The following is a 140,389-nucleotide window of genomic DNA, read 5'->3' as shown; positions in this document are numbered from 1 at the left end:
ATGCACAACATAAATGACTGTTGCTGTCTTCCAGAAATAGGTGGATAATCCCACGTCATCAAGTGTCTTATGGCTTAATTCATGCTTTCAGTGCCAAAGGTATTTTAGGAATAGATGATTAATAGGACTAATACTTTTCCTCACGTGTTAGCAATTGAGAGTAAAAAGAGAGCCATTAGTGGGGTTACAGAGAGGGCGATTGGTTCGGTTCAAGCATCTAAACAAATTAATTAGGTCTGACAAAATATTACCCTTTGTCACTTGCACATTCAACTTTACATTTCAAACATCAGCATCTATTGGTTTGAATACTGTTCTTAGCAAATGTCTGCTTTTAGTTGCATCATGCATATTAGTTCCAGCTTTCCCTGTTGAAGCCTCGTCTCCAATTCCCCCTGTACCTTCTTTACACTGCAATTACTGCCAGTACTTAACATCTATATAAATCATTTCTTTTTTTACTTCAATAAGTGCAGTTCAAGCCTTATTTCTACATACAACTGATTTTTTTTTTTTTAAGTGGGGACAATGTATAAAAGAAAGATGAAAACAGTAAAGAATGATTACAAAAATGCCTGGGTCCCATAGCTTCTTATAAAACCTCTTTGTGCTTTTCCCATATGTGTGTGAGCTGCCCACACCACAATGCAACACCATCAGAGATGCTGGCTTTTGAACCACGTGCTGATAACAAGCCAGATATTCACACACTCTTACCCTCACTTAGTTGGTGGGGCGCCGCACATGTGTGCGGCTTCCAAAAGTAATTCTAAGTTTTGATTCATCCGAGCACAAAACAGTTTTCCATTTTGTCAAAGTCCATTTGAAATGCGACTTGGCCCAGGGAAGACAGTGGAGTTTGTGGATTGTGGTCACATTTGTTTTCATCATTGCAGCATCTTTGCTTGCTTTTGTGGATTACGCTGTGAACTGTGTTCACAGACATTGATTCCTGGAAGTGATCCAGGGTACATGCAGTGATTTTCTGTACAGAGTCAATCCCGTTGTTAACGCACCAACATTTGTCGGCACAAAAAAAGTATGTCATATTGACCTTAAGCTTTGTCTTTTGAATCCGTTATGTTCTGGAGATGGGTGATTCTCAAAAAGTTGAAAGTCTTCTAATATATACATCACATAACCTGCTGGTCTGAAATCCTTCCACTATTTTGAGCCACTATTCAATGTTTGTTTTACACCTTAAGTTACTGATCTGCTGCTAATTACCTTAAGGATTGCCAAGTGCTTCTTCAGCTCCATGTTCCCAGTTTTCAGTTGTTCCTATAAAAGAGAACATTTTTTTTCTTGTAAAGCTTAAAAGTATTACGTTTAATGACTGATATGTTGTGTGCTTTTGTAGATGAAATATGGATTTTTGGGAATTGCAGGAATGAATGAAAATCAGAAATGACAATTCAAGTGGACTGAACATTTACATGGCGATTGGATTTTACTTGTATTGCTCTTCTCAACTGCTTCAGCAGTCTACAGAGTGCTTGCTCAAGGACACTTTGACATGGATGAATTGGGCACGGCTGCCCAATTCATTCCATGACTCATGAATCACATAAACATAACACATCTCTGACAAATATCTCGGTCTGATCAACATCCATCCATTGCCTGTACCTCTTTATTAACCTCCGGATTGCAGGACGCTGGAGCTTCAGTAAGGTCACACCCTGGACAGGATGCCAGTCAGTTCCATGACAAATATCAGAGAGGCCATTTACACCAATTAACCTTAAAAGAAAAAAAATAAAAATTTCTAGAAGGAAATCGAGAAACCAGAGAAAAGCCTAAACATACAAGGGAAGAACGTGTGAACTCATTACGGAAAAGTCCACCCAACTGAGACTCAAACCGTGAACCCTCTCGTTATTAGACGAGTCATAACCACTATGTTAAACATATACAGGAGCTCCCCAATCAACAGCTGTGGGAAACATGAAGATAAACACAGTAATGCAAATGTGGTACAATGTACTTACTCCAAATACTCTCAGGGTTACAGTTTGTTTTATATATGGTTGAGAAAAGCAACATGAACATGACTTTTGCTTGTTTACAATTAGAGCCCTCAGGGTATCTTTAACATATGGCAGAAGAAAATACAGTTATGCTGTAATTACCACATGGTAACCTTTAAAATGGAAACCTTTTTTTTTTTTTTTTTTTTTGGTAACAAGGGTATGATCACCGTCATTAACAGCATCTTTATCAGCATCAAATCATCACCCGATTGCAATCCAATGATAACATTAGTATATTCATGTTAATCAGGCCATCTTTATCATCACTACTGTCCTATTTCAAAAAGCTATTACCTCCGTCCTTATCACTTAAGAACAAATTAAACCTCAACATCTCCGCACACATACCCGTGCACATGCGCGCACACATTTCATTAGCTTGATATACTCTCCTCGGTCATTACACATGCTGTAAGTCCCATATCTTCACCCTGCGGTGTACTTGGAGATTGACTTCAGCAGAAGCCCTTTGAAGAAGAGAGAGGGAGAGAGGAAGGAGGGATATGCATGTGTGACCATTAGAATCGCAAAAGAGAGGGACTGCTCTTTCTCTATTATAGAAACACAGAGTAACAGGGCCAGCCAGACGACAGAGCATGAAAGGACTGATTTATCCACAAGGGAGGAACTCTATATGCGAGTGTGTTTGTAGCTTATGTGAGGAATAGAGGAACAGAGGAGCAATATGTCCTCATCTTTTTTCTTTCCTTTTTTTTGGCTTGCTTTGTTATGCAACAATATAACCTACAATATTGAATTAAATGTTTAACCAAATATCTGCTTGTGTGGGCTTTGAATGATGCTCCTTCTCCTCCTTCTCGGGGCAAGGTTCATGTCTGTCTGGACATATCACAGTTTGAAGCAGCCTGGAGAATCAGTTTTGCCATACATGTGTTTGGCAGGGCTAACTTAGTCAGCCATGCAGCAGAAGCAGGCGGAATGTATTGTGTCCAGTACCAGAAAATATGCTTTTAGGCTTCTAGACACAGCGTACAGAAACAACTTGTACCTACCAAACAAGCTGGAGGGTTTATTTGGACCTCACATCATCACAAATTGAGCTTGTGCGCCGAGGTAGTTCTTTTCCAGTTCGTGATCAAGTAAATCATGTGGGCTTCATGCCGAAAGGATCAGTGTAGAAATACTAAAAAGATTTTTTTTTTTCATACATTAAGACCTTCAGTCCAATAAGAAATATTTTTGTTTTATTCCATCTTCACATGATGAAGAGAATATATAGGTGCTTACACACACGAGGACAAAAAATACGTTTTAAAAAGTAATAACCCTCTCTGGAAACGGCACTACCGTTCAATAAACCTTGGATAATTCACAGACTTTATGAAAGCAGATCCCTTTCTCAGTACTTTGATCCACGTTGACATATTTCATCTATAAAAGGAAGGATGAATTGTTAGGAATTCTGTGATTTGGTGAGATTCTCTGGTTTATGAACCAATATGCTGCTACCTGCACCACGAACCACACGAACATCAATCTCAGTTACAATTTAGAACTATAGCTGTTTCCCTTACTTTTGTAAGTCTACACTATAGACTAAGGCAGTGATGGTGATGGACATCATACTGGCTGCACAGAAAAATCTTTTCATTGTATGTCTGCATCTGCCAGTAGGACATCAAGATATAAATAAGTGTACTGTTATGTTAATTCCTCTGCTGGAGGAACCTGATGTTCTGTACAATGTTGCAGAAAAAGAATATATGACCATATTAAGTCACTGTGATATCAGCGGAAAATCTATATTGTGCCTTTCCATAAAAAAAAATAAAAAATAATAAAAAAATCTTAACAGTGGAACACAGGGCTTAGCACATCACACTGCCTCACCTCTACTAACAATAAACTTCACCTTGTTTTTGTCTGAGTTCATTTAAGTTTTTTTTATGTCTCTGATACAAAAGGTGTTTCTTTCTTTCCGCAGCCATAAAGGCCATCCCCATCATACATAATCAGTTACACTGAAAGCCATTCATCCCAGGAGAGAAAAGCACCAGAAAACTGAAAAGCCTTACGGAATTAAAAGTGAATCCATTTTTGTGACATGTTAATTATCATACGAGCACCAGGATTGGCATCTATTAGTGTCACAGCTGATTAGTGACAGAGTTGTTTTAACTCCTTAGAGGCATCAGAAGAAGCTGGTTTGAGGGTGACATTCTGCTGCATTCATTTCTTTCCTGGTTCGTGTCAATCTGCTCACTAAGCTAAGAACAATGCCGAGCTCCTCTAAAACTCAAACGTTCACACGTACAGATTGTTTGAGGAAAACGCAAAGAATAACCCCCATGTCTTTTTAGAGCTGCTTGGCTGCCATCACTCTCCACTCAAATCCCAAATCGAAATCAATTCTTTAAGTGCCGTGAGTCATCTGAAGGGTTGGACATAAGTCTTATAAAATACCCTTCATTTGATGTTGGTACTAAAGGGTGTCACTTAAGAGGAAGTGATTTTGGAGAAAAGAAAGAAATGATTCATCATATGGTAAATGTGAAATATCAGAAAGCCTCCAAATAGATTTGTAGTGGCCCTCCTCTGTAGAAAACACTAAATTGACCCAAATTAAATCAGTAGGATGCCCCCCGTAATAATGGAGCTGCCCAATCTCCTCACTGGAGGGGTCGGAAATTCAGAGTTGTAACACTCTTTAGCCATGACACATTTACTCAGCCACTTAGTGGTGAGTGACTAATAGTGTCTTAGTGTTATATCGCTTCTTTTTTCATCCGACGTCGATAGAATGACATTTACGATTTCTGCACTGAGTTCCTAAATGTGCATAATTACCATATGATCTGCAAACCCTGTGCAATACTGTTTTAATGCTATATCGACAGTAACAAAGTCGTCCATTTGCTAATTAATTTCCTTAAATCCAACATAGACATTCTTGAACTTAAACATGTGCTATCAGCTACGATTGGCAATTTAATTGCCAGATGTCTTTACCGCCGATGTAAATGAAGATGTCACTTTAGTCCCAGTCGATACCAGTTGAGATGTCACTGTGCCTGAGGCTCCTGCCATCCATGCCACAACAATCACTTTTTCAAAGCCACTTTGAAGTTTTCCTCTTGTCATTTCTTACAAAGTCAGTCACCTGGGCCTGCTCAGCGTGATTGTACATGCCACAGAGTGTGATTGGCTGTTAATTGCTCAATTTTGTTATTCGTTGCACCTGCGCCGCAAGCGTCTGCATTTGTTATGTTTCTGATTTTTCCTTCATTTTTGTCATCTCCGCGTGTTCGACTTCAAGCTCACTTGATTTATACAGTGCCTTTCCATTCTCCTAAGCACATACCGACACTTTATTCATGCCGGCTGGTGTGTGTGTGTGTGTGTGTACGTGTTGTATATGTTTGCAAGCTGACAGCATGTATGTGTTTTGATGGCCACAGTCATGTGTTGTGAAGTGGGGAGGAGGGAGACACTCCCTACAGCAACGACAGCGCTTTGATCTCTGTAGATCTTCCAGTCCTCCATCGGTATATGACAATCCACTGGGAGCGAAGCAACAGACCATGTTGGCATATGTACAGAGTAAACACAAGTCCCGTGATGGTATGTGGAATGACAGGAAACCAGCGTAGTCCCGGATGCATCCTTCAGTCAAAGCAGGTGGGCAGAAAGACATAGGGCACACTCACTCCAACATCGTCAGCTCCTCTTCGTAGGCACACAGACACGAGGACAGACGGGCAGAGTGACAGACGGCATGAAGACAACATACCGCCGGACAGATGCACGATGGTATTCCAGATCTACGGCGAGACACCGACCAGGTATAGCGTGTAATAGCTCACCACTCAGACAGACACGGACAGCTGCCGCACGCCATCGTCCGAGTTGAGCAGAGATGGACAGATGCCCTTCTCTCGGCCTGGAAAGACGCCGCACCTCTGTGTGTGTGCGCGCGTGGGCAAAACACACTTGTATGCAAAACCCACGCACACACGCAAACACACACCTCGTTCTCCTTCCTCTCTCCACCTGTCTGCTCCTTGCTGTCAGAAAGGCAGACAGGAGGTGATGTTTGTTCCCTCAGGCACTGTCATCTTGTCTTTTTCTCCTCTCCTGGCTCACGTCTCCTTCCCTCTCATTTCCTTTCCTTCCCTTCTCTCTCCTTACCTTCCCAATTTTGTATGGCATTTACTATATAAGTGGCAAAGCCTTCAAAACAACAACAACAAAAAAAACCTAGCCAGAGACAGGAGGAAGTGAGCGGCTGTATATTTGCGAGTCTGTTTGTGGCGAGAGTCCAGGTGTGAATATGACAAAGGCTTTGTGCCAGAGAATGTGCTCGAGCAATTGTTTGAATGCTAATGGGCAATGGCCATATATGACTGCTTTGGTTTTTTTTTTGCTTTTCTATTTCTCCTCCTTTTCTTGTCTGTCACTCATCCAACTGGCTAAGATTCCCTGAGCAAATTATTTCAGCTTTTGAATAGCTGTTGACAATCAGAGAACGAAAAGATATGGATGGGGGGGGGGGGATAAAAAAGTACAGGAGAAAGAAGGGTGAGGGCTCTGCAGCAATAAATCTGGACTTTGTCCTTCACACAAGCCCACATGAAAATATTCATGGGAATAGCATTACAGTGTGACTGCTACTGTGGGTGTTCACAGTCCAGGTGGTTGCATTGTATGTTGAAGAATTGTTGAGCCCATTTGACTGTCGCATTTCTGTACATGAAGCCAAACATTCACATATGAATTATTGGGTATCTATGCACAAGAACACAAAAATTGTATTAGTTAACGCTAACATGCTGTCTTACCAGAGACATTTGTCATTTCAACTAGTGACAGTGACGGCACAAAAAATTCAATAAAGCGTTTGTCAGCCTCGGGATAAAAACTGACTGAGAGCTACCCTATTCATTTTCTATGAGGCACCAGTAAATTGCTTCGCAAGGCATTGTGGGAGTTATGATGACATGACATGAGCAGCAATGCAAAAACGTAGAGAGGGAAGTTTTGTGCAAAATTCACACAGTGGTCATGGTATCCTTTGAAGAAAAACTGGAAAATCATTCAGGTGTGTGTCAGGAGGTGAAAAAGTCTTTGTGAAAGAGGAAAAACACGATGATTCTTTGAGACTTGCCTTTTGAAATTCCCAAGCTGCTGGAGCTGTTTGCCACAGCATCACAGGAACCGCGTCAAAAAAAGAGCAATTTCTATTTTAAACATTGTTGCCAAGTGCACAAATTATTTGCAAACAAAAGACAATGACACCTTCAAGACATACAAAAAAATAACACTGACATGATATTACCTGGGGAAACAGTTCACACTGACAAGCAATTGCCAGGTGAGACACTCAGAAGACAGAAAATATGTTGGGTTTTTTTAGCCGTCATATCTCTGAGCACCTGGCAATTGAATGTCAGTTTAGTGTTCGCCTTTGTTCCTTTGCTCTTCGCCAATTCTTGAAGGATTTGCCGGATTTTATGTTGCCAAATGCAACAGTACAATACAATAATGAAAATGGTAAAGCTGTTAAAACCAAAATTGCGAGGAAAACCAATGCAAAAATGCAATTTAATGCTGAAAGTATGACAAAGTGTGCGTTTCATGAATCTGGAGCTGCATTCACATTTACACAAAGGCCAAGCCCAGCTATTGTGATTGTATTTACTAAAATATAATGCAGCCTATTTTGCAGGAATTATTGTGTGATTAAAAACTCAAGGGTCATTTTCCTCCAGCCTGCACACTCGGGCCTCCCTTGTACTTGTTTACACAACAAAGAAATGGTCCCCGAAGAGAAATGGAACTGATTACAAGGAATAAGCAAAGTTTATCAGCAGAGATCTTACAATGTGTATGAAATTTAAATAACACGAACAAAAGCAAAGAGAATGAAATTATTCAATTCGATTACATATCGTTCACTCTACTGCCTCACACAACCCCCCCCCCCCCCCCCCCGGCTCTAATCAGAGTTTGTAGCCCTCCCCACTTCCTTCCCACCACCGCCTATGCTTGCTCATAAAGAATTGTTGGGCTTTTCACTGTAAAAGAGCCTTGAAATTACCGTTCAACTTAATTTCACTTATATCATGACAAATACAACACAATCCTTGTATGATATTTATTGTCCCATTCATTAATTTGAACGTCGAACACAAATTTAAATGGATTTGACAAACGAGTCGAAGTGATTTACATTTCAAAACCAAACCCACTCAGTGCATGACCCGGGGGAGACACTGAACATCAAATACATACATAATACATGGGGAAAATGAAAATAAGGATCTTTTTTTTTTCTTCCCATTATTAAAACTTTTTGTGAAGTTTGTTTTTCTCATGAGCCGCAATGAATCAGAAATGAATGCCAAATGCAATCAGCAGGCTCGGGGTTATTTCTGAAATATTCACATTCAACGTCTCTTGTATCGGCCTTTCTAATTTCCAAAACTGTGAAGCCATCTACACACCAGAGTGGTCAAATTATTAAATTAAATGAACAAAAGCAAGCAATGCTCATTTAGAAAAAGACATTTTGTACACAATATTTTTGGTCAAATTATTTTCTTTTTGGGGTTATTTTTCTTTCTAGAGGGGTCCATTTTTGCACAGAGCTCGAAACAAAACACACAAAAAATCTATTCTCACTATTAATACTATGCAGATAAGACTAATAAATAGTGAAGATTTTTCATACAAGAGATAGTGTTAATGACATTTAATAAGATGGTCTGCAGTCCAAGAGAAGGTTGCCGCCATCTCCATTTTTCTTCTTCTTCTGTTTGTGTCTACGCAACATCTCACCACAGACCCAACATATGCATGGATTGCAGCCTCCTTCCCAATCTGTTCACCACATGTTTTATTACAGCTGGGCGCATACCTATTATCATGAACTCTGAAAATTCAAGAAGCGACAACTTGCCTGAGGCAATGATGTGGCTCATTGCAAGGATCTTGCTTGGAACCTGCGACTGTCCCTTATTAACATGCCCCGACAATTCAATGCAATCACACTTTCCCTTGGCCTCCATCTGGTTTGCTCCACCAAACTTTAAATTGTCTTGCGTCATTTCTTATTGTGTATAAATGGAGATTTGTTCATTTTGAAGTCATTTCTATCATTCTTCTTTTCAATAATCAAAACTTTCAGGGAAGTTTGGTCCTCTCGCGAGTAGCAGTGGATCAGAAATGATCCAATTTAGGTTTGCTGGGAGCTGGAGCCATTCCCAGCTCACGATGGGTAACGGCAGATTAGACCCTGGAGAGGTCACCAATTGCATTACAGAGCAAATCCCGAGAGATAAATGACCGACATTCACCTCACCTAAAATGCATGTTTTTGCCCTGCAGGAGGTAACTGGAGCACCTGGAGAAAACCCACACACAGAAAGTGAGAACATGCAAGATCGTCTTTATAGTGATGAAGCACACCGGAGAGTAAATAGGCCCATTCACCCTGATGTTAAACAATATATTGTTTCTTTAAAACAATGACATCCATGCCCATGTCATTCTATTCGACCACAGACTAAAATTGGAACATATATGAGGTCACAATGACCTTAATCTTTGACAGTTTGCCACCTAAAAGCATCTTTAAATTTGAATGAGTACTCCAACTTTTAAAGACAATCCCTCTTAAAGCGTTCAGGGGACATAGAGAAGGTCAACACAAACATAAAGCTGCTGTCTGAAGGCACAAAAAAAAAAAAATGATTGGGCAAACATTATGATCCTTATAAATACCATTCATCTGACAGGAGCATCTCTGGCAATCGCATGACACAAAGAGAGTATTAATTTATAAAAAGAAAAAAGCATTGCATGCATCATGCAATCCTCTTTGTCCAAACCTGAGCTAAAACAATTGTTTAAAAAAAAAGAGCATTTTTTTTTTTCCAGAATCATGCCTTCCTACTCCATTTTATACAAAAAACATCTCCTTACATATATTAGGCAAATTAGTACGAGGTGGCAAAATGTGTTGTGTCAATTAAGCGAGACCTTGATGCGATTTTATGCTACCTCACAGCACACGGTAGACGGCCGAGCACAGTTCAAGTACACAGCATATTTATAAGTAGTCTAGGAATGCCTGCTCAGGATCATTTGATAGCAAACATCTGCTTGTGCCGAACTTAAACGACCTTTTGTTTTTGTCTGAGCTGCAAGAAGCTCAAACACAATTTAAATCCTCTTTTTCTTCACACCCAGGAATGACACAGGGAAACGCTTCTTTTAGAATGATATTCTGAAACGTAACGCCGCCAATGGTATTGACACAAAGAGACACATAGAAATTAATTGTGTGAAAACAGACGGTGAGTGGAGATGTGTAGGACGATAAATCTGCAGAGTACTGATGTAGTAAAACAAATATCTTTAGATTCAGACTTTCATAGCATATCATTACTATGTCTTGTATTATTGGCCTATTAAGTTCTAACCTGTTTGCGCCTTCAAACATTACACTCCATCAAGCACAAGCGCACATGATCGCTCACAAACACACACACGTCTCAGTGCAGATTTGTGAAAAGTCAGCAGTAGCATGACGAATCACATGTGTTCACAGTTTTCGCATTATGTTAATGCAGCACCCGCCTCCTTGGCCAACATATTACGTAGACAATAACATGATGAATATTAACAGCGTCAGCGAGCAAATTAAATTGCTTCGAGCACACTGGAAAGCAAATATGCCCCTGCACCCAGATGCTAGATGCCCACCAGCTGGTGAGCCGCTAAATAACCGACTCAAAGTCAAACGGAGCCGAGGAGCAGAGGAAGTTGCCATCAGCAGCTTCAACAAAGCACAAAAACAGGTAAATCATCCCAGTCCCTCAATAACGCCGCCAATTCGGAAGCTGCCACCGCGGAACCTTGAGGGCTAAAAGAGAACTCGCCTGCTAAGTTGAGTCTGTGTCAAGTTAAACGTCCTCTTTAATCAATTATGCATGGATTGAACCTAATCCATCAAAAGCCTTCTTCAAGCGTTATATCGTGACTTCAACTTGGCAACCATTTGCTGTGTTGGAGCCTGGACTGCAACCAAACGACAATTCAGAGAATTCAATCCAAAGAACGAGTTCCAACTCCGCTCAAGTCATGTTTTTTTTTTTTTTTTGCCTGTTCCTGCTGATTTCTAATTATTGCCTCTTATCCATTTGACATTGCATCATTTTATGAGCACATCAGCTCAGATAAGGCATGTTTCAAGATTGTTCAATATTCTACTGCAGCGAACTCAGCTAATGATTTTTTTAATGGTGTGTTAAGTAGTGTGAGACAACTGCTGGCTAATAGAATGCAGCGTTCATGCTGCTAGGCACTTTCCCTTTCCAGCATTGCAGTGGCACGGTCGTGCCATAACAAGGATGAGGATGTCAACATATTGATTAATATCCGGGTAAGAATAACAACTTTCTCTCGTTTCACTTCAAATACTGAAACTAGGAAGGATGTTTATTCTTAAGGATGTACTCATTGTGAAATAAGAATAAAAGATTTAAACACTAAAAGCTTCTCTATCAGTGTATTCATTGCATATTATTATAATGCATGTATGTGCTAATAGGTCGAGTGAAATTTTAACAAGTTTGTGTAAAATAAAAGAGGTTTCCAAAGTTCCAATTATTCCAGAAACAAAATTACACGTTACTGATTATGGTCGTGTCACATCACCAAAAAACCTCATTTCTGAATCGTCTTTGTGAAATATCGTCCCTGGAGTCTGAACTGAGGGTTTGGAGAATCCAAGCTTGTGCCCACCCCCCCCCCAAAAAACCCTGGCGTTGGCATCACTTTTTCAGTTGCTGGTTTCTTCAAAGGGCACCTGTCCCACTTCTTCCAGCTGCTCCAGGCCAGTGTCTGTGCAGAAGTCAAAGCCAGCCACAGCGGCTTGTGTTGCTTCGCTCCAGGCGTGTTCACAGCCAGTTCCAATGGTGAAGATGGCTCAGCAGCCTGGACACCCAAACAACATGAAGCATTTTCTATGGGGGGGGCACGCCTATAAACGGTAAAGTTGTTCATATTGTGGGCTGATGAAGCCAACAGAGCTGGGGGAGAAGCCTCATTTAACTTTACTTGAAGGTGTAACATGCAACAATACGTTTGAGGCGAAGACCATTTATTGTACATTTAGTTGAATTTATATTTATTCCTTATTTATTCTTCATCCCAGGCATCACACTCTTAACGGGACTGTTAATGTTTTTCTAAACCGTATTTTTATTCCACTTTAAGGTCTTGCTTTTATTCTGCCATGAAGCACCTGAGATCGCACTCTCAAGTTTTATATAATTGTGTGCGAATAGTCTTTTTAGCTGTACTCTTAATTGGCCTTGAAGTCGTCTCATGATGGGAAATCCTGATCAGTGAGATCAGTTTTCCATGTCTTTGCTCTTCTGTTTGTTCTGCTGTTGCCCTGCCATTTTAAATATCTGCGTGTTTCCAGATGTACTCTCCTGCCACTGCAGAACAAATCTACCAGAGGCGATAAATACCGGCATCCTGACCTTAACCTTATGCCTGACTAATCTGGGCTGAGCTCAAATGAATAGGCAGCTATTGTACCAGGCCCATTTTTCATTTTTCATTTTATTATTTATTTCATTCATTTAAAACAATGCAACAACAGCATTTCATATGAACGAAAAATCCGAAGTCTTCCTCAGTAATGTCTTAAAACCAAATACTTTTTTCATAAACTTGTGCTTAAACAGTTAAAATTTGCAAAATTAAGGAACGACAACTTTGAATAAGGGATGCAATAACTATCATATGCATGTACTAACATAACTCGTAAAGTGTGTGTAAGGTGAATAAGGAGTTCACGAACACAAACCTCTTCACAATACACAAAACGGCAAACTATGTAGAAACATTTTCATCTGCTGGAAAGAAAAATCCATGATAAAACACTGATTTTCATGACTCATCTCCAGGGGGAAATGACAGCCAATGTTACCAACTCTTAAGAGCCAAAAATAATAATAATGATCACAAAACGCAGCAAAACGCACTTTTTTTCTTTTTTAAACAATTGCTGAAAATTACTTTTTTTAACTGCAGTTGGACAAACAAAAGGCTACATTTTCTATAATTTGACATTTTTTTTAAAACGTAGGACCAACCTGAGCCATCAAGGATTATACATTAAGAAAAAGAAAAGAAAGTAAATATGCGTTCGAAATGTCCTATTCCACAGATTAGGCTCATTTTGTTGTGGGAACAGCAGCGTTGCACACTCTTCATTCTTACAACGGGCTTCATGCTGCCTTCCCCTGGAGCTTTTCCAACAGCCTTGAAAGAGCCCCCACAGAGGCAGAGCACTTGTTGGCTGACTTTCTTTCACTTTAAAACCAGCTCATCCCAAATCATCTCAGCTGGATTTATACCAGGTGATCTGCCACTGCGATTCTTGGTCAAACAGCCTGTAAGTGTGTTTTGAGTAAACCAATGATGGTTCTAATGAGCTCAAACCAGTGGGTGTCACAGCAGAATGCCAAATGTCCAGATAACCTCTCCTAAAAAAAAAAAAATAAAAAAAAAAATAAAAAAAATCAGTTTTTGGTATTTTCTTCTTAGTTTCAGTCAATAGACATTTCTTTCCGTCTCCTCCTGTGAGAGCTCGTTAGGATGCATCTGTTGCCCTGGGAAGCACTGATTTGATATCTAATCCGAGGTGCTGTTCATTTGCGTTTCTCGGATCTGGAAAGTTTAATGAATGTCTCCTCTGCAGCAGAAGGCACTCTTCGTTCTCTTTACCAGAGGCTGACTTCACAAAAATGTGTTTCATCACAGCACTTGAGTGTTTTTGAGACGACAGTGGGAGTGGGGGGGGGGGGGGGGGGTGGACTATCAAAGTTTGGGCAGATTGCCCCTCATATTTTAAAACACTGATGAACTGTTGTTCCCATTACTTGGCTGACAAGTTTTTGCTGTGCTATGGTCGATTACAGAAAAAGCACAGTGGTCAAGTGAGTCACACTGTCACATTAAGGTTGCAGACTTCCTGTGTAGAGTCTGTATGTTCTTCCTGAGCCTTCTTTTCTGCTGTACAGCATGCTTGTTAAGGCCAAACAATTGGGCCCAGGCATGAGCTCTTTGATGGATTAATGAAATTCCCAGGATTCCCAGGGTTTTCCCCATTTCATCAGTTAGGATAAACTTGTAACAGACTGCTGTGGGCCAAAGGATTGACTTCAAAAATCTTACTTCTGGTCTATAAAGCTTCTAATGGTCTCGGGCCTAAGTACATCTCAGATTTAGAACGTCTGGGTCAGAGGTCTGGATGTTTAGAATATAAAACATCCACACCTCTGAGGTCCTCAGGTAGAGGTTTACTCGGTGTTCCCAAAGTCAGAAGTAAACAAGATGAAGCAGCTTTTAGTTCCTATGCTCCTCACCTGTGGCGCAAACCTCCTGAACGCATCAAGAGTGGCGACATGCACTTCTTTGAAATCAGAACTTAAAACATTCTTATTTGCACGATCTTTCGAGTAAACAATACACTTTTCTTACTTTATTAAATGTATCTTAATAAAGCTCTTCCCTTGTTTATTCTACTTTTGATAGTTTTTAATCCCACTGACCTTACCACAAACATTGACCGACGACAGCGAGAGAGTTTCTTCAGAACATAGACACTGTCTGCAAGCTGCTTGGTGCAGCGGCTGGTTCTGGATACAGGAAGTAGGCTGTTATCACGTTAAGTTGAATGTTTTGAACGAGCACACAGTGACTTTCTGGGGTTCCCCGTCTCTGTTGAGAGATCGCAAACATGCAAGATTCCTAAAGTGACATTAACATTTAAAGAGAATTCCTTCGATTGGCTGAGAAACACTTATTTCTGTTTATCGAGATCCAATGGTGGAGACTGAACTGGTGAGCCATTTGAGTTTTAATGCGTTTCTTTCATTGATATATTTCTTTTACTTCTTTGTAAAGCTTTTCTGTGTTTCTTTAATTTCTTTGTAAAGCACTGTGATTTGCCCTGCATTTGAATGGTGCTCTCTCGATAGATTTGCCTTACCTTACGAACCCTACTCAAATACAGCAGGTGGATACAATTTATAGACCAATTATGATTTTTGAAGAGTGACCACTACTAAAAGCACTGACAAGAAATCCCACCAGCCAACTTAAGACTCATTTGTACTCTGATACTTGTGCTTCTGATGGCATAAACATCAAGCTATTACGCTTTTATTTGTCCGATGAATTGAGAGACCACTAAACACAACAGAGGGCATAATTGTAAATCGACATCCTTGATGAATACCAAGAGGGATATTTCACAACAAGAGTGCAGAAAAAGAACCCATGCCAGGGGGTAACATGCAAACTCCAAAGACTCAAATCTGACAAAGGATCATTTAATTTTGCGATTTCTTATAATTTTTGTGAAAATGATTGTATCTTATATTTTGTGCTGAATAATCATCAGGAAAAAAATACGATACTAAAAGACATGAAATGTCTCTCCTTTTTCCTCAGCTGTACAGTGTCACAATCAGTGTTCTTACGTCTATTACACAACCGATGGAAATGTCAATATGTGTTGGAGCCCTCACAGCAACAACAGCAGTGCAGGTTTTAAATAAAGGCTCAAACTGGCAAGTCATTCGAGATATTCTCTATCAAATCTGTAATAAACTCACAACAGTTTCCTTTTTTTTTATTTTACCAAGCAAGTATACTGAAATCAAAGATCACCTTTACATCTTTTCAGTTTTAAGTCAAAACTGCTCCAAGATGTGCCAAGCAAAAAGAGTGGCTAATTAAGGGTACTTTTTTTTTTAATGTAATTAATTTCTGTTTAACACCAATTCACCATAACGCTTTGATTTTGGATACTGATCCAACACCATTTAGGGCTTTCTCTCCCCGTTCCAAAAAGTGTCGCACGCCGTCCTTTTAATTCCAAAGACAGGTGCAGGAGGAGGCGTTTCCGATGCTGCTCACCATTGTGACTTCCACTTCACCTCAAGTGTGCTGCTGACCCATTAACATCCATCACATAAAGACTGAAAAAAAGTGGTGAATTACTGTCATTTTTTTCCCCATAAAGCCTCCGTCATCAATAATCTTAGACTTGTGTTTTCAGACTGAACAACATCCACATTCGCATGAGGTCCCCTCAACTGTCACATACAGTGATGGCTGACCACAGGCCATGATTATCTGTGTTTCACTGTCAGTAAAACTACGTCCATCACCCAACTCTGTAATTCTTCAATTACTGTACAGATAGAAGAGTACCTTTTTTTTTAAAAAGAAAGAAAAAAAAAAAGACTGCAATCCAAAGGCTGCAGTTTCCTTTAATGGGATTTATTTTGTGTAAAAAAGCTTGTTTGCTTGCAGAATAAAAGAAGTTTCAGCTCCATGGGACGTGGAACTGTCATTAACCTTAAAACTCATCGACCTCAGCATTGAGTAGTTCATGCATTGCGTGTTATTGATCACGTTTTGAACTGTCGTTAGAATGTCTCCGCAACATATTTGAATGGAATAATTCAAATTTGCCTCAGGCGTCTTAACCAAAACAATGGAGGATGTGCTTTGGTTTGTTTTCCTGTTACCTAAACAGCACATTATGAAACAATTAAATTCTGATGCCAGAACTGCATCTGCCTCTCAAACAAAAGAAGAAAGAACACGATAAAAGTGAAAACCTTTCAAATGCCTCTTTCATCGACAATAAATAAAAGTTCCTGAAGAATTTCAAACTGAATTTTGTAGTATTGTCTGACTATGCATTGGTAATGCGTGAAATGTCTGGAAATGTTTGATTTCAATATGTACGTGCGTGAGCCGTGTCATCTTTCATCTTCAAGAGCGCAGGCTCAATGTCAAGGCTGCAGCAGACAGACGATTTCTCTGAATTTCTTCCTTTCTAGTCTCTGCTCCACGAGTGAGGAGTGCCCTTAAAAGGGAGGCAGCAACAATGGAACAACAAAGAGTATATACATCCACATCAATATTGTGAGGATAATATTATGAGGTGGGGGGAAAAACAAAAAACAAAAACTGTGCTACAGCTTCACAGTAATTCAGGACGGGTGTGGAACGGAGGCACGCTCATGAAAAACAAGCACAACAAGAGCCGAGTGAGTGATAATCATAGTAATGATGATGATAATCACCAGCCATCCAAGCAGAGAGAAAATAAAGTTTCAACAAATTATATGCTGGTTAATTCCCCCCCCCCCACACCCTGTACACTGAGGATTGAGTTGGCAGTGGTTGAGCAGCTAACAATGATGAATTATCCATACCTGCGATCATATTATCAGTAATTATACCATTAGTGTATTTCATACAGTGATAGAACTGGACTCCGTGAGCATAATACAAAGTTCAGATGATAATGTAAATGCAAGATTTGTGTGTGTGTGTGTGTGTGTCTCATTTCCCATCATGTTCGTTATCTCTTTCATCAGGTGGCCTGATTGTTTCGACATTGCTCCGGCTGGGGGTGGAATTCACCGGTGGAGTCAGGCTTCCTACCATCCACTATAAATTGGTCTCCCCGTTCTGACATCGAGGCTTTTGGAAGTATGATTTCTTTGATCCTTTCTGTCCCACCAGACATTTTCTGATATTCCATTTTACATCATCACCCTTTATGCTTCCTTGTCTTTCTTTTTGAGCGGCCCCCTCCCCTCCCATCCCCCCCTCTGTCTCATCAAACCATCTGCCCTCCATATATTTTTCTCCCCAAAAACTGTCACTTATCTTTTTTCATCACTTGTCTTACTTATCTCATAGTTTCATCTTTCACTTTTCCGTCTTGCTGTGCTGCCGTCATTAACGGTGGCATACCGTGTCGTGTCTTTGACTGCCTCTTAGTAGCCACCACAGGGGTCTCTGTGTAGGGTTTTTTTTTCCACAACACGTGTAGATTTCGGTGTCTTCTTTTCCTGTATTTATGGCAAACAAGAGAAAAGCACATTTGGATTTCAGTCCTGGTGTGCGTTAAGGAAAACCATATCTGTATATGCACATTTTGCATCTTTGAATGTTCTTTTAACTGGTTCAAAAGGTAAGAATCTGAGTCGGGGGGGGGGGTTGTTTTTTTTAACAGATTTGCAAGTGTGAGAAGTGCCATCGCACAGTTGTCTCCTTTTGTCATTCTTGCAATGTCAACAATTAAGACTTGATAAGACCAGCAAGCTGGAGGCTTGTTGCATTTACAACAAAGTTGTAAAATCAAATGACTCAAAATTATTCTTTTGAGTTAAAATAGAAGAATGTCTGTGTATTACACTTTATAAGAGGCCCCAGATTAACCACGCTTGATTGAACAGACACACTAAAGCTGCTTGTTCTCGATCTGTGAGAGGGTTCTGTCACAAGTCAAAATGCAACAAATATGCAGACATCAAAAAACATTACAGCCTAAATGTGGAAGATTCTGCATGAATGCAGTGAAATAAACAATTGCACAGAATTGTAAGTCAGCATTTTCCCCTTTGTGAAGATTAGAAAATGGGTAGTAGTAGTTTGAACTCTCAAACACATATTTTAGTCCTTGAATCCATATTTCTGTCCAAACATTCGTCCGTTTTGTGCACAGTAGTAACCGAGTGGGGATTAAGGGCTTCTCTGTGCACAGCCGGGTCCCAAGTATCAGACGATAAACAGCATCTCAAGTGGGAAGTGGAACATTTGTAAAATGTTTCATGCACCAAAAGCCTGCATGTGAAGTGTTTGTAGCTACAGACAATCACCACCTGGGTTCAACTCTGTCCCTCCAACTTCACAGAGATGCATCATGCAGTGAAACTCTTGTGATGTTATCAAAGGTTTCCGACCTGTTCTACAATAAATAAGCTTGGTCCCTCCATGTGGTACATAGGGTCCGTTCAGGGGACAGTGGATGTAGTTGTCAAACCATCAACAGCAGCCAAGATTCACTCTAGAAAATCCTCTTTCACAACATGATATTGCATGAAAGAGACTGCTCGCCCTGTCATAAATTATTTTTCTTTTTTCTTTTAATAATTAAAAACTGATTCTGAAATCTGTGTCTTAAATTAATGAGTGACTTTAGCAACTTTATCCAGAAGACAACTGGTTCTATTTTGTTGAAGCTCAAATCTCCTATGTCCTCTAAATGCATCACAGCGCCTTTCCTCTGCTGGGGGCCAGCAGGAACTGCTTTGTGAACCTCTGATGGAAGCTGAACGCTGCTATTGGGTTAAAATGTTGAGTGACAGGATCATCAACCTGACTGAAACACCACCACACGCTACTGCAGACAAGTAGATATGAACTAATTAAACACACTTTCCAACAATTGGATTTCAATATCTCAAGCGAGAGTTTTACACAAACATTCCCATCACAGATGACTGTATAACTAAACTTCAGCTGATGATTCATGACACTTGTCTCCACTAACTGGGGCTCCATGTGAAGCAGTAACAAAAGAAAACTGTGTGACAAGCAAGGCTTTGGAGCATTTACCAAAAGTAAACATTTTTAAAGCTTTGCAACAGTAACAAAAGCAGCATGTGAAATTATACCGCTGTGCGAGCTTCGTTGGAAACTTCTGAAGGCTTTGTTCACCATCCAAGTACTGGTGAGCAATGCGTACATTCATAATAACAACCAAACAAAGTGGTGAGCGCCTTTGTTAAGTCAGGTCTCCGTGATGTCTCCGAAAACAATGTTTGGCCCATATATAACATGGTTTGTTTTTTGGGGGGTTTTTTCAAGTTGAGGCTGCCCTATATTCACTACCAGATTATTACCTCTTCTTTTTATATCTGTGAGGGTGAACAAGCCGAACACGTCTTCTACTCAGCATGTCTTGTTTGTAAAGGTTGTTTTTGCTCTTTACTTTGCTGCTGAATCTAGTCAGTCTGTGTCTCTCTGTGTACTTTGTTTGCGAAGGTTTGTTTGTTGTAGTTTGGTGCATTGAAGGAATAAACTCATGATAAATAAAAATAAATAAATAAAATTTTAACTGTATGTAAAATTGTAGGATGTACTCACAGTATCCCATAACCCATGATGCAAAAACCCCCTAAAATAAATTTAATAAGACAACCTACATATTGTACATGTTGCTACTTTGTCAGCTGTTGTTACTATTATTACTACTACTTCTTGTCAAAGGTTGATGAATCAGTTTCATTCAAGCATTTTGTCAATATCCAATTCTGAAATATGTATACATCAAACAGCTGCTCAAGACAAGAAGAAGTAAAAGCGAGACAAGTGAGCAAAACTGTGAGGTTACGAAGTGAAACTGACTGTGAAGTCATGTCTTTTGCTTGTCACTTTCATATTGTGGTGTAAAAACACTTTATTTCACCTGGGAGCCCAAACGAGCACCAGTTCTCATTTGCAACAACAACTTGGCCAAGAGGCAGCAAGGAGGCACAAAGAAAAACATAGAAACAAACACATACATACATTAGTATAGTGTTACAAAATCCTAAAAGAATATAGTATTTACAGTGTGTTCACAGTTTTGTATATTAAGAAACAAATCAATGAAAGCTCAAAGCAAGTGCAGTCATGCTGTCAGGTGTGTAACTGTCAGTTAAATCAAAATTGAGTTCAACACCCTTGTCCTACAAGATGTCCAAAATACTTTTTCCTCTAGTATTTGGAAGTATCAAAGTAAAATTCAGTTTGTTATTCCTGTTAATGTACAACTACATATGGCCAAACGATCCACAGTGAGGCATAGTGCACTGTCAGCAGTATTTCTGTCGTAACTGCTGGAGGTGAGACCAGTTGAAAGTTTTATCTTCACAGGGTCACCAGATAAATCAGAAGAGTTGTGAGATGATGTATTAGAGCAGGGATGAGAAAAAGGATTAAAAAAAAAAAAATCTTGGCCATGTGAATGTGGCTGAAGCTTTTATACTCTGTTTTGATTCTCTCTTGACTTTGGTGTTTGAAGTGTCACCGTCCTGGTGTTTTGTTTTACATCCACTTTCAAAATCTTACGTTTGAGGCTTTCCCCCAATACTTCATGGTATTTTTTCTAATCATATCATTAATGCTTTTAATACTGTCAGGTCATGTCTTACATTTGTTTTTTTTAATATCCTGGTGAAGTTCAGTCAGGTTAACACCCTGGCACGCTTTCAGAATTGCCTGCGAGTCGTACATTTGCCTGTCTATCTAAAGCAGGGGCGCCAACACTTCTAGAGTTTGCAAACACTATACCATCTACTACAAATTTACAAAATCACAATTTTGAGGAATCCTAAAATATCTTGCTTTCAGATCGTTTTGCCTTCAACCACAAATGCATAATAGCAGGCTTAAACTAGACAAAAACCACATTTGTGGAAGAATTAGAAATGCGCAAGCTTCTTATGTGCCTTGGTAACCACATGCTTTTTGATACATGAAACAAAATCTACATCTGTTAACTGCTTGATAATTTATCAGCGACAAGCAGGAATCCTACAAGGATTTATTTTTTTTTCTTCCCAAGCCATTTTTAACATCTGCTCCAATCGGCAGCAACCACGGATCAGAAGCTGGAAGCCATTGACACTGAAACGACCAGAATCCCCTCAAACTCAGCCTCATTGCTTTCAGTCAACTGTTCCTCCAACTGCTACTTTCACAAACAACAGCATGATCAAAACAAATAGATTTTTTTAGATTGTTTTTATTGTATATGGGCTACTGAAGGTATACATTTCCTTGGGGATTAATAAAGTGGCCGTTATCAATACGGATTGATTTTTGAAAACAATTTGTGCATTACGGTAACAGAGATTTGAGACTGGGCGCTTTGTGCAGAGACACGTTTTTCTTAACGGCATGCGATCGACCCCAACCAGCTGATCGGAATCAATGTATTGGACAGGCTGTGGTCTGGTGTGTTTCATGCTCCATGTCTGTGTTTTCTCTCCGTCTCTGCTTTGCTCAGTGTGCTGTTGTCTCACCTTGTTTGCTCCTCGATTGTTTTCAGCCCATTTTCTTTGGGTACATCTCCACTCCTGTCTGTGGATGAAGATCTCTTTCCCTGTTGGTCCGTGGGATATTTCACATTTGAAACATGATCCAGAGTACAAACGGCCAAAAAGAACGATTTGGAACCATATGTGGTTGGAAAGGACGTCCGTACCCAAGAAGCAATCTGAAAGATTTCAAGAAAAAGGTTTGGTACCACTGCTCTGAATTAAAATGGATTGGAAGAGTATAGCAGCATTAAATGATCACTTTCTATCGCTGCAAAATAAACATTTAAAAGAAAAATAGGACTCACTCATCAACGTGGGAATAATTTTAGAACGATTGTGCTTTTCTCCACCCTGGATCAACATGGTTAAAACAGCTGCATCAAAATAAAAAAATGTCTGTGATCTTCGCAATTATATATATATATATATATATATATATAACACAATCTTACATCACATGTGAGCTGCTCACTACAACAGTGGCTTTGTTTACGACCAGCATGTGGTAAAATAGGAGTGAATAGTGCATTTGCTGGGAACTATTTCCAGCCATGTATCAATACATATTTGTTGCTCTAGTGAGTATTCTTGGCAGCAGTGTGCCATGTGTGGGATTGACTCACATAAAGCTATTTTCACAGTGGAGAAGAATATGTCACCAGGTGCAGCAGTGTGGCTCACTGATGTGTTTTTAATAGTTGTTGGACAAAAATGAAAGTCCATCCCACAGAGAAATATGGTATAATAGCTTTTGAGTGCACAGGCAACAACTGCAAATAGGATCAATAGTTCACAGTTGCTGGAAGCGTAAAGCCAGAAATTCTTCTATGTAAAATGTCTCCTGCAAATAAAATTTAGCTGTGATGTGATCAAAGAGAATTAATAAGAGCAAATGGAAGCAGCAGACATGGATGTGTTCATGTGCGTCCTCAGCCTGCTTTGCGTGCATTTCTGAGATGGAAGAGGTTTTTAAACAGCATTCAACAGCACCGCGTCCACTGGCACCCGAGACACACCGACACAACAAACTCATCCTACTTCATTCATGCACTTGCACGGACATTTCTCATGGACCCACCACCACCACCACCCCAACACACATCTCTCCAACTCCCTCTCTCTCCAGTGCACCCTCCCTCTTCTTTTCATCTCCCTCGCTTTTCCTCCATCCACCAGATGGCTGACCCATCTGCTCCCCCTCTCTTTCCCTCACTCTCCACCTCCGTCGCCGTCTCCCTCCCCCTCCCTGCTCTGTGCTTCATGTGGTTACGATCCAAGTTCTGCACACACAGGACCCTCAGTTCCCTCCGTCACTGTGTGTTCACGAGGGGCGACTCGTTCCCCTTTTGCGCCGATCGCGTGCGTTCGAGGGGACACGTTTGGTTGCCAGTTTCTCTATGCATGTGCCCGTGTTTTGAAGCCATTTCAGAGGATTGTCCTTCTTGTGTACGTGTCTGTGTACACATCTGCTTGGGTAGCCAAATTTGCCTGTGTATGTATGCAATGCACCCACCATCTGTTAGTGTGTTTCTGCAGCGGAGGGTGTTTTTCTGATTACAGCTTAAAAGGTGGCTCGCTCCAGTCCAAACTGTTTGTGTGATATGTATCAGTTTTTCACTTTATGTCGATATACAGCTCTACTCATCTTCACTCGACCAGTGCTTGGAGGAGGGGGGGGGGGGGGGGGGGGGGGGGGGGGGGGCGGCATTAACAAGAAAAAGCAGTGAGTCCTTCTCTTCTTCAGCAACAAATAAGTAGACTGACACAACCCTCATGTCTCTACAATAACAATATAATATAACCAGCCCTCGGAGCACTTCAGGCTTAAACCAGCAAATCAGCCAGCCTAACGCCGCGCAAGAAACAAAATAAGACTCTTCTTCCTCTGACACCCTCTAATTAGCACTTTTTTTGTATCTGTATTCTTTATATGTGTTATCTGTACAAAATACAAAGCATTAAAGAACTACACAAATTCTTTTTCATAGTCACAGCCAAGAAATAGTTTCCAGCTGAGTCACAGCATGCATTTTAACGCAAATGCTTTTATAGGACTCAAACACATAAGATATTGTATGGTATTAGAGAGGCTTTAGAGGTACTTGTGGGTGAATTTTGTTGTGTCATTTCACAGATCTTGAGCAGGGCAGCAGCGAGCGGAGGTGCTCAGTTACAATAATAAGCAGAGGTCACCTGTGTTTTCAAAGCCCTCACGGAAGAGTAAACAATGACTGAACTTATGCACAAAAAATGTAAAAATAAAATGTAACTGAAAAAAAAAAATTGACTTCAGTCATCCAGAAAACTGAACTTAGAAGCCATGCATCATCCAAAGAACCATACTGTGTCTTCACAGAATAAAGGATTTTAAACTTTCTCATTTACATTTCTGTACTTCTTCCATGTTTTCACTCTATTGTTAAAATTCTAGCTCCAACAACATGATTTGGCACTTTTTTCTAAATTCTAATACAGCCTGCATGCTATTTTACATCTTTTCCTCATGAAAGGGTGAGTATACTCTGGTTTCCTCAAATAGTACAAAAACATGTGTTTGAGGTCAATTAGTGACCTTAAATTGTCTGTAGCTTTAAACGTGTTGTCTGTTTCTACGTTTTAACCTATGAGAGACTGGTGATCTGTTGAGGGTGTACCTTGCCACTGGTTATGACCTTGACTTGGTTAAAGTGGATTAATAGAAATCAATAGCCCCTAAATAAGGTACGAGTAGCATCTTCATGAAGCTCATTGCTGAAATCTGTCAGATTTTCTGCTCTCTTTTTAACAAAGCAGCCACGTAAGCAGCTTAGAGTTTTGGCATATTTCCTGCGAGATAAAAATGAAAATGTAATTATTTGAAATGCCATAGGCAATCTTTACATCCAGACAAAGTACGAGCACAAGCTCATTAAGAATAGTGAGTGCATAAAGCCAGTCTGTAAGCCATCATAGGGGTTTACAAAGCACACGCCCTATGTCAATTTTACCGTCTGGCTTTGTTTCCTCTTTTATACATTAAAAAACAAATTTCAATATTTGGATAACCCGGAGGTTTGTTTCAAACCAGCCTGTCTTGCTGCTCCTTTTCCTCACCATTTCAGTCCACATGCTTCAGCAAAAGGAATGAAGAGCACAGAGCTGCAGCCTTGAAGGCTCAGCGTTGATAGCTCTACCTGCTTCTGCGTGTCTGAGTCACCATGACCTTGCCTTTACAGATAGTTAATACCCTGCTGAGAGATGTCTGACTGACAGGTGGGTGCGGGGTAGCCTTATACAAACACGGAGATTGACGCACCAACACGCAGACACACACACGCACGTCAAGCAGACATGTGAATGGACAAACATGGATGCTCAACCAGGGGAGCCATGAGGCATTCAGGCACAGCAGGTAGATAAACGTATAAGCCCGAGGAGAAGAGTGATTGCAGCAGACACATGTGGCAAGAGTCAACTATAAGGATAACAGATGTGGGGTGGGGTGGGGAGGGAGAATGGCAAAGCAGGCAGTCTGACAGGCAGGCTGGACAATCACGCAGATGTGCCAAATGACAGAAAGGCAGGTGACTGGTATTTGCAAGCCCCTGCTGCGTTACCCCAGCATGAATATTGAAGAGAAGGACGCGATACAGCAACAAACTTAAAAACAAACAAAAACCTTGACATTTAAAACAAAAGAAAGACAGATATACCCATATAACCTTCAAGAGCACAAAGCCAGAGCATTTCAGACAAAGAGACGGTGATATTTGATTTAGCGATGGAGGAGCCGTGTCACAAATATGATCACAGCCTTCAGGAGGAGAGGAAAGAGAATACATTGTTGAGTGACGGGAAACTCTCTCAGATGTTCTGCTTGTTCAAATATTCAATGACAGACGGAAAACAAAGTGGAATACGGTATATAGAATGAGAATTAGTCACGCTTTGTGTGCATTTTTGTGGATGGTACATACTCGCACACCCTTTGAATGCGTTTGTCTGTGTGAGAGCCCCTGTTGGTATTGGAGACACACCTGGCAGAAGCCTGCGCCTTGGAGACCTCAGGTGTGGCAGGACAATGCCGGGAACGAAGGCATGAAGAGAGAAAGAGGAGAAAAACATGGGAGGTCACTAGGGTTGCCACAGGCATCAGGCCAACTGTATTCAAGTGGAAGCCCATCGGAAACCCACGTCACGTCCCCCAACGGATGCGATTAAACCACACGGAAAACTAGAGAACGGTGGCCTTGATGCCGTCCGCTTGTACTCGAGCAGCATGCACAGATGCTACCCCGCGCATGCAGACGCTCACACAACATCTACCAGATACAAACAAATTAGAGAAACCACCACGGGCAAAGACAAGTGAGCAAAATGCATCCCACATGTTAACAAGAATCATAACGCTCCGCTGTGTTCGCCACACTTGCCACCGACTCCTCCTGGCTACAGCCAGGGATCCAGACAACAGACGGGAGATCAGAGAGGAAGGGGAGCAGTCGGGTTGCGCAGCTTCATATGCAGGTCAGACCTCTTGCCCTCTCCTCTCATCTGCTGCTTTAACCCTTCATTAATCCCACTCAGAGCATTTTAACCCCTCGACGTCTGAGGCTGGCGAGGGCTGCAGCATCTCGCGCCCGCAGAATTCCCCGCAGAGGCCTTCACAACCAATTAGGCAAGATGAAATCCTACATCCAAACAGGGTTTGCCAGATCACAGGCAGAGAGGAGAGATTTCCAAGACTCAGGTGAAAAGCAAAACAATCAAACATACAAATTCAATTCAAGGCTATAAATCAATGTGATATAATTTTGAGATTAAGGGGCGGGACAGACAGTGGGTACAGCCAGATAAAAGCTTGTACATGTGTTTTTCCCACTTTTCTTACTCCTAACTCAGTTTATTGAGTAAAACATGGTATTCTACAACATCATGTGAAAAAAACAGATAAAAAAATGTCATAAATCGTATTCTCTGTTTGACAATAGATAATAGGTACCGTTTTGAAAACCATATTTATGAAGATGAGAAAATATACACAAAGTATTGCCCTGCTCAGAGGTGAGGAAAACGCTTTAATGTTTTATGTTCTGAGACAGCAGTAGTGCAGCTTGCTGTGGAGGAGACACTGTGTAAATATAGCTGAACAGTTTTACAAGGTTGTGTTTTAAGAACAACAATGCAGTGCAGCAGCCAGACGCAGCAGTAAATATCCACAACAAGCTTCATCCGCACAAGACCGTCCCAAAGCAATAAGAAACCCTGCTACTGAATAGTTAGATGAAGGGTATTGTAGCTACAAGCACAACAGGGATTTCAGGCAAAGGCGAAGCAAAGACGTGGCTTACTCTGATATGTTTTAACACGAGGAAAAGAAAGAGAGGAAAATCAGAGAACTGGATCGGAAGAAATATGCAGAACGTGAAGAAAACCCTGCACAGTCGCAGCACGTTTTGAAAACCTGCTGAAGACCACAACATGCTGCACAGAATCCCTTTTGAGACCATGCTGATCAAGTAACCCATCACGATTGGATTTCACTTGTATAATAGTTACTCTTCTGCTTAAAATGACAAATCTAGACAGAAGGCAGAACAGCGATTCCTGAGGCACGTCTCAACAATCAAACTTTTAAATGTTGATGTTGTAGAACTTGTCATCTTTTCAAGGTTTGCCCACTTCTCAGTAAAAGTAGAAGAAGAAGAAAAAAAAAGTACATTTGCAAACACACCTTTGTTCTCTTCCTCAGCAGACATTTTGACTCGTCATAGCAGAGAAACACAGGTGGAACTAATCACATTAATGACGGCGCTGTTGCTGCGAATCGTCTCCGTGAGGTGCCGCCTGCCAGCGAGCCAGCATGCGTCGTCGTATCAGGACCCTGACACTGGCATGCCTGAATGCTTATTAATGTTATTAGTTACACCTGTGCCTCCCTGTGCTCCGACGCGTCAGAACATTGGCCTGCAGACCGCTCTCGCTGTGGGCTCCTTTAATTGTCACACGCAGGCATGACTGCTGGTTACATCACGTAACATCCAGGCCTCCGCTGCTCTATATGCTCTCACATACTGTCACACTGGGAGAGACGAAGACAAAAGAAAAAATAGCTTGTTGGATACACCGGTGCTGTTCCTCCTATACTGTGAAGTCTATTCCTATAAACCCTCATATTTGTGTTCCATATAGTGGCAAACTGCAGACTCTGAGAGAGTGATTTGATTGAAGTTGCTGCTGTCGGGTAGCATTTTGTTTTCATCACATGTAAAAAAAAATCACTGTTTGCACATTTTGAATCAATGCAACCACTTTCGCTGCAAAAGTAATGCACGGCGGTGTAGTAGTTTGCAGATTAACTTCATAGCAAGAATATTCAGTTGGAGTCTATTTGAGGGCCTTTCTGTGTGGAGTTTGCATGATTTCCCATTGCAGAACCTCTTCAAAGGCAAGGATTTGAGGTTAAGTAATTTGGGTCAGTAAACCAGTTAGGGAAAGTCCCATTTCCCACGTCAAAGCATGAACATGCCAAACACAAACAAATAAACAACATGGCTGCCTCCAGTACCATTTATTCTGTTTCACGGGCAAGAAAGGAAAGAAACAAGCTCGACATCACATTCATCAGCCAATGAGAGAATGAAATGAAGCTTGCAAGGTTTATTTTCCACCACATTTATGCACAACTTGTACTCTGTTGTCTGGTTTTAGCATCTCTTGACATCAATACAACTGCTGCTATAAAGCTTAAAAGTTATAAATGGCAAGTCAATTTCAATAAAATGGTAAGACGGAGTGTCATCATTCACGCAATGAGTACAAGCGAGTATAAAATAGAAATACTTCAGTGCATTCATTAAGTTTCACTAAGACAGCTGTCATGTTAAGTGTAACTGAGCTCTTCCTGAGTGAGAAGCAACAGCAGTCACAGGCATTTTTCCCAAGAGAAAGTGCAAAACTTCCAAACCCCCAGTTACTGGCGAACGCAGCACAACGAAGCTTATACTCATGAGTAGCAGGGCAGTGCCAACTTCAGACAGGGAATATACAGTACATTGAAATCTTAAACTTTGAACTTCCCACTGGAGAAGATGGACATTTCTTTAATCATTTGTTGTCATGAGAACACTTCCACCTTCGAAGAGGGAATTTACGCATTCTATGATACACTGTATAATGTAATCCACTACATCAGATATACCGTAGTTGTACTTTATTGTGATGTGATGAAAAGGAGATACAAGAACCACACAGGTCTTGTTCAGGTTTTAAGATACATAGACATAAAATGTACGGGCTTTCAAGTCATAATCATAGAAAATCATGGTTGTTTGACAATTTAAACCACAGTTCCAGTTATCACGGCATTCTTCATCGTAACATCTGTTTTTGCGCAGGCAAAATGCAAAGACTAATTCTCAATGCTTTAACGGTGTCTCAATTCTTGACAATTATAAGCTGGAATCAAACCAATCTCTTGTTGAGGTGACTCATCAGTTCTAACCCACAAAAACAAATGTCTTCTGTTCAATATAATTCATGCAGCAACTGGTTTTGCTCCAAAATATATTTGGCATAAGCATTTGTGAAAATCTGGACTAATTTCTGCGTGTCTGTGTTCATTCTTCTTGACTGCAGATGTGACATGAGCAGTGTCCCAGTTCTGTAAAACACACTCATTTTAACTCAGCCCTGACTTTGGAAAGCTTTAATGCCGAAAGACTAAATTATGAATATTATAAATGTTCTTTATACATTTAAAAATTGCCAGATTTTTTTTTAGTGAGCAGCTGACGGACACAACCGTCCCACATTAAAATGCACAAAGGAAGCCCTTCACAGTAGGAAATACATTTAAACAAATTGGAGTTTGAGCAGAGACGGCTCTGGGAGGATCTTACTAAAACAGGAAAAAAAAATCTGCTGAAAGTTTGCAAACCTTCAGAAGATTAACTGGTGTCTGTTGGTTTATTCAACAAACTACAGAAGCGGTGTACTGCAGGAGGAGCCAACTTCATTTTTTTCCCCCATCCATTCCCAAGACAAACTAATTAGCACTGTCAGGTTGAAGGGAAGAACTCATCAGCTCTGTCACCTGCTGAAATGATCTGTTGGAATACCAAAACCTGCAGGCTCTTTTGCTCTCTGCAGCATATGGTTGGCCACTAATGCTATTGTGCACGCCTCTGTATGGTGTCGCGCTGCAACGGGCCCTGTCCCAACAGTACCCCCTGTGTTTCAAAGTCACCTTGGTTTGCAGTGGCGCCCTATGAGGAGAGAAATATGTGAGCAACTTGTGATCCACATGGGTACTTTCTCCCCTCCCGTTTACGGCAATAAATAGTAAATATCAAGGCGAAATTGTATAGCAAATGAAGGTGAAGCGGTGCTTACTTTTAATCCTGAAAGCCTCGTTTTCACAGAGTTGTCGTATTATGGAAAACAGCTGCAGATAATAAAATTAATTAAGGGACGTTTAATTGCATCTTTATTATTAGTGTGGTTTCAGTGCGTACTCATTGGTTCACCTAAATCAGACATGTTGTTAATTTTATATCATGCAGCTGTGCCTTCTTTGAACAACAGTGGGGGACCACCAAACAATGTCTCACATTATGTTAAAAGAAGGGCTTTTAAGTAAATGTTGCCACTGTTATGCTGCAGAAAACGCACCATGAAATCTTGGTCTAGTTAAGCTATATGCGTGAGATTTAATTAAGAAACGGCCAGTAGATCGGATTCTCTCTCATCTACGGCTTTCTGCGGGGGGATTTTTTTAATCCAGTGAAGCCACTTTTTTTCAACCAGAAAACAGTTGAAGATGATGCGTAGTTTCTTATAGAACAGCCCGTTCTCTTATCTTCTGTTCATCTGTCTAACACTAAGCCAGCAGTATAGTTTCAGAGGCCCAGTTCTCTTTATAACAGCCGATAAAGTCGAGCAAAAGGAATTGTGTTTTCGTGAGAAAAAGATCCGAGTTTTCCTGTTACGACAAGATACAGTGAGACTTGTTCCTTTACACCGCACTTGTGTATCTGTGATATCTCACTGTGAAAGGCCAGTCAGAGGTCTAGGGGAGAGGTAACATGTTGATGTCTGTCATGTCAAAACAATGCTTGTGGTTTTTTACTGTGCTCTGTGGGGCTTTACTCACTTGGCCATCAAGTGCAATGAAGTGATACTGACATTGAAAAACAGTTACCTCTCGGGGCGGTCCTCCAACTGAACTAGGCAAAGGATCCCTTTGTTTTTGTAGCTCTACCAGGACACTTAAAATAGTTTACACAAAGTAAGACACACCTGTGATGTCAGATTTGGCTGTAATTATTGTTATTTTAAATGGAGAACAATGTTGTGTTGTGTTGTGTTGTGTTGTGTTGTGTTGTGTTGTGTTGTGTTGTGTTGTGTTGTGTTGTGTTGTGTTGTGTTGTGTTGTGTTGTGTTGTGTTGTGTTGTGTTCCTCCAATATGGTTAAATAGAACATTACATGGGTTCTTGTGTATATTGGCAGGTCATATTTGGGATCTATATTTTTACTCCAGTTCATTCAAAATGTATGTTTTTTTTATTTAAATGTAATAAATAAACTGTTTTGTTTAGTTTTTTTTTAACAAAATGTATTGTGTTCTATTGAGTTTGGGGTTTTTTTTTTGCTAAGATGATATTTTGGAAATTTTGAAATGCCTCAAAATTGTTACCCCAAGCAAGTTTGGCACAGGCGGTTGTTGATCTAGTCCAGGCAGACCTGCAATGATTCCAAAAAAAAAAAAAGGGTGAATTAAATTATTGTTCTGTGCCAAAACTCAGTGTTATAGAAAAGCACAACTCCAAAATATATGTTCAGGGAAAAAACAATCCTGAAAAAGAAGCCTTTATCACTATTATATATTGAGGTGCTTTGGTCTGAAACGGCTCAGAAATCTGCTTGTAAACATGCAAAAATCTGAGCAGCAAATTCAAGCTGGCACTTTCTCACTGGTTTATTTTTCATTCCTGTTTCGACTGTGTATTTTCATGAAACAATTCCTGTCGTGTCAAAGCCGATAAAGCCACTGAAATATGGCCCAAACACCATTCTGCCCATGAGTCCGACATGCAAACTGATCATTTCACATTCTCCGCCACCTCCGGGTCATGTCACCTGATGTGAATATGTGACACTGACAACATTTAGCCCATCAAACGGGGGTCAGTCGTCCTGGAAGTGAAACAGCAGTCAGACGTCATCCAGGTGAATGTGATGTCGGCAACATGATGAGATGTGAAATCATCTGTCAGAAATGTAACTCTGACTGAACACACCCACACAGCAGTGATCACTAAAGCAGCGATTTGACGTGTGGAAAATCTGGTGTCACAACTAAAGTGTCAGAAGTCAGACTATCCATCCATCTCCTCTACCACTTATATCATGTTCAGGGTCGAGGTGGGGTGGGGGTTGGCTGGGGATGAACTGAAGCCAATCCACGCTATGGGCGAGGGCGGGATACTCACGGTGAGAACATGAAAAAGTCCACACAAAAAGGCAAGGAAAACACCAAACACTCGCTGGATTCGAACATACAACATTCACACCAGAGGGAAAGAGTGGTTTACACCAGGTATATGTCATTTTCATTTTTTTTCACGCTTTTTTTCTCCCACCCTCACAGCAGTTATAAGAGAGGGGAAAAAAAGCTCAGTACTTGGGTTGAATCAGCAAAGCTTTTCACAGTAGAAGATGAACCACAGTTCACCTTCGTGGCAATAATAGAAAGGTGCCGGTCAAGAGACCAACAAGGGGCACGCAGTATTGAACCATGGGAAACAGTAAAATACAGAGCTGCTCTTTCAATGCACACCTATGCTCAGTCATGTCACATTCAGATAATGAGAGTTAATTCCACTCAAATTGTTGAAAGCGCTGCTCGAAGACCCAAGAAGTGCCAACTGTCATGGACTTTTCTTTCGATGGCCACTTGACTAAAAACCCTGTCGGACATTTATGAGAGCACTTGAAGAGAGTTAGAATATTGCTCCTCTATCGTGAAGACTATCTTTGAGAAACAATCAAATCATACTGCGACTACTGAACTTGTGGACTTCATGCAGTTTAAAGAGCCAATTTCATTAAAAGCAAGAGAAGTAGGGCGAACCTGTGCTTACATTTTCTTTGTATTCTGTTCATGTTTTTCAGAAGCCCAGATTTTCTTATTAAACTGATTAAATGATTTCCTTTTTTTTTGGGGGGGGCGGTATTTTTTTCATGGTGGTCTCAGACTGTGAGAAATGACCAGACACTGTTGTGTGAAGTGAGTATACTTCCTACAGCCTTGCAGAGGATAAAGCAGTATAGAAATATAGACAGATGGATATCTACAGTGATATGGTACAGCGTGATCAGCGTGTTTACAGAGGAGGGGGGGGGGGGGGGGGGGGGGGGGGGGTGGTACTACTCATATTCGGAAATGTGATAAATGTCCTGTCAGGAGTCAAGTGTCAAGTGATATTACTGGTTACAACAGAGGAGTCAAAGATTTGTGCTTTTTTATTCCCCACATACACATTAGTATTCTCAATCTCACACACTGTGCATTGATTCTACTATCTGGCACCACATTTCTCTCTTTCTCCTTAGTCTCACATTGTTTTTACATGTGCAGCAACATAACAACACATGTCCATAAACAATACCTGTAAGTGCATTTCTTCCTGCAAGCAGAGCAGTAATTTTTATTTGATAATGCATCCAACCTTTAACAGTTCACTGTGGAACAAGAGGATCACAGCCATAGCACATTGTTTACACAGACCAAAAAAATTGGAAATGTTCATATAAATGTTACTTTGGTACATTGTCTGATTATAATTCTCTTTACGTGCATACACAGGAGCCCCTTAACGCCTTTCCACACTGCATTGTTTATGCTTTGATAATTAAAAACAGACATTTTGAAAGGTTTATTCCACAGGAAATCTGATGCTATTTGTTTCAAATGTGCAAATAAAGGCCATTTACCTGACTTTGATGATCCTTTCTTCCACTCTGGCAGCTCCCTGTGCTAACTAAGCAGTCACCCGTTCATGGGTTGATCTCAATGTTGGAAACATTGATGAGCTCTCGGCGAACTAAATGCTAAAATATGCAGGTGACCGATCATATACTGTTGGTAACACTTCAAACGAATGGACTGAGTTTTACACTCGATACGTGAGGGTTATCAATCCTGTCCTAAAACTTTGATCACAGTAGGAGAGAGATTATATTCCCCTCACGTCGTCAGCTGACCATGCCCCATTTTTGCAAGTGGACGGGAGAGTGGTTACCGAGGATATTACCTATAAAACTCAATCTGAATCTGAGACGAAGGTGGTGCAGAGAGTGCAGCTTTGAGTGATCAGCTGCAGCTGCTTGTTGATTGGTCCAGTTTCATCATTGAAGATCATGTGAATATGGATGGATGGATGGACGGATGGATGGGGGTCGCTTTCAATAAGAAATTAAATATATTTTGATTTTGAGCCAGAACTTACAAATGTATCAGCAATTTTAATCAGCTTTGGGTATCACTGGTTTAACTTATTGAACATTAAAAGAAAAACAAAAAACGAAGTAACTAATTAATCAGCCAGCTCAGAGAAACTCATCAAACCAGCAGATTATTAAAATATGAAAACAACTGTCAGTTGCATAACTACTTGTGGCGCTTACTTTTATAATAATTTTCACTTCCATCTTCAGACAAAATAAAACATGACTTAAATGTTGATAGGACAGAGAATATTTTTGTATAAATTCGACGGGGACTTTTATGACTGTGCTATAGAAAATGTATCAATGCTTAATCAATACAATTATCAAAGGGACCCTAAAAAAGAAAATATTTTATGCTATAACTATCCTGAGATGAAAATGATGTTTCAGGGGCAAACGACGTGGTGATAACAGTCACCTCACTGCGTTCAGTGCTTTTACTGGGATATCACTTACACTCAAATGTACAGCCACAGAGGGGAATATCAAGGGTGAAGGCAGTGGACAGAAATAGGACACAGCCTCGGTTTGAGTCTGCACTATTTGCATTTCAGCAAAATGCAGTGGTCGTCGTGAGAGTCCGTTGGAGTGGAGGCAAACCAGAGTCAGCTGCACTGCAGGTAAATCTCCACGTGTGAAACGTGCACCATTAACGATGAATAATAGAAGGTGGTTGGGGGTTCAGGTAGCACGCAGCACTTGCCCTCATCGCCTGCCGTCGAGACCTGAGAGCAGGTTCAGTGTGCGAGACATAAAAGTCACACCCACCTAATTAAATACTTCCACGCTGTTGCTCACAGATTCTTATCTAAACACGGTCCCTGTCTCACAGCACATCCACTATTCCTCAATGCACGCCGGTGTTTGCTCCCCGCACATCCACGACATTTACGCCTGAGAATCCGGTGTAACTCAAGAACCCGTCAGCACACAAATTTTCTCTCTGACCTATATGATGATGATTTGAGGGGTCACGCATCTGAGGAGCAGGTGCCACGCTGTCAGCGTGCCCAGAGACCAGGAGCTGAGGCTGCTGTCACTGCCGCTGCTGACAAAGGCCTTGGGAGGGCACGTGGGAGAGCGAACGCCATTCAAGTCAACCATCAGGGCCATCAATGTAATGAGAGCAGATTGGTCCTGAGCAAAGAATAAGGAGAAAGGAGGCGTGGGAAGTGGATGTAGGAGAGAGTGGATGGTGACTAGGGTCGGCCAAATGAGGTAAAAGAAGGGGCAGTCAGGAAAAAAGACAGAGAAAGTTGGTAGTGGAGGCAGGGGCAGTGAATAGACTTTTGGCTAAGGCAAAGAGGAGAGGACCGTGGCTCAGCAAAATAAATATTTGTGCGCGCACACGTGTGTGTGTGTGTGTGTGTGTGTGTGTGTGTGTGTGTGTGTGTGTGTGTGTGTGTGTGTGTGTGTGTGTGTGTGTGTGTGTGTGTGTGTGTGTGTGTGTGTGTGTGTTTCCAACTATGTAGTTCACATGAAAGAGGCTGAATAACACAAAGGAGGCCAAACTAGGCACTCAACACTTAAGAACTCAAACTGTCAGTGGAGGGAAAACAACACAAAAGGGCAGGAGAGAAGAAAGGATTACAAAACAGAGAAGAATACAAAAAGAGTTGGAGAAAAGAACATTTTCCCCCTCATTTTCATTCCACTGCAACTGAAAACCGTATTGATCAGAGAGGATGTCTGGGATGTTTTGAATGCTGTTCATAGTTTAGTATTAATAATAAAAGTAAAAAATAATAGTTTAATATTTAATTAAATTGCCATTTTCGTGATGAAGCCCATTAGCTTCTCATTCTCCAAACGCCATCAATTCTGTCATTTCCACTGCAGTGACAACCTGGCCTATTGTTTGCGATCAGAGAAGCTGAACTTCCAAGAGGTCATTACTCATTTCTGGCATTCGTCTCAGCTCCGGAAGAGAGAGTCATAAATTATTTCTCTCACACATAATCCCGACGCTAGAGCTCTGTGTCAATCACTTCAGAGTCACTCCCGGCCCCTTCACGTCAGTTCCGACACGTCCGGCCCGGCAGATCATTTATCAGTGGGCAATCGTCCGTTTGGACGGGTACCCTCTGTTATTACCCTCACGTCCAGGGCCCCCAGCTGAATTACAATTGCAGAGTCAGTGAAGAGGAAGGAAGTTGAAGAGATGAGCCCAGGGAACAAGCTCTGGGGTGGGTAATTAATGCCTCTATTTCCCCCGTTGGTTGTGTTGCAGGGGGGGAGGGGGGCATTGATCAAAGCGGGATCAGGCCTTGGGGGAAGTGGGCGACAGGCCGAGGGCACCGCAGGGGGGATTAAGTCAAAAAGTAGAATAGAAAACGAGATGGACAGATGGAGAGGTGGAAGAAAACTGGAGAAAAAAAACTTGAAGAGGAGATGGGGTCTCCAAGTCTGGCAGAGTGGCCCCTCTTGAGATGGTTCTTCCGCTGGGGCCGACTCGTCTATCAAAGAGCCTGCCACTCTGAGTGACGCTTCAAACCAAAAATAAAATAAAAACAAACCGATGTAGTTCAGTATGTTCCTATCAGACTTACAAAGCGGAGGCAGCGAGGGGAGGGTGAAGTGGACAATTCAAGCCTGCTTTCATACGACGGATGTGACAGATGCCATGAATGTCAGTGATTTACAAAAAAATGAGGGTCCAGAATTTAAGCGTCCAACAAACAAAGATTCTAGAAGCAAATCACTGGGTTTCAACTGTTTCACAGTTGAAAAGCAGAAAAGCACAACGCCCAGTAATGGAGCATCACTGAAACAAATGTGAGTGTTCAAATTACCAGATCTGAATCGCCACTGAAAGAAGGAACAAACAAGACAGAGAAAATAAAAAATAAAGAAACTATTGATACAATCCGCAATTCGCTTTTCCTTTTCACTGAGGGACGCGGTTGCCACGTTTCAAAAGACGCAGAGCAGTAGAGAAGAAAAGAAAAAAGAAAAAAAAAAGCCAGAAGCCATATGGGAGTAAGTGGAGTGACCGTGGCATCCACCATCAGTCTAACTGCCACATCTTCAGCTGTAGTCTCCCTGACCCTGTCTCCGTTTTGCCTGGGAGGCAAGGCCCGGCGCTGTTGACGATAAAACAAACAGACAAGCCCCATTTATACAGTCAGGTGTCATGACAAGGGATAAACCGCTGACCGCTCCAGGCCTCTTGAGGCACAGTCTGCACTAATGGTATGGGGCTATAATCCTCCTCATCCTCACCATCACCCTCATGATCATCATCATCAAGTGCAGCAATAGCAGTGTTGGCAGAAGCTTCTAAGTGCCTGCTGGGAAACGGACAAGTACTGACTCAGATTGGACAGAACTCAAGGGCTCCACTGTTTACTTTGCCGTGCTGTATTTATTCATGTCACTGAATTAATCGAGTCAAAAAAAGAAAAAAAAAGCAATTGCCAAAAACATTGCCGAAGAGGGATTGGGGAGGAGAAGAGAAGAGAAGAGAATAAGGAAAAAAAAATTTTAAAAGAGAGAGAGAAAAGAACAGTCTCGAGCAGAGTGAGGCGGCCATGGCAAGCACGCGGCGGGAATGACAAGAGTGTGGCTGTCATCGCGAGGGATGAAAAACAGCACCTCTCAAACGAGGCGAGGCAGCGGCTGCCTCCTGCGCCGGCGACGAGGAAGGGGATGCGCGGAGACCACAAACAATTATCTTCATGCCAGCTTTGTTGTTTGTCAGAATTGGCATGCATTTAACGACTTGGGTGTAGTGATTATGTGACACCCGGAGAGCCTTTGGGGTGGACAAGAGGCAGCCAGCCGGGAGTCATTACCAAAGCCAAATAGACTTCTCGTTTGTTTTTGCATCGAGGTAAAGCATCAACAGGAATAAACAATCGCTCCAAGATACTCAATCAGCCAAAGCGTGCATTCCTGCTGAGGGTGGTTTTGTCATTTGTATATCCAATTATTAAGCTCGAGCATCAAATCATGGGGACGGACACCACACCATGTATGCAAAGGGTCTGTGAATTTAGGAAACAAATTGTCAGAGCTTCGGCAGCACTGCTCAGATATGATCAGTTTTCTGGTGAATAAAATCACATATGACCACCTGACAGATGGCATGATGTGGGTACCGAGGTTATTTTCTAACTGTGTGAAAATCATAGTGCTGGCACCTTTCAATATTACCAGCTGGTCTTTTTCGTTGCATTTGGTCTAATTTAGCTCAAAAAAAAAAAAAAAAAAAAATAGAGAAAAAAAAATAAGAAAGCTATTTTCTTCATTTTGTCATGCCTCCCCAGAGTGTCACCATCTTGTCCTGTGTGTGTAAAGCTTTGTGGAAAATATTCTGAAAGATGGCATGGATAATGGCAGCCACTCAGAAAATACCTGTTGACAACCTGTAATCTGTGTGCCAGACATGAAAATCTGTCTACAAGGGCACCGCGAACTGCCTACAGTGTGCTGGTGGAACGCCAAGGTCACACATGGACCTTGTAGACGCGGGTCCAAACATGGGAAGAAACACACACACACACACACACACACACACACACACACACACACACACACACACACACACACACACACACACACACACACACACACACACACACACACACACACACACACACACACACACACAGGGTGAAAGGTGTTTCCTCAAAGCGTGAGGAGACGGGCCAAAAGGGCAGACGGGAACATGCACAGCAACCCCGGGTTTATGAACTGAAACCTTCAAACTAAATCACGCGGCCAATAATGAGAGCTGCTTAAGGATTCTGCACGCGTGGACACGCTCAGTGGCAGGGAGGGAAAGCTTAACGTCTCAAGAAGGACAACACTCAAGGAAATGTATTAGTGCAGTAAACTATTTATTTTCCAATTTGTTTCACTGTACTCATGACGTGCACGTGCGAAACTCTTCAGCAAGAACACTCGACGTCTGCATTTAATGACTTTTGAGGAGCATTTTAATGCCACTGCACGCGGGGAAATAATATCATCACAGCAGCAAACGAAATCAAAAACTACCCCGACGCTCACATTCTTGTTCACTTTTACTGATATTAAACATATTGTCGTAAATAAATAATGACTCGCAGCAGTCGTCTGAAAGCAAGCATCAGTTCTTGCGTCTCGTTCTACGATAAAAACGATAGCATAAGAAAAACATTCATTGAATCTCCCACCATCACATTTAATGCTTCCACGTGACATTTTCAGAAGGTTTTAGACTCTGAATATGAAAAATTGTGTTTTTGAATTAAGGATCCACCGTGTTCTTGCTCGTCAGGATTCAGTACAAAAACAGCCAGGAGGGAAGATATGTTGGTTAAGGTGTCAGTGAGACAGTGAAGAAGCTGACTGACAGAACAATGCGTGTAAATACTTACCAAAAACACGACAACAACAACAAAAAAATGCAATATTTCATTCCATTGCGGAAGTGACAACTTTATCCTTTCATGTTGACACAGTGAGACAGTAAACAACAAGACAAGGTCAAAACCTTTTGTACTGCCAGACCCCACGTGGGCTTTTAGTTCCAGACATGCAAACTGCAAAAGTAGGGAAAAGAAAATGGTGCCAAAATCTGGAACTGAAATCCCTTTGGATGGTTTGGGAGAAATGGTTAGCGGGCGTCAAGTGTAAATCAAGCTGTTTTATGTTTTGAAAGGAGGAACTCTCATTTGATAAACACATATCGTTTCTTTTTTTTTTCCATCTCAATTACTTGATCTACTTTTTAAAACTACAATGGTCGCCCACAGGTAGCATGACTTAACAATACTTATGTGTCAAATCTAATATTACATTTGGTTGTTTTCAAATAGAAACATTGTCAATTTGACAATTTTTTTGGTGAAACTACAAAAAATTTTGGGCACCAAACTAAGACACAAAATTATATGGAGAAAAAAAATTTAACAGAACATTTTTTGACATCCACCAGAAACTAGAAGTTGACTGTAAAAAAAAATAGTCATGTGTTAGAATGGCCAAGTCCAAGACCTTATTCCAATTTAACATCTCAGCCATGAATTGAAAATTGCTGTTCAGATGCCCTCCATCCAATCTGGCTGAACTTCAGCTATTTTGCAACGAATGAGCAACAATTTCAGTCTCTTGATGTGCGAAGCTGAGACTGAGACAAACGCCAAAAGACGAGCAGCTGTGATCGCAGCTAAATGAGGCTCTGCAAAGTATTAAGTGGGGGGGGGGATGAATACCTTTGCATGCCACACTTTTCAGTTTGAAAAACAACCATAATTCTTCTTCCATTTCACTATTATGCAACACGTGTTGGTCTCCATCACAACAAATCCCAATAAAGAGTAAAGTGGCATGTTGTGGAAATGTTCAAGGGGTATGAATACTTTTTAAAGCCACTGTAATATTGCCAGTAGGTACAAATTGTGTGGTTGTCTGTCTTTACTCCCTGTGACCTTAAGTTGCTGGAGAAAAAAAACAAAGCATATAGGTTTCATGAACTGTACAGCTGGTCCATTAGCAAAAAAGGGTGATTTTAAACTATGAACATGTCTCACTGCGCTTTGACTCAAATGGTATTCCAATGAGCAATAATGAACAGAAATAGCCGTCTCTGAAAGCTGCCCATTTTTTTTTTCTTTCTACCAAGTAAAGAATAATAGCAAACCGGTTCACTTGATATTTAATGGCACCGGAGGACAAGGTCTGTATTCAACATTTTGAGAAGAGAATTTTGAATTACACAGACTCCATTTGTGCAAAAGAAAAATCGGTATGCAAGTACCTTAACCCAACAGTGGAAAAACAGCTTGGACTACTTTTCTTTCTCAGAAGTTTCAGTGCTTTTACGCACATCTTCTCAGTTTTAACTCGTCTCCATGGACACGTGCCCAGACACTCGCAGTATCTGCTCCTATTGATGTTGCAATTCCCATCACTTCGGTTACCAGGAGCAGCTTCACAGACCAGACCTGCTCATTTCCATTTATCGAAAATCCCATTCCCGTTCCATCTGCTAACTAGTCACCTGTGAAACTAGTTTTTAACCACGCTTTGAAACGGGTGACTTTCGCAGTCTACTATCGCCTTTATTTGTGTTTATTCTGAAGCATAAAAACCGCTGGTGGGGCACACACTGCCAGCGCAGGTCGTTACATTGTAAAACACCGTGGCAGTGTGGCACACTACATTGCACATTGAGAAGCTAAGTGTGTCAGGGAGGAATTAAAGAATAAATTTCCCCTACCAATTAAAAGACGTATTTGTGCAACGTGCGCGGAGGAAGGGAACATTATCAATGAGGGAAAGAAAACACTTACAACTCAGGAGGCACAATTACTGAGGCTGGTGGTATGCAATTAAATAGACCTATTTAGACGGTGCTGCCCTGCAAATAAACACACAACATATAAGCACACAAAACAGGCTTTAGATGTACCCCTAAATCCCAGCAGCTGTGGGAACAGATGACTGAAATGTAAACACAAACCGCAACAAAGCGACGACATCAAAAGGCAAATATGGCAGCAAGGCTGCACATTTACATGGGAAGTTAAATCTGACCGACACAATTCACTAACTTGTGATCTAAAAAGGTGGAATCAGCACGTGTGCAAAATGCACCTCCAGGAAATATATTTTACAAAAAAAAAAACCACCATGGGTTTTATTTAAAGACGTAGTTTCCCCAAGGTACGATCCAAATGAAATGTATATAGGGCAAAGCAGCACACTACTCCCACACTGTATTAAAGCCATGTTTTGAGTCATCGGCCGTCTCTCTGCAGCCCCTCAAATAACACCCCGAACCGGGCGAGGAGAGCTCACCGACACCGTTAAAAAGCGTTCACATTCAAGCTTTTATGCCGCAAGTCAGAGAAGAAATACAAGTGTGAATCAATGGGCAGATGAATCCTTTTATTGTGTCAAAATGTGGTGACATTACAGAACAGACTAGAAGAACAGAATTGGAATAAACTCCTGCACCCACCCCAAACCCCACTTTACCTATTCGCCCCTTTCCCCTCATTCTCTTGACTTTATCAGCTATGCCTGGTCTTTGTACTGCTGGTGCAACATGAGCACGTCTTCCTGGGAGACCCTGGTCCAGCCCTCGCTGTGGACGTGATACAGGTTGACCTGCCCTCCACTGTAGGCGTCCCGGTATGTGGCCTGGTAGATGGCGCGGCGCCCCAGCTCGCAGGCCTCCTCCACGGTCAGGTCGTGCCGCAGGCCGCTGTCCATCACACCGTAGGCGTACATGGAGCCTGAACCCACTGCAAACAAATCGCCGCAGACCCGGTTCCCCTCAGAGTCGACGTAGTACAATCCTGAGAAGAAGAAAAAGGACAAAAGCCAGGTCAAGAGGGGGGGGGGAGGAAGCGGAAAGTGGTGCGAAGGGAGTTGTGTTACTCCTGATTTAGTTGCTGGGCTTTGTCAGGAAAACAGAGACGGTGTACAGCCAACAAAGCTGCCCTCCTGAAAAACTAACACACAGAATCTTGTAAATGCACACGAGCCACATCCTCCAGAGAGAGAATATGAACAGCTGCAACCTCTCCAAGTGAAGTAAGGCTGGCGGATAGGAACAGCTGCATCCTCTTCAAGTAAAACGAAGCCGGCCGCGGGAACCTGCTGACACGGCGCGGCCCACATCGCCGTCTGCCCGGGGACCCTGCTCCAGATCTTATTGATCCACGCGAACGGGCCAAAAATTAACTATCGACCCACAACCTGAGCTGCTCAGGTAGCTGCACCTTACGCCTGCAGACAAGGAGCGATGGCGTGATTCCATCCCGAGGGCATCGGACCAGTACAACACATTCACAGCCTTCCTTGTATACTCACGCTCCGCGATGCACACATTTCCTCCCTTTTGCCACGTAAGCACACCTATTCAGAGAGAGGTGGGCGGTCACTCCCTGCTGAAGTGTACAAATATGCAACGTCATGCCCACGGTGGACTCGTACGGGGCAGCTTGTGCCACACAAAACTCCCCGAGGACGCGTGCGAGGCATTTGGTTCCAGGCCGTGACACACTTGCCAGGCCTGATCCTGGCGTGACGTGGAATGGGTGACGAGCACCTGCCTGTGAGCTCGCCCACAGTCAGACTGCCGCTGGTGAAAAGACAGCCTGCGAAAGAGGCATGTTTTTTGTCGCGCTTTCATAAAACCCAAACCTGTGAAAATGCTACTCGCACAGGGAAGCGCAGGAGCACATGCATATAAAACTGACGAATTTCCACCGTGACCGCTCATCTCACACATTATAAAAAAAAGAAAAAAACACTTCAAAATGCCCAGATTGCATGTCCCCGCCTGCAGAGATTCTCAGCTAAACTAGTGACAGTCTATTAGCGGTAGAGAGCCACTCTCTTTCCCGGGGAAAAAGAAAAAAGAAAAAAAAAAGCTTACCATTGCTTTCAACTGGCAAATTGCAGCTTCCTCAGCCTGTCGTTAGCTTGCCATGATAATCATCCAGTGGCTGCCTATGCACGGGGGTAATTTGCCATTCTGAGACCTGCCTGTTCCTCTTGAAAACTGAGAGAGACTCGTTAAAAACATAACAGGCAGGGAGAGAGAGTTGTAAAGGCGGCCTCTTGTGATGAGTAGTGCAGTTGACGGAGGTGGATAAGGACTCTTTAGGAGGACCAAGTATAGAAGCAGAGCGGCATCCAGGAACACTTCCCATATCCATTCCTTTCCAAACCCACCTGGGCCTTTGTAGAGCTCAATGAGATATTACTTAACAGATCCCGAAACTCAAACACTGACGTCAAAAAGGCACAGCAGCAGATAGGTGCTCAGAAAATGGTAAAATACGGAAGGGGGGGGGGGGGTGGATTTACCAGGGCCATATAAAAGCAGCAGAGGCATGCTGCTGGGATGGCAAAGAAGTGCAGCAAGGACAGCCAAGTGAGGCTTCTTCCACTCCATCAATCAAATGACAGGTGCTTAAGGAGACTTTTTCTTTTCTTTTTTTAACAGCAGCTTGTGCAGCTGGCTGGAATGACAGCATTTAGACAGAGGTGAGGAGCACAGGGCGATGCATGGGTGGGTTGCATCAAATGGGTCAGTGTCTGTCATCTGTCCTTCCCACTTCAATTCACGACTGGCTCAGGAATTTAAAAAAAAAAAAAAAAAGAGAGAGAGCAGCAGCCGTACGGAGGAGAGAAAGCTCTTACATCACTCTCCTGGGAGAGGCTGTGAAACCGACTGCCACATGGGTCTTCTCTGATGAAGCCTCGGATCATATGCTCCCGTCACCTTTCCCCATTGTGCGGCTCCATTCTTGTTAATCACACACCGCCTGATTAGAAAACCTTTCTGTGCTTATAGGGAGCGCCACAGGGTGCCACAAAAGGTGTTTCCCATGTCAAACGTGAAGCTGCTCTCATGCTATAAAGCGTTACTCGATTACAAGTGTCATAACATTTAATGTTATTACAAAATCATATTTGCCAAGCTCCTCAACATCGTTTTTTGTTCCATTTCTTTTTTTTTATGCAGCTTAAGACACCTCACCAGGGGAATAAGTGCTCTTGACACAACTGTAGTTGACTAATGAGCTCCCCCCCCTAATCGCGATTGATTTAATTTACATGACATTTACCTCACTATTCAATCATTGGTATTGTGGCAAAGCTCCCACACCTATTGAACTTATAGAGGAATCATTATTTCCCCTATTGATTGCCGTGATTTAACACGTGTCATTTACGTCTGTTGGCACACTGGCAGGCCGTCATTGTTCACACGGACCTCTGTGCTTTCCAGACAAAGCTGGCATCGATCTCGGTGTGTGTATGGGCATTATGCATGCGACCCAATTGTCCAGGGCCGAGACCCCAACGTCCATCATGCCGCTGCGCTCTCGCTGGCCCGCAGTACCAGCCTCATCGATTTCCCATTACTGTGTCACTGTGGCGGCCTCTTTAAGCACACCTTCTGTGATGTACGGCCTCACACTGTGTGGCATCCAAAAGCTGCAGCACAAAGAACAAACAGGGGAAGAGCAACAGAGAGGATGTAGCACCATCTAACGGCCAATGAAGGGAAGTTCAAGTCTGGTAAATTCAAAATGAGAAAGCGCTGCCGATCCAGGTTTTTTCCCTTCCGATCCCTGAATTTGGATATATGCAAAGACCGATATTATTCCGATACCAGAGCTGTTTAGTTTAATATTATCATTAATATTATTATTATTAATCACCTTCATGAAGTTGAGAATCGCCTGCTATGGTGGCGGAGCGAGCTGTTCATTGTTTGGATGTCAGTGCCGTTCTCCTTGGCGAGCTGGCGTTTTAAAATGGTGACAGTGAGCAAAGAAGCCGCCTTGCTGTCCAACGGCTTTGCAAACATTCCGGTTGCAGTGTTGCTTTGCCGTGTTTTTAGTGTAAAATACGTCCAAACAGCGGCACGTTGTCATGAAAAGTTGGTTAGCACAGCACTACTTGCCTAGCATGCTCGCTGGCTGCCTTAAACTGTGGAAAAGAATTTCCTGACTCATTACGCCGCATCTCATCGAGACCCGCCTCCAGTCAGGACAACCATTCCACATTTTGCAGCCAGCGGGCAGAGCAGCCTGAAGGGAAACACTGCAGGCTGCTTTACCGCCTGCTGTCATTCCAGCAGACCGTACAGCAGACAAGGCTTCATGGATCAGCAGTCTCCCCGGGTTGGATCGGAAGTTTCCGATCCGTGAATTACATCGATATTGGAACCCGATACCGCATCGGACCCACCCCTATTCAAAATGGATACAAATTCAAACAAAAAATACACTTCTTTGCAGCCACATGATAGTTGCAGTAAATAGCATCCAATAGTTTAAAGTTAAAGAGAATGTGCCATTCAATCTGGATTTGTAAAGACATGAATGCTCAAGAGAAGTGTGGCAAAAGGTAACAACCGCACCTCTGGCTATCATAGTAAAGTTACAGGGTTCAAGAAAATATCCTGGGGACTGTAGTGTGTTTGATTTATTATCCTCTGGAGAGACAGACTAACAAGCTGATGATTCTTGAACAATCCTTTGCGATAGCTCATACTCACGCTGCGCAATATCAGTATCTGTTAAGTGTAGAATGATCACGGCTGTTGTATTTACCTGGGCCTCTCTTGTCCCAACCGCACACCATGGTTCCCATGCTGAGTCCCATCCCCTTGTACTGGTACACCATGTTAGCGAGCAGCTTGGACGCTGCTGCCACCGAGATTCGCTCCTTGTTGCGAAGCTCATAGATGCGACACTGGCGGGCCAGCAGGCGCTCCCAGAAGCTGCAGTCTGCAGCTCCTCCGGCCATGGTGCCCAGCAGGTATGGGTTGATCTCAATCACCTTCTTCACCGTCTGTGAGGCGATGTATGAGCCCGCCGTGGCCCGAGAGTCCACAGCAACAATAACTCCATGCTGGAACTGGGAGAGGCAAAAGAAACGGTGCAAGACATGTTAAATAATTGACTGAACGCAGGAAACGAATACACAGGCTGCACTGAGCAAGTGAACAAGCCCTCTAAATTTTAAATTCTACCACCAGCCACTCACTACATTTCAAACTTAAGTGTAAAATATGTGCATATACTGTGACTGACAGGATCTAAATCTATTACAGAACTACCTCAAACCCTAACAAGGCTATGCTACAGCACTACAGCTGTCAGGAGAGGTGGAACATAAATCAACTCTACCAGAGATCTGGACAAGCAAAAGAAAAAAGAAAAAACTTTTCCCCTTCCCTCCACACAATCAAGAGATTTTTAAAGCAGTATAGCTCTACCACAAAAAACAAGAGAGTTTCATATTCAGTGGAAGGTGTCTGCTTGGGGGGGGGGGGTCTTATTAAGGGATAAGAAGAGCTTTATGTTTTGTTTTTTTATTTTCATAAACAAATCCCTCAATGAGACCAAAAACTAACCACTGAGATATAGATTCGTATTTAGTCTATTTACTGCATTTGACAAAGGTTAGAGGAAAGTGCTGAAATGGTAAACTTTTCGCTCATGATGATGATTATAAGTCACCAAAATGCTAGAGCAGGGCTCCTTAAAGAGGCTGTAGTTATTGGTCAGGTTTTGCATTAGTGAGTTGCAGCAGTTTTTTTTTTATTTATCTCTACCTGGAAACAAATTAGTTCCTGAAACTGTACTGGCTATCTGTAGCACAAATGAGAAGGACGTTCAATTACGGAAAATAATCTCAACTTTATTCATTCTCTCGTGTTGCTTTATTGTTGGTACTGGCTTTGAACAACATCTTAAGAAGTCTATTTGGGATGATTACCTGCACAAAGTCATCACTTTGAGAGCTGGTGTAATTTTTTGAAATACCGGTACTATAATAACTAATAATGATATATGAATAACAAATATCGCTAAAAAAAAATAAAAAAATTCATGCCTGATTTAGCCATGACAACATAAATAAAATGTATGAGTTTTGCAGCTCTTTCAGACAACATGAAAGATTTCAATGTAACTAAAGCCACTCAGTGTTATATAGTTTGTCACACACAATCCCTCTAGATTGAGTAGCAATAATATATCACAAAACTGATCAAATTATAAGCCCAATAAATGACAGTTGCGTCGTGGGTCATGTATTTACATTTATGTCATGCATTTTCAATCAACCTTCATATTTACATAATATATGTAAATATGAAGGTTGATTGAAAATCTAATACCTAAGTAGTTGCGATTTTGTAGGACAATGTACAAATCCATTTTAGCGCCTGATTGATAGAAAATTACATACACAGAGCTTGGACCACATGAAACAATACTTTCGTCTGTGTTTACCTCCTCTTCTACAGCTGTACGGGGATGGATCGCTTAGCGGGTAAAAGTAATCGCGTGAGGCATAAAATATGCTGTAACTTCTCTCAAATTTACGGTGACATTGAATTATTGACATATATGCCTGAAACGTCAAACATGTACGAGATCACCCGCAATGAGAAAGCGGATTGTAGCCACATTAGCATGCTAATGCTCCATGCTTTGTTTTCATTGAAGCCTTAAGCGCTATTTATGGAGCACAAGTGAAGTAGATAACGGCTTGTGATATGCAAGACTACTTAATATTGAAGCAGTATGTAACAAGTGCATCGTTTACTTACTTTAAATGCTAACGTGGTGGTTCCGTGGAGAAACTCTATTTTCCTCTCGACGCCATCCTCCTCCACGGCACACAGCGGGTTTCTCACAGAAAAACTGAGGCCGTCGCCCGGAGTAGCCTCAAATCCCACGCTGCTCTGTTCGGCTTCGCTACCGAAACTCAGAGCTTGACAATTTTTATATGAAAAATCCGCACAATCACTGTTTAACACACTAGCGAGAGCCATGTTTGAGAGTGTCCGATGAGCAAGCAACTTCCGCCGCTCAAGTACGAAGACGTTACAAGTGTATGGGTGAAATCCCACAGCGCCTCCTGTGGCCGCGGAGGACTGGTGCACAGATTAAATAACCCCAAACATTGACAGTATAATTTGGGGACAACAAATACAATAGTGCTGTAGAAGAGTCAGTTGTATAAACAAGTTTGTTTCTGAATAAAACATTGAAATCCTGCAATTCTTCTTTTTGGCCGCTCCGTTTCGCAGTGTGCACAAACAATCATCGGCGTCCATTTTATCTCATCCTTTCTTTCCTTTGCTGTCGCACAAACTATTTCCATATTGTCCTCCACTACGTCCAAGAACTTCTCTGAGGACTTCTTCTTGTCTCACAGCTGGGGATCTCTATCTATAATATCCTTTGTCCATTACATCCACTGTCTCTGTATTGAGCACATGTTCAGACCATTCTTTATAATCCAACAACAAAACCTATGGCCAGTTAGTTTGCTGTTGCAGCAGATAAATGAGTCAGGGTATCTTTTTAGAATCAGTGGGTCTAACAAAAATTTTAATGAGATAACATATTTGTATTTATTTATGTATTAATGTGTTTATTCATTGATTTGTTTGTTTGTTTTTCGAATGTTCATGCCCAATAGGCACTAAAATTAATCATGCCAATCAGTCTTTGAGTTTTATGTATTTCAGTATTTGCTCATTTATAGACATATAGCATACAGTTGATCGTATACAGTTCATGCTTGATGTGTCATATCAATCTGTTGTTTTGAATATTGTATTAGTTTTTTTTTTCCTCGTAGAGATTTGCAGACATGCAGTATATATATATATATATATATATATATATATATATATATATATATATATATATATATTCCTGTTTTTGTGCACAATAGCCTTTGAAGCATCATCTAAATTGATAGTTTTGATAGTTCCTCTCTTGTTAGTCGCTTTGAAGTTGCAAGCCTGTCTCGTGTTTCTATAATATATTCTCCTCACGTTTGTCATTTGTGTTGTTTATTCTACTGTTTGAAATATCAATTTTCTTTTCGTTATTGGTTGTGTTTTTTTTTTTAATTTTATATGTGGTACCACTTTTTATTTTAACACTACTTGTTAAGGCACAATCCATGTTTCCATTGGTTAACCAAAATCCTGTATACTATTGTGCTGTAATGATGTGGTAAAGATTTATTACAGTTGACAGGAGTTTCTGAACTCTGAAGAGGATTTGGCTTTACTTTGATTTCAATTTTTACAGATCCAATCTTCCCTCCCTCCCAATCTGCTTTGCTTCATTTAGCAACATTTGTCACAGTTTGTTTCTCCCCCCTTCCCTTTCCTCTCTCCTGCATCTTTCTGTAATATTCTTCTTTCAAGTCCTCTCTCTCCCTTTGGCTCCATCCTTGGGCTGTGATGTGGAAAAGATCCACGTTGTTTCCCGAGTAGGCATCCCTGTGAGTGGCTCGAAACACAGCTTCTCTCGCCAAAGAAATTGCTTCTTCTTTGCTCAAGCTCCATCTCAGCCCCCCATCCAGGACTCCATAAGCATATGGAGAGCCTGACCCAACGGAGAAAACATTTCCCTGGAGCCGGGCCCCATCACTGCACACATAAATCAGCTTTGGGCCACTGTTGTGGAATGGCAACTGTGCCGTTGCTGAAATATCCTGGTTACCAACATTAGCTGAGGAGCTGTAATCACTCATCGATGATCCTTGCAGGTCTGTTGCAGAGTCACGGCTAATGGTTTCTTTATCCCAGCCACACAGAGTGAGAGCGACGCACACATCAGTACCTTTAAAGGGATGCAACATAAAGGAAAGGAGCTTGGCTGTGCCACGTATCGAAATGCGCCGTCGGTGTCGCAGTTCGTAGAGACGGATCTCTCTCTTGAGAATTCGTTCCCACAGCATGCAGTCGGCGCCACTGCCAGAAGAGGTGACCACTAAATGGGAGTGAACTGGGGTAATCTTATTGACAGCCGGACAGGCGACTAGTCCTCCAGCACTGGCACGTGTGTCTGCAGCTGCTATCACCCCACCTTGGAAGATGAAACCCAGAGTTGTAGTTCCATGACACAAATGAAAAGGCCTGCAAATTGGAACGGTGCGCTTGGGAGGGCAGAGAGGAGCCGAGGGTCTGATGACACAGTTTGGCAAGGGTGGCATGAAAAAGTGCATGGGAACCTGGCAACTTCTATAAGATGTCGTCGGTGTTCTCCATCTGAGGTTGTAATTGTTCGCCATAAGTCGAGGTGTGAATGTATCCCCCAAAGGTGAAAAAGGAACACACTTGTCATGCAAGTGTCTGTCTTTGAGGCTAAAAATATCTTCCAAAGCCATGCTGATGTGGAACAATCAGACAGATTCCTCGATCACGAAGTCAGAATATCCCTTTTGTAAAAAGGCAAAACTCTTCAAACAAATAATGAACCACAGTCCCTCCATTAAAAGCTGTTTGAAGAAAGTCAGAAGTCTCTCAAATCGCGATCCGTTTCATAGTAGCGAACCCAGCCACAAGCTTTTACTTTCTCATCTGGAGTTTTCCGGCCTTTTAAAGCATTTGCAGATATGACTTCACATGCACATATGCAGACACAAGGTTATTTTTAAAGACGCTTGGGTTGATTTTAATTATATTTTATTCCACATGCTGTGAATTTGATATCCAGAGAAGCCAGTTTCTGCTAACTGTGCACGCTGTGCTGAGTGACTGACTCGTCTTACAAATTGTTAGAGGGTCACAGCTTTAAGATCATTTTCAATTTGTTGCTGATGGATTACAGAAAGCGCAACATGATTCATACTTCTGACAAATCAGCTTTCACACTCCTGTATTAAAACTATAATACATAGATCAATGTTAGAAATGGAGGCACTCAAGATTTATTCTGAATGTTGTAATTCTCCCATAATTATATATTTAATAAATAGGTTTGATGGGATGGAATAGGATTGATGCAGTGATAAAAACTGTCCCCCTCACAGCAAGGAGACTTTGTTAAAGTCGTAATAGACTGGCAACCTGTGCAGGGTTTAAGGGTTTACTTTGCATATCTTGCAGGTTTTTACACATCATATCATATCTCAGATAATAGATCATATTTAAATAACAATTACTTGCGATTGATAAATACTGCCGAGGAATTTCACTTTCACCGAAAAAATAACTTTTCACTGAAAGAATGAGTGTTATCGCGATGAACTGCGAGATATGAAGCAAGCGCGCTATGGAAGCCATGTTGGATCTACATCCCCTTCCAACACAGTGAACCTTCGTCTCCGTGTTGAGCCAAGATGGCGTGACGTTTCCTCAGTGCTGCCGACAAGCAACGAGGCGATCCCATTCAGTCGGGCAGAATCATGGCGTCCGCTAGTACGGGGAGCAGAGTGTCTTGCGGGAGAGAGTTGAATTGTGTACCAGAGATCGCCGATACGTTGGTCGCGGTCGCCAAAGTTGGGTGAGGAGTTTATCTGACATTGGCCACTATTTTCAACTTGAATAAGACGAGCTGACGTTAGTAGCGCGAGGAGTCGACCACACAATGTCAGTGCTTGATGGTTGCTAAGCTAGCCGGTGAATTATCAGCACGTGCCCAATCACAACGATGCTCTCGCGGAGGGAGTTTGTACCGCTCCTGCAAACCTGCTCTGATGACCCTCTGGAGGAAAACAACGAAAGAAATAACTTCATGTTTTGCATCGGGTGAATTCAATTAAAAGCCGTTATTGTTGTTAAGAAATGTGTTGTCCCCCCCCCCCCTCTCTGCTGTCCAGGTTCGACTTTGTGTGCATGCCCTTGTTCCACCCGAGGTTCAGGAGGGAGTTTGAGTCGGACCCCGCTAAAACCAGATCCGGAGCGCAGACCCGCTCAGACCTGCTGCTCTGTGGGAGAGGTGAGCGCCTCACGAGCCCTTCACGTTGTGTTCATGTGCTCTCCAGAAAATACACACCTTCACCCCAGAGATGGAGCCTGAAAGGTTTACAAAAGAAAAGAAAAAAAACACGTTTCTTCCTGGTTTCCGGACCATGTGACCCCACATTAGCGCCAGGTGCGCTCTGGGTCGCTCAGTAATCACTGCTTCCGTCTAAATACAGTCACCATGTAATCATACTCTCAGGTGATGTGATTAAATGTGACAGACTTAATTATTTGCAGTCTTCACTTTCAGCGTTGGAAAGTGATTTACAGTCCATAGATGAAAAAACAAATGATTAGTGCAGCACAATACAACCTTCATAAGGTAATGGTAACGTCAACAAAAAAGATAAAGTCTGTAAAAGTAGACTTATGCAGTGATATTCCATACATAAGAATGTGCAACATGTGTTTGGCTGAAGTTCACTGTAAAACGTGCTTTGCCTCATTTTTTATTAAACTATTTGTTTTGTATGTTATGACCCTGACTATTGCCGCCACTTCACCCATCAAATTTAAGCCTGTTGACAATCTCAACATCATGTAATTTGAAATACTGAATAACAAAATGACATTATTAGTTGTATGTGTCGAGGGTGGAAATCGCTTTTGTTTTTATTATTGCATTAATTTTCCCATCAGGGCTAAACAAAGCAGCTTTGCATTCATTTGGCATTAACAAACAGTGATAATGTACTGAGGTGTTGATTTTCTTAATTTTGAATGATCATTAATGCATTTTTTATTAATTTTTTTGTAAATAGATTGGAATACCCTCATTGTCGGGAAGCTTTCTCCATGGATTGACGCAGACTCAGAAGCTGTGATCGAGCGCAGAAACTCAGAAGCTGTAAGGTTTTTCTCTTTGGACACTCATCTATGTCCCCTTCCTTTGAGACGTTATTGAAGTTGTCTACTGTCTTATCGTTTTGCATCACATGTCCTTTGAGCTCATGTAATATCATTTTTCCACATTTCTTTCCAGGCTCTTGTGCAGGAGCTAAACTTTTCCGCATACTTGGGCCTGCCTGGCTTCATGGTCCCTCTGAGGGGCCCCAATAACGCCAATCTCGCTCGACTGTTGCTGAACCACATTCAAACAGGACACCACACCTCGAATGTAAGCTACTAATTTGAAATACTTGTGCTGCTGGTTGCTTTCATTATAGCACAGAAGTTTGACATTTGAAATGTGACCCGCTGTTCAGTTCTGGATCCGTGTCCCAATGATGGCGCCTGAGGACATGCGCGAAGATCTCATCGAGAATGAATCGGCCACTTGTGTTGACGACGTCAACGTTGAAGAGAAGACCTGGAGCTGGTTAGTTTCAGGCCAGTCGCCTGAGCACCAGGCGGCTTGCCTGCATTTCCTTTCACGTTTGCGACCCGTCATGTATGCTGACTACCTTTTGGGTTGTTTTTTTTTTCTCTCTTTGTGTTTTCTAAGGTGGCATTCATTCCGAACCCTTTGTGATTACAACAAGAGGGTCTGTCTTGGTGAGCGCGCACAATGTGGAAAGGCACATGGAGCAGAATCTGCACACAACTCTCCCATCTCGTTTCTAAAAATGTGCTTTTTGTTTATCTCAAGCTATTGAAGTTGGAGCAGACATGCCATCAGATGCCGTCCTTGACAAATGGCTTGGAGAACCCATCAAAGCTGCCATACTCCCCACAAGCATCTTCCTCACCAATAGGAAGGGCTTTCCTGTTCTGTCAAAAGCCCATCAGAAAATCATCTTCCGTCTTTTCAAGGTATCAAATTCTTTGTGCACGTTGGACGATTCAGTATGTAACGATGTCTTGCCAAGTGCAGTTGTTCAACACAAACAATGCCTCTCAGCTGGAGGCCCAGTTCATCCTCACAGGCAACAATCGGCACACGGATAAAGACTTCCAGTCCTACCTGCAGTACTTGGAATACCTCAACCAAAACCGACCATCTCCAAACTCCTACGAGCTCTTTGCCAAAGGTTATGAAGACTATCTGCAGTCTCCCCTCCAGGTGAAGTGGCGGTCTTTTTGTTTTGGTCACACTCAGACAAAACCTTCATCTGTTACTAAACTCTTATGGTGCTCATTGTTTTCCTTTGTTTAGCCTCTCATGGACAACTTGGAGTCTCAGACATATGAAGTGTTTGAGAAGGATCCTATTAAATATTCCCAGTACCAACAGGTAAGATCGGTGCAACTACTAAATGGTATTCAGAGCGTTGAATCTCCTGGTGTATTGAGTGGCCAGGAGCAACTGGGATTTTCCAGTGTTTGTATTGTTTGGTAAGAATCCAAAAATCCCACTTGTGAAAATAGAAGATTTAATTTGACAGTTGAATCTTCTGTAATTAGAAGAAAGTTTGGGTTGATGTCCCTTGTTGAGTTGGTTCAGGCTCTCTCTCTCTTTTTTTTTTTTTAACATGGTCTGGGAATTTCATATAAATGATGGTGATATATGTTTTGTTTGCACAGGCGGTGTATAAATGTCTACTTGACAGAGTCCCAGAAGAGCAAAAAGACACCAATGTTCAGTAAGTCTGTCACCAAATCTACGAGAGAAGAATCCCAAACGAAAGCTCACCGTTATCTTGATACAACACTGTCTGTTGAACCGATAACTATATGCTTGTCAGTGTTTATAGTTCTGAATAAAACCGATGTTTGCGAGCCCATTGCGTGAACATGAAGCGTAAGAATCGTCTGTCATGCCGCTGCGTCTGCAGGGTGCTGATGGTGCTAGGAGCAGGGCGCGGCCCTCTGGTCAATGCGTCTCTGCATGCTGCCAGGCAGGCAGACAGGAAGCTGAAGGTGTACGCCGTGGAGAAGAATCCCAATGCCGTCGTCACGTGAGTATTTACATATTTCAAATTGAGTGTCTGAAATGCCAGTTCCCATAGTGACGACGGCGCAGTTGTAAATCCCCTTTTGAGTGTCACTAATTTGCATAGTGGAGAGAGGTGAGGCCCGAAACGTCACTTTCTCCTGCTTTTAATGTGTTCAGATTAGAGAATTGGCGCTTCGAGGAGTGGGGTGATCAGGTGACGGTCGTATCGAGTGACATGCGTGAGTGGAAAGCGCCGGAGAAAGCAGACATCATCGTCAGCGAGCTGCTCGGATCCTTTGGCGACAATGAGCTTTCTCCAGAGTGCTTAGACGGAGCGCAGCACTTTCTCAAAGGTACTCTCCGCTTCTGGAACGCGCCGACATGCCCAATGCAGAGCAAAACTAAACGTTTCCATGGTTCTACACTATAAAACCAGGACAAGACCATTTGTCATGCTTTTTAAATGCTTCCATTCGCTTTCTTTTTTCTGCATCCCATTTGACCTCCAGACGACGGCGTGAGCATCCCCTCGTCCTACACGTCCTTCCTGGCTCCTCTGTCCTCGTCCAAGCTTTACAATGAAGTAAGAGGCTGCCGAGAGCACGACAAGCACCCGCAGTGCCATTTCGAGACGCCCTATGTGGTGCGCCTTCATAACTTCCACCAGTTGGCGGAGCCGAAACCGTGCTTCACCTTCACACATCCCACAACAGGTAAATTCTACTCTATAGCCAGAACACGCTCCCATCAATGGACACAAACTGTGCATTTGAATGTGATGTATTTCCTCCTCTCTCGTCTCAGATATGAACAATAACCGGTATCAGTGCCTCAGATTCCCGGTGGATTGTAATTCTGTGCTCCATGGCTTTGCCGGCTACTTTGAGACCACGCTGTACAAAGACGTCACCCTCAGTAAGTCGACAGACTATTGAGTAGCATTTTGTGCAAAATTTCTGGTCCGCTTATGTTTAAATATTTAATCTTTTTTTCTTCCCCTGCAGGTATAAAGCCAGGAACACATTCACCTGGGATGTTTTCCTGGTTCCCCATCCTCTTCCCCCTCAAGGTAAGTTCTGAAGCCAGTGCTCTGCTCTGCACTCCACTGCAAACAAAAAGCTTCAGAATCAGCAGTGTTTAAGTTGTTTGTTTGTTTTTTGTCTCTTTCTTGCAATAGCAACCCATCTCACTGTCCCGGAACGACAATATCGCAGTGCGATTCTGGCGATGCAACAACGGGAAGAAGGTTTGGTACGAGTGGGCCGTGACTGAGCCCTCCTGCTCCGCCATTCACAACCCCGCCGGCCGCTCCTACACAATCGGCCTGTGAAACCAGCAAACAGACCTGCACTGATTGTTTCTATAAGACGGTGGCAGTTACAGTGGGGGGTGGTTTCACATTGGGTTTTTTTTTATTATATATGCAGTTGAACCACGGGACTGGTGTTGTGAGCCCTCACAGTCAGTGCAACCTGCCTGTTGATTTGAGTTGGCCGTTAAAAAAAAAAAAGTTTCGTCGGTGTCAGAAGTTATGAACAATGTACTGTTGCGGTGAGGTTGACTCAGTCAAGTTAAGTCGGGTACCTTCCATTTGGTTTCTTTTAAAAAAACAAACAATTTCCTATGCTTTGATTTCCCCCTCTTCACTGTAGCAGGTGTACACTCACTCCAACTGACCCTATGCCTTATCAAGCACATTCCATACTGATAGTTGCATAGTGATGAAATACACTTACCCTCAACACGAGCAGGTCGCAGGGCGGTAGTCACTGCTCATAACTATACTTTGTTTTCTGTATGTCTGAACCATGTCAATAAAGATGACACTGTAATGTTTCTCCATGTGCCCGGTTGCTTTCTTTTGCAATTTGTTCATGAAGCGCGACGTAAATCAACCCTGTAGTGAGGTCATTTGTCCAGTAGATGTCGCTGTACAAGTATATCAAGCGACAACTGAATCTGAAGGTGTCCTATTGATGTTAAACCTTCATTTTGTTGTGTCTAAAAAAAGAAGTATTGTTCAACTCGTGCAATAAGATTCTTTAAATTTGAAACGATGCTGTTTAGATCTTGATCTCTGATGCAACACAAAGTGAAAGTGATCGTGCTCAATCAGATCCAACTCCTGGTGTTCAACTCTATTCTTCTTTCACTGTCTCACTGGAGCAACACTGGACTCAGAATCAACAAGTCTGCCTGAACACACCCTGTGTGGCCTTTATCACGCTGCATGCACACGTCGGTCTATCTGAAATGTGTGCGCATGGCAGTGAGGCAAGAAATGATGCACATAACGTTTGAAAATAAAACTTTAAGTCTGCTTTTCATCTTGTAATACCTTGCTGCATGTGCAGCTCACTTGTCTACACAAAAGGATGTGATTTTAAGTTGTGAGGAATTAAAAAAAACCCAAAAAGATTAATATACCTCTTGGAAGTAAGAAGAAAATGCTGCATATAAGCAGAACAATGACCAGAGCGTTCATTATTTTTCAATGAGTGGGGGGGGGGGGGGCTCTCTGCGGAAGGGGGCGGGGCTTGAGGCGTGTTGACAGGTTTGCCGCGCGCTGATTGGTTGATAGTAAACCTGCTCCTTGCATGTCAGCTGGAGGTCTTTCTCTCCATCACGGCCAGACTGCAGCAGGACCTGCTCCAAACATGAAGTCCATCACATAGCAGCGATACTTCACTGACGTCCTTCACTGCCTGCGGCTGCTGGAGAGGTGGGTCGACACTTTTCCTTCGAGGAGATGAAGCAGATTGATGTAAAAGCGTCAGAAACTGCAACAATTCTGATCATTTATGTCGCCGCGTTCAAGTGACTGAAGAGGTGAACAGAGTTCAGTTTATTTCTTCACTAATTTCACAGTATTTCACAGTTATTGAGTGTACTTTTAAGCCATCCAAATATAGTTGGCCTAGTCGATTTTTATTGTGGCAGTCTGAATAATTGAAGTGGTGATCTAGTGGTGTCTAATTTTAGCAGCAACTTAATGTAGTCAGCTGAAGATGGAAACTCCTCCGCTTCTCTGCCTCCTGTTTGACAATATGTATTAATCTAAAATATTACTGAGCATGTAAAGATTTAACATTCACATAACTGAAGCCGTTTCCTTTTTCTTTTTTTTTTTTTGCAGTTTCCTATTAAGATTTCTAAAACATTTAATAATCAGTATATCACTTAATTCTATGATGATATGTCGTGGACTCAATCTCACAATGTCAGAGTCCACTAATAGATTATGATAGAAATTCAGACAATGTGATAAATCCTTCAGCTGGGAATGTATAGTAAAAAAAAATTACAAATATAAAAGTGAGTTTTACAGTCTGTGTTCTGTTGTCACAAATAAACAGGAAAATGTTGTTTTCTGTTAGTTGTAATTGCAAAAGGGACGCAACAATTACAAATAGCAGTTTTTATTATGTAATGGACTCTTCTTTTTTTTTTTTTTAATGCCAGACATCATTTTGACGTCATCTGACGTGTGATGACGAGGTTAAAAAAACAAACTTCCTGCATTTACCTGTCATTAATTTAGAATGACAAAATGAACACAATTCAACTCGCAGTTGACAAACCTATTTTTGAAATAAGTTCGCACATGTTTGTCCTGTAAAAGGGCTTATATTTTGTGAAGGGAAATTGTCTATTTAAACAGAGTGTGCTTGCTGAGCCATGTCTTTATAAGTTGGTTTAACTTTGGCTTAGAGTTTTAAATGCAGACTTGGGTGTAAAATGTAAAAATCAAATAGAAAAAATGCATCAGAGCAACTAATCGGTGAATGTGTTTGCTTAGTTTTTAGGAAATGGGTTGCTGAGTTCATCACTTTAATTCCCAGGAAAGAGGAATTCCTTTAATACTATATTTAATTTAGTTTTTTTTTTTTGCTCCTATATATTCAATGGGCAGCTGTTGTCTCGTCATCGCCTGAACAGTCGCAGCAGCAGAAGGACACAAAACTGGACGAGGCTTCAGGATGACTGTGGGTCAGAGGAGCCGGAGCAGCAGCTCGGCAAGCGGTCAGTCGCAGCGCGGCGAGTGCAGAGAGACCGAGGGAGGCTCTGGAGTCGCTCTGAAAAAACAAATTGGTCTCGTCAGTGCCTGTGGCATTATAGTGGGTAAGTCCCTTAAAGTGGTGTGCTTTCCATTCATGAGCTCTATTGACTAAAACTCAGGCTTATTATTCCCAGTCAGTGAAGCTCTCACCAGTTTCTACTCAGTCGACAGTATTTCATGCAGACTGGAAGCATTTATAGATTACATGGTTATTTTCTACTTCACAAGAAGTTTCTCCTTAAATGTGCTGGAATGAACAGTAATTGCTCAATTTAAATAATGGGACCACAGCTATATATGTGGCTAAAAATAAAAAATGTTTTCTTCTAAATTCATCGCAGGTGTTTAACCCTTTTCATGACAAAAGCACTTCTAGTTGGATCCACACCCTCTTGTGTGTCTTGTCGCGACAGGTGCCAGTTTCACTGAATTTGCTGCAGGTTGCTCCAGCGGCTTTACTGCATCACCGATCAGAAGTCTTGTCATTTCATCATTTATATTTCAGTCTTCGGTCCCCCTGCGTTTATGTTTATTGCACATGGTATAGTTTACGTTTCTATTTCCAGGGATTGCAGTTTGGCTGTCATAAAACCTGCTCAATCCCTGCTCACTTTTTATGCATGCAGAGATGGAAAAAAACCAAAAACCAATCCCACTAATGCCTGTCACCACTGTTAAATTTGCAATTCCCATCCCCATCAGAAGGGTGGTTGGAGAGCCCTTGCTCCAATTTTAACCCAATGCGGCGCTGCTTCATTCTGTACTCGTATGGTTTGGGTTTTTTTGATATTCTAATCTTCACGTCTCACAAATAAGCTGCAGCTTCAAATACTAAGTGGCAAGAACAGCATCTTTATCTTGAGTTATGCTACATAACAGTCCCGATATTATAAGAACAATTTTGTAGCACAAAGGCAGATGGGAACAAAACTTTTTTTTTTAAAGTGACCGTTTTCAAACTTTGAGCTGCAGTGCACATTTTGAAGGTTTTTTTTCTAAATATTTCATGTATGGAAATGTTTTAGTTCAGGGTCACGATGCAATGTCTGTGTGTGCTAAATATTGTAACAGAGAACTGACGTTCAGAGATGTACATGAGGCCCAAAAGAGAAACGTTCTGGACTGTAGAACAGTTTTCTACTGTGGGTTTATTAATTTATTGTGGTGCCAAAATACTTACAAACTCAACCAAGGAGGGGGAAACACACGATGCCCCTTAATTCACTTTTAAGTCGTCATTCTGTTTAGAGAGCTGTTTACTGGAAACATCATAATTTCTGTCTTTTTTTCTCTCTCATGTTTAGGAGGAGATGTTCAGTTTCGAAATGCACTTTTGTTTGGACATTAAACATTAGTGTGAGAGAAATTCTGGCTCCAAATCTGTCAGACTGATTCCCGTTTTAACTAAAATACAAAAGTCTGACTGTTGTCACTGAAGAGTCTATCATGCGATGAGCCTGTAAACGTTAACCAGTCTATTTTGAATTTGCAGGCAACATCATCGGATCTGGGATATTTGTGAGTCCTAAAGGCGTCTTGGAGAACGCCAGCTCGGTGGGCGTGGCCATCCTGGTGTGGGTCAGCACTGGACTGATCACGGCCATCGGTGCCCTGTGTTATGCAGAGTTAGGTGTGACCATCCCCAAGTCAGGCGGAGACTACTCCTACGTGAAGGACATCTTTGGCGGACTGGCCGGGTGAGCACAGTGGTGTCTGTCTCAATATCTGGCTGAGAGTCAAATGTTTTGGTAACATTGAAACATTTTTGTGACTCCAGAAGTAACTGGCACACAAAATGAGGTTAGTGTATTCACTGACCATCGAGAGACGACACTAACTGTGAATTTAGAATAGGTGGCGATCCTAAAATTCCACACTATATTGCAGAAATTGCTCTTAATAAACGTTGTGAGCCCATCAATATAATTTATCATATAATATGTCAATAGAAGACAATAAATTCAACATGTTTTATAGTGGTTACAGGATAATCACAATTAAACCGTCACAATTTTGCTACAACTGGCTAAAAAAAAAAAAAAGAATTTCAAGAGCTTTTTGCCACACAGTGGACAAACTTGAATTACCCTCCATCCACCTTCTGCACTGCGGATCAGACAGGTCGCCAGTTCATCACAGGAAAAAACGCACAGATGCTCTCATTCAAGAGTAAATAATGGGACTTTTAATCTAAACACCCAACCATGTGTGCCACATAATTGAGATCGCTTCATATAGTTTCTGCGCTTTCTGCCTCACAAAATATTGACCCAGTTCTGTTCATTTCACTGATAACAATGTTCCAGTAAATGACTATACTGCTCCCACGGGGTGTTTAATTGTTTTCCATTATATCCCGTCAGGGCCTGCCTTATTGTTGTACACTGCATTGTGCATATGCACAGAATACTCATTCAGCCCATTGCACGCTTCATTAACCCCTTGGCCTCGATGCTCCACAGGTTTCTGCGTTTGTGGACCGTGGTGTTGGTCATCTACCCTACCAATCAGGCCGTGGTCGCACTCACCTTCTCCAACTACATCCTGCAGCCCCTCTTTGAATCCTGCCAGCCGCCAGAGATGGTGTTGCGGCTGCTGGCCGCCATCTGCCTGCGTGAGTACCACAATCTGAGATTAAAGGGACAATTAGAGCAGGTCACCGCTTTAGTAGATGGAGATTATAAAAGACTGGTGGAATCCACTTGTACCGCATTTGGTCTTTGTGTCATTCTACTCGTGTCTTTTTTTTTCGTGTCTGTAATTGCACAAATGAGTAAACTGTGTCTTCGGTTTAATCACTTGAGATCCACACAAATTGAGAATACAGTCAACGTTGTATTGGTTTTGTCTTATGATTGTCAAATGTCAAATTCCTTGTTTTTGGTGGGGGTATTTTGTTTCCATCACATTTGTTACATGAGACCAACGTATCAAATTATAATGTCAAATCTGCTGTTGGCAACAAAAACAACTTGCTATTCAGTTGGGAAATATTCTATCATTATTGATGTGGTGCAGTAAACACACCGATTTTCATTTAAATACAAGGTTCCCTCATAAAAACGTTAACAGAAAAGAGGCCAAGTTTAATTTTCCATATGCAACTGAAGAAGTCGTCACAATGGGGCCTTTTGACGTGTGTGTTTGTGAGTTCATTGGGAAAATGTTCTCTGAGAACATTTTGATACTGGGACTTGGGAGAAAATTGTTAGTTTCATGGCCTTATGGGCAGTGCTCGGACAATGGTCAGTTTGTTAGTGTGCAGTCACAAAGGAAAAGTTTGTTTTTTTCCATCACACAAGAAAAATGAATATCGGCTCCTTGCATGACTTTAATTTTATCTTAACTTTAAGTTCTAAGTGGTTTTTTTTCCTTTCTTGCCCTCAGTGCTGTTGACGTGGGTGAATTGCTACAGCGTGCGCTGGGCTACATGTGTCCAAGATGTCTTCACTGCTGGAAAGCTTCTGGCTCTGGGCCTCATCATAGTCATGGGTGTTGTCCAAATATGCAAAGGTATATTTGTCTTTTCTCTCTGCCATCCAGCTTTCCTTGGTGTCTCCCTGAGAAGTATTTCCATTTGTAACACTTCTAACAGTTGTTTCATTACGATGGGAGTTTTGAGACGTTCACCCAAAGAGGCTCTTGCTTCATTCTGCAGAAGAGCAAATGCCATTCTTCACACTAACACTTTCGCTGCAGTCATAATATACCGTTGTCCCTCTGTGACTCGTGTAGGATTTGTTATCTTTGTGTGAAAGAGGAATTAACTCCCTCACAGCTCTTCATCCCACCCATAATCCACACACACACACACACGGAGGGAAGCATGCTCTGCCATGTCCAGTGACAAATCACATTTCTTCTAATATCTCACCGTTTGGTGTATTTCATACAAACTTAAATGCAAAGTTATTTATTACTCATAAATTGCCTTCAATAGTCTGGTGTTTGGAAATATTTACCTTAATGCATGTTTTTGTGGGACTTAAAGGAAGGGAATTGTCATTTTCATTGAATAGAAAATTCCATGAGAACCACACATTTTGAATTGCCTTTTTATTTCAACTCGGCATAAAAGCAAAGTTGTCTCAAGTCGAGAGGTTTTTAAACATCACTTGTGATTCAAACATTATTTTAGGCCTGCAATGGAATCCCAGCCGACCATTGCTGCCCTCTGCTGCTCAGTCTCATGCTGAATAATCCAACACATTTCACTCATCGTCCCAGTAATATATGTATATGCATTTTTACTCCAGGTCACCATTACTGGTTGGAGCCAGCACATGCCTTCGAGACCTTCCAGGACTATGACGTGGGTTTGATAGCTCTCGCCTTCCTGCAAGGCTCTTTTGCATACGGAGGCTGGAATTTCCTCAACTATGTCACAGAGGAGTTGGTTGACCCATTCAGGCATGTGCTTCGCTCCATAGATATTTCATAGCACAGGTTGTAGTTTACTTTGAATGTATATTGTATTAGATGTCTGCAGTAAACATTTGCATCAATCTCTTCAGGCAAGTGACACAAGTTTGTTTTTTTCCCCTTTTAGGAATCTACCTCTCGCAATCTTCATCTCAATCCCGGTGGTGACCTTTGTTTACGTGTTTGCCAATGTGGCCTACGTCACGGCCATGAGCCCCCAGGAGCTGCTGGCCTCCAACGCTGTGGCAGTGGTGACAAAATAAAGCCAGAATCAATCGAAGGTCTTCGTGATTCGCTATGATCTGTGCTTAAGCTGCTCGTCGTCTTCTCTCTCTCTCTGCTCCTAATGATTCCCTCAGACGTTTGGGACCAAGCTTCTCGGAGTGATGTCATGGATCATGCCCATCTCAGTGGCACTCTCCACCTTCGGGGCCGTCAATGGCTCCCTCTTCACGTCGTCGCGGTTAGTTTGTTTTGTTTTGGGTTTTTTTAAACCTTTATGTTCTGCACCCAAATTGTACTTTTCGAAGTTGCTTCCTCTCTGGCGAGTGCAGCTCGCGTCAAGAATTAACCGTCCGTAGTTCTGTTTCTCAGGCTGTTCTTCGCTGGTGCGAGGGAAGGCCATCTACCACGTCTGTTTGCCATGATTCACGTCGATCGTTGCACTCCCATCCCGGCCTTGATATTTACTGTAAGTCCTGACCGAGTTACTTTTCAGTCTTGTCTTTTGAGCTCCTCAAAGCTGTGCAAACAGGACTTAATCTTTCCCTTTGCTCACTCGTTCAGTTGATCTCAACGATGCTGATGTTGTGCACCACCGACATTTACACCCTCATAAACTACGTGGGTTTTATCAACTACCTCTTCTACGGCGTCACGATTGCCGGACAGATTGTGCTGCGTGTAAAGAAACCTGACATGCCGCGACCAATCAAGGTAGAGAAACTTTTTTTTTTTCTTCCCCTTCCATGTATTGTTTTCTATACTGCTATAAACTTACTGAACTGATCCCAGTTCTCAGTCCATCATAGAGTCGATGCAGAGAAACTGTAACTGAAAAGAAAAACTAAACAAAAACAAATCTGAACTAGTTGGGGATGTGTTCCATTCTTTAAACTATGACTGTCTTGTCTTATTGCCCAGGTGAGCCTGGTGTGGCCTGTCATCTATCTGCTGTTCTGGGCCTTCCTGCTGGTGTTTTCCATCTACTCAGAGCCTCTCGTCTGTGGTATTGGCCTGGCCATCATGATGACTGGTGTCCCCGTGTATTATCTTGGCGTCTACTGGGAAAACAAGCCAATGTATTTTCACATTGCTCTGGGTAAGGTTAGAATTCTTCCCAACACATCAGTGTAAATGGAGCTGTACAGAATTGTTTTTTGAGGGATTATGGCATATATTTTATAATAAGGAGAAATTATTTGTGCCTTTTCCATTTTTTTGCAGGTAAAGTGACGCATTTGTGCCAAATGCTATGTTTGGTGGTCTACCCTTCGATGGAGGGGAGTCCATAGCCACAGCCGCCTGATGAGCAAGAATCTTCAGGAGACACTGACAAAAACACACGACTCTCCCAATTGCACATGTGAATAAACAATTTGCCACGAGTGAAGCGCTGAGAAGGCTTCTGAAAAGACGAGCTTACATAGTGACTGAATGAAAAATGATTTTCTTAAATGTTCTGTTGCACTGGGCTCTGGCAGGCCTTAATCCTGAACACATTTAAGCTGCAATGACATAAATCTGTCTTTGAGTTCGCCCACATTTTTAAATGTTTTTTTTTTTGTAGAATACCTTGAATTGTTGGTGACTATGGTACGTTTTTGAAAGTGTACATGAATTTGATTGCATTTGTTCACATTATCCCCTGGCTGTAAGATTCAATGAGATTTTATCTTTTGCACTAGGAATGTCCATATTTCTTGGAAACTAAAGTAATAAATGCTTCACTTTGATTACATAAATATGGATTTTCTTTGCTTATTCATCAAAATGCTGTGCATATGATACATTTTGCACATTCACATGTGTGCACATCAAAACATAGTCGTTCTAAAGCTGGGGCACAAAAAAAAAGGTCTTTAGTTTTTGGATGAAACTATTTCCCCTCTTCATCAATGTTTCATCCACCTGTTGCGTCTGACCTGGAGGGGGCGGGGTCTGCTCACAAAGAGGGATCACATTGCGGAAGTCTGTCAGGTATGAAAACCTGCAGTGGGGCAAGAAGATCTTCCCAAGCACAATGAACCTGGAAACGAGTTGCGGCCTTCGCAATAATCACTGTGCATTTAATTAACCATGTTGACTTATTGAGTGTTTTTAGTTGTCAAAAGCTAAAGCAATCACACAGTGAACACAAAGCTAAATGTAGTTCAGGACCAGTTTGAGGCCCCGGTGAACAAGTGTTCCTTTCAGAATGCGGGAGGAATCGGAGAGGGAACATGCAAACTCCAGACATGAAGACTGGTATTCAGACATGGGTCTGCTTGAACTAAAGTGAATGTGACGTATGAAACGCTGGTCTTTTCTTTCTGAATCGACCTCCTCTTCAATTCTGACTAAAGTGAACTGAAAAAAGTGGAACCTCAATGCCATGACAAAATAAACTTGGTATGATATATATCTATTTTTATTTTTACATGATGGTCTGCTTCTCACCGTTCAAGAGAGACCTGAACATTGAATGCCTATGTGGTCAAAAAGAAAGTATAAATGAATTTAATAATTAAATTCAAATGCTAGTACATGATGTTATAGCTGGAGGTTTATTTTCTCAGTGCAATCAGTTCATGCCTGCATTGGCACTTTTATCCATCCATCCATCCATCCATCCAATAACGTAAAATCTTTAATGTTGAAACTCCAGACCGGAAGTGGCGCGGTTACTGTCGCTACTTTAACGTCTATGGATCTCAGTATTTGGGCCATCTGACTGCTGCGGACTATCCCTGTGTGGTCGCCTGTACGGGTATACGTTTTAAAACGAATACTGGCTTCTCTCCACATTTCCAAGGTAGGTCGCCATCTATAAGTGTCAACTGTTGATTTAAACTGACTGTCATGCTAACTGAGCTAGCTGCTGTAGCTCGCCCGTCCTCTACTGACAGCATCTGCAAGGTTAGCTCGGTTTCGGACGGTTTTTCAGCCCCCGGCTCGGTTCCCCGACCCGCTCCTTCCACCATCACCTCAACTTTGTTTTTTTTAAGCCCGACGTCTTCGATAAAGACGTCGAAATAATATCCATATGGAGCAGGTGAGAGTGAGTTTGGACGCTGGTGACAAGCACACCGCCGCAGGTGAACGAGGAAACAGCCAGTTTAATCAACTTGCAACTAGTTTGAGTCGCGTCAACAACTTTATTATCACGACCAAGTGATCTGGCGTGTTTGGAGGGGATTAAATAGGAGTTTCTGTGTTTTGAATACAGCGATTACTAGTTTCCCAGTGAGCTGCTGCACTGTGAGGTTTCGATTCTGGTAAGTCATCAGCGACACTATGCTGTAACGCTGTTGGTACTAATCATCGCACAGTAGTTACACTTTACCCATAAATCACTCATTGGTATTGTTACAAAGTGCTTTGCAAGTTTCCAAAATGTGAAAATCCTAAATAAAACGAGACAAAAGAGGAAAAGGATTAGTGTGTGTGCGGGATAAGCTGGTAAGGATGGAGTTCGAGTAAGGCTTTACGATTTATTATTATTAAGATACAGTGTGAGTGATAACTGTTTATACCATACATCATTAGTCAGCCATATTTTACAGGCAGCCAGTTTAGAAAAGTGAACACATCAGAGATTATACTCATTAACGTGTCACACAGCAGCATTTTACACAAGTTACAGGAACTTTGGCCGTCGCCTGAAAAGAAGCGTTACGAGACAGTGATGCTTTAAAATCCCAAAGTGCAGATGTAAGGACTGCTCTGATGTGATTGTCATAACAAAGGAGGATGTGACACATGTGGTCCTAATGTTCTGAAATCATTTAATTTTTTTTCCACATATCAACACGATCCTCCCACCACACCGGCCGTCACGCACGCAGCCATGTCTCCATCGGTGCCCCTCCAGGAGATGATCCGGGCCATCAGGTCCGCCAGGACGCAGTGCGAGGAGCGGGGCGTCATCCAGAGGGAGTGCGCGGCCATCCGGGCGCAGTTCAGGCAGGCCGACAATGGCGGGCGGTCACACAACTTGGCCAAGCTGCTTTACGTGCACATGCTGGGTTACCCTGCTCACTTTGGTCAGGTGAGTGGATTTTTTTTTTTGCTTAATGCCTGTCATGAGTTCATTCAGGTTAAACAGGGGGGGGAGCCGGCAAGAGGGCACAGCATACAGGCCAAAGCCGGCCCTAATCACTTGTATTTACATTCTGAACACTGATCCCCGGCTGGAGGTTATTTGTGTGTTTGTCACATAATTCTCGACAATACATATCTTTGCAATGTTACTGCTATGCACTTATTCACCTTGGAGGTCATTGGCACTTACCCTCATTTTAGAACTGTTTAAATTGTGGTTAATTCCTTCAAGCGAAGTCTGCGGGGGCGGAGATTGGAAGTGGGCCACCGAGTGCGTCCGGCCCGAGGGCGTGCTGCTCGACTCCGAGCTCACGCCGACTTCCAGTCGGAGTGGTTCAAGAGAGGAGGATTCCTCCCTGGGGGCATCAGCAGTGTCAGTACTCCGCTTCACGTTTTTCAGAGTTGTTGGCTTTTTATCACTAGATGGAGTGCGTGCGCATGATCGCCAGCTCTCGCTACAGTGAGAAGCGTGTGGGGTACCTGGGAGCCATGATGCTGCTGGACGAGAAGCAGGACGCCAGCCTGCTCATCACAAACTCCATTAAGAAGTGAGGACGACCCCAAAACGCATGAATTGAATGGGTTCATATTTGTGTGTTTTGATTACTAGCATCTCCATTGAATGGAAGAAACACAAATAGGTGCATTCACTCTGAAATACACTTCAATAGATTTATAGCCTAGTCGTACCTATTTTGTAAGTTGTTATAAATTCAAGTGTTTTCTTGGAAAATACAAGATGGTTACAAATAAAGTAGGTATAATAACTAAACGCTATTCAAATTAAATTCTTTGTATGAATACATTTGTGCTGAAAATAAAAATGCGTAGCCCAAAGTCTCTTTTTTGAGATGATTATGTTTGAAGGGGTTTTTATTATGACGACGTTATTTTGAATCCGGACGTATTTGTAACAAGCACACCAACACTTATCTACATTGTACTCCCACTTCAATCAGTTGTGTATCGTTTTCTTTCATTCGCGTGAACTTAAGAGTTGTATAAACTTAAGACTGCGCCTATTATTAACCGTATGTTTTCAGATAACCATAACAGAGGACCGCTTTGCGTGAATCAAATAAATACATATAATCCTAATTCAACACCGAGAGCCGCCTCATCATCCGTGTGTCTTTCTGTGTCTGTGGTTCAAGCGACCTCGCCAACAGTAACCAGTACGTCCAGTCGCTGGCTCTGTGCACGCTGGCCTGTATGGGCTCGGCTGAGATGTGCAGAGATCTGGCGCCAGAGATCGACAGGCTGCTCCGAGCATCCAACTCCTACATAAAGAAGAAGGTGTGAATCCCCGAAAGTCTCACTTTTTTTTATTATTTACTCATTGTGCCCCGTGATGCAACGCTGCTGACGCGCCGCCTCATCGTCTCCTCCCTTCCAGGCCGCTTTGTGTGCCGTTCACATCGTGAGAAAAGTCCACGACCTCGGCGAGCTTTTTGCCCCCGCCGCCCGATCGCTCCTTTCCGAAAAGAACCACGGCGAGTGAATCTCTGAGAACGACCGAAGTGACGAGCTCGTCTTGAACTTGTTCGTTCTAATTAATGCCCATTTGCTGCTCCCCTCAGGCGTGTTGCACGGCGCTGTGGTGCTCATCACCGAGCTGTGCGAGCGGAGCCCGGAAACACTGGAGCGGTTTAGAAAAGTACATCGGACACACACACACACACACACACACACACACACTTCATTGTCTTTGATTTGAATGTTGTAATGAGTTGATTGCGTTGTTTATTCCAGACAGTGCCTGATCTGGTTCAGATCATGAAGGGTCTGGTCATTTCCGGTTATTCTCCAGAGCACGATGTGGCAGGAATTAGTGATCCCTTCCTTCAGGTCAGTCTCAACTACTTTTTTTTTTTTTCTTTATTAACCCTAACTCAATTTGCAGCATTTATTATCAGGACTGTGGTAAACGTGTTGTTTTTTTTCTTCGCCGTTGTTTCCGCTGATCCGTCGTACCAAAATAACTTGTCCATCTGTTCTCTCCCCTCACGCCTCCGTCGGCAGGTACGCATCTTGAGGCTGCTGAGAATCCTCGGCCGCAACAACGAATCGGCGAGCGACGCCATGAACGACCTTCTGGCTCAGGTTGGATGGCCACTTTTGCAAAATGTCACTTTTACTCCACCCGTCAGGCTTGAATTTTAATCATGCCTCTGTGACGGTTTAGGCTGCGACACAAAGCGCCTCACAAAAACGTAAAATATTTTCACACATCTGCACACATGCAAAATTGAAAAGACCCAAAACATTTGCATGAGAAGACGGAATAATAAGTAATATTTTGATTAAGCAATCAAGATCAGTTCAAGATTGATTGGTTTTCATAAAACACACATGTGAATATGAGTTGTTGTGAAAAGAGTGGTATCCTAAAGATACAATCTCTTTAAGTCAGATGAAATAAAATGGATATTTAGATTAGCATGTGCCCCGTAAGAAAGTAAATTAAGTTGATTTGCATCTCTGGTCGTCACTTTAGTTCTATTTTCGTTCAGCGTGTGTTTGTTGTACAGTTTGGATCGTCCGGCTGTGTTGTTTAGCAGCAACATTTAATACTGCGTTTCATCTGTTTTCAAGACGTAGATGTACGTTGGTGCACGACTGTGCTGTGATTTGTGATGCAGGTGGCGACCAACACTGACAGCACGAAGACTGTGGGCAACGCCGTGCTGTACGAGACTGTCCTCACCGTGCTGGACATCAAGTCAGAAAGCGGCCTCAGGGTGAGAGACCAATCCCACGGCTCACCGCAGGGATGCAAAAAAAAAAAAAGACATGACATGGCCTCGTCTGATAATTACTCATTCTTGGGCTGTGCCGCAGGTACTGGCTGTGAACATCCTGGGACGATTTCTTCTAAACAATGACAGGAACATTCGGTAAGTGTGTTTTGTTTTTGTTGTTTTGTTTTTTTTAACTTTCCCCCACGTAACTCTGCTCTCTTCACCGTTCCCGCCTTTCGCTCTTGTCTCTCGGGGTCATTTCACCTTTCAGGGCTCGCAGTAAACTCACCGCTGCCTCCCAGCAGGATGCTATCGCCTGAGCTAACTTAGTACTTTCCTCCCCGAGAGCCACATTGTAAGGTCGCCGTCTGCCTCACCATGCTGAGGTGTCATATTCAGGCCGTGTTGTTTTTCACGGAGAGACAGTCGGGACTTGCTATAGATTCTTTGTGTTGTTTTTTTGTTTTTGTTTTTTCTGTGCTATAATTTTTTTTTTGGGGGGGGGGGGGGCTTTGCCTCTATAGGGGAGACAGGTCTGCCTGGTTCAGGCCTGCAGGGCCCCTGAGTCTCTTCAGGGCTGGGTGACAGTTTTTAGGCCTGGTTTCGTCCTGTGAGATCCGCCCCCGCTGGATAACAGAGCTCCCCTGTCCCGCATAAATACTTCATTAGGCAATTACTTATCCCAAGTGGAAAGATATATTATTTATCTTGGCAAGATGAGGAAATTAACTTTTTCTCGAGGCGCAGTCATGGTTGTCACCTCGTAAGTCGTTCATTATTTTAAGGATACATTCATCAAAGTACATTTAGTTTAGTTCCATGCGATCAGTCTCGTTGCGCTCGGATAACTCGTCCCACACTGTGCCTCCCTCACCGCACAAATATATATAAATTGGGACAGTGAGAGGAAACCAGAGTACCTGAAGAAAACTCCCATGGGCTCAAGGGAGGATCATGCAAACTCCACCACCAAACTCAAACCAGGGATTTTATTCTCTATGAGGCAAAAGTGGCAAACAATTTCAACCCATTTCATTGACTTTCAGGTACATTGCCATGACGTCTCTTCAGAAGATTGTCGTGACGGACCATAATGCAGTGCAGCGCCACCGGGGGACCATCGTGGATTGCCTGAAAGACCAGGATGCATCTGTGAAGCGGTAACTTTTTCACCTGTGAATGAAATGCATCTTCATCACGATTGGAAACTTTTCAGTTTGTCTGGTCTCCCGCAGACCCTTTTCATTTTAAGCTGCCTTGATTGTCTGTATATTAACACTCTGCACACACACGGCTGCTTTATTCATGTTTGTCTGTATTCAACCATATCGTGTTCTGACATCGCAATCGCCCGACTGATGAGTCCTGTTGACGTATGTATATACAACATGGCTAACGCGATACCTCCACCGCTGTCCAGTCGCGCCTTGGACCTCTCCTTGGCTCTGGTGTCGGCCTCCAACATCCGCTCCATGATGAAGGAACTGCTCCTCTTCCTCTCCTCCTGCCCCCCTGAACTGCGGAGTCAAACTGCCAGTGGTATTTTCATTGCAGCTGAAAGGTGCGTTAGAGGCCGTGCATGAAGTCCACGCATTACAAAAAAACAACAACACTTAATCTGTGCATGGAAGCGCACAACGCTTTACATTCATGCATGTGAACACATTCAATGTGCACTCTTGTGCCGAGCTGGGATCGGTGGTATTGTTACAATCGCGCCATGATAATGCGCACATAAATGCGATTGCAGTTGGGGTTTTTTTAAGTGTTGAAGCTATAACAAAAAGAGGTCTGTGGCGTTGAATTATATACTGTGTGTAGCTCCATGTCTCACTGTGTGTCTGTCTCCACTCGCAGTGATAATTTCGCTTCTCCACAAGAAAGTAGAACAATGAATGGCCCTTTGTCTTTGTGCGATATATCATTAGACAGCTGTATGTGTGCGTCGCGAATGGGGGGGTGGGGGGGATACAATGGACGAAACTGTGCGTGTGTGTGCGCGCGTGTGTGTGTGTGTGTGTGTGTGTGTGTGTGTGTGTGTGTGTGTGTGTGTGTGTGTGTGTGTGTGTGTGTGTGTGTGTGTGTGTGTGTGTGTGTGTGTGTGTGTGTGTGTGTGTGTGTTTCTCACACTCAAGCACCACTGAGTTCGCTGTGTGTGTGTGTGTGTGTCTCTGTCTCTGTCAGGTATGCGCCCTCCCAGCGTTGGCACATTGACACCATCCTGCATGTCCTCACCACGGTAAATAGACACTGAGGCACTCACCTGCTCCCCTTTTTTTTTTTTTTTTACCCTATTTTTTTTTTTTTACCTCTTCACAACCCAAGCTTTCTAATTTTGAACACACCGTGAGTAGAGACGACTCCAGACTGGATTATCGGTGGCTGCACATGAATAAAGCGCTGTTTTATTTGCACTTGCCTTTAAGCAATGCAGGTAAAGGCTCTGAAAAAGGCTTCATGTCGCGGACTATTGCTTCTCCGACTGCCGCTTTCTGTATCGTATGTTTTGTTTCTTGATAAAATAGCGCAGTCTATTTATTTCTCCATTTCTCCACATGATCGGTACAAAAGGTTTGACGGAAACAATGATTGGCGAAGGCTCTGGCATGAATTAGGGGGTTAATCCTTTATAAATGTCCTTTATGATGAATTGTTATGGAAATGTCGCGCAAGTGCCGGTCATTGTGTCTAGAGGAAAAAAGTAGCGTGACCTAAATACTTGAACCAGCTGTCTGGCTAATGAGGTTTGGTGTGCGTTCACGTGTGATTCCCACTCTGACAGGCAGGGGGCGACGTAAGAGACGAAACGGTCCCCAACCTGATCCAGCTCATCACCAACACCTCGGAGCTACACTCCTACACCGTCCACAAGCTCTACCGAGCTCTGCTCACTGACATCTCTCAGGTTTGGGTTTTTTTTTGTTTTTTTTTATCTTCTTGTCGACATGCAGCAGAGCTTTGCAATTGTTTTTTTTTGTTGTTTTTTTTGTATGTTTTTCTAAACTCACCATCAATCTGAAATATTCTCTTCACCCCGAGCTCTGATTTTCAGTTTCCGTCGTACACATCGTAGTGAGTGAAAATAAACTCACAAGCCAGTATGGGGAAGACGTTTTTCTGCTAAATGTTCAAAATCCATCCAGAAGAAAGTATGTCATCAAATAAAAAATTAGTATTATTTGATGGTTGAAGGTCCTTCATGTTCCACAATAATCCTCATTGTCATCCAGAGAAATGTGCATCCAACGGATCCCACAGTCAAGCGAGGGCTCTTATCCTTTTAATTCAGCACGGCAACATCTGCGATTGCTTTTTAACGTGCCAGTCAAACCGCTTCATACTGGCAGCTGACGAAGCAGAGGTCTTGCAGACCCACGCAGCCAAAGCTGTGGCCACCTACTCTGTGGTGCTGTGCGTTAAACCTCCCACCTCACGCACACCCAGTGGCTGCGTGAATTTGTTTACAGGACTCATAAAACCAGTGTCGACTTTGACTTTTCTAAAAATGTAAATGTCTTGTGAGTAATAGCGGTGAATGTGTGTTACACACCCTCATCGGTTTGAACTGTTATCTGCACTGGTGCACAATGGACAGACTGTGCAGGTGTGCGCTCAAACTCGTGTTTGAGAACAATAAATGAAGGGTCTGCAGTGGCCATGCTTATTCTACTATTAGAAAGTTCTCTGTTTTGCACACGTGATTTTTTTATTTTTTCTCCTAATTAATTGGATGTTCTGAACTAAATAAAGTCGAGTATTTTTACACAACTCGTGATCCGTCTCCTTCCAGATCATTTGCTATAACCGTTTTAAACCACGTATAGAGCGGAGCAGTGCCGGTGTCCCAGCAGAGAGAACAGCGAGACTCTCAGTTTGAAACTCGGCTGCTGCAGCCAGGTTTATTTTTGGGATCGTTCCGTCAGATGAGCAGCAGTGTGGTCTTCTGCTGTGTGGCGCCGCTTTCTCACTTCTCCACCACGTTTAAAAAAAAACCCTGTGAATTTGGCTCTCGTGTTCCAAACGTGCTTTTTTTAAGCCAAACCGACAAGAACTGTGACGCTTTAGCCTGCGAACGTGTTCGCTGGTGTGGACACGGTTCTGAGAGTAGTATGTGTGTGTGTGCAGCAATCCCTGGTCCAGGTGGCGTGCTGGTGTATAGGGGAGTACGGAGACCTGCTGCTGAAAGGCGACTGTCAGGAAACGGAACCTGTGCAGGTACGCACAGCAGAGCAAACGTTTCTTCATTTTACATTTTAAATAAGTAGTTTGTTTTTTGATTAAATGGAGAAAAATCATTTCAGGTTGCGTTCATGCTCAATGAATCCCGTCAGCTACGACGTGCCAGTTGTATAGAATTTCTGCTGAGAACTCTGTTGTGTCCGATGTGTCTGGCGTCCAAAGGTGTCGGAAGACGACGCCCTGGACGCTCTGGAGACGGTCCTGCAGTCCCACATGTCGTCCCCAGCGACCCGGGGCTTCGCTCTCACCGCCACCATGAAACTCAGCACCAGAATCACTGAGAATGTGGAGTAAGACGTCATTTGTTTCCTCGCAAACGGCAACCAAAATTCCAAGTGAAGCCAAACCATTCAGTTCCTTCTGAAGAAAAAAAAAAAATATCGAGCTAAAACTTCTTTTTTTTTTTTTATGTGTTTTGGTTTAAGTTTTAGTGTAACTTGCGTCAGCTTTTGTAATGTCCCTCTACCTAACTGCTCGTCCTTCCTCTTCATCACCTTTCAGCCGCATCAGAAGCATCGTCAGCATCTATGGCAGCTGCATCGATGTGGAGCTCCAGCAGAGGGCTGTTGAATATAACGCTCTCTTCAAAAAATACGACCACATGAGGTACAACGGCAGTAGAATAAAATCAGCTTTTCCTCTTCTTATTATGTGTTATTGTCAAAAAAAATTTTTTTAAGTGAATAACATGCTGACGTAGTCTCTGCTTAACAGGGCGGCAGTGCTGGAGAGGATGCCAGTGATTGAAAAGAACTCTCCGGGTCACACCAATGGAGAGGCGACAGGAGAGACTGTGAAGGAGGTTCAGCCAGTCAGAGTCAAACAAGGGGAGCTCCAGCTGCCGGCGCAGCCTGCCAACCAGGTACAGTATGATGACGGGACATGTGAGACTGTCGCGCCCTCTTTAATACAAACACACTTCTTTTCTTTTTTTTTTTTGTTTGAATCCAGGTTTAAACAGTATCACCAAATGAAATCTGCTACGGCGAACGTATCTTTGTACGGGACTGTACCACATTCCTGCCCGATTCCTCGCTTCACATTACTCACGCACATGTAACTTTGTGTGCAGTCATGCAACTGAAATCCTTTTTAGTATTTTCTGTTTTGACGGCTTGCATTGTGTCAACGTCCGCGACGCTACCTGACTGGTTTCACAGCAACTTCATGTTGACACACAAAGATCAAATACAATGGTTGCAGGCTTCCATCGGTTGTAGGATTTGTGTGTTACGGCTAATATGACGAAGTTGAATTAGGTTTGAATGACACGTCGTCCTTCGCTCTATGCTGCTCTTCAGGTTTGCGATCTGTTGGACCTCCTGAGCAGCACCGAGGAGCCTCTGCAGCCCGCCTCGGCAGCCGGCAGCTCCGGACCGTCTCAGTCCGCCGGTTCGGCCGGCGGCGCCGGAGGAGACCTCCTGGATCTGTTGGGAGGGCTGGACCCCATTCCCTCTACACCAGGTCTCACCCCGAAGCTTTAAGAGACGGATAATGTTACTCCTAACTTCAGTTATTTTGGAGAAAACAAAACAAAACAAAAAAAAAAATGCAGCGTTTCTTAACAGTTCCCTTCTTGCGCAGCTCCCACAGTCACGGTGTATGAGAAAGACGGCGTGGGTTTGACACTGAGCTGTGAGAAACAGTCGGACTCGAGTCTCACGGTCACACTGACGGCCTCCAATTCCACCGACTCGGACATCAGCAGCTTCAACCTGCAGGCGGCCGTGCCCAAGGTTCGTGCCACTGGATCTCAAGGGAGACGTAATGTTCACGTAAAAAAAAGTCACGTCACTTGTGGATCATCCCTCGAGCCTGACGACGCCCCCTTTAAAAGGGCGCCGCGCATAAGTGCCTTGCATCAATTTGCATGTGGACGAGTATTCAGGTTGTGTCCCGATCTTTCTTTACAGCAGCACAGAAATTCTCTTTGAAGCTCTGAAATAAATGTCAGAGGTTTTGTATTTTAACAAATAGAACATAGCTGTCAGTGCGTATTTAGTCAGTCATTTCCTTAATGGCTGCGACTGCACTGAGGGGCCTGAAGTATTCCTGAAGCAGATGTTAAATGAACTACACTTGTGCTCGATTCCCTCTGCAGAGCATCCAGTTACACATGAAGGCCCCCAGTGGGGACGCCCTTCCTGCTCGCGGCGCCGCTACAGTCACACAGGTAGTGATGCTCAACAACCCAAACAAGGTGAGAATATAAATAACTTGAGTATATTAGTCCCCTGGTCCCCTCATTACGTCCCCCCCCCCCGCGTGTTCCTGATGTATTAAATCTGTTCAGCGAGGGCGTCGAGAAGGTCGTTTGGAGTTCGGGACGTTCCGTCTGTTCCTCGCTGTGTGTCCCGTGAGATTTTTTTTTTCCCCCAGTTGGCCGTCTCGGATCAGCTCCAGTACCCTCCATTTTATTTTTTTGGAGCGGACATGGCAGGAATTAATCTTTGGAAAAATGTGTCTCTCTTCCAGGTTAATCTGAAAATGAGAATCCGCTTGTCGTACAGCAGCCGGGGATCAACGGTCCAGGACACGGTGCAGGTGGACTCCTTCCCCGCCCTGTGACGCCCGTCGGGAGTCTCTCTGCTGCTCCACACCGCAGCGCAAACTGCTGTTCCTCTGCTCAGTGGGTTTGTTTTATGGGGTTTTGTTTTTTGTTTTTTAAATATGGAGTCACATTTTTCTCTGGAAGTGTTAATGGGATTTCAGCACACTTTGAATATTACAGGTATAATAAAAAAAAAAAAAAAAAAAGTTAGTTTTATTTGGGTGGGGTTGCAATCACTACTGTACTTTGAAATGTTATCCATTAGGTGGCATTCAGGTTCTTCGTTTACAAGCTGCTACATCTGATTGTATTCTGTTTCACTCCATAATTATATTAGTCACCTATATTAGACAGTGTAAGCCCCTTGATCACCCACCCCCCCCCCCACACACACACACACACTCACACACACTTGCATCACTCCAGTCTCACTTCTTCAAGTGGGGAAACATTAACAAATGAGCCACGACCTTCAGCAGGAATCTCACGTATCCGGTACACTTGATTTTTATTTATGAAGACAAACATATGCATTTAAACTGGAAGGATTTGAAAACGCTACCTTACGTGCTGCACTTACTTGCCTTCTGTTACTCAGACCGCCCCGATCCATTTCCCCCCCCCCCCCCCGTGCCTTTCATTCCTCCTTTAAATGTCATCGAATTTTTGAGGCCAAGAATATTGAACACTTAAATTCCACGCATTGTTTGCATCGTCCCCATATGAGCAATACTTGCTTTTTTGTGAGCAGTGGCACCGTGTCTGTTGTTTACAGAGGCTCCAACAGAGTTATTTTAATTTCTGAGTACTGTGTAAAAGTGATGCGAGAAGGAAGAAAAGAAAAAAAACAACAAAAGATTGCCTACAATATGTATATTTTCGATATTAAATGTAAAAGCACAACTGAGTTTTAAGACTTTGTGAGATACAACTGTTTGCTGGAGGACGACCAGCTCAGAGGAAACATGCATGTCGACTCTGGTGCTCCACGTGGATTTAAGAGAAAAATTCTACCAGGCCGCTGCTGATCCATCACCTTGTCAGCTGTCGAGATCCGTCTTTGAATACTCAGTCTCAAGTTGTTTTTCTAATTAAAAAAATATAAAAATAAAATCAAGTTTTCATAATCCAGAGCAGTCGTGTGTATTTTGTCCTGCTGTGGGCATTATGACCACCAGCAGGTGAAGCAACTCATTTGGTAGCGGGTGGGATTTACATTGTGTATGTGTTTATATTAGAAGAAGACGTTTATATCAACTTCAGCATTTATTCACAAGCAGAAAGACCACAGTGCTCTTAACCTGTCCAAAAAAAAACATCTATAAAGGAATCAGAAAGTCCTTTTTTTTTGTGGTTTGGTTTGTTTGCGTTGGCCCGGGAGCAGGGGGGATTTTTCAAGATTTCTGTGCTGTAACAAAGTTACGAGGCGACAGACATCGAAGACAACGGCACTCTGCGGGCTCCGGCGACGGCGACTCATGAGGAGGGGAGCCGTGTGCAGCCTCTGTGGAGCGACGACCCCCCTCGTAGCGCCAACACCAGGTGGAGCACCGAGCCTCCCTGGATCTTGTAGTCTGCCGCCGTCTTCTCATCGTTCCTGCCGAGGACGAAAACGCAGGAGTTCAAGAGACGAGACGTTCGAGGCGAACCTGCAAGCCAGTGGAGACGTCTTACATCTGTTTTCCACTGTAGATGAGTCGCTGTTGCTGTGGGGGGATCCCTTCCTTCTCCTCCACCCGTTCTTTGATTCTCTCCACCTTTAGTTGCACAACAGAGGACACTTTTAGAAACGATACCCGACCACTGCCGCTTCGCATTCGTTCATCTGAAAAGACTTTTAACTTGAAGGCATCACCTTGTCTGTGGGCTCAATGTCGATCTCTATTTCTTTTCCAGTGAGAGTCTGAAACGTTAAGTAAATCATTAAAAATCATTATTCACAATAATAATGTGGGACTTTTCAAAACACAGAAACTGGACTCCTTATTTTGAATAAATTCTTCTTGAATTCCTCAAGTGGATGAAACCTTAAGACAATCATGAGCTCAACTTTGCTGTATTGTGGTGTTTTAAAGATCAAAATACATTTTTGGAGAACTGTTAAAGGAGAGAATTGAGAATATTCTTGATTTACCAACTGCTCAAAACACATCTTGCCCTTTTAGTTAAGTTGTGAACTTGCTTATTGAATGTTTTATTTTTAAATACCATAGATATTCTGTAGATATTTTATAAAATTTCTACCTTTTCAAGCAGTTCTAATACTATAAAACAAACCAACTGTGCACTAAAGGCAGGGGAAATCAAGTATCTCTAAAAAGACTTAAATAAACAGTTAGATTCCTATCAGAATTGAAATATTGTAGTCATCCTAATTTGGAAATTATATTGATGTTTTCTATTACGATGGTTCATAACCAAATTAAACAATTACATATTTCGGTGCTAGAAACACCTGGCTACATTCGCGTATGAGGAATTGTCCTCAAATCTCTTCAACCTTTCATTCCATGCTGGGACAACTAATGATCCACGTGATATAAAAGTCCAGATTAACGTGAGCATTTCAGGCGTTCCATTGATTGTCCCAGTTCCGTTTCTGATCTCAAACATCACACAGGCCATCTTTTTAGATCTTTGTTCAACTACTTCCCATTGAAACCAGATTTTAATCACTGATATTTAGGAGGTGGGATTTCTCTGGGTGTTCGGACTTCCTCCCTTGCAAAGATCATACATGTTATGTTTAAATACTGACTTTGAATTGCTTGGATCTTTAATGGACTGGCAAGCGGCGGTCTGTACGGGGGTATACGTTGCATTACTGCCCATTGTCAACTAGAATAGGCCCGATCTGGATGATGGACGAGTGATTTGGAGCCCATCTGGATGATGCGCGAATACAACTTATTTATACAATTGTAAGCCGTGGTCGCCCATTTCCAGTGACTTTCTTCTTTAGTAATAATGAATTTTACGGGTTATTTTTAAGTTGACGGCTACTATTTACTAAACAGCAACTGTAAAGATCACCCAGGGCTCAGTTTGTTTGTTTTTTTACGTTTTAATGACATAAAATCAAATGCCAAGTTAGTTTTTAATTCTGCGCGAGGCCCTGTGAGAAATCAATGGCGCTCAACGCTAAACGAGGCGAAAACTAAGCAAATACAAGAAACACGTCTTACCTTGACTTTGATCAACATGTTGATTAATGATAACGACCGTACTAAAACTGCTCAAACTGATAGAAGGAACAAAAACTCTCTACAAATTGTATTTAATGCAACCTGCTTGTCGAGCTAACTTCAATCACTTCCTGTGTAACACCAATGACGGTCCGGGCTGCCGGGTCAACTCAAACTCACGAGCGCCGAAGTTCCGCGTTTCTTTCCGTCTCTTCCAATCCGGTGAAGAATGACAGAATTCACGAATAAAGACGTTGTTCTAAACTTTCAATCATGTGCTTCTTTTGGAGGGATTTCCACAATTGTATAAAATTATAAATATGCAAAAAAATAAATAAAAGCACACTCCTTAGAGGAGTTTTGTTATATATTAAGCAGTATTCAAAGAGTGTGGCAACAATATTACAAATCATCTAGCCGAAATTAAATTCGAAATCGTTTTCTTAAACATATTCTAAATACTTACAGATGACATATGTGGGAAATTTCTACTGTCACAGAAGTTGTTAAGAAAAACATAACATCATTGGGACATCTTTGGAATGCTTTTTTAAAATCATAATAAAAAATATTATATCAATAAGTACTTTAATGAGCCCTTTAAAGAATTCATCCATAGTGTGGGTGTGTGGTATGTTATAGCCATAAGAATTTAAACAAATTCTTAGATGGAAGTCAACTAATACTGATGATTGGAGAAATCAACCTGTGTTAAATTAGAGTAATGGCTAAAGATTTTCCATCCTCTAATCGATAGATTTTTCATCCCACTTTGTCAAACTCAGGGTAACTGGCTGCTGGAAGTGACCTTGGCAGACGATGAACAGACAGTGATGCACACCTTGGACAGGTTGGCGTCCCACCACGAGGCAAACACAGAGAGGAAGACGATCACATATCCTCTCATTCTCACCTACAATTTAGAGACACCGATTTGCCTCACCGTAGGAGGGAAACAGTAATCAGAGAAAATAAGATCAATTTTCAATTTTTTTTTCTTTAAATGAAGGTTAGGATGCATAAAACAATATGCTCTTGATAACGCCTGTAACTTTTGCAGGTCCTCATTGAGTTAGGATAAGGATCTATCTTTTTCATATATGTGAAGACGACTGAAAAAAAAGTTAAATAAAAATATAAAACATGCAAATTCAGACAGAAAGGAACCAAGTTGAAATGTAAATGGGGTTGTTCTTGAAGTAAAGCAAGAGTACTTGCCATCACACTACTCTCTGACCTTTGAGGGATAAAAAAGAGTATTATATTAAGAGCCATTTTTTTTGGGGGGGGGGTGCTACAAATAACTTAGTTCATATAGTGATATTCAAAATGTCCTAAATAGTTTGCATTAAGGCTTTCTACAATTGTGTCTTCATGGTTCACTGCTTCTGATAAACTTTGACTGTCTTGTTCATTTAGCGATATAAATGAGATAATTAGATCAATAGAGATGAGCAATATTATCAACATTTGGGAAATAATGGAGTAATCTCAGCTGAAGTGTTTCTCCACACAGAGAAGTAGATTTTCAACCGTTAGGAGAGAAGATCAAGTAGGTATACAGAGTACATAAACAACGAAGGCCTGAAATGTAGTACAACTCATACACTGACAACTGACAATTTATCATGAAGACGTGAATGATCTCCTGCGATGCGTTGTGGCTCGTCTCACAAATCACCAGTGTCAGTTGACTGATTGGTGTGAATGTTAGTCTGAAACCTCAATTGGAGGTGGAGTTTGAAATCAGCGCTGCTATGAGGGGAAGCCTCGTTCAAACTTCTCTGCATGGATGAATTTTACAATTATATCACAAATGTTGCACACAAGTCATCTTTTTGCTTCACTTGAGCCGACGTAGATTCCAACTTTGCCAATGTTTACAAATATCTATGAATTCACGCCTTTCTTTTAATGATGGCAGCAAATCGACATTAAATGTGAATTCTGTGGCCACATTCAAGACGTTCAAAACGATTACGCTTGTTTGATATAAATCATTTAGATCATCTGAACTCTCTGCCCCCTCTGTCTAATAGTCTCCCTAACTTAAATAACAATGTTGTGAGATTTCTTGCTCAGACTGACTGCTGCTGCCCCGCCTCCACACAGGTGTCCATCGTTCAGTCGATTAGACAGAAACACTATAAGGTCCTCAGGTCACAAGTGAATCTCAATCGTCCAGTCATGGTGGCCCATTTTTACCTCGGTGTGGTAGTTGCAGCTGTTTTCACGGCTACGGTCATCAATGCAGGTATGCCTCACGCACGGCGAGGACTTTCTGTGTGTTTTGTGTCCTGGAACAAATGCTCATGAGAACTTTCCCACAGAAATCAAAGTGGTCTGTGAGAAGGACGGCGTCAAAATCACATGGAGGATCGGGCGGGAGGTGGTGCCGTATGCGGCTCGACTCTTCCTGGGGAGCTGCATGCCCTCTCGGCTCCAAGTTCTGCCCAGCGGAGACGGCGACGCCTACTTCAACTATGACTTCACGGCTTGCAAGTTTAAAAAGCTGGTAATGTGTTCAGAAGTGTAGCGCTGATGCACCTTTCAGTCACTACTTTTATTTTAAGTTAGTATTTTTCCTCTGCAGATGAAGGGGAAAAAACTGATCTATCAAAACCAGCTGAGTTACAGACCTGAGGCCAAAACTAAACCAGCAGCGTTTGTGTATCCTGTTGAATGCGTTTATAAAAGGTAGTGAATTTTATTTTTTTGTGGCGGTTTCAGAGTTGACTGAACAGTGTTATGACTGACTTTTGTCTAATATTTCAGACCTGAGGGATGGGTTCCCCCATTTCTGAACCCTGGATCGGGTGTTTCTGAAGGCCACGGAGGGCTGGTCTTCCACATGGCACTACTAAATGGTTGGGTTTTTTTTTCAATATACTGCATTTAAAAAGGATGTACACCGGTCCAGGCATGCTTCTGAACCATCGTTCGCTCGCAGAGCAACTCACGGGAATCGCAAAGAGCAACATCATCCCCCTGGGCTCATTCATGCCAATCTGGGCAGCAGTGGAACAGAAGTCCCATCAGCCGTTGATGCTGCTCATGGAGGAGTGTGTGGCGGCCACCACACCCGAAATAAAGCCTGGCACTCAGCTTTACCCCATCATTGGCAAGAAGGGGTTAGGTCGCCAGTGTCTACCAAATCTCTACTGAACATGGGAGGGATCATTTTATCTCTAATCTGAGGTTTCACATTTTTAGGTGCCTTTTGGAAAGTGAGACTAGAAACTCGATGTTCCTTCCTCGGTACCACTCTTCAGCGCTAATCCTCTATTTGCAGTCCTTCAAGTTTGGGCTTGGAAAGGAGGTGATGATGGAAAAATTAAATATCAGAAAATGGCTTTTTGAGTACTAATTTTGTTTGTGTGGTTCTCAGGTGTACATCCACTGTAAACTGGTCGCGTGGGATCCTGAAGCTCTTGACGAAGATAAGAAGACGTGTCATTATGTGAAGGAAAATGAGAGGTAATTATAGTTTTAAAACCTACTTAAACTAATATTCATTTTGCCAAGAAATTATGTGCAAAGTACTGTTCTTAATGCTGACATAATTGCCACGTTTCCCTCTTGCCGTAGTTGGCAGCTTCTTGAGGACCCGTTTCAGAGCGCTCTCTGCAGCTGCTGTGCTACAAACTGCAAGACGCGCTCCAAAAGAGGAGCTGAATGGGGTATTGTGTCAATGCCACCTTGGATAATTGTGAGATTGTGCTCCTTTCAGTCATGATTTCGCCACTTTTTTTTTTTTTTTTGTTCCAGAATCTCACAGCCTGAGTCAAACAACTGTGTTGGGACCCATCATCATTGTGGACCAATCTGATCCGAGGGCCAGCACTTTAGTGGAACCGGTCGTCGAGTCGGAGGTGAAACTAGTAAAGGCTGCTCTGGATTTGAAGTGTTTTTGCTCTGACGTTTAAGCACTTTTGTCTTTTACAGGAACAGCTGAACCTTAACTGATGGTGACGCCAGCAGTGGACCCCAACCCTTTTAATTTTGAAAGTTGGATGGTGCATTTGTTTTTTCAGATTCATTAAAAGTATAGCAACAACTGACTTTGTGATTGTTAAATCTGTAATTTCCTGATTTTGATTTTGTCCTTTTCACAATTGCTAATTTTCACTTGTAGCATCTTGAAGACTGAATACTGTGCCAATAAAACTTCTTGACATGAACTGTGTATCAAGTTTGAAATGAGCAAAGTTTAGACTTGTTAAAATGGGGGTATTTACATCTAAAAGAAGTTTTCTGCTTTTCTAAACTGGCCGTTTAGTCCAAATTGGAGTTATAACCTTAATCTTTTAATTAATATTTTCCACAATAGTGTCTGGGCTCAATTCTTCTGTCCACTTTCTCAGGCTACATAAAGTCTAGTTTTCCTAAATTGAGTTTCACGCTTGTAGAGTTAATTCCAGTTGGATTAATTAGTCTTAAAGCGGTTTACATACTAAAAGCTCACACACACGCTTGGCGTCTGCTGCCATCCTCAAGACTGGCAGGAAAAACCTGCACTACAGCGGCTTGGAGTGACAGACCTAAAGCCTTTAGTCCATTGGAATAACTGACATTCCTGAGAGCTGCGGGCACTTGAGGTTCATTTACTGCTTTTAAATTGGTAATTGTGTATGATGGCCTGAATGTCTTTGCGGATGTTCTAAAAGTAAGGCATTTAAGATCTTCACATGGAGGCACACGATACTTCCTGTTTCTCCTGCAAAGCTCAGAGGTTCAAACAGGACTGCGAGACCAGCATATTAAACTATGTTTTTGTCTACAGTTTGAATTGGGGAGAAATTACACAAATAGTAACTGATTTTATTCCCTTCAATGAACAAATGGTTTTGGGGGAGGAGGCTTCTTTTGGAGCACATTTGGCTTGTTTAAAATTGGGGAAGGAAAGATTGCTCTCGGGTAAAGTGGAAGTTCCCTCTTCAACATTTCTAGGAAGAATTTACTGACTGCAGTAAAATTATGGGAAAAGTATCATTTGTGCTCAACTGTCCTAACTCTAGTTCATTTTTTTGGGGAATTAAATTGAAGTACAAGGAGATTGAATGTCTCAGCGTATTCTATCTTTTGAGTATGCACAATATTTCCTCACACCATTAGAATGACCAAACATTTTTTTCACATCCTGTCCAGGTCCTTTTTTTTAACATTAGAAAATTCTACCAAGGACTTTTAAGAATGTATTTTAATTGAATGAAATACCGTTGTCCGTACATCTGATGTAAGTTGAGTAAATGTTAATCTGAAATTTGATGAGGCTGCATCAAGTGTTCTTTTTTTACTCAATCTTGTTATAATGCCATCCATGCATTCATCCTGGAGAGGTCATTAGTTCATCATGGAGAAACACCACTTCACACATTCACACCATATACAGCATATTTTGCACTACAAGAGGAACCAGGTGTACCTGGCGAAAACATGCAAACTCGGCATTAAAATTCTGCCACGCTGGGACTCCAATTGGACATATCCTCGCTGTGAAGTTAGACTGTTAGCATAACCCTCCTAATAAACTCTTACTCCACATTTGTCATGCCACTTTTTGTTTAAATGAACATTTACTGAACTTTGAAATGACTGTTACAAGTGAGCTTTTTTTCAGATTTCTCAACACAAGCCCAAATCCCCTTTGTTAAATATACATGACCTGTAATGTAGAAACTCCCATTAACCTCACATATACCTGCAGACCCACCTGTGGCTGTTGCCTGCTGCTTGTTACCAGCTGAAAGACGTTGCCTTGATTGACCCAATCGGGGAGAATAAAACACGGTGAGGAGGAAGCAGGCAGTGTTCTGTCATGATGGCTTACGTCTGGTGGTGTGTGCTGCTCCTGAGCCTTGTCGCCGCCGTTTCAGTCAATGCAGGTAATGTATGGATGACGTGGTAAATGCTCGGATCTGAACCAAGAAGAAAGCTGTGTTTTATTTTTTCTTCATTTAGACATGACACTAGACTGCAGGCGTGATTATCTGTCGCTGGTGTGGACGGAGAGCCGACCGCATGTTGACACTTCACTGTTCCGTCTGGGCAGCTGTTTTCCAACCAGCACTACAGCGAGGGAGGCTGTTTTCAGCGTTTACTTCACTGACTGTGACTTCAGGCGACTGGTAAGTACAGCCTGTTGCGACCCACAAAGAGGGAACGTATTTAAGGACCTCATTTTAAACCTGCATTTGGTTAATCTGCCTCCTATCATTGAACAAGTACACAGGTGGTGTATATAAACCCTTTTCCACCTGTCCTCCAAAAAACAAAGTTCTAACCTAAAGATGGGTGTGACAGCCCAGACTTGACAAAAAGGTGTGGCAATAGGCCAATACTGTGCAGGGCTGTCGAACCAGTATTGGGCTAAGGCACAAAAAAAAAAAAATGGGACAGCTGGTCTAGCCACGCCAAAGAACTGATGTCTCAGAAAAGCCTACTGGGAAATCCCAACGAGTGACTTGGAGCAACTGACTGCGAGAGCGTGTGCCCAAAAGTGATTTTTGTGAATTGATTCCCAAATGCTCGTAACCCTCTCTCCCTCCCTCTCTCTCTCAGGTCACTGGGAAGATTCTAATGTACTTCAGTGAATTGTCTTACAATCCTTCTGATTCTCACGCACTTCCCGAATCTTATCTGATCGTCTGTGAATCTGAGAGGTTTGTGTTTACATTAGAATATTTCTCAGAACAAGCGATTTCAGATTTGAATTGATTTCGGGTGAGTAACGCAGCCGACTTTTGTTAAATGCAGGCCTGGGGACTGGAGCCCTGGGTTCTTTCTGCCAGAGTTCGATACATATGACAAAGATGCACTTGTGTTCCATATTGGACTCATGAATGGTGAGTATAAAGTGTGTGAATAAAAAAACTTTTTTTTTTTTTAAACTCTATGCCACTGATGTGTATCTTTTGGCTTTAGCTGATTTTTCAGGTCCTGCTGAATCAACAAGTTTTCCTCTTGGCTCCATGATCCCCATCATGGCCAGTGTGGAGCAGGAATCCCATCAGCCTTTGCTGCTGCTACTTGAGGAATGTGAAGCCTCCACCACACCAGACCTGCGACCTGGAAGTAGCTTGTACACTATAATTTCCAACAAGGGGTACTGTATTCGCGTCTGGCTCGAACTTTAGTTTTCTTCGCCCTCCAAGTTGTACATTCAGTAATGCAACTTTTTACGATACAGATGTCTTGTGGACAGCAGGGAGTCACGCTCGCACTTTGAACAGAGAGGAAAATCTTCGGAAATCAAACTGTCCCTTCAAGCGTTTAGGTTTGCTCTGGGGGAAGAGGTAAACTAATTATATCTTAAGTTTGAAAGTCTCTTAAGAGATGTGATGACTGACGTGTCATTTGTCTCAGGTGTTTATCCACTGCACTGTTGTGGCTTGGGACCTCGACGCTCTCGACAAGACCAAGAAAGCCTGCCACTATGTGAAAGATCAGGGGTGAATAGTGGAGGCACTCGAACCTGAATGTGAGAGATCTGACCACTGCATGACACAATGGCAAATTGTTTTTGTTTTTTTCAGTTGGGAGTTGCTGGACAATCCTTCAAATAACGGTTTGTGTGACTGCTGTGACTCCAGCTGCAGGAGTAGGAAGATCAGGAGTTTACAATCAGGTATCCATCATGACACAGTTGCTGGTGTAATTTACTTGTTTTGCCGTCTGTGCCTAAAAAGTTTGTTTCTTTGTAGAGAAACGTGCAGTCAATCGAAGGATGATCCTTGGGCCACTAACGATGACAAACTAAGTATGTTGAAGTAGATGCATTTGAAAATGAGTTGGCATTTGTTTATATATATATTTTTTTTCCCACTACAGGAACACTGCCCTGACTGGCTCCTTCACTTGGACTTGAGTTTTTAATATTGCAAGAGCTTGGTGCCCGTCTTTGCATGTCAAAATATGCGACAAATAAAGATCTGTGGATTTCATGATTTTTTTTGCCTCTGAATATTTTCAAGCTGTCAATGGCTGGAAAGAACATATGATTTAACCTGTAAATCTGAGTTGCTTTAGTGCAGAGGTCCAACCTTGGTCCCCCAGCCCTTGTCTTGCATGTTTTGGTTCTCTAGGTTGCAACACCTGATTGCAATGAGGGGCTCGTTATTGGTCATTAGATTCAGGTATGCTGAAGCAAGGAGAACTAAAACGTGCAGGACTGAGGTTGGAGACCTCTGCTCTAGTGGGTGCCAAGTAGGGCACAATCTCTGGACTTTTACTACCATAGCCACAATCAAAGGGTCTGGAATGGGGCTCTGGAGCCTCATGAAGCTTTCATTAAATTCTACATGTACACTAGTTTGCTCATTTTTACTTAAAATGTAAACTTGGTTTTAGATTCTAAAGACTATTTGTGTGCCCTGAATATTTTTTTTCCCCCTTTAAATTCTCACGCTGGAAGCCAAATTGTTTCAGAAACGCACAAATGGCACGAGTTGGCCCCGCCCCTTCACGGTTGCCTAAGCAACGGGATTGGAGACGTGGCTCGCTAATGGATAGCAACCTTCGTCAATACTGAACGTTTAAAGTGCGATAGGTAACTTTATAAGATAAGACTAATCAAATAATTCCCGGAGAACATGTTTTTACTTCTGTATTTACGCGAATGTCGGGTGTTCCGCCGTGCAGATTATGCATGCTGGTTAGTTAGCTTTGCTAGCACTATTACAGGTCATGTAAAAATGTTTCCCACTCTTGCAATAAATATTTCTTTATATGAACTCGCGTACATGTAAGATATAGTTGAGGGGGACAACTAAGAGTATAGCTTTGCTTCTGAGGTTATAAAATGCAACTATCAATGTAGTGATCACAACAAAAACGTGTGTTAAAGACAAAACAGTTGATACAAAATGTAATGCTAATATTTGGGACATCTTGATTTTGATGCAATTTATGACTACAAATGAGGTGTTCATCCATTTTTTACCTTATGAACCCCAGCTGAACATTTGTTGCTCACAGCTGTTGGAAATTGTTAAACACGCACCGGTATTGAAGGTACTTTTCTTCTGCTTCAATATAACAGCAAAACATAAATATTGCTGGTTTATAATTCATAGGAACAAGGCAAAGTGAACAGATATTTGGTGTATTTAATTCTTAAATGTTGCCAACATATGTTGAGTGTTAAAATACAACTTTATATATTGTAAATTTTAACATTTGGTTTTAATCTTTTTGCCTTGTAATCTGAGCAGATAAAGGACAAAAAATGGACTGGTTCCACTGTAACCAGTGCTTCAAGAAAACTGGGTCAAAGTTTGCCGTGTCAAGCTGTGGCCACATCTTCTGCGATGCATGCATTAAGCCCAGTAAGAGCATCACGATCTATGTGCTTTGCGTAAAATCATCATCTTACTTAACACAATGAGAATTCTGTCCAGATCCTCATGGATCTTGTGATTTATACTTTTTATTTTCTTCTTCTTCTATTCCCTCAGATCAGTGTGGTGCTTGTGGGTGCAGCTGCAGCTATCAGGCCATCACAGATGATGTTAGTGAGTTTGACATCATCACAACGTGTTCCTGTCGGACGCCACCAAAAAAGAGGATGGCCTCTTTTAACTTAGCCGCCATTTTAAATGCAGATGTGTTTCTATGTTAGATGAAGCCACAGGAGAAAGTGTTCTTCCAGGACCCCTTGAAGCTTTTCCAGTCACGCTTGAAACATCTAACCCAGGTCTGTTTATGTTGTGCATGAAGTTACACAAAGCTCAGCAAAGTACCAAGAGTTTGAACGGATTACTTTTGTGGTTATTACTATTCCGTTTAGGCGCGCGTGAACTTTCATCCACTTAGTCGGAGCAGATCGCTGTCGTGTTTCCCCACACCGTTCCATAATATTTAATTGTGATGTCTCCATGCCCTTCAGGTTGCCACTTTCCAGCAGTCACAGATGACACTAATCACAGCACACTTCAAGCGCAAGTCCTCTGATCTCGACAAGCAACTGAAGGACGTCACAGATCAGAGTTACAGGTGACTTTATTCTTTAATATTGGTCCTGGCAAGATGTATAAATAAGCCACTGCAGCAGCTTTCCCGTTGTGTGTTGTCTTCAAGACAAATTTCGGAGCTGAAAAGGGAGAACTCGGAGCTGAAAAGGGAGAACTCGGAGCTGAAACTCGAGAATGCGGATTTAAAAAAGCCGTTTTCCAAGCGGAGGGTAAGTTCTCCGCACGTCGAGAAAGTTCATGCTGCCAGTCACGTTTCGCACAGCTCATCTTTACCTGCACACTTTCTGTGTCACAGGTCTCGACGGGACAGTTTGTACCTAACAGGTATCACGTTATCAATCAAACTTCTCGAGGTTAGATCTTAAACAAATCAGTGTTTTTTTTTTTCTTTCCACCAGCTCCCAGAGGATGTCCCTCCCCGTGGCCGTCACCTCTCCAGGTAACTTTTAACTTTAAATTTGCTGCCGTTTTCAGTCCCGAAGGTCATTAGCAATTTCATTTGAATCATTTCTGTTGAAATGTGTGCTTTTGTCTTCCAGTCACCCCTCACTCAAGACTGCTAAGGTATGTTTGAATCTGTTATGTAAATGCCAATTCACTGTTGACATCACATGCACACGTCACGCTGGGGCTCCCGTTTCCACGACGTTCCGAGTAAAAAGGCATCGTTTTCAGAAAAGGTTTGCGTCTGTTAACACGGAAACAGCAGAAACACTGACAATGATGTCGTCTGCATGTTGGTGCCACCAGATTTGTTTTGGTAGTGAAACCACACGCGCGTGTAAGTAGAGAACAATGCACCATAAGCATCAACAATGGCCAGTTCACGGTCATTTGCAACAACAGACAGACGAAGTTGGATCTCTACTGTGGGTGACTCTCTACTATAAAAGTACCCAGGAGAATGTGGACTGAGAGTCATGACACTGGAGGCAAACATTGTTGTTATCGTCCGTCATCTTGTGCAGAATAACTATTTGCTACAGTAGCTGCGTTTCTGCCATCTACACCGAGACGGGAGCTCGAGCATCTTGAGAAAATTGCGTTTCCACCCCCACCCCGTTTTCCACAGAGACAAAAGCAGAGTGTTTTCAGTGGCTGTGAGCACCATTGTTGTATAAACGCACCGGAACGCAAGGAAAGGTTTGCATTTTTCACTTGAAAACGGCGCGTAAACGGCGCCTCAAATGTGCTTCCCGTGTCTCAGTTGTATAGGATCTGCGGAGTCCCACAGGTGGTCCGGTGTCAGAGCTCCGAGTCGCTCCCTAAATGTAAGTCTTCTGCTGTTTATAATTGTGTTTATAATTGTGTAAGATCTATTCAAGGCCACAGGGAGATGTGTTGGTGAGCAATCTCTTGTACACAACGTGGGTTCAGATCCAAAGGGAGCTGTCACTTCTTACGCGTGCGTGGGTTTTCTATAATTCTTTCAAACACGCATTAGAAGAAGGGTTGACTATAATTCTTTATTTTAATTTTTCTTTTTTAAGTTTGAATGTGTGACGCCGTCTGTCTCTATGTGCAACAGCTAACTATGGTTGAAGGCAGAATACACTCAGGACTGGTTGCCAGTCCATCACAGGGCAAACAACAACACACAGACGTGCATTCAGCCCGACGGGAGATTTTGAGTCACCAGTTACCCTCAAACACAAATTTTTTTCGACCGCGTAAGGAAACCAGAGTGCTCAGAGATGAACCCAGCGACCAGGGAGAACATGCAAACTCCACACAGAAAGGCCTCAAAGCCCTTTTTAAACATAGGGAACATTTTCATTATGAGGCAGAGTTGCCAATCAACAGTATACTGTAAGTGTTCGATCAGAAAAATGAGCAGAATAGCAGAAAAGTTTGCATTCTACTGTATTTAAGAGTCTGCAATGAAACCCTTTGCTCCCTCAACTTCTGCCTGTGTGCAGCTACAGGACCAGTGTCATGTTCTTGGTTTGTGACCCTTTTCCGTTACTGGGGATACCGTTGTTACACATATTACTTGTTTGTGCATCACAATGGTTGGCAAGTGACTCAATCCACTCCCAGTTTGATCTATTTTGTGAAATATTTAAAAAGCAGAGAATATATATATATACTCTCGTTATGGTGTTCCTCTTTAAATAAGTATACATCTAAAATAGGAGTCTTGCCTGCAGTTTCATAGCACTTGGCTCACCGAGCATTCATACAGCTGTCAGGTTCATATGATGCTTGATTTAGACAGATTAACTTGAAAATGATGGGATTAAAAATGTCGTGTTTGGCAAGACACTGAATGTAAAAGCTGTTCACCTATATTGGAAAGTGCTGCACTGCGTCGTCAATTTTTTATTTTTTTTCCTCAAATCAAGAATAACTTTCCTTGTTTTGTCGCAATATGAAATTTATAGCAGAGTTTGGAGTATAACTGGAATATTCAATTCAACGTGGCATAGATTAAGCGTTTTCATTGTTTTGTGAAATTTAGACAACCTTTTTCTCCGTTTGTCGCCAGACTCCTCAATCAACTTCGTCCATTTCCAGCCATAGTTCTCGTCAAGAGCAAAGTAAGTGTGGTCTTTGTCCTTCTCCCATTTGTACCGAGGTAAAAGTTGATATTTTGCTTCCCTGTGCACAGACACATGTATCTCAAAAGATTACAACAGTGGAAGTTTAATTCAAATGGTGAAACTTCTCATTTATTTCACACTGATTTATTTTTTTTTTTTTTACTTTCCTGGAAACCATGAGAATCTAAATCAACAGAATTCCATATATTTCCCCCACTTCTTTAAAATACTGTTTGGGATTTTTCTTTTTTGTATATGCGTCTACTCTTTTGAGATGCGGCTGTGTTAGAAAGTGAATGTTTCCTGCCCTGAAAAAAAAAAAATTCTTTGTTTTCATAAAGGAACACCCGCATCATTCAGCACTCCAACCAGGTGAGCCACGGCATCTCTCACCAGTACCGGTACACTGGTAATGGTTTTACTTGTCACTGAGTCAGGGTATTTCTGTTGTCCTCAGGACGGGGACCCCGAATGTCTTCCAGCTGCAGTTTATGAGCGGATTATCCATGCAGTCTCCCAGGTATTGAGAAATACCTACTTGAGGACGCGTTTGTTATCGTTATGCGTTCGTCAGCAGCGAGTTAAATTGTTTGTTTTTTTTTAACACAAAAAGCTTTAGTGTTTAGTACAAAGTTTGACCTTTTGTGGATATGTAACCTTTGCCATGTTCTTCTATAAATCGCTCTGGCATATAGGATTTGATGGACCTAAAGTTTAGCCACTTGGATGTGATTTCTACTGGTTCATTTGACAGCCACTTGTCTTCACTGAATAAAAGCGAATACCATCAATCACCACTGTGCGCCAAATAATTGTTTGCATACACGTTTATAAAAGGCAAATCTTTTACTGGTTTCCAGTGACACAAATGTGCAAATGAGAATCTTCTCAAACAGGGAACAAAAAAAGTACATCAAAAACACAGAAAAAGAAGACACTACATGTTATGAACGTCTCTCCATAGCATGATACTTTAGCTTTTTATGACTAAAAGGAAAAAGAAACAAAAATGATGCACACTGCTTTGTAGAGTTTCTCATCTAACCTCTCATTCCTAAGGAACTAAAACTCTGGCTTCATTTGAAGCCCACTTTATTTTCCATAGCTCAACTAACCAGTTCTTTAGTGTGAAGTTTTTTTCCTTTTGCGAAACGCAGCAAAGTCGGAAATAACTAATAGATACATGAACCGATACATTGAAAAATATGTTTCCGCTACACATCACAATGAAAACTAAACTCTTTTTTTTTCTTTGGGTTGGAGTCCTTTGCTACTTACACAGTATATGGACTCCCATCTTATCTAGTTTGCCTATATTATAAACAAGTCATACCTATATCTATTAAGACAGAAGAGGAAAACACTGAACTAATCAATGAGTAAAATCGGACATTTTTGATGTTGCTCTTGTCGCCACAGCTTAGTACTGTTAGAACGTCTTGTCAATTGTGCAGTTTTTTGCAAAAAAACAAAAAATAAAATTCACTGAGCGAGGTATAACAGCAGTTCATTATCTTAAGGGGGAATCATGGAACAGGTCTCAAAAATCCATTGCAGACATGATATGTGAAAAAAAGAAAGGAAAAAAAAAAGCCATTTTAGAAGTAAGTAATCCATGTAGATTGATAGGAATTGTAGTTTTTGGATAAAAGTTGCCGGCGGAAATGAGTTGATTTACTTACAATGCAGCAGGCTTGAAATCCAAAGTGCAAGATATCAACGTAAAGTGTACATGTCCAGTGTGCTTGTCATGAGAAGGAATAACTGGGTGAAAAGGAATGAGTTACGCACAGTGATCAGTAAACAAATGAGTCAATGAAGACATTTCTTTTTTTTTTTTTGGGGGGGGGGGGCAGTACGATATCTGCCATAACCAGGTACCAAATGTCCAACCAGTTAAAATCATACTGCTACAACAGCATCCTAGCAAAATATGTAGAAGAGATATCTAAACAAAAATAAGCTCAGAAATATAGAGCAAACCAGTGTACAAGTAACTGTTTCTATTTACATCAATACAGGCAGCACAATTAATTTTCAAGTCCAAATATATTAGAATGAGCAGGGAATGCAGCATATATAAAAACAAACCTCACACTGGGCTTGTACTGGGAAGACTGGATGTCACAAACCTGCCTTAATTAAAGCAATATAAACCAAAGTAATCATTTCACTTGATGCTAAAGACGGGAGGGTGATGGTGGTTGGGGGGTGGGTGTCGCCTACCAACTTCTATAAATGCTCTTAACTAACGATAAGTTCCTGCTCAGTCTCCGCAACATCCCGAGCGGCAAACCAGTCCCGCACCTGCTGGTAGCTCATCCTTGATTTCTTGCATAGAGAGTCAAGGTCTTTTTCATGCAGGGGGCCCGTCGAGAGATAATAGACTTCCAGCGGCTGGAGGTCGGGGGAATCCGCGCTGCTTCCATTCATTGCGGATTTTCGCTTGCGGCTGCCGGGCCGCGAGGACGTCCCGCCGCCGTTGGTGAGGCCGCTGCTGCTCTGCTGGGCGGCGAGTTCTGCCAAGAACTGGTCGCGCACGCCTTTCACCCAGCGCAGCTGGCCGTTCTTCACGGCATACCGCGTGTCCCCGAACCACTGAATCACATCTGCCCGAGGTAAACCTGTAAGCTTAACGAGCTCAGTGTAATCTTCGCTCTTGGGCCACTGGCAGCGCAGGAAATGCTGCTTCAACACGTCCAACTGCTCCTTGGTCTTTCTGGGCCGGCCTGCGGGAGTGAGAGCGGGCGACGTGGACGTGGAGGCCCCCGAGAACTGCTCCGGCGTCTGAGGGGGCTTGTTCTTCGCCGAGTGGACCGACTTCTTTGACGCGCTGGTTTTACTCGGAAGCGTTTTACTGGGCGACGCCGACGCCGGTGGCGGCGGCGGACTTCCGGATGGGGACGAATGGGGAGACGACGACGACGGCGGGGCGCTCGTCGACTCCTGCGGGACGTCTGGCTCGGCCTTGCACGTCGTGGTTAATTGCAAAGGCTCGTCCTCGCTCGGTTCCTCGTCTTTGACGCTGTCGCCATCCACGGAAAGCTCTTCCACGACGTCAAAGCTCGGAGTATCGGCGACCCTTTCGCCGAACGCTTCCAGGCTGTTGGACAAAAAAGTCTGAAAGAAATGCGAATTTCTGATTCCGTTGCCACGCGCGCCTTCGTTGCTTTTTACCCCATTGGGCTGGCGAGATTTTGGAGTGACGAGTGGAAGCGGCTGAGATTGCTGCTCCTGTTTGCTCGCGACAGCAGTGTTATGCGAGTAGCTCTGAGCCGCTGCCAGGCTTCCCCGACCAACTCGGAGCTGGTAACGACTGTCACTGAACCATTTGCGAATGTCGTTACGAGTCAGCCCAGTTTCTTCCTGTAAACGCCTGAGCTCCGCCTCTGCAGGCCAGTTCTCTCTCAGAAAGCTTTTGCGAAGAGCCGCAAGCTGAGCTTTGGATTTTTTGTAGCGTCCGTGGCGGTGTGGCTGTGGCGACGACTCCGACAGATCGAGGGTTACATCCTGTGCTGGACTTGCTGGTGCGTCTGCTGGTGGGCGGTAGTAGTACGAATCCTGAGGTGGTGGGAGGGTGGAACTGAAACACGGGGTTGCAGACTTGGCTGGTTTATACGTATCGGGTGACTCACACCTCGGCTTCTTCTGCGGAATGAAATGAGAGACCTCCACCTCAGCTTCTTCGCTGTCTTTATCCTCAAAAACTAATTCTTCAAAACCTTTGCTGTTGCTTTTCTCATTTTTCTCCTCACTGGGTTCAGGGGAGTCCTCGCAGATATCAGGAACCGCGAGCTTGCGCCTCGTTTCCTCAATCTCCTCCGAGGACCAGCTGATTCCGTATTTAATCCGCTGCACCATGAACCACACTTTCACTTTGTCCAGTGGCAAGGCACAAACCCGGGCCAAAGTGCTCACCTCCCTGGAGGATGGATATGGAAATAGGTTAAAGGCTTGGACCAGCTCTGGAATTGTGTCAAGTTCACGGGTCTGATCCGACTGAGTCCACACGAGTTTCAGTCCCTCCGACACCAGAGGCAGGCACACGACAGAGTTGTGGTTGGTGGTGAAACTCGCCACGCCACTTGTATTGCTTTCAGCTGAGCTGGCGGAGTGACGCAAATCCCTGGAGGACCGCTTAGCTTTAGGCTTTCCTTCACATTCTGGATTTGTTATTGCTCCTTCAAAAGGCTCCTTCATGCTGACAACAAGTCCATTTCTGCCGTTCCGTTCAGCTTGCGTTGCCATCTGGGCGATCAAAATGCGCTCTTTACCCTAGGAGAAACAGAAAAGCAACGATTTAGTTCTCGATTTTTTTTTTCGTTTTGTTTTTTTGCTCGTCTTTACTTTGAAGCCGCCTCAGCAAAATAGATAAGATCAGAGCGAAGAGAAGGACATTTTCACCTCAAGAGTACAGATGCTGATGTTTTAGGAACTTTCTGTTCTCATTTATTCTCAAAGTCAATTATCTGACAGCTGCCTCCCCTTCCCCCCTACTTTGCTCCCCTTCTTATTCTGGACACTCTGCGAAACTAGTCGTATACTCTGGCCAGACTGCGTCTCCCCTCCCCCCAAAGTGTGGAGACTGACTTTTGTTTTGTGTGAGGTGAGGGGCGGGAGGGGGGGGATTGGTGGCAAAGGGTGGGTGCAGAGGGAATCGGCTCCATGAGAAATCCATCACAATCTACTTTCTCACCCTTTTCAGTCTTCGGGCTTTGTTCCACTTCCAAGTTCTGAGTCACGAAAGATAAGTGCAGCCTCTTCACGAAGACGGCCGCCACAACAGAAACCTGTGAAAAGATTGAACGTGTATTAGTAGCACACCCAACATTTGAAGTGATCAAAAAAAAAAAAATTATAATTTGTTTTTAAACATTCTATTTACAATAAATATGACTAAAACTTTTACTAAACATGTTTTCTTCAGCAACAGGTATTCATGTAGCACTTCATATCACAGTGTTTGATAGGATGTCAAACTGGGAGCATTTTTATCCATCTCATCTTTGGAGCAGAGCTTTAAAATGTTACACTTTGCAGTGTGTTTATACTAAACAGGTGGTTCAAAAACATGTAGAACAACCTCCTAAATTCGGGGGGGATTTATTCTTTTTTTGGGGGGGTGGGGGTGGGGGGGGGGGGTTCTGCACATTTGGTTAGTAGGTAAACTCAGCCTGGGATAGACTTTGTTTGGATCACAAAAGAAAGTACCCAAAAAAAAAAAACATGAACCGACAATTACGAAATAAACCCATTATTGGTGACACACTCGAAACCCACCCGGGAATAAGATCACGTGACCGTCGTCTCACCAACGTGTTTATTATTTCTACTTCCAGGCGGGCATAAGAGTTTCATCCATTGCGTCTTTTCTTTTAGTCGGACCAAAGGCGTTAAAAGTTGCCCAGTGTGTGTGTGTGTGTGTGAGAGAGCAACAAAAGCAGTGCGTGGCCCCCCCTCCCCTCTTTATGGCGTACTAAGTAAAACGCTTCCCTTCTGCACAGGCGCACTCCGTCGTCAGACACGCTTCACTGAAACATAAAAATAAACTTACCGAAAATGCCCAAACAAGCCTTTATCCACGGGCTTTGTCCGCGCGACACGAAGCCGCGAAGAAAGTCGGGAGTTCCTCGTCCGCTCCCACCGCTTTTTTCACGGCCGAAGTTTAGCGGCTCGCCAGGAGGGAAACAATACCGTCCGTCTGTTTGTTTGACCCTTGTCTTGTTTCCCAACCGCCTCTCGGTGGATTACGGTCTGGATATAAAGATGAGAAAGCCGATCAAGTTTCGTCTCCGCTCGCGCTCGCGAGTTCAATCCGTCGGCCGGTTTTTTGTTTTGTTTTTTGTTTTTCCCCCCCAGCAAGAAGAGAATCTACCAACCGGAGAGCATTTCCAGATCTGAATCCCGAGTCGCTCGGTCCGACCGTGGTTGCTTTTGTTCTTTAACTGAGAAGTGTTTCCCCTGTCCGGCCAGATCGTGGCGAGGCGGAGCCGAGGACCAGGAAGTCCAGAAGGCCCAGCTCTCCCCCAGCAAGCTCCCCGCCTGTGACGGCGGCTGGTGGGTGTGCCAGTCTGGCCGAGCAGGCCGACGATTGGAGGGACCGAGCGCCTGTAGAATAAATCCGCGACAGTAGGCTAAAAAAAAAACACAAAAAAAAACCCTCTCCATGTCGGCCACCCAGCGGCACCTCCTGTACCAAACTCGGACAAAAAAAACCAAAAAAACATCATCTTTTCACGTGTAATGATCCCCTTAACCCCTGGTTTCCAAGTGTGTTCCTAAAATACTCTTTTAGGACTACTTTAGGACAAAGTTTGGGAAAATATGTCTCAACTTTCCTGAGTTCACCCGTTTGGTTTATCTCATTTTTATTTTATTTTATTTTTTATTTTTTTTACTTTAGTCTTATTTGGAGTATTGGTTAGTCAGTAGCATATCTAAAGCTTTCAACTAAGTACGAGAGAATTAATACATTTATTAAGAAAATAATGCATATTTTCAATTATAGTATTTTCATAGATTTTGTGGCAGAAGTTTCTATTCGGCTTCTTGCTTTTTAAACGTTACAACAATGCATAGCAACTTTAACTGTAATAAATGTTAATAAATGCACCTCAAAATTTTTTTTTTTTAAAAAGAGCACCCAACAACCATCCATCTATTCATTGATTTATTGTCTAATCGTTCAAATTGGCTGGAGTTTATCCCAGCAGACATGCGGTGGGCAGGACATGTGCTGGACAGGTCATCAGTCCTTCACAGACTGACTGACAATCATTTATACAAGCATTAGCCGTCCCCTTACCAGAGACTGAGAGTCATCAATAAATCAAGCAAGCGTGTCTTTAGGTTGTGGGAAGAAGCCTGACTATTGCTAAAGGTTTAAATGCACACAGGCACCATGCAAACTCCACAAGACTGTGGCCTGGAACCAAACCTTACGTCCTCTCATTATTAGGAAGGTATGCTCACTACTACACCGCTGTTTTGCCAACAAAACCTATAAAGATGAGACAAGCTCAAGCATTAGCGTATGAGTCACTGCATATGGGGAGAATATAAATAAAAAACAAAGCTTTTTGAGGATGGTCATTTACGTGGCGGCCAAATTAACACAGAATGACCCTTATTTTATTTTCCATATAGACTCAACAATTCAGCCGAGGATATATATATATTGATAATATTATTGGTTACATTGTTTTGGACGATAGAAAATACTGTCTGGAACTAAATGAGTTTCAAGCAACAGGAAAGTTAAGAATAAAATAAAACAAAACAAAATGTTTTTATCCTCTCCAATGTATCTTGGAGCTGTCCAAATAATTCTATGTGAATGAATTTTCAAAACATATTCTAACATATATATTTTGATTTGCTTGACCTTCTCTGTAAAGGTGAAGATGATCCACTTCCAAAAATCTGTGTAAATCAAACGATTTCAAATGATCCTTATAGACCTCTCTCTGGAATTGAAACTTGAAGAGCTCAATATTTAGTATATATTTGGAAGTACATTTTGACAAGTTTAGAATACATCCTCTATTTGGACATTGAGGATAACCAAATATTTTGCCATTATCTTTGAACAGGGACACACACACACAAAATAATGTAACTCGGATTATAAAATCTTTTCCACACCAGGTTAACCCAAGATATTTGTCACCTATTAAACTAAACCTAAACCACCCTCAATGAAATGGTCACGAAATAATGCATACTCGAAATCCAACAAACTTCACTTGTATTTGTTCAAGCAGGCTCAGTAACTATTTCCAAATTAACAACGAAAACAGCACAAATAGCAATAATACCTATGATCTTGGCTGGTGGACGATGAAAAGGCTTTTTGTTCCTTGTTGAAGATGCAGCTTTTAATGACTCATCAGGACACCCAACGGAGGTTTACATGTACTCACAGTTCCTACGAGGCATTTATCAACTTGCTGGCTTTCCCTTTCTACTATAAACAAGATAAAATGACATCATCAGCAGTGTTTCAGTGATACGAAGTGTCCTTAAACAAATATCCCAAGTCTGTGACAGTGCAACATTCAACCACACTTAATAAGGGACTGGACTTGAAATTACAGAAAGTATTAAGAAATGTGAACACCAGCAGGGAAACATTACTTTTTTTGTTAAGTTTTTATTATTTAAATGAACAAACAAAATAGCTGATTCATAGTATTGGTATTAGTAGTTTGGTAAATATAGATTATGTAAATAGTAGTGTGTAGTTTAATATATATATATATATATATATATATATATGTGGCTTATAAAAACTTGCAACAGATAGCAATCTTCACATTAAGTGGAATGCAGAGCATGGCCTCCTTCATGTTACCTTCTTTACCTCAAGCTTCAGAGATTCACACTGATGAAAGTCATTGAATAAAGAATAAAAAGATAGATGTGTGCGAACATGCAACTGGATAAATACTCTTTCAAAAGGTAGTATATATATTGTGTATAGTGTATAGTAGTGTATATTAAAAGAAAATGGTTGTGGTCTGTCAGGAGTGATATCGAACATCCTCAGAAGCGGCTGTTTGCCATGGTGAGCAGGATGCGAGGCATTCGAATGAACGAGGGGACGGCGGCTGAGAGCCAGGACAGGTACGGGACCTGGGACAGGAGGAACTTCAGGGAAGAGTAATCAACTACACCCCTCCCTAAAAAAAAAAAGACATATACAAGACATATTGGAGTTAACTGTTGAACTGTATATAGTAAGATTACATTTCACATAGATCAAAAAAACAAACATAATCCATGTTTACCATCAACATCTTGTATCCCATAACGCCTTGCCAGGTCACAGTTCATCAGTACTTTCCCAGTCAGTGACATCAGATTTTTATCTGTCATGGAAAAACAGAAATGACAAATTAAATATATTCACAATGCAAACGTACAGGCCTTTCGACATCTATCATTTTCCAATGTAGAACCCATTTTTCCACTGCTTTATCCAGCTCTTGGATCGCTGGAGTCAATTCCGGTTCCCTGTGGGTACAGGTGAGGTACACCCTGGACAGGTTGCTCGTTCATCTCAAGGCAAACGGAGACAGACAGTCATACACACTCACATTCACACCAACATGTGATTTAAAGTCATCCATTCGCCTGGAACGCACGTTTTTGGACTGAAGGAGGAAACAATAGTACCTGGAGAAAACATGCAAATGAGAGAAAGTGAAGCTCCCTTGCCCGACTCCGACTTGATCCAGGATTAGAAGTGAGAGTGCGACCCACCACACTATGTGAGGCTCTGTCATGTAAATGTTTAACCCAAATCAGGACTTTTTTTTTTTTTTGCAGATTTGATTAGTTATCAGTGCAATCTTCAATAAAACAATCTTAAAGTGCTGGTTTAACTCAGTGTCAGATAAGACTGTCCTACCTTTTGCCAGGTTGACAATGCACCTCCCGCTCATTTCTGTGGTTTCTGCACAGGCCATCAAATCTTTGAGCTGAGGAGAGGAAAAAATAAATACACTGAGTACATAATTCAAGTAGCTCTGATGAAAATTGTTTCTTCGCTGGACACGGGTTTACGTTTGCATTTATGCCCGGTAGCACGTCGATCTCTGTAAACCCACAAAGCACTTCTGTCCGAACTGCTCCAGGCCAGAGGCTGACGGAGACCACTCCCCTGCTTTTGAGCTCAACAGCCATGTCGGCTGCCAGCCTGTCACACTGGGAACAAACAGAAAAAACAAAACAAAACAGGCTTTGATTGCATGGACAACCCAGGCAAAATAAATAAATGTTATATGCATGACAGGACTTACGGCAGCTTTACCGACACCATATGGCACACTGAAGAGATACTGCAGGCCCCCGATAGACGAAATGGTCACGATCAAACCTCGACCCTGGGCCACCATCAAGCGGGATGCATAAACAGAGAAAAAGTAGTGGCCCCTGCCAAATAAGGGGGGGGAAAAAAAGGTTGGTAATCCATTTCATTTACAAAAAAATTATGTAACAGAGACAAAAAAAACAAGTTGACAGTAGAATACATACGCTACCTTAGACCTGCATTGTTGATCCTGTCCCAAATAGACGGATCAGTTTCCCAGAACTTCTTACCCATGTTCTCAAAGATATCCTGGAACAGCACAACATGTTGTGGGGTGAAGTTGCATCCTTGTTCCTGCTTCCTGATAGTCAAAGTTTCGGAAAACAGTGAGTGTTTCTTGTCATTCCAGTAATGGTACCGACCTGCACCCCAGCATAGGCATTGTTCACCAGCATATCCAGTCTGCCGTTCTGTTCACGTTTGATCTGTTCAAACAACTCTTCGACGTCTTCGTCTTTTGTAGAATCACAGATTACTGGCACACAGTCGCCACCCCTCTCTTTCACCTGTGTTGAAAATAACGCCAGACAAAGAGAATGACAAGAAACTATTTGAAGCTCAATCATCTTAATACAAATCTGAAACTAAATTCTTTAACCGCTGTACTCAAGTTAGGGTCAGAGGAAGCCGGAGCCTCTCCCAGTGGTGACTAGACCAGAATCAAATGGCCAGTGTTAACCACAGTACCCCCTGTATGCATTTCATAGACGTTTCACCTGTTCAGCTGCTTCTTTCAGAGTTTTCTCCTGCCGTCCTGTGATGTAGACGGTGGCTCCGGCCTCAGAGAGCTGCAGAGCTATTCCTCTGCCAATGCCCCTGGAGGCACCGGTTACTACACACACCCAGCCAGACAGAGACATCCTCTCTGGGGGAGGAATCAAAACCAATACCATAAATATAAGTTCACACACACCATGTAATGTGAAAACACACAGTGTGAATGAATAGCCTCCAAGGGTGTCATTCGAATTAAGCGTAACACCATTGCACAAATGAAGCAGCGCTACTGCCATCTACTGTACAGAATGAAAATGACTTTTGGGAGCGCTACAATTTGAATTACATAACCCGAAGGACCACCTTTTTAGATAAGATGCTGTTGTTAATGATCATATTAGTGATCTCATGAACACTGCAGTGCAAAGTTTGCCCAAAACCAACAGATTAAAAAGTCTGGTTGTGACCATGGCCACATTGAACCACAGTGAACCTTGATGATTCACTTTTTTTGGTATATAAAACACTTTTTCTGTTTGAACAAATTGTTCCTTTTTTTTTTTTTTTTTTTTTGGCACAAAATGTTTCACACAAAAACACTCGTTTTGAACGACTGCGCTGACATTTATTAGCTACATTTAAATCGTCAACGGTTGAAACTACTATTTAACGCATTGCGTTGCAACGTCAACAGAAAGATGCATAAATAAGTCCGGGAAAGAAAAAAAGCCTACAACAAAAAAAGTACCTCAAATCGTCGGATCTGGTTTGTCGAGTCCAAGTTGTAGTCGCAGAAAGGAAGAAACGTTTCGGTTTTGAATGTTTGCCAGATGTCGGTGCTGGATCGAGACTTTCAGCGCGTGCCAGAGCCGCGGAGCTGCAAAAAGTTGTTCCGTCGGGAGGATTTACTCGTCCCAACTCCCTCCCTCCTCCATGAAAAGGACCTTCAGGCTTGCTTTCAGATACGCTTTGAAACTAACGTAAACCTGTTTTATAACGGACAGTTATTTATTGTGCGTAGCCATACCTCTTGACGCATGCGCAAAAGCAATGTGTAGTGGTCTTAACGAGTAAACATGAGAAGTTGGAATGAGTGCGCTATCCGGTATGGTCTTGGATTTATTTTCAGTAGATGGCGCTGCAAGTCTTCCCTTTCACACGTTTAAATAATCCATTATTCTTGGGATTATAAAACCCACATACCGCCTTCTCTGCAATCGGATGATTTTTATTCATATTAGGGATGCCGTTTTATTCTTGAAGTAAAGCCGATTATTCTACGGTTTGTGGTATTTTGACTTCCAACTTTCCTGTGAAGAAAATATGAACTGATAATGCATTGAAACAAACCATGATTAACTAATGCCAACATTGCAATATTTCTTTTAGTGGATCACTGCAAGCTTCTTAAAAAAAAAAGTTTTGACCGATACATATCAGAATACAAGGGCCAACATTAAAACAAATGTAAACAAGTGTCACCTTTAATATTTATTAAATGTTTATCATTTTGTTAAATACAGTAGTGACAGTCGTAAAACAAGTACAAAGTGAATGAGAATTAAAAAAAAAAAGTTAGACAAAGACAACGCCTACAAAATGCAGGGTCTTCAAAAACAAAAACAAAAGTCCTTTTGTCCCATGCTTCAGAGGAAACATGACGCAGTGGTTTGAAGAAACTGGATTTGTCCACATCGTGTGGCTGCTGCACAGTCAACCATTAGTATTCATGTTAAATAGACAAATACTTCAACTTCACATATTCATAATCAATAAGTATTCAAGTAGATGCACATTTGTGTATAAATACAAAACAAAGTTATCCTTCAGTCATTAGTAAGAGTCGTATGAAAGTGAAATGACAACTATTGGTCACAAGACAATACTGCCATGTCAGGAGTGATGTAGAACATCCTCAGAAGCGGCTGTTTGCCATGGTGAGCATGATGCGAGGCATTCGAATGAACGAGGGGACGACGGCTGAGAGCCAGGACAGGTACGGGACCTGGGTCAGGAGGAACTTCAGGGAAGTGTAGTCGGCAACATTTCGCCCTGAAAAAAGGCAGATAAACAAAATATAACCAAGATCAAATTGGACATCTTCTAAAAAAACAAAAACAAAAAAAATGTATATAGAAAAACCACATTTACCGTCAATGTCTTGGATCCCGTAGCGTCTTGCCAGATCACAGGTCATGAGTACTTTTCCAGTCAGGGACATCAGATGTTTATCTTTCAGGCAAAAAAACCAAAACATTTGCAAATAAGAAAGCATGGTAAATTAAATGATCAACTATTCCGAGGCCTTTGCAAGATCACTTTTTGGCTGCATGTCATAGTAAACAGAACATACATGCGGTTAGTTTTCATTCCTAACCACACCTTTCTTTGGCGTGTCAGAAATTGTAAATACATTTAAGAATTTGTGGCATCTCCTACAACACCTAACATTACCTTTTGCCAAGTTGACGATGCACTTCCCGCTCAGTTCGGTGGTTTCTCCATTGGCAAAGACGTCTTTAAACTGTGAAAAAGAATGTAGATTTTTTTTTTTTTTTTTTTTTTTTTTTAGAAGACAAGTCAAGTAGCTACCACAAACAAAGACTTTCTGTTCGGGGGAGGGAAAAACTCACCTTTGATTCTTCACCTTTGGGTGCTTCTTTCTGTAGCACTAATTGGGACACAAGCTCCGTTTGTACTGCTCCAGGCCACAGGCTGACGGAGGCCACTCCCCTTTTTTTGAGCTCAACAGCCATGTCGGCTGCCAGCCTGTCACACTGGAAACCAACAAAAACGAAACAAAGATTTTATTGTGCCGACAAGATGTGAAGAGAGATTTACTTGATGACATAACAGATGGATGCAATTACACGGTACATGTACCGCGAGTCAAAAACATAAATCTTCATGGGAGGAGAACTTACGGCAGCTTTGCCGACACCGTATGGCACATTGAAAAGATACTGCAGGCCCCCGAAAGACGAAATGGTCACGATCAAACCTCGACCCTGAGCCACCATCAAGCGGGACGCATAAACGGAGAAAAAGTAGTGGCCCCTGCCAAACGAGAACATTTTTCCATTGTAATTAAACACAGATTCGTCAGATTTTGAAACATTCCATCCAGTGCTCTGCTTCTGACGTTACATAACTACAAAAGGTCAACTGAACTTCAAACCACACGGCGAGAACAAGTCGACTATCAGCTGATGACTGGAAAATTCTCATTGGAGTCATGACTCTGACACACTTGGCTGACAGTGATTCAGCTTGCATCCAAGACATGACTCAGCAGAAAGGCATACGCTACCTGAGGCCCGTATTGTTGATGGAGTCCCAAATGGACGGATCGGTTTCCCAGAACTTCTTTCCCATGCTGCTGAATATATCCTGGAAACGCACTGCCAGTGTTAGGTTTATCATTGCACCATTTTTCTTTTTAGAATAGTATCTTGTCGCTGAGTACCGATACTGACTTGCACCCCAGCATAGGCATTGTTCACAAGAAGATCCAGTCTGCCATTCTGTTCTCGTCTGATCTGCTCGAACAGTTCTTCGATGTCGTCATCTTTTGTAGAGTCACAGATTACTGGCACACAGTATCCACCCCGCTCCTTTACCTAGTTCGACAGGTAAACACATTACATCACGAAAACACAAACTGAGCAGGTGCAACGCTTCGTTTGAGACATCAACCAGACGATGACGGGGTCACGTATTCGTAAGTCACAGTGTGATTCAGCCGTTCAGAAGTTGTACCTGTTCAGCCGTTTGCCTCAGGGTCTTCTGCTGCCGTCCAGTGATGTAGACGGTGGCTCCGGCCTCAGAGAGCTGCAGGGCTATTCCTCTGCCAATGCCCCTGGAGGCACCGGTTACTACACACACCCAGCCAGACAGAGACATCCTCTCTGGGGGAGGAATTGACACAACATACAATACCAGTAAGCTCAAATTCACACTTGAGGGGAAAAAAAAAAAAAAGTGTGCGTGGGATAAACAGGACCAGAGGTCAATCAGGTCTAAAGTCATCTGTCCAGAGTTCACTGCATATCTAGAAGAGGCGTATTATTCTTGCACAATTTCTCTAGGTTGAGCCAACGTGTTGATAAGTAACACAGACTGACGCCTGGGTGACGTGTGTGAGAACAGTCACACAACTTTTGAAAAGAAATAGTGAAAATCCTGCCTCGGAAATATCACAGATAATGTTGTATGCTCCATGAAGTTTACACAACAAAGCACAGTGCTGGGAATGTGGCTTGAAGCCACAGGAAAACATTTCACAGACGCTTCTAATTTAAGTAATCCACAATGTAAAAATCATTTTAGTCGTTGAAATGGCACAACGTATTTGCAACAATTAAAGACTTGACTCATCTGAAGAGAGAAACGTGACTAAAACTTGGATTAATTTGTTTGGAGGTTGTGTCCCAATCAAATAAAGCTCGCGGGACCGTTATTTAACTCAGCACATTGTTAATCAATACAAATCAAAACTACGATACCGTATGTCACAGAAAGCACTGGATCCCGTCTGTTAAATCCCAAGAAGATAATGCCCTGCGAAGGAAGCTGGACAGGGAGACTGAAGACCCAGCTCTGCGTCTCTACTTAAATAAGACGCTGATTTGTCTGGAAGCGACAGATTGTGTACGGAGACCTTCCATACGACAAGTGAACTGCGTCTAATCACGCCCCCTCATTATAATATCGCGAGAACACGTGACGCGAGGCAGCGTGAATAAAGTATAATTTCAATTTTATCAAACGTCATTGATATTGAGTCAAACCCTGACTGGATTGAAATAAATATTTTCACCAGTTAATTGAATCCCTATGGAAGTGACAGCTGCGCTGTCTGGCGCATGCGCCTTTGGTGTTGTTGTGCTTTGGATAACAGTTTACATAACCTGAACAAAGAAAGAAAGTCCCCCGTTGGATTGACATTGACAGCTCCGCGCTTTAACAACAAACGTTTACTCTTAATTTAATCCAAAACAGTGCATTTAAGGCAATTTTGTTGAAAGTTTGTGATTAAGACTTGAGTTGGGTCTCTGCTATCATTTGTTATTCATCTCATAAGATTGATATGGATCTTCAAAATAGTCATGGTAGCCACAAAACAGACTAAATAGATATGTTTGACAAATGATCACACCATAAACACAGCCTGAATAAAATAAAATAAAATACAAATAAAAAATACTTTTATTTTTCTTAGTTGCAGTTCCACATGCGAGGGGAATAAGCCTGTATTATTTTTCAGCATGTGTTTTAAATATTATTCAGGACGTATCCAATTCAAAATCAGTGGAAGCCTCAGTTCTGCATTAGGTTTTGTATGATGTATATAATCACAAAATAATTAGACTTACGTAAACAAATTGTATTAAAATAAATCAGAATACTTGAAACTCAAAAATGATCAAAACACTATAAACCTATCAAAAATAAAATAACTGGCGGGCTTTGTTACAGCCTGTCTCTTTCATAATCCCCCACATTCTCGTTGAACTACGTTTCTTTCTTTAAAGGGCGCACGAACCTGTCTTTGATTAATAGAATCAAGACGACCAAGACAAAGGTTTTATTTTTTTGTTTTGTTTTTTTCTACTGTGTTTGTGTCTGATGCCTCATGGAGTTGTGATGTTTGATCCATTTGCGGATTATTCAAAATCTAAAAACATCTCTTTACAGCCTCTCTCTCTCTCTCTCTCTCTCTTTGCACAGTGCGTGTTTTATTTGGGTTTGTGCTTGTGAGAATTTCCAGTAACAGTGTATTGAGCCGAAAATTGGAAGTGACGTCAGAAAATAGCAATTTGCGTAACAGTACTCTTTCATCACTCGAAAGTTGAACATGACTGCAGAAACAGACAACTGATCTCCTCGATGATCCTATAATCAGTACATCAGACATAGAAGCAAATAGCAGCCTCTGTTGACCATCTTTGCAGCCAGAAAATTACTGAAAACACTGTGATCCAAAAAGTAGGAGGATTATGAAACATGCGCCTATTGATTCAATACATTGAGTTTACAACCACTGAGGTAGTGTTTCTATATTTAAACAGTAAGTCACATTCTCCTATCATTTTAGCCTCTCAATCATCTGACTCTAAATTTAGTCATCAAGGTGACTGTCCTGCTCTTTGTCAGTGCAGCAGGTCATTGGCAGTATTTTAAGTCTCAAATGAAACTGGTTCTGTTTTCTCAGGAAATGAATCATTTTACTGATAAAAAGCGACGTTACAGTTAAACACCACACATGACAATTTCTTTTGAACCATGGGCAGTTCATACATACTGTCATTCCCCTGTCTGGGTCAATGCTCTCGGCTAAATGCATTACAAAAAATGGAATGTTTCATCTATAATCTGCTGCTTATTTGTCTTGTATGTTTATCAAATGTCTTCACGTGACAAATTGATAAGGATATAACGTCTAATTAACTAACCGTGTATAGATTACACCTCCTCATCTGTTTTAAGGTCAGTGTTGTTTGATCAAGACGAACCCACTAAATCCAAGAATAAAAATAGATCTTAATTTACATGCCGATGACATAAGATCATTGATTCGGTGTATATGACCAACATTTAAATTTGCATTTGGTGGATTTACCAGCTGGACAGCTCTGATATCTGATCCCAATGGATTTTAATAAATTTGATCATGTGAGTCATTTTGAACATACATAAGCATATATAAACAGCTACTCCTTTTCTAGCATTTTCCCGTCTTCGGTTATGATTAAAAACTACCAAGTTACAAGTGTACAAGTATTAATCGTCAATGTCCAATCAGTCACCACAAGTTCAATAACAAAGCAATCAACCCAAGAGTCACAAAGCGACTGGTGAACACAGTTTGCCTTCTTGTGATTCGTGTCTTTCCAGTTCAATTTGTTGCAACTTTTGTCTGCCTTCTGACTGTTTGACTGTGATATTTAAAAGTTGGCTTTCTGGCACTGAAATCATGATATTTTATTTGCCTTAGTGTGTACTGTTTGCAAATATCTGCAAATATTTGCTTCTCCTCTTCTGGGAATCCAGCTCTGTTCTTGGACATTGATCAGTAATGTCGATATAAAAACGTTGCTGATGGAAGAGGGATATTTATTTGACAAAGGCAGGCCAATGGCTGGAGAATCGCACTTCATTTGGATTTCCCTGTTCTTCATGTCAGTGCTTCTTGCTTCTGACAGCAGAAATGGTGAGGAGCATTACATTATTTTCACGTCAGTTTGAAACCAGACTGGTGCATTAAAAGTGAACTGCTAATCAAATTCCATGGGAAGTATATACTAAAAAAAAAAAAAAAAATGAATAAAAAAAGAATAGAAACAATGATGTGAGGATACCTGGATCGGGACGGAAGTGTGTGATTTTGTTTTTCTGATCAAATTTGTTGAAAATTTGAAAACTATTCAACATCACACATTGTTCTTTGCTTGTTGGTTAAAAATGCTTAATACTGTCCAGCTTAACACATTATATTACATAATAAAGTGTCTGAAATAATGAAGTGCTAAACTGACATACTGTGTTTGTCTTAATATTCAAGTCATTGGTAGAGAAAGATCAACGGTGGACGATTTTTTCCAACCGAGCCTTGTAAGTCCCAAAAGTTGATGACTTCATAGTACATATACAATCGTGCCAATAATTATTGATCCCAAAAATAACAACAATATATATTACAATATATTTATTTAAAGAAATAAAGTTTGATGAAAGTGTGAATAAAGGATCATTAAAATGTTCCTTTTAAGTGAGTAATGTTAATTTTCCCTGCAGCCACTTCATGTTCAGCCCTGTGATGGTAAGTATTTCTTTATATTTATATAAACACATACAAATGCATGCAATGAGTTTTTTGTGTGTGTGTGTGAGGTCGAGCTGCAACATGAGGGCCTGCAGGAAATGCACAGAGATACTCACTGGGAAAAAAAAAAAAATGAAATCTCAAACAGTTTGCTATTGTTTACATGGGTGCAACCTATGTCCCTAGATGATCCCACTAATGCGTGTTCCTTACAAACATAACACTATTTAAAGGAGCAGTTAAAAAAAAAGTCTTTCCACAGTCTACATATTATAACTAGGAACATTGTTAAAATTGTCTTTTTAACATTTTGCCTTTTTTTATTCAGCTGCACAAAAACAAATGCTGCTAATCAATGGGCAGCTTCAGCAGACATCTCTCCACAACAATCAGTTAAGTGAGTATCGGTATACATTTTGTTTCAGGAAGGCTAATCATCTGGTCGCTCCGCCAAATTGTAAACTCTTGTGTTTCCTCTCCTGACAGATGAAGAAGCCTTTGGGCTGAGGAGTGAAGTCAGACTGCTCAAACGTCAACTGGACACGTGCGGTTTGATAGCTTCTGCCAGCACAGGCTGTACGCTTTTAAACACCAGTCCTGTCCCAATATGTGACACCAACAGATGTCATTTACATTTGCAAATGTAAATGTGTGTGTGGTTTTTTTTTTTGACAGCTTATAAAATCCACCTGCACATCAAAATGAAGCAGCTGCTGGACATGTTTGACAACGACACATTTCTCAGTAGGTTTACAAGAAACGATGTTGAAACAACCAACATTCAGTTGTGGATTTTCACAGTCCGCATCAAAATGTCACACTTCTTCAATTCGTCATCTGAATTTGCTTTTGTTTTTTTTCCTTCAGTCCTGAAAATCCTGGCACTCACCGGGGAGGTAAACGCTCTGCAGAAGAAAGTCAAAGTTGCAGAAAATTCTACTGAAAACCCACATGAACGCGGAGGTGAGCTGTATAGTCTGTTGTTTCTGCCAGTGAAAACTATTTTACATCTTCATACATGTGAATATGGCTGCATTTTTCTGACAACCAGTCCTGTTTTGAATTTTTATTAGAATGGATTCATTCAAGCTCCCTTTGATCAAATGTCTGATTTCCCTCAGAGTTACAGAGAGAGCTGCAAGAGAAAATCACTGACCTCCACAATAAAACACAGCAGATTGTTGAAAGAAGAAACCCAGACTCAACTCTCAGTGAGTCTGTTTTTGAAAAGCTTTCTGCAGGATATAATGGCTATAAAGCTACAATGCTTCATTTGATGTAAGTTCTTGTTTGTTTGTGTGTGTGTATGTGCAGTTCTTCAGATAATCTCACTCCAAAATCAGATCTGGGAGTTACAACAATCAGAATCAAGAAGAGGAAGCAGTCTTCAGCCTGACAGGAGAGCTTTGGGTAAACTGTGGTCTGCTTCCGTGCACCTCATGAGCACATTCGAAGTAAAACCACAATCAGAATTATTAAAACAAGAAATCAAATATGTTTCATCAACCAATCCATCACAGTCCATCACAGGGCTCATCGTGACTCACATAGGCACATTAATTCAGTCACCTATATGTAAACTGCATCGCTTCAAGGCATTAGTCTTAAAACACCCGTGGTCTAGAGTCGAGAAGATGGATGGCTGGACGACACTGTGCAGTAGAATTGCTTCAGATATCTATTTCTAAAAAGCATTTTCTTTATTTGTTACTTATTCCGATATCAATTCTGTGCTCACTCCACCTTTTCTTCTGCTCATTTTCATCAGACGTACAACAAGAACTCGACAGCAAGCTCAGCGAGCTGCGATCCAGAGGTGATAAAGTCAACTCAGGGTGTGAGTAATCTGGTTTTCATACAACTGCACAACGTGATCATTTTAACAACTGTCAGGATTTAATGTTTCCTGTAATACATGTGTTTGTTTGGTTTTGGTTTTTTTGTCTCTCCTCCAGTGCTTCAGCTGATTTCTGTCTACAGTAAGATAACAGTCACGCAGAAGATGATCAGTGTTCACATCAAGGAAGCCAGTAGTCACGGTGCCGGTGAGTCTCTGTGCGGAGTTTCTAAAGCTCTGCTCTATTCTACACACTTAACATCTCAGACTAGTTTTGATTTCTTTTTGCAGATATCCAAAGGCAAAGGAAGCAAAAGGTTGAGCTCCTCAAAAAGAAGATTTTGCTGTTGAATCGTGATGAGAATAACAGTGAACTTAGTATGTGAAGAAAACTCCAACGACTTTTTTCTTGTTGTTATCATTTTTGTTGCACATCTCAGTTCTCACTTCTTCTTCTTCTTTTTTTTTTTTAAAGCAAAGGATATTTTGACGCTGCAGGGCGAGATACTACATTTGTCACAGTTGATGGTGGATGCCAAAAGGTCTTTCTGAAGGTAAATAATTGCTACAAAGGTTTGTTTCTGTATTCAACAAATGCCATATATTCCTTAAAATTGAAAACTGGAATAAATTTTTTTTTTCATAAATCATAGAGTTAAAAATGTCAGTAGAGGAGGAAAAAAAACTGCAAGATGTTTTGGAGAAGCAACTGGAAAAAATCGACTATGGCCAAACACAACTAAGTAAGTACAAACTTTAAAAGAGTGAGTGTGATGCGAGCTATGCCACACTCAATGCTTTTGCCCTAAATTAAATTAAATTAAATTAAATTAAATTAAATTAAATTAAATTAAATTAAATTAAATTAAATTAAATTAAATTAAATTAAATTAAATTAAATTAAATTAAATTAAATTAAATTAAATTAAATTAAATTAAATTAAATTGAATAACAGACCTCCTGTATATGGCATGTAAAATGTAAGACGTATGGCCTTCAATATAGTTTTTGTTTTACTGTGATTAGTCTTGAAGATCATCAGTATTATGGAAGAGGTCAGAGAACATCAACAAACCACACCAACCGGTGGAGCGAACAGTGAGTCCTCCTCCTGGAAATCTGCTTGATGACTTTGTCTTTCATGTCAGTGAGCCTGTGCTCCTTGTTTTCACTCAGACCCTTGGGCTCGCCTTAAAGACAAGGAAAAAGAATTTGCCAGAGCTCAGATTGAAATAAATGGTAAGCAGTATTAAGTTTGATTATTCAATTTTTGTAACGTGATATTGATTTATTGTGTTGATTTAATGTTTTGATAAAAACAGACCTGCAGCAGAAACTGCAGCAGTTGACCACATCGTGCTTGAAACCTGAGGACAGATATAAGCGTAAGCATTAAACCGCCCTTCGTATGAACTGCCTCCCTTGTTATATTGAAGTTTCTTCATTATTTTTAATCAGAGGTAAAGCTTCTAATTGAACACAAGATGGCAGCATTGAACCAAACTGGAGCTTCAGAAGCGTCACTCAGTAAGTGATATTACCATGGTTCACTGGACGAGTGGCTCATCTCATCATTTGACTCAAAGTGAGGTAATGTTTACTTTTTCTGGCCCAGTTCTGAATGTGATCAATCTTCTTGATGAGATCAAGGCTTTGGAGGAACAGATTTCTACCTCAGACGATCAAGGCAGGATTTCTGGTGAGTAACAGGCTTTTAAGTCAATGTGTGACAGTAAGTAATGCGAGGGTGTCTACATTCATCATGTTGAGTTTCTGACACATCGATCAGTCAAATTCAACTTTTCAAACAAGCTGTTTGTCCTTGGCAACATGTGAAAGTGTACCTTCAGATTGTCATCAGCTTTTGCCTACTCCTGGACATTTTCTTTTTACATTATTTTATTTAACTCGGTATTTCTATCTTGCGTGACCACAGAGCTCCAGCTGAGTCTGAAAGGAAAACAAGAAGAGCTGAACACCAGGACAACAGAAATGGAGAGGCTGTCTGCCACTCCGGGAGCAAGTGAGCTCATTGGTTTGACTCTGTGATGTTTGCAGTTATCTTCTGTAGCTTATCCCATCTCATTTTGAACCTTTTCTCTGTTATTGAATCTGGCTATTTTTATACATATCAGAAATTGCCAGCATTATGGCTGAGCGACATGTGGCAGAGTTTCTTGATTTCTCTTCGAAAGGCATGCATTTAGCAAGAACAAAAAAAAACTAAGCAACTGTGAGCGATCAACATTTGTGCCCTGAACTCATAAATGGCTCGATTGATTTCCAACTCAAGCAGCTTTTCCTGCATGTTTGATTTTAGTTTTACAAGCCGGCAAGCTGATTAATGAAATATGGAACCTTGAGATAAAACCTATCAATGAGACCAGCAGTGATCGAGTGAAAGGTTAGTGTTACTAATAACAACACTGAACAGGACACTGACAACCAGAAAAATGTAATTGTAGTATGTTGCCACTTTTCAGTGTTGCACGACAGACTGGGTGGCTTTATCAGCGAACTAGAAGACGGAGGCAACAGACACATCCAACTAAGTGAGTCTTGAAAAAGACTGTGCAAAACCAACAAACAATAATTCTTTTTTAATACGCAAACACTTTTTTTGTTGTTTGTCAGTGTTGAAAACCATTCTGGTGCAGAGTGAAATGAAGCACCTGCAGAGACGACTGTCAAACCCTGAGCTGAGGTTACAACCCTCCCAGGAGGCCAGTAAGTATCTCAACTAACTCCCACCTGCAAAAAGAGAGAGGCAACAGATACAGGATGAATTCGGGAAAATAATTAGTCACAAATTGACAGAATCATGGAATCGTCATCTTCAGTGAATCATTAACTTGTTTGAATTTGCTGCAGAACTTAGAGATGAACTCCGCGCCAAAAGTAAAGAGCTGGAGAAATATAACAGTGGGATGAATGAGAAGGATCAGACCAACACTAAACTGAGTAAGTAAAGAGCGAACGAGATGTTTGTCGATGTTTTCGTTGTGGATTTCTTCACAACTATTTCCCGCCTTATACGTTTTTTTTCCGAAGTTTTGGACGTCACCGATCTGCAAAGGAAGCTCCGAGAACTGGATAGAGAAAAACAAACCGAGAAGCGAACAACTGCTCTCACAGTAACTCGTGGGTCTTTTATTTCCTCTTTGACATAACTGATATGTGGACATGTGGATGTGTCTCAGGACTGAAACAAGCCTGATAATTTTCTAGAGTTGAAAGAGCAGCTGAAGAGTAAAGAGAAAGCGCATGCTCACCATCAGGCTGTCATCAAAGGTATGTTCAGCCTTGGGCAGGTTTAGGAAATAAGATATATAGTCAAATCTGTTGAATAATGAAGGTTTTCCCACCAGCTTTACAAGACAAACTAAATCAGACAGAGGTTCATTGTTCTGACGCCGAACAGAAAGTCAAAGGTGAGTGTTATTTTTCGATTATTTACTGCCCCTGCTTGAAACGCGTGTCTGAATTCTTGTGGGATCAACGGTTGTCATTAATGTGTTCTGGCAGATCTTCAGACCGACCTGGATGGCAAACTTAAAGAGCTTCAGTCTAAATCTCCCTCTCAGACTTCACTCGGTAAAAGCCATAAGAATAAGTTTATTCTTTTAACAGAGAAAAACTGTTTGTACTTTTTTTGCTGATAAATTGTACATACATCATTAGTAATGTGCTTTAAGCTATGATATTTTATACAGGTCATGCAGTCAAAGTAATACTATGAGCATTGGAAACATTGCTTTTATTAGCAATTGCATTAGGCTTTAATAGGCTTTGTACAAATATTCACTGCTCTCCCCATCTCTGGAAACGGCCATGGTCACACTGTGACACACACATTTCAGAATAGACTCACCAAGAACCCAAGTGACAGGTTTTGAGCGAAAATATGTTTTTGTATGAGGAAAACATTGGATTTCAATCTTCTTATTCTTTCAGCTCTTCAATTTTTCCAATCGGCTTTGCAACTGGAGCAACTAAGGAGACGACTTAAAAACCCTCATTCCAAATGGAAGGTGGAAGGTGAGTGTGGTTTTGTGTTGAATCAAGTCCATTGACCCCAGTGAGGTGCACAGTGAATCATTAAAAAAAAAAAAAACCTCCTCCTGTCCTGCAGAGCTTCAAAAACTAATAGATGTAAAGAATCAAGAACTGGATAAGAAATTAGAAGAGCTGAAAGAGACAAGCCTCCCTCCAGAAATATGTGAGAATGACATAATGAACAACACATAACAATACATGTATTGTCAAGAGATGATGTTCTATATAACGCTCTAACCCCACATACACCTTTAACAGTTCTATCGATTGTTGCCAAGCAAGTGGAGATTGAAGAAGCAGTTAGTCTGGCATCAAATGACACAGATTACCAAAGAATTGCAGGTGAGAAGCACAAGTTAATAACATCTAGAGAGCGGTACGTGGGAAACAATTTTGTTTGTTTGTATTTGAATTGTGGAGAAAAAAAGCCCCATAAATAAACAATGTCTCCTGTCTGCAGCACTTCGAGACCAACTCAAGCGTCTGATTGATGGAATTCCAAATGAAAACATAAAACTAAGTGAGACTTCACTGGAGCAAAAAGGCTCTGATACTATTCATTTCCATTGGTTTTGCTAATTCAAGCTGTCTTTCTATAGCTTTTCTAATCATCGTTCAACGAGAAGAAATAGAAACTCTGAACATGCAAGAACAGCATCAACAAAAGACGCTCGCAAAAGAAATTAAAGGTCTGATCAACGTACCTTACATTCATTTTGTGATTTATTGTGATAACATAAAACACAAAATGTAATCTGTTGAAGATCTGGAGAGCGAGTTAGAAGACACCAGGAACCAGATTGAAGAAAAAACTGTCTTGTTGGATTCAAGCGATTTGACGATTGCGAATCTGTGTAAGAGTTGTCTTTTGTTTTTGTCAAGGAAAAAAACAAAACAGAGATGGACATAAACCTGCAGCTGAAAGTCACTTTTGTTTTTTGTTTTTTCGCCCCTATTCTTTAGCGGCTCAAATTATAAATCTTCACAGAAAAATCAAACCTCTGGAAGACCAAATATTGAACCTACAAGGGAAGCATGCTGGGATCCTTGCAGGTAAATGACAAACTATGGCAAGAACAATGCATGAAGCAACACAAACTTACCCCTCTCACCTCCAAATCCTTTTCAGGACTTCAAGAGAGACTCAATCTTACAAGGGGCACGCTGCAAGACACTGAACTACAACTCAAAAATGCAGATGCAAAGAATTTTGACTTGAGTATAAAATATAAAGATATTTTTAGCCAATATCTTTCAAGCTGCCTGCTTGTTTGTTGTTCAAACTCACACGTCCATGATTGTGTCTCTGCAGTAAAGGAGATTGTCGATCTAAAGACAGATTTGAGGAAGCTTCAGGAACAGACACCCAGAGATGCCACACAGAAAATTAATGGTCTGCCAGCCTGTTTCAGATTTGCTTTGTTGCTTGGAGTCAACCATTTTCCCCTCTCATGCGAGAGGCGAAATTCAAAATATCCAAAATGTCTTGTAATGTATTTTGTTGCTGTCATGTTTTTCCTTCCTCAGACCTGGAGAGACAGCTACAAAATCAACAACTGGAGAACAGTAAACTTGACAGGGCAAATAAAGGTGAGGACTGTACTGCTGCGGCGAATGCATTTGTTGGCTCTCTGAAGGGAGCTGGAAACAAAGAACAATACCGCACCACTGTGTGCCGCCAAGCAGTGCTATGGGGACTCCACATCTGCATGCAGTGGTGGGAAGTATCGAAATACTCCGTCAATTGTACTTTCAGTAAAACTCTAGGTATATACTTTACGTGTTACCGTTTATATTTGGAACCATGTTTCACTTTGACCTTTACATGAAACACAAATATCTGTTCCTTTACCCATTTGAAATTCAAAAGCATTTAACTCCCACAGCAAGATACATTTTGGAGTTCAAATGGATGCCTTTTCCCAGCACGGCGTTTTGTTTTCTCATTTTCTGAAAGAAATCATCCAACCGTCTATCCCACTTCAGCCAACTCTGAGTTACAGAGCATTGGAACTGATCCCGGTTCACTATGGGTGACAACAGAGTGTCCATCCTGAGCAGCTCACCAGTCCATCACAGGACAAACAAACACACAATCACATAACTCGTTCAAAGTCATCAATTCACCTCAAATGCGTGTTTTTTTTTTTTTTTTCCTCATGGGGGCTGTGTGGGAGGAAACAGGAAAACCCTTTGAAAGTCTGCAGAAATACAGAAAGAACCGACAAAGTCCACACAAAAAAAGAACCGTGGCCCAACCCAGACTGGAACCTGGAACAAGAGCAAGAGTGTTAAGACTATATAGGAGACTATATTAATGGATATACCAGCTAGTTTACATTAAAAGCACATACCAGGTACAAGAAGAGTTTTTGGAATGGCCTCTACCGATACTGTTAATGGTGACTGAAAATGACTACCTGGCCTGAGAGGAATCGTATTCTGTGTGCGATAAAGGGGCCTGGCGAGTTCAGTGGAGTTCACACCTTGAAAACACCTGTCAGTATCTTTACGTTCACTGTGAATGCTGTCAATCCCGATACCTGCCATTCAACATGTTCAACACGTGTCTTGCTGTTTGAATGCTTTTATCTTCTTCTTTGATCAGAATTAAAGAAACAAGTCACGGACCGGAAAATGTGCACTGATGTCAACACCCAGTGTGAAGGTAAAAAGGCTCAGTGTGACTCGAATAGGCTTATCATCCCACACACACACACACACACACACACCTCTGCTTGAAAGCCGCCGAGTCATTTGATGTAGTTTTTGGGGTCGATATTTCATCAAACAGTCTCACGAAGACAACTGCAGCAGAACCTGGAGGACGCCGACCGCCTGCAGATGCAGCTGCATAGCAAGGTCGCTGCCCTCGAACAGCTGCAACGCGAGTTAGAGGAACTGGCGAGGGAGAACGACAAGCTGCGGGAAGAATACAACAGTACGTGTACGACTCACAGACACAACCATAAGTGCAAACTCTTGACTGAAGTCATCAAGGTTTGTCATCCTCTGAAAAGAGGAACAAGTTACGGGAAAATACGCAAACAACTTACCGAGTCCGCGAACATGTGAAAAATAGGACGTATTCACAAAACAGACATGCAAATGTGTTCCTGTTGTTTCCTCAGATCTTCAAAACAAGCTGAAGGACTTGGATGACTCAACCATCTATACCCGTATGTTACCTGCAAAGCTTAAAACTCGTTGGTTTTTACCGTTCTATCTACTTTTCTTTTGGTGTCGTAGGTTCGCAAGGATACGAGAAATAACATAGAGAAACAAAGCCACTGGAAAGCAGCACTTTATCAATTATGTATGATATATAGATATATTTAAATGAATATACAAACATAACATATTTAGATCACTTTGAAAATGAGGGTCAGTCCCAGGTGTAAGCTCTTGGAGAAGCTTCGTCAAGTTAGTGAACCTGCCTTCACACTAAAACTGTAACTCCCTTGTATGAGTGCACTGGACTTTTGTCATTTAATAACTTGTTTTTAGACACAATTCAGAACATTTAATGTCACTGAACATAATAAAAATGTAGAAACAAGGTGAAATAGTAAACTATTATCTGTAATTTCTTTGTTTACAGCAAAAATCACACTGGATCCCAACACAGCAAACCCAAGAATAGTTTTGTCTGCAGACAACACTGAAATCTCCACAACCGATCTTTTACGAGGCCTCCAGGATACTCCCTGCCGCTTCGACGTGGTTCTCGGGGTCTTGGGGACGACGGGCTTCTCGGCTGGCAGACATTACTGGGAGGTGTCTGTCAGCGGGAAAAACTGTTTCCACCTTGGCATGGCCAGTGAATCTGCTCCAAGAAAGGGATCACTAGTATTTAAACCGGCTAATGGTTTCTGGACTCTAATCTTGAACAGACAGGGTCAGTACAAAGCTCTTGATGGGATATCTGTCACTCTTGCACTTGTGACTCAACCTGTTACTCTGGGTGTCCTGCTGGACTACGAGAAGGGGCAAATCTCTTTTTACGATGCCGACGCCAGATCTCGTATCTACTCATTTACCGGCCAACATTTCACCGACAAAATCTATCCATTTATCAACTTTTGTGTTGAGGGTGTGGAAAACTCAAGTCCAATAGTGTTGCTTTCTCCCCAGTCAGCTGATTGGATAATATAGGTCAAGGTGACATTTGGTCCATTTATGATAATTAGACATAAAAAAAATCTATTTCTATACAATCAGAATATGTCTTACATATTTTATTCATGAGTGGTGCTGTTAAATGGTTGCAGATAGATTAATAAAAAGAACAATTTTACAATCCCATTGAGTTGTGGTCATTCCCCCCCCCCCCCCTCATGTTCAAAGTACCAGTAGAAAACGTGTATGATACCTGCTTTATTTCAAGTTCAGTAAGTACAACACAGCAGGTTTTGCATCCATAACGAAATCATACAAAACAGAGTAGAAACACCTCACGATTGTGGTTTTTTTTTTAAGTTGCACAGTTATCCGTCAACCTCACGCGTCATCTCGGTTACACAAGTATCTCTCTAAAGTCAACTGTCTCACATCAAAACATGTCTCTCATGTGTCACACATGCAGAGGTCGTGTATTCAGTCTCGTCCTGCCGTGCCGGCGACACACTTGTAAAAGTGGGCCACAAACACCGGATCTCGCTCCTCCAACAAGTGCAGGAAATGATTCCTCTCTTCTTCTCCCCAAGACTCGAACCACTGGGTCCAGAGGCGCAACTGGCACTCGAAGATGTTCGGGAGTCGGTCTTTAACCTGAGCAGAGCAGGAGGAAGGCGTCAGTGACACATTCAAAGTGCAAAACCTTTCCTCTTTTTGGATGCTTGCTGCAGAGGGAGGGTACCTGGAGAGTGCTGAGTGAATCTAGGAGGGTGCACACTTTTCCTGGCACGGCTTTGCCCAGGAGATCCTGCAGGAACCTGTCCCTCTGCGCGGCGGTCCAGCCCTGGAACCAGCTGAGGACGCAGCGCTGCTCCTGCAGGGTGACGTAGGAGATGGGCTCGGGCTCCCTGGCCGAACCTGCACCGGGAGAAGCACAGGAGAGGTTCTCGAGGCTGGGTGGGCTAGAGACTCCCCGTGGAGGCGACGGGAAGTGTTCCGGGCTGGGAGAGGAGAAACCAGCCCAGTCGCGTGACGCCACGGCCACCGGTCCCGGTGCGGGCGCGCCGAGGCTGGGAGTGAGAGGGCTGAACAGGCTGCCCGACGGCTGCAGGTCACTTGGACCTTGACTGACATGACTGAACCACGACATCTTCCCGAAAGTATTCCCTCCAAACGAGTAATCCCTCTGATACTGATTGCTACCAGCTGCTGAGAGAGAAAACCCTCACATGCGGCTCAGATTAACGTCAAATGTGTCCAACCGGCAGACTGTGGCTTAAAAGCCCGCATCTCACGACAATCGCCCTTGTCTACACATGGAATTGTTCATCTCTGTTGAGAGTTAGTCACCTCATTGTGGACATTTACCGAAGACCAGCGTTGCGGAGCAAAAAAAATCCCGTCTTAATCTGGCTAACAAATTGAGACAGGAAGCTGGTCGAGTAATCCAGCCGGTTCATGGAGGGCGTCAGGGCTGCGCAGAGTGTGCGCAGAGTCAAATAATTTTACAAAAATATATATAGAAATATTGTTTTCTTTTCTTTCTTTTTTTTTTAAATGAACACTCCCAATCAATGTGTAAACTTCTATAAATGTTTCCGCGCAGTTGACATGGGAAAGGGTGTTCGCGTGTTGTTTGCGGGGAAGTCGTAGACTGTGACGCGCGCTGGACGAAGGCGTTGCTCGTCGCTGTCGCTGCGAGCCGAGCAGAGGAAGGGAAAATGGCGGACCTCGAAGACGTTACGCTGGACGGGAGACCGCTCCAGTCCCTTCGAGTAGCGGACCTAAAGGCTGCTCTTGAGGAGAGGGGGCTCTCTAAAAGCGGACAGAAGAATGCCCTCATCAAAAGACTCAAAGGGGTGAGCTTTTTTTTGGTGTACCTTTTCCCAAACCGCGGGCTGCTGCTGGCTAACGTTAGCGGCGAGACGGGCTGATGCTGCTCTCGAGGGCCGACTGCTGAGTCTCGCTGCTGCCGAATAGAGTGGAGTTTACCGCGGTTAAAGCAAGCGGCGATTAACCGAATGCGCCGGCTTCCACCATTCTGTGGTTGAGCAGCCCCTTAACTTTGCAGACGTGCACCGGCGGCTGCAGGGCCCCGAGTTCGGTCAACTTAATATGGAATCGCAAAGTGTGTGTGTTGGGTTTATGTTGTCCTGTTAGCTTCGTTAGCTCCCGTGGCTAACACCGTGAGTTTGAGCGGTGGCCTTGCCGCTGTGTACGATCTGTTTCTCCAAACGGTGTGCGTGCGCGTGTACACGGCTTTAGCCGCGAGATATACGTGACTCCGGTTCGTCACACTCAGCCGCCCTGCAGCTTTTAGCAGAAATTGTAACAAGAACACTCCTGTAACGTGGTCAATTTGAATAATCCAGATGTTGGTGATCGTTCCCAAATAACGTAACACCGCCTCGTGAGCTCTCGCTGGTTCTGTCCGAGTACGTTTGTTTACATAGCATGCGTATCCCGCCGGGAATAAATGTCTTTTTCATCTGAGTAATCTGGATACCATTTGTCAACTGATTCGCTCGGTAAAAGCTGCAAGTGCTGTTTACATTCACCCCATTACAGTTGATTTTGTTGATGTAGCCTTGCACACGAGTGAAATCTGAATGTTGTGTCTTTTGCCTTGACAAAACTTGGGATTTCATTACATGATAATTGCATCCAGTTTTGGTCCACTGACATCCAATGAAAGCACAACATTTACAGAGAACAATACACTATTTTGTAGCGTTTAACGTTCTGATATTGCATTTTTATTTTAAGTTGAAATATCATAAGCAGCAGCTTTGGACTGATACTTCATGGCTGCCATAAGTAAATTGTGGTGGAAAATAGGCTAAATATATGGGAACAGAATCTATCTAACCTGTACAGTTTGCATTCCTCCATGCCCTGAGTTGTGGATTTTTATGAGTCGCATGTCAGCAGTGTTTCACCAAGTGTTTCTTGTGCCTGCCTTAGTGGCAAGATGCAAAGATCACTAAGATTTTTCCAAAACTGCAAAAATGTCTCATGCGAATTGTATGGGAGAGGCACCTCATTGAGGATGAAGGGAGATCAGCTTTCCATTTGAAGCACAGACACAAAAAGCACATCAAAATGTGGAGAACATTTGGGAATGTGTTGACTCCGAATGAATCCCAGAAACCTGAATAAAATCTCCCATCCAAAGTGAATGGCAGAGGCACACTTAAAAGTTGGCTGCAACTTTCATATTACAGTATAGTAACTGGGTTGACCCAGGAAAAATACCCTGACCTTATTTACACTGTGTGATTAAAGTGTCTTGTCTCAACAACAGGCCCTGATGCTGGAGAATTTGCAGAGAACTGCTCATATTGGATTGCAGCCAAACTCTCAGGTAGGATTTTTTATTTTTAAAGAAAATGAAATAACCTTTAAGTGTTGATGACAAAATGTGCATTACCAATGTTAACATACATTGCTAGTGGCACTGCAGACTTGCACTGTATCTTAATTTTCTTATTGTATTTAGATTGGAGAGGAAATGAGCCAGAACAGCTTTATCAAGCAGTATTTGGCCAAGCAACAGGAGCTCCTAAGGCAGCGTCTGGAGAGAGAGGCTCGTGAAGCATACGAAACAAATGGTAAGAGTTGTTCAAATCCCATCTTTTCTGTTGTAGAATTTACTGTATGTGATGTGGGATATTCTTCTGAGACTTGTGATATTTATTCATTCATTTGCAATGCTTTAACAGAGCAAGAAGACCATGCAGAAGTCAACAACAGTACGTCGTGTCCTCCAGCCCAGGTTAGACGCTTTTTCCACCTGGTGTTACCGGTTATATTTCTTTACTCTTGCTGTCAATACATTCTCTGCTGTTTTGAAAGTGAAACTATTTTCAACATCATTTGCTATTAAAAATTGTGAGAGGTCGTTGTGTAATGTTCAACTCGACCAGTCTTCCGACATGGTTCTCAGCACATTGGTTGTTCTCAGCAGGATGCCGCATCAGTGATGGCAGACCAGCACAAGCCCCCTGGCCCCTCCGGTGGTGAGGGATTCTTTGGTGCCGTGAATGAGGGTCAAGCGAACAGGAACCAAGAGGCGGACGTGCCTGGCCCACCAGCCTCGGGCTCGATGGCTTTGCGCGGTCCCAGCGCTGAGCACCGGCCAGAGAGGGGTTCTGCGTCCAGTGACGTCGCAGGTGATAGCGACGACGATGATAGTGAAGATGGCGAGGAGGACGCCGACGACGATGACTGGGACAACGGTGCTCGGAGGAGAAACCTTAGAGAACCAGCCAGAGTGCCCGCCGTGAGGGAGAGATCTGGGGTATCCTGTCAGCCCCAGCAGCAGCACATCCCCTCCCTTTTATCCCCTCAACTTCGGCAACCGACACCTCCTCCATCCCCACCTCCAGAGTTATCGTTTCCTTTGCCTGACACCCCGAAGCAGAGTCCCCCTAGTCCAGACGCAGCTCCAGGTAGACGTTCGCCCAGTTCTTCCAGTTCTGGATCGTCCAGCAGCGGTAGCCGTAGTAGCAGCCCAGAGCCACAGAGGAGTGGACATGCTGAGCGCAAGCCTGGCCCTTTGACTCTTTTGGCACGTAAAATGGCGTCCGAAGGAGCTTTCTCTGGAGCAGGGTGGCATGGCGCAGATGGGGAATGCGATAGGCAGGACGGCAGTTCACCATCAGCAACATTTCCAGGCAGAGGGACTGCAGAGGGACTGGTGTCTGCCATCACTCACACTGCAAACGCTGCAGGCCATGCATCATTCCCAATGATCCCAGGCACCAACCAGGGTGCCCCAGGAGCACATTCAGCCCATATTCAAGTACCTGTGAGTGTACTCAAGGCTGCTGCGGTAGAAGGGAGGGACAGAGTGAAAGAGGCTGAGCTAGAAAGAGAGAGAGCAGCGGAGTCAGAAAGGCAGAAGCTCAGAAAACTTCAGGAGGAGAGGGAGAGAATTGAGCGACAGCAGGCTTTAGAAAGAGAAGAAAAAGAACAGGCTTTGCAGCGGGAGCTGGCTCTAGAACGAGAGAGACAAGAGCGAGAGCAAGCCTTAGCACGAGAGAGGGCCTTGGAGCTGGAGAGGCAAAGGGAGCTTGAAAGACAAAGAGCTCTGGAGCAAGAACGCCTACAGCGAGAAAAGGAGGAGAAGGAAAGGCGTGAGAGAGAAGAAATGGAAAGAGCTAAGCGAGAACAGGAGGAGAGAGAAAGGGCTCTTGAACAACAACGGTTAGAAAAGGAAAGAGCTCTGGAGGCTGAGAGAAAGGAGAAGGAGAGAATCGCGAGAGAGAAAGCTCTGGAGCTGGAAAGACTAGAGAGGGAACGGATTGAAAGGGAGAAGGCTCTGGAGATGGAAAGGTTGGAAAGAGAGAGGGTTGCAAGAGAGAAGGCTCTGGAGATGGAAAGGTTGGAAAGAGAGAGGGTTGCGAGAGAGAAGGCTCTGGAGATGGAAAGGTTGGAAAGAGAGAGGGTTGCGAGAGAGAAGGCTCTGGAGATGGAAAGGTTGGAAAGAGAGAGGGTTGCAAGAGAGAAGGCTCTGGAGAAGGAAAGGATTGAAAGGGAGAAGGAAAGGCTGGAAAGAGAGAGGGCTCTGGAGCAGGAAAGGTTGGAAAGAGAAAGAATTGAGAGAGAGAGGGCTCTGGAGAAGGAAAGGATTGAAAGAGAGAAAGCTCTGGAGAAGGAAAGGCTGGAAAGAGAGAGGATTGAAAGAGAGAGGGCTCTGGAGCAGGAAAGGTTGGAAAGAGAAAGAATTGAGCGAGAGAAAGCTCTGGAGAAGGAAAGGATTGAAAGAGAGAAAGCTCTGGAGCGAGAAAGGATTGAAAGAGAGAAAGCTCTGGAGCGAGAGAGAATTGAAAGAGAGAAAGCTCTGGAGCAAGAGAGAATTGAAAGAGAGAAAGCTCTGGAGCAAGAGAGAATAAAAAGGGAGAAGGCCTTGGAAGATGAGAGGATAGCGAAAGAAAAAGCCTTGGAACAAGAACAAATAGAAAAGGAGAGAGCTTTAGAGGAAGAGAAAGCCAAAGAGCGAATAGAAAGAGAAAAAGCATTGGAGCAAAAAAGGTTGGAGAGGGAGAAAGTGCTAGAACAAGAACGGTTGGAGAAGGAAAGAGCTCTGGAACAGGAGAGGATAGAGCGGGAAAAGGCCATGCAGAGAGAGAGGGGGGAGAAGGAAAGAATTGAGAGGGAGAGGGCTTTGGAGCAGGAGAGGTTAGAGAAAGAGAAAGTCCTGCAGAAAGGAAAGGTGGCGCAGGAGGAAGACAAAGCTAAGATGGCAGAAAGAGAGAGGGAAAGTCACCTCCCTCCATCCAAACGTGGCCGTGAGGTTGGTCTCACCCCCCTGCCCACTCCTCCCCTCTCCACAGGACCAGCCACAAAGTCATCGACAGAGGCAGGCGAGCAAGAAGATGCCCGTGCTTCAGTGTCCCGGAGTGAAGCCCAAGCAGCAGAGCCCGGTACCCTCTTGTCACCAACGCCTCTCTCGCCACAGTCTTCATTCAAGAATTTCCGCTTCTTTAGAGACCCCCCACCTCAGTCCCAGTCCTCATCCACCTCAGTGGTCATTAAGCGGCCTCGCATGTTCTCCGATAGCCCCCAGCCTCGGGTCTCGCCCGTCTCCTCACCCACTTGTGATGTGAAGCGCCTGCAAGAAGGACAGCGACCCTCCGCCGGGAAACAAGAGCCGCCGGTCGCCACGAAGCAGGAGGTTGCTGCTGGGCCACCAGGATCTGCAGATCTCTCATCGAAGGGGTCTGCTGAAAGTCACACAAAAGAAGGAGCCATCAGGGTTGTAGCGGAGGAGAAAGACCAGGCAGCTTCAGCAAAGACGGAGCGTGCCGCCATGGAGTCCAACGAGAAAGCAAGAGCAGTAAATGAAACCACGTGTTCCCCAGAGCAGAGAGGAAGAGATTCAAAGAAGGACGAGAAGCGAAGACGACAAAGATCGTCTTCTGATTCCTCTTCCTCTGAGTCAGACTCTGGATCCTCATCATCTAGGTCCTCTGATTCATCTTCATCTTCTCAAGGCAAAGCCCGCCCCACCTCTAGAGGCAGAAGGGTAAGAGTTTAATCCTAATGAATTTTTAAAAACAAACATTTTTAGTATCACAATGCTGAATCACAAGGCCATACTTGGGCCCAAAATGTATTTCTTCCCCTTTAAATTTTTGCTATGAGTCATCATTAATTCATGCAGCTGAAAGTACCATAAATAAACTGCATGGGCGTCATGTGGGTACAATCAAGGTGTTACAGTTGTTCCACATCATTGTTTTCCATAATAACAAACATATGCTTTGTTTACTCACTCATGCTGGACAGCTGCACCGAATGTGAACAATGAAGATATTTATCAGACTACTTTATACTGAAATCCTGTCGTTCAAGTGACTGCAGATGCAGCATTGCAGTCTGCTCTACTGCATCGCCGGTGTTTTCTTACAAGCGGGAGTACGAGTCCTAACTTACCCTAAATCTGATTTCACGTGTTGTAAGTGATCAGTAGTGTATTTGGATCTTATTGAGCTGGCGCTTTCTGGAAAGGCATATGTGAAGAGAAATGGGTGCATATGAAACCTCTTTTGACTCACTTCAGTTTGTGTATCATCGGCTGATGATGAATGTGGTCCTGCTTCTTGTGCCTTTGTGTATTTTACTTTTCCGTGGACAACATTTTGCACCGTTTTGTGTCTCTTTTAGGATGGGAAGCCTGAAAGAGTCTCTTCACCGCTGCACAGAGTGACCGGTGGTGCTCAGGGTGTCAAAGAAACCCCAGAAGTGTCCCCTCACAACAAAGAGAAACCTGGAGAGAAGAGAAATAAAACTGCTGACGAAGATTGCCACACCAAGGTCTGCTGCTCAAAGAGCTTTAGCGCCCTTCTGCAGATTGTTTACTTGCTGATTACTGAATGCATGTCGCCTATAAGTAAATTATAAAATGTTTTGGTCCATGCTTACACTCGTATTCTGTACCTAATGTACTGAAGCAGCTCTCCTGCTCATTCCATTTCTCAATATTTCTTATTTTCCTGTATTTCAATTCCCAGAAATCATTCATTGAAGCCCCAACCAGAGTGGAGATGCATAGGAAGAGAGAGGACAGCGAAGGAGACGAGGAAAAGGACAAACAAAGGTCTGGTTGTCGTCTTGGGTGTGTCAATTATATGCTGCACCACATTGTCTCCGTGTGTTACATTTACACACATCATGCATGTCTATAGGGGGAAGCCCTGGAGATAGTCGGAACACTCCAGCTTTATTGGACATTTGTTTTAACAATAAAGTCGGCATGCTGCAATTCAGCAGCTGGCCACAATTCATGAGTTAAACTAATGTTGGATTTGATTTGATTTTTTTACATAAGCTAGCTTCTCATTCACATTTTCAAATGGTACATCCTTAATTTTAATGCACCTCATCTTGGTCATGGACCCTTTTCTTGGATTAAACACACCTGAGGTGCGTGATTAGTAAACACGGCTAACAGCAGTCGTTAACTTTTATTAATAAACTGCAATTCATGTCTTCTTTATATTTGTTTTACTTTAAATGTCATCTTTGAGATCACACCCACTTAAAAGCTGGCTTTGGCTTCTGGGTACTTGTTTGACACCATGTTATAATTGTCCCCAAACAAAATGGACTTTCCCAGAAAGTCCTTGAAGAGCACTCTGATCCGCATCAAACCATGGATTGTGAACGCAGCCTAAGACCACCATCTGATTATTTTAAATATACCTTGCTTCGAATAATGATTTGAGGAATTTTTATCATGTGTATGAACATGGAAATCAAAAACTGGAAGGTTTGGGGTCGGCTACTTTCGTCCTGCCCTTTTATCTTCGTATCTTCTATACCACTTCATCCACATTATAGTTGCTTTGAGCCAATCAAAGTTAGTAATTGGCAAAGCATGTTATATCCTGGACAAGTCTCCAGTCCATCACGGGGGGGAAACGGAGAGAAAAATACACATAGAATTCAGTCACCAGTTATGTGTTTTGGACTCAAGGAAGACATTTGAATACTTGGAGAAAACCCACTCACAGGGATGGTATGCATACTTGACAGGGACACGCCCCCAGTCTCCCCCAAACCTTCTCAGTTTGAGGAGAGAATGCGAGCCTTTTCATCGCTATGCGATCCATATCAGACATTTAGATTTCATTTTAATGTCATGTTGCATTACGAGGCAGCGGGTAAGTGGATGTTACTGTTCTCAGGCCGTTAAAGATGAATGCCTTCAGACACATGAACTTCATAATTGAATAGGTTTAATCCTGTAGAAACCTTTGACTTGAACTCTTCGAAACAGGACATCTGTCATCAGAATTGTGTGGATGCAACTAACGAGCGTCTCGCTTAAGCCACCATGTCTACTTTGACCCAGAATTCATTAAAACACAATTCTTAGTGGAGTTTAAAAAAAGCCTCTGATTGCATTGTAATCTATGCCTTTTTTTGTATCATTATATGCATTGAAACTCGCACTGTGGCAATTTTAAAAACTGCAGTTAATTTCTCATCAGGCATTTGCCAAGACTACCATTGAGCCGGCTTGTTTGAGAAGATGAGGGTCCTTCTTTCACACGGGTTATTTTTTTATTTTTTCATCATCGCGACATAGCTGTTTCTGCTCGGTAGATATAGCGGACAAACACCAGCCCTTTTTTTTTTTTTTCTTTCTTTCTTTCTTTTTTTTTTTACCGTCACGCCCTGCAGACGAGCTGGATGTCAAGGCGGGCGGCACGTGCTGGTTTGCGGATGTGTCCGCATCAGAGTGGAGTGTGTGTGGGGGAGACCGGAGGAGAGGGGAGGCTTGTTGCGACGCAATGAGCATGCTGCGTTTTAACGGAGCGCGACTCGCCCCCGGCACCAGCTAAAGCGCCCCCCTCCCTCCCTCCCTCCCTCTCTCTCCCACCCCATCGGGTCTCACCCCTGCTGGAATGAGCGAGCCTGTTCTCTACAGCGCGTTAACGCCGCGAGGCACGCGCTCACCCGCCAGGTATCGTGAGCGTGCAGGACGGCGGCGGTCTGCACGTCTCTGTCCGACTCCTCCGCGAGCCCCCCCCCCCCCGATTCCTTTTGAGAACACGGAGAGCAGCGAGCGCAGGCGGCAGCGCTTCACGCAGCTGTCTGAGCTGACCTGCTTGCTAATGCGTCATAGGATTAATCTCACCTGCTCAGCTCGTTCACGCGATCTCTCTCCGTGTGCATGTGCGAGGACGCAAGAATTGCTTGGTTTTTTGGCCACGTAACTGTTGAATTTAATGGCTGACTTTGCAAAGGTTGACATGGAAACACTCAAAGCACAGTGATCTAAAATGTTTTGAGTCGCATTTCAAACAAACAAGCTTGCAGGAAAATCATATGAGTTCATTTGAAAAGGTCTTCATTACATTGAATTTTAAAGAGGTTTAGCCAAATTTGTTAAATTGATTTAACTCATTTATTTCTCAATGAGTTAATCATTCTTAGCAGTTATGATTGATTCTGTTATGTTTTAACACACACACACACACTTTTCTCTTCTTTGCTGACATTAGGAGAAATGTTGGGAAGTTTTCATTCACTGGGTTCTGCATGTTTTGTGCTCGACTGTGGTCATGCTGTGCTACAACAGGTTAGCCTAAAACAATGTACCTGCGAGGTCTTTAAGGCCTCCCCATGCTCTCCGTAAGGCTCGTCTGCACACACGATTGCATCCATACTACACTCTGGATTCACTCCTCGCGCACGGGGACGGCGGCGGTTTTGATGTCACTGCGCACGCCTTGCGGAGAGCATGGGTTGGCCTTTAGTCTACATGCTGATGGTCATTGGCGTCTGTCCTCTCTGTTCCTGATGATGTCTTGTGACACCATGCAGGGAGACGAAGGAGACTGCCGTGGCGGATCCTGACAAGCTCCCAGAGACCAGCGACGAGGTAAGGCACACATGGAACTACCAATCATCTTGGCCCTCAAATATATCAGTAGTCAAGGTCTTAGACAGACAGACAGACAAAAATCTGCTTCTTTTTTTAAGTTGATTTACACATTTGTTTGTGTTTACATGCCAGTATGAGTGATTTTATTGCATATAGATGATAGCACATGCAAATCTTGACTGATCTAAAATCTAGACATTTCCACTAGATCTATTTTCACAATTGGTAGACTGTGTATATGAAGTTACTTTTTTGATTGGCTGTTTTGTAAAACCTTTGACTCTGTCATTAGCAGAACCAGCAAGGGTGTTGTCTCTCTGTGGCTGATGTTTAAACCCCAAATGATTGCTTTGTTATAAAGGTGCTCATGCCTCTTCCATTGCCCCTATTGGTACCTGCGTACTACTGCTGCAACTGTTCCACTCTCCCCAAGAATCCAGAGTTGACCACAGATAAGCCCCCAAGGCTGCACTGCAGAGGGACACCCCTGGCAACATGCACTGCCTCATTTTCATCGACATGGCCGCCAACAGTTGATGATTGGACACAAAAATGTAAACAAGGGGTTGGCTCGCCAATGGTGCCCTCCTCCTGTTGCTTTTCCATTCACAACAGTGGACCAGTGCTGTTACAATCTACCTGAAGACAAACAGGATCTCCTTGGATCAAGTTGAGGTCAAGATTGTGTGAGAGAACTTGCAAGATGACAAAAACAGAGGAGTTTTTATTTGGTTAAACCTCAAAAATTGGTTAAACCTCAAAAATCTCCCTCGCCTTCCAGAGAACAAGAGCATAATGGATTAATGAACTGCAACAAGACTAAATGGACATGTGGATATTTGTCATCTTTTGGAAGAGACAAACTGTTTGCATAGACCTTTCTTGGATGTAGTTGCAGAAAGCTTCCATCTTTTGTTTGGACGTCAGTAGGCTGGACGTTCTGAATTCAAGGCTGATGAAGGACTTCCTATTTGGTTCTCAGCTATCCAAACACTTGTATTACTCACGACCGTCTGTATGAACTGCCTAAATACAACGGAACATTTAAATCTCCAACGTGGATTTGTCTGTACTGACAGTTGACAGCAATTCATCATCAGATCACCATTTAATTGGACATCATGGCTTCCTCCCATTGCAAGAGCCAGCTCCCGCTTTTGAAAGGACTAAATCCCCAAGACCAATGGATGACTGCTCTGGGGAAGAAGCCGTTCAAAGCCCCGTTTCCAAATGAACAATTGAACACATCCTGCCAGCTAACCAGCCAGCCTGCTTTCAGATACCCATCCAAACATCTCAGCCACCACTGATTGGACCCTTGTTGACTAGATACTGTACATGCAGTCGTGATTGGGCCATATCCAAACCAGTAAGGATCAGGTGTCAGTGGTACCAGGGAATAAGTAGATCTTTACTTGATGTTTTATTATGTGGAGCTGTTTTTAAGTTTACCATCATGATTTAGTAGTCTTTCCGTGAAAAGGTTTGACAAAGTTCATGAGTTTGGCTTGTGCAGTTTAACACTACACAACATTTTTCGGACCACTTTTTAAAAGTGGTAAGTCTTGCTGAAGTAGTACAGCTGAAAGTGTAGTGTTTTAATGAGACTTTTGTTTAATACCAAGCCGAACTAGGTCTAGTCTTCCGATGCGAGCTATAAGTAGGTCTCTAGTGTCTCATTTTTGTAATTGCATAGAACTGTAATGCAAAAACAGCTCAGTGAATGTGTAGACATGAATTGACTGTGCAGCCATTTCTAGATTTAGCTTTCAGTCCCTACTTGCGCTCGTTCCTCTTGTTGCTTTTACCTTTCCTTCAGCCTGACCATGACCATTTGTCTGTATTCTTCCTCTTACCTCTCCCGTGTATGTGCGGTTGTGTTTTATCTTCTTGTGTTTCAGACACCAAAGGCCTTCTCGGCTCGTAAAATCTCTCTTAGCAGTGAGTACCCTTCCCAACTTTCTCTCCTCTTTATCGTCATTTGTGATTTGTCCCTCTTTCTGTTTTATTCAGTTTTAGGGATGTGACGTGAAGAGAACAAAGCTATTTGTGTTGCACTGTGATTATTTGGCCAGACAGTGCCTTTTTAGTCATGTCATCTCAGCTTATATTGTGTATATTTCAAATATCTTAATAGGCAGTAAATCGTCCCCAGGCTCTGGCAGTGCAGAGGCTGAACAGGACGCTGGGACTGGAGCCGCTCGTAAGAGAAGATGGGGTTCAAGTACAGCGGTCACGGCAAAGAAACCTTCCATCAGCATCACCACGGATTCCCTCAAGGTACTGACAGTAAGACGTGCTACTTTGTCGTTGCCCGGTTTGACACTTATGCATGCAATTTATGTCTGTAAGCTCAGTGTTGAAGTTAAAAGGCTTAACCCCTCGTCTTGTGTTTTCCCCCTCAGTCTCTAATTCCAGACATCAAGCCGTGTCTCGGCCAGGACGCTGTTGTGGATCTACACCCAGAGGAAGCCGTCCTCTCTGGGACCGAAGACGAAGAGCGTGAGCACTCCAACCAGGATCTGCAGATTCGACGTACTGTCACACAGGTCTGTCTGCAGCCCTCACAGGTTCTGGGGGGGTTGACTAGGATATTTTCTTTTTCCACGCAGAGAGCTTTCGCTTTGCTCTGAACTATTTGCCACCATTCTTCTGGGTTTAAGGTGGTGCACTTGGAAAATCAGGAGAATGGACAGAAAGAGTCCAAGAGGAGCAGGCTTGAGGAGCTCGAGGAAGATGATGTACAAGTAGTCCAAGAAAGGATAAAGGCCCACGAAGACCCGATGGATAACTCCGTTCCTGTAGCCATGGAAAGCCAATCACCAACACTTACCAGTCATGATGTAGAAATGAACACTGGTAATGTATCCAACTCAAGATATTTTTCTCTCGCAATGAAGACAACCAAATAGGCCTCACTGCATTTTTTTTTTACAGTTTTGGTTGTTACTACTACAATATTATGTATTCTGCATAAATGGAAAGTTATCAATGACAGTATTTATAATTCAAAACTTTAATGAAGATACTGTATTAACTGCTCTTTGTCTTTCTAGTGACCCCCGGCGACACCCTCATCCGTCGCTCCATCAGCCAGCAGAAAACGGGCGTTTCCATCACAATCGATGACCCTGTCCGTACGGCCCGGCAGCCCTCGCCTCCACGCGGCAAAGTCTCGACTATTGTTCACGTCTGCAATTTGGTGAGAGAAACGCTTCGTTCTGCCAGTGACACATGCAGCGTCACAGAGACTCGACTCTTTTCACTCCCACCGGACCTCCTTCTCACTGATTTGTCCCCGTTTCTGTTTACACTGACGGACGTTGCCATGTTGCATTCAGTGACGCTGTATTTAAATTGTTTTTGCAGCTTGACAGTTATTCTGATCAGATCAGACTTTAAAATGACCATCATCATTCCTCGGTGATGCCTGTATTGCTCCATTTTCATTAGGCACAGGTTACAGTTGTCTGGATTTTAGGGTGACTGACTTCTTCATAGAATGCAAACGATCTGGTTATGTTTAACATTATTTTTAAATAAATGAAGAAGAGCAGGTGTGTATTTGTCTTGAGACTCTGAATCTAAAACAACGTCACCTTTAAGACCCAGGAAAACAAAAAAAAGACTTTTTCATACCAGTACCTTTCCATCTCATTAACTTCTGCAGAAAATTACATTTCGATGCTCTTTCATTGTCGAACGTTTGTATTTATTGCTCTTTTATGTTTGCATCTTGTATTATTTTCTGAATATGCCGATAAATGTGTACATAGTTTTTTGGTAACCTTTCCATAATTGCTTTTGCATTATTTTGATTTAGGTGAGGCCGTTCACTCTGGGTCAACTCAAGGAATTACTCAGTAGAACTGGCACTCTGGTGGAGGACGGCTTCTGGATCGACAAAATCAAGTCTCACTGCTATGTGACAGTGAGTTCAATGGGGTTTTTTGTTGTTTTTAAGCACCTCTGCTCAGAACTATGTTGGGTTTATCTACATGAGGTGCCTTTTATTTCATGGACCCCCCCCCCCCCCCCCCCCCTTTTTTTCTGTCTGTGTAGTACTCTGCCTCGGAGGAGGCGATCGCAACACGAGCAGCTCTTCATGGAGTAAAATGGCCTCAGAGCAATCCAAAGCTGCTTAGCGTTGACTTCTGTCAGCAAGATGAGGTAAGACTTAGGCTATGTTCACACTGCAGGTCAATTCAGATGTTTTTTTTCTTGGATCCAATTTTTTTTAAACGATCATTTCAAATCTCAGCCTGTGTAGGAATCATGTTAAACCCGTAAAACTATTGTGTGATAATGAATATGCCATAAACACACAAAACGCACAAAATCAATAAAGTTAAAAGGTAAGAGTTTGGGGGATACCACCATATCTGTCAACACTGCTCAGATTCATTTTCAAGGAGTTGTTAAATACAAGCTGACAAAATCTCGACAACATGAGGAGGGAAAGAAGGAAGATGAGATAAAAAGAGAGCATTAACATTTTGGTGGCGCCTCTTCCTCTGGCGTTAATCAGTGACGTTAGCCACACGTCAATGACGAAGCAGTCGCATGTAGAAAAATATCCAAATTGGTCGCATATACAAACAAGGCCTGGGTCTGGTGTGGAAAAAAATTGGTATTTGCGCTTTCATACGGCCACAAAACAGGTGGGATTTCCCTGCAACGTGAACGAGGCCTTACCGACCCGTTCCCGATCTTATTCTCACCGTGCTTGGACAATTGCTCACCGAACGTCTCTTCGCTCTGCAGTTGGACTTCCACAAAGGCTTGGGTGTCGCCAACCGGCCGGTAGCAGAGGAGCAGGTTGGACCAGGCTTGGCCCGAGGTCGAACATCGGGCCTGCCGCCGCTCCTCCCCGAGCGAGACCAGTGGGCCGAGCGCGAGCGTGAGATGGAGCGCCGAGAGCGGGCCCGAGCAGAGCGCGAGTGGGATCGCGACAAGGTCAGAGAGTTTGAGAAACCCGGGGAGGACAAGGAGGGAGGTCCCCGGAGGTCGCGCTCCCGCGAGAGACGGCGTAAGGAGAGGGGCAAAAGCAAAGAGAAGAAGGCAGACAAGAAGGGTAAAACACTACGACTTGGATCGAGACTGTTGATCCAAAAGATGAAATATCTTTGTTTTGTATTGATTGTTTGTTTGTTTTTTCTCCCTGGCAGATAAAGCAGCTGAGGATCCTCCTGCAAAGCTGCTTGATGACTTGTTCCGCAAAACTAAAGCAGCTCCTTGCATATATTGGCTTCCACTTACTGAGGAACAGGTGATGAATTACCCAGTGTATACTGTTTGGAGTCTTTCAAACGCCTGGAAATGACTGAAATATTTGAATGTTGACGTGAAGTCTTAAACTCGTCCCGTTTCTGTTTATTTCAGTTTAGTCAGCGGGAAGCCGCCCGAGCCGAACGCAAGACTGAGCGGGAGAAGCGGAGGAAGGAGCAAGAAGAGGAGGAGGAGAAGAAGCAGGAAGAGGAGCGCAAAGAGAGAATGAAAGCTGCAGGCGGTGCGACGGCAGACCGGAGCGAGGGTGAGAAGGACAAGGACAGAGACAGAGAGAGGGACAGGGACAGAGGCCGGGACAGGGAACGAGACAGGGAGCGGGAGAGGGAGAACGACAAACGCAGGGAGGCCTACCGTAGGCCGGGGGGCAGCGGGGCAGGAGGGGGACGGCGCTCACGCAGCCGCAGTGAACCGCGAGAAAGGCGGCGCTAATGGCCAATCAACCAGTGGAACTGTTCTAGAGACCGCCCTCTTCCATTTGCCTTTCACTACATGTACTTTGTTACTACTCAGACCCAACAGAGGACCAACTGATGTCATTACCATCTCTTAAAGTTGTCACCTTTTTTAAAGCACATCAAACACCTACAGATTCTCGCTCAAAGGGGACCATATTTTTTTTTTGCAGTGTTTGTTGCCCAGGGTGCTGTATGTCTCACTCCTGTCATGGTTTGATTTCTTTTTTTTTTTCTTCTTTATACGCCTCTTTTGACTTCTGTTTTTGTCTTGACTGCTTAGCAGAATGCACACTGGGTAATTTTAATGATTTACCCCAGCATTTCCCCCCCCCTTTGCCCAAAAGTGTAGGTGCCACTTATGATTTGCAATCACCTGTCGTCGCCTCAGTGTTTTTAACAGCTCTGCAATTTGGACTTTGCATGTAGTGCAAAGCTACTCTTGCCAGTCCTGCCTAAAAATAAGACTCGTCCTTCTGTGTAGAGGATCGCATACATTTGAAAAGAAAAAGAAAAAAAAAGATAATAATGGAATCGGTGAGTTTGCCGTTTTTTTTTTTTGTACAGTCATAAGAATATTAAAAATCTAGACTTTAAATGAGGCAGCTCGGGGGTATTTTTCAACAAGCGTGGGATAACTACTAAGGCAATGCAGTGTTCCTCTCTCTGTTAAGAGATTAAATAATTCTCTATGGGAAAGACTCTACACCTGTCACACCTGACCCAAGTTACGATCATGCCCTTATTAATTCTTTTTTCCTGCTCCTCGCCCTCTTGTTCTCTCACCCTGTAGTATTGATACAGGCCGAAGAGGGGAGGTTGCATTATGAGTTTTCTCGCCAATGGCTTTGAAATTGTTTTTTAATCGTTATTTTATCATTTTTAGTACAAAGATTTGTTTTTTGTTTTTGTTTTTGTTTTTTTTTTATTTCTTCTTTGAGTACGCCTATCAGTGGTGAATGTAAAAAAAAAAAAAAAACATTAAAAAAACTGAAGTTTGAAATGATGGTGATGTTTCTTTTCCCACTTCCACCCTGACAGTCTTTATTGAAATATCTTGCATGCTCTTGTTCTTTAAAAAAAAAAAAAAAAGTTAACTGTGCACAGAAAACATTTGATCTAAAAGTTACCCGGCGGTTTTGCTTGAAATCCACAAGGTGTCAGTCACACCACGTCGTAGCTCGGCTCGGTGCTGGGAGGTGAAACAAAAGGGAACCACGGCACGCAGCCAAGTGAAGCTCGAATCACGAAGAGAGAACTTGAGCACTCATTTGAACAACAACTGGCAAATTCCTCTTTCCTGCAGTTCCATGTGAAGCGAATGACCGCTGGTCTTTCATGAGTCGTGTGGCGTCCTCTGTCGGGATCGCTCGCCCTCTTTACAGTCTGCCTTAATGCAACCAACTCTTTTCCTTCTCCCAAGTCTGTTCTAAATCCTGCGTTTGCCCTCTTTTCGTTGCCTTGTTCCATCTTTCTGGTCTTGACGCTCATCCTGCAGAGCTCAGCAGTGTTCCTATGTAATTACAGCCCTCCGGTCGCTGAGCAGAACATTTTTCTGCCCTGATGCAACTCGATGTGTCTGGACTCTTGCGAGGACCAGTGAATCTTTCACGCTGGCATCTCTCTGGCAGCACAAGAACAATTTTCTTATGTGGGGCCTATCCGAGCTGGAAGGAGAGGTGAAGACAAAGTCTTTGATAACAAATAAGCACACCCACAAAGTGGAGCAAATAGGGTTGTTTTTTTTTGTGGGAAAGTACGGTTTTGTGAGTCTCTGATG

General features: G+C 42.6%; 14 protein-coding genes across 16 annotated transcripts; 7 read left to right on the top strand and 7 right to left on the bottom strand.

Moving 5' to 3' along the window:
* Nucleotides 1–42,432: 42,432 nt before the first annotated feature.
* psmb5 (proteasome 20S subunit beta 5) lies at nt 42,433–48,801 on the bottom strand. The gene is made up of 3 exons (XM_080503250.1): nt 48,550–48,801; nt 46,541–46,847; nt 42,433–42,760 (listed from the first exon to the last, which is right to left on the bottom strand). Exons 1-3 carry the CDS (start codon nt 48,772–48,774, stop codon nt 42,477–42,479), a joined length of 816 nt encoding a protein of 271 aa, XP_080359376.1. The 5' UTR covers nt 48,775–48,801; the 3' UTR covers nt 42,433–42,476.
* Nucleotides 48,802–50,084: 1,283 nt separating this feature from the next.
* Nucleotides 50,085–50,972, bottom strand: psmb11a (proteasome 20S subunit beta 11a; the record flags this gene model as incomplete). Its single annotated transcript, XM_080503074.1, has 2 exons — nt 50,085–50,449; nt 50,531–50,972. 2 exons carry the CDS (start codon nt 50,970–50,972, stop codon nt 50,085–50,087), a joined length of 807 nt encoding a protein of 268 aa, XP_080359200.1.
* Nucleotides 50,973–52,152: 1,180 nt separating this feature from the next.
* On the top strand, nt 52,153–57,364 carry prmt5 (protein arginine methyltransferase 5). The gene is made up of 16 exons (XM_080503919.1): nt 52,153–52,252; nt 52,569–52,687; nt 53,475–53,560; nt 53,696–53,830; nt 53,919–54,031; nt 54,158–54,207; nt 54,302–54,465; nt 54,554–54,715; nt 54,809–54,886; nt 55,177–55,235; nt 55,428–55,550; nt 55,706–55,881; nt 56,038–56,241; nt 56,333–56,443; nt 56,533–56,597; nt 56,706–57,364. Exons 1-16 carry the CDS (start codon nt 52,155–52,157, stop codon nt 56,856–56,858), a joined length of 1,896 nt encoding a protein of 631 aa, XP_080360045.1. The 5' UTR covers nt 52,153–52,154; the 3' UTR covers nt 56,859–57,364.
* A 2,144-nt stretch (nt 57,365–59,508) lies between these two features.
* Nucleotides 59,509–65,524, top strand: slc7a8b (solute carrier family 7 member 8b; the record flags this gene model as incomplete). The annotated part of the gene is made up of 11 exons (XM_080503073.1): nt 59,509–59,650; nt 61,081–61,285; nt 62,051–62,202; nt 62,976–63,101; nt 63,845–63,998; nt 64,138–64,261; nt 64,370–64,473; nt 64,605–64,701; nt 64,797–64,946; nt 65,154–65,331; nt 65,457–65,524. 11 exons carry the CDS (start codon nt 59,509–59,511, stop codon nt 65,522–65,524), a joined length of 1,500 nt encoding a protein of 499 aa, XP_080359199.1.
* A 1,369-nt stretch (nt 65,525–66,893) lies between these two features.
* ap1g2 (adaptor related protein complex 1 subunit gamma 2) lies at nt 66,894–78,563 on the top strand. Its single transcript, XM_080503901.1, has 22 exons — nt 66,894–67,023; nt 68,057–68,259; nt 68,736–68,860; nt 69,467–69,608; nt 69,709–69,805; nt 69,893–69,969; nt 70,065–70,160; nt 70,335–70,415; nt 70,955–71,053; nt 71,154–71,209; nt 72,100–72,213; nt 72,474–72,614; nt 73,238–73,292; nt 73,836–73,958; nt 75,179–75,268; nt 75,455–75,582; nt 75,794–75,898; nt 76,007–76,154; nt 76,594–76,756; nt 76,877–77,028; nt 77,394–77,492; nt 77,768–78,563. Exons 2-22 carry the CDS (start codon nt 68,059–68,061, stop codon nt 77,858–77,860), a joined length of 2,385 nt encoding a protein of 794 aa, XP_080360027.1. The 5' UTR covers nt 66,894–67,023; nt 68,057–68,058; the 3' UTR covers nt 77,861–78,563.
* Nucleotides 78,564–79,090: 527 nt separating this feature from the next.
* Nucleotides 79,091–81,168, bottom strand: nedd8l (NEDD8 ubiquitin like modifier, like). The gene is made up of 4 exons (XM_080503902.1): nt 81,029–81,168; nt 79,699–79,746; nt 79,518–79,600; nt 79,091–79,440 (listed from the first exon to the last, which is right to left on the bottom strand). Exons 1-4 carry the CDS (start codon nt 81,044–81,046, stop codon nt 79,320–79,322), a joined length of 270 nt encoding a protein of 89 aa, XP_080360028.1. The 5' UTR covers nt 81,047–81,168; the 3' UTR covers nt 79,091–79,319.
* A 2,047-nt stretch (nt 81,169–83,215) lies between these two features.
* LOC308135196 (uncharacterized protein) lies at nt 83,216–89,126 on the top strand (the record flags this gene model as incomplete). Its single annotated transcript, XM_080503072.1, has 16 exons — nt 83,216–83,282; nt 83,359–83,543; nt 83,622–83,725; nt 83,804–83,895; nt 83,979–84,159; nt 84,242–84,347; nt 84,417–84,505; nt 84,617–84,708; nt 84,797–84,900; nt 87,590–87,690; nt 87,785–87,873; nt 87,953–88,133; nt 88,218–88,323; nt 88,394–88,479; nt 88,564–88,655; nt 89,113–89,126. 16 exons carry the CDS (start codon nt 83,216–83,218, stop codon nt 89,124–89,126), a joined length of 1,689 nt encoding a protein of 562 aa, XP_080359198.1.
* A 1,128-nt stretch (nt 89,127–90,254) lies between these two features.
* Nucleotides 90,255–93,522, top strand: LOC308135195 (E3 ubiquitin-protein ligase RNF212B-like; the record flags this gene model as incomplete). Its single annotated transcript, XM_080503071.1, has 7 exons — nt 90,255–90,354; nt 90,509–90,540; nt 90,648–90,722; nt 90,915–91,021; nt 91,106–91,208; nt 92,207–92,270; nt 93,488–93,522. The coding sequence occupies 7 exons, from the start codon at nt 90,255–90,257 to the stop codon at nt 93,520–93,522; spliced, it is 516 nt and encodes a 171-aa protein (XP_080359197.1).
* An 857-nt stretch (nt 93,523–94,379) lies between these two features.
* homeza (homeobox and leucine zipper encoding a) lies at nt 94,380–99,428 on the bottom strand. The gene is made up of 3 exons (XM_080503777.1): nt 99,097–99,428; nt 98,239–98,332; nt 94,380–97,817 (listed from the first exon to the last, which is right to left on the bottom strand). Exon 3 carries the CDS (start codon nt 97,788–97,790, stop codon nt 95,787–95,789), a length of 2,004 nt encoding a protein of 667 aa, XP_080359903.1. The 5' UTR covers nt 97,791–97,817; nt 98,239–98,332; nt 99,097–99,428; the 3' UTR covers nt 94,380–95,786.
* A 2,263-nt stretch (nt 99,429–101,691) lies between these two features.
* Nucleotides 101,692–105,129, bottom strand: LOC308135720 (dehydrogenase/reductase SDR family member 1-like). Its single transcript, XM_080503814.1, has 9 exons — nt 104,882–105,129; nt 104,133–104,281; nt 103,779–103,922; nt 103,586–103,665; nt 103,346–103,478; nt 103,110–103,250; nt 102,955–103,024; nt 102,332–102,412; nt 101,692–102,223 (listed from the first exon to the last, which is right to left on the bottom strand). Exons 2-9 carry the CDS (start codon nt 104,274–104,276, stop codon nt 102,087–102,089), a joined length of 930 nt encoding a protein of 309 aa, XP_080359940.1. The 5' UTR covers nt 104,277–104,281; nt 104,882–105,129; the 3' UTR covers nt 101,692–102,086.
* A 535-nt stretch (nt 105,130–105,664) lies between these two features.
* On the bottom strand, nt 105,665–108,036 carry LOC308135004 (dehydrogenase/reductase SDR family member 1-like; the record flags this gene model as incomplete). The annotated part of the gene is made up of 8 exons (XM_080502868.1): nt 105,665–106,185; nt 106,285–106,365; nt 106,588–106,657; nt 106,767–106,910; nt 107,058–107,190; nt 107,444–107,523; nt 107,610–107,753; nt 107,893–108,036. 8 exons carry the CDS (start codon nt 108,034–108,036, stop codon nt 106,049–106,051), a joined length of 933 nt encoding a protein of 310 aa, XP_080358994.1. The 3' UTR covers nt 105,665–106,048.
* A 4,623-nt stretch (nt 108,037–112,659) lies between these two features.
* On the top strand, nt 112,660–121,994 carry LOC308135194 (zinc-binding protein A33; the record flags this gene model as incomplete). The annotated part of the gene is made up of 6 exons (XM_080503070.1): nt 112,660–112,702; nt 113,727–113,795; nt 113,914–114,003; nt 120,647–120,793; nt 121,454–121,945; nt 121,987–121,994. 6 exons carry the CDS (start codon nt 112,660–112,662, stop codon nt 121,992–121,994), a joined length of 849 nt encoding a protein of 282 aa, XP_080359196.1.
* Nucleotides 121,995–122,256: 262 nt separating this feature from the next.
* cUnh14orf119 (chromosome Un C14orf119 homolog) lies at nt 122,257–123,376 on the bottom strand. The gene is made up of 2 exons (XM_080502923.1): nt 122,711–123,376; nt 122,257–122,622 (listed from the first exon to the last, which is right to left on the bottom strand). Exons 1-2 carry the CDS (start codon nt 123,116–123,118, stop codon nt 122,449–122,451), a joined length of 582 nt encoding a protein of 193 aa, XP_080359049.1. The 5' UTR covers nt 123,119–123,376; the 3' UTR covers nt 122,257–122,448.
* Nucleotides 123,377–123,678: 302 nt separating this feature from the next.
* acin1a (apoptotic chromatin condensation inducer 1a) lies at nt 123,679–139,606 on the top strand. 3 transcript variants are annotated; one of them, XM_080503487.1, is made up of 18 exons: nt 123,679–123,827; nt 125,273–125,332; nt 125,468–125,579; nt 125,691–125,743; nt 125,936–128,998; nt 129,640–129,789; nt 129,987–130,072; nt 132,808–132,865; nt 134,770–134,809; nt 135,006–135,148; nt 135,274–135,417; nt 135,532–135,727; nt 135,925–136,070; nt 136,692–136,799; nt 136,931–137,038; nt 137,633–137,942; nt 138,037–138,137; nt 138,251–139,606. In XM_080503487.1, exons 1-18 carry the CDS (start codon nt 123,690–123,692, stop codon nt 138,584–138,586), a joined length of 5,352 nt encoding a protein of 1,783 aa, XP_080359613.1. In that variant the 5' UTR covers nt 123,679–123,689; the 3' UTR covers nt 138,587–139,606. The 3 variants fall into 3 exon arrangements, with proteins under 3 accessions (XP_080359613.1, XP_080359614.1, XP_080359612.1); XM_080503488.1 differs by having other exon boundaries at nt 125,933–128,998; nt 135,024–135,148; XM_080503486.1 differs by having other exon boundaries at nt 125,933–128,998.
* Nucleotides 139,607–140,389: the final 783 nt, after the last annotated feature.

This window comes from Blennius ocellaris (assembly GCF_963422515.1).
Source record: "Blennius ocellaris genome assembly, chromosome: 10".
Taxonomy (NCBI): domain Eukaryota; kingdom Metazoa; phylum Chordata; class Actinopteri; order Blenniiformes; family Blenniidae; genus Blennius; species Blennius ocellaris.
The sequence above is the reverse complement of the archived record's forward strand: the minus strand, read 5'-3'. Positions and strand labels throughout refer to the sequence as shown.

What these genes read in the sequence shown, in the direction of transcription:
- psmb5 (XM_080503250.1), bottom strand. Translation starts at nt 48,774, where the DNA reads ATGGCTCTCGCTAGTGTGTTAAACAGTGATTGTGCGGATTTTTCATAT. An exon ending in CCACCACGTTAGCATTTAAA is followed by an intron (nt 46,848 to 48,549) that starts GTAAGTAAACGA and finishes TGCCTCTCCCAG; the next exon opens with TTCCAGCATGGAGTTATTGT. An exon ending in TTGGGACAAGAGAGGCCCAG is followed by an intron (nt 42,761 to 46,540) that starts GTAAATACAACA and finishes TCTTCTTCTCAG; the next exon opens with GATTGTACTACGTCGACTCT.
- prmt5 (XM_080503919.1), top strand. Translation starts at nt 52,155, where the DNA reads ATGGCGTCCGCTAGTACGGGGAGCAGAGTGTCTTGCGGGAGAGAGTTG. An exon ending in GAAGAGAAGACCTGGAGCTG is followed by an intron (nt 54,032 to 54,157) that starts GTTAGTTTCAGG and finishes GTGTTTTCTAAG; the next exon opens with GTGGCATTCATTCCGAACCC. An exon ending in CCATCCTCTTCCCCCTCAAG is followed by an intron (nt 56,598 to 56,705) that starts GTAAGTTCTGAA and finishes TTCTTGCAATAG; the next exon opens with CAACCCATCTCACTGTCCCG.
- ap1g2 (XM_080503901.1), top strand. Translation starts at nt 68,059, where the DNA reads ATGTCTCCATCGGTGCCCCTCCAGGAGATGATCCGGGCCATCAGGTCC. An exon ending in CAGGATGCATCTGTGAAGCG is followed by an intron (nt 72,214 to 72,473) that starts GTAACTTTTTCA and finishes ACCGCTGTCCAG; the next exon opens with TCGCGCCTTGGACCTCTCCT. An exon ending in AGGAAACGGAACCTGTGCAG is followed by an intron (nt 75,269 to 75,454) that starts GTACGCACAGCA and finishes TGGCGTCCAAAG; the next exon opens with GTGTCGGAAGACGACGCCCT.
- nedd8l (XM_080503902.1), bottom strand. An exon ending in ACATTGAGCCCACAGACAAG is followed by an intron (nt 79,601 to 79,698) that starts GTGATGCCTTCA and finishes GTGCAACTAAAG; the next exon opens with GTGGAGAGAATCAAAGAACG. An exon ending in ATCTACAGTGGAAAACAGAT is followed by an intron (nt 79,441 to 79,517) that starts GTAAGACGTCTC and finishes CGTCCTCGGCAG; the next exon opens with GAACGATGAGAAGACGGCGG.
- homeza (XM_080503777.1), bottom strand. Translation starts at nt 97,790, where the DNA reads ATGGCAACGCAAGCTGAACGGAACGGCAGAAATGGACTTGTTGTCAGC.
- LOC308135720 (XM_080503814.1), bottom strand. Translation starts at nt 104,276, where the DNA reads ATGTCTCTGTCTGGCTGGGTGTGTGTAGTAACCGGTGCCTCCAGGGGC. An exon ending in ATCAACAATGCAGGTCTAAG is followed by an intron (nt 103,479 to 103,585) that starts GTAGCGTATGTA and finishes CTTATTTGGCAG; the next exon opens with GGGCCACTACTTTTTCTCTG. An exon ending in TACCGGGCATAAATGCAAAC is followed by an intron (nt 103,025 to 103,109) that starts GTAAACCCGTGT and finishes TCCTCTCCTCAG; the next exon opens with CTCAAAGATTTGATGGCCTG.
- cUnh14orf119 (XM_080502923.1), bottom strand. Translation starts at nt 123,118, where the DNA reads ATGTCGTGGTTCAGTCATGTCAGTCAAGGTCCAAGTGACCTGCAGCCG. An exon ending in ATTCACTCAGCACTCTCCAG is followed by an intron (nt 122,623 to 122,710) that starts GTACCCTCCCTC and finishes TGCTCTGCTCAG; the next exon opens with GTTAAAGACCGACTCCCGAA.
- acin1a (XM_080503486.1), top strand. Translation starts at nt 123,690, where the DNA reads ATGGCGGACCTCGAAGACGTTACGCTGGACGGGAGACCGCTCCAGTCC. An exon ending in GAGGAAAAGGACAAACAAAG is followed by an intron (nt 130,073 to 132,807) that starts GTCTGGTTGTCG and finishes GACACCATGCAG; the next exon opens with GGAGACGAAGGAGACTGCCG. An exon ending in TTCGACGTACTGTCACACAG is followed by an intron (nt 135,418 to 135,531) that starts GTCTGTCTGCAG and finishes TCTGGGTTTAAG; the next exon opens with GTGGTGCACTTGGAAAATCA.